Source organism: Harpia harpyja, chromosome 8 (genome assembly GCF_026419915.1).
Source record: "Harpia harpyja isolate bHarHar1 chromosome 8, bHarHar1 primary haplotype, whole genome shotgun sequence".
NCBI lineage: Eukaryota > Metazoa > Chordata > Aves > Accipitriformes > Accipitridae > Harpia > Harpia harpyja.
In genome coordinates this window covers 45,864,648-46,008,826 of record NC_068947.1, presented here as the reverse complement: position 1 = coordinate 46,008,826, position 144,179 = coordinate 45,864,648, and the positions used below count along the sequence as shown (strand labels likewise).

At 41.1% G+C, this 144,179-nt stretch overlaps 4 protein-coding genes across 8 annotated transcripts in view; 3 read left to right on the top strand and 1 right to left on the bottom strand.

The window, feature by feature from the left end:
* The window catches only part of LOC128145021 (cell surface glycoprotein CD200 receptor 1-A-like), a 20,401-nt gene extending 16,108 nt beyond the window's left edge, over positions 1 to 4,293 (top strand). For both annotated transcript variants that reach the window (XM_052794594.1, XM_052794593.1), the window contains 2 exons: positions 802 to 853; positions 1,543 to 4,293. In XM_052794594.1, coding sequence (XP_052650554.1) covers positions 802 to 853; positions 1,543 to 1,597 — 107 coding nt within the window. In that variant the 3' untranslated portion in view covers positions 1,598 to 4,293. The remainder of the gene's footprint in view (positions 1 to 801; positions 854 to 1,542) is intronic.
* Positions 4,294 to 79,859: 75,566 nt separating this feature from the next.
* Positions 79,860 to 105,043, top strand: CCDC80 (coiled-coil domain containing 80). Of its 2 annotated transcripts, none has more exons than XM_052794293.1 (8): positions 79,860 to 80,531; positions 80,891 to 82,800; positions 86,624 to 86,780; positions 91,778 to 91,914; positions 92,552 to 92,700; positions 95,943 to 96,046; positions 97,663 to 97,743; positions 100,492 to 105,043. In XM_052794293.1, exons 2-8 carry the CDS (start codon positions 80,902 to 80,904, stop codon positions 100,836 to 100,838), a joined length of 2,874 nt encoding a protein of 957 aa, XP_052650253.1. In that variant the 5' UTR covers positions 79,860 to 80,531; positions 80,891 to 80,901; the 3' UTR covers positions 100,839 to 105,043. The 2 variants fall into 2 exon arrangements, with proteins under 2 accessions (XP_052650253.1, XP_052650252.1); XM_052794292.1 differs by having other exon boundaries at positions 79,861 to 80,531; positions 80,894 to 82,800.
* Positions 105,044 to 105,135: 92 nt separating this feature from the next.
* Positions 105,136 to 119,177, bottom strand: SLC35A5 (solute carrier family 35 member A5). Of its 2 annotated transcripts, none has more exons than XM_052794295.1 (7): positions 118,704 to 119,177; positions 116,486 to 116,638; positions 115,572 to 115,670; positions 113,755 to 113,888; positions 110,492 to 110,559; positions 108,363 to 109,158; positions 105,136 to 107,183 (listed from the first exon to the last, which is right to left on the bottom strand). In XM_052794295.1, exons 2-7 carry the CDS (start codon positions 116,613 to 116,615, stop codon positions 107,115 to 107,117), a joined length of 1,296 nt encoding a protein of 431 aa, XP_052650255.1. In that variant the 5' UTR covers positions 116,616 to 116,638; positions 118,704 to 119,177; the 3' UTR covers positions 105,136 to 107,114. The 2 variants fall into 2 exon arrangements, with proteins under 2 accessions (XP_052650255.1, XP_052650254.1); XM_052794294.1 differs by lacking the exon at positions 118,704 to 119,177 and adding an exon at positions 117,437 to 117,750.
* On the top strand, positions 118,274 to 142,966 carry ATG3 (autophagy related 3). Of its 2 annotated transcripts, none has more exons than XM_052794296.1 (12): positions 118,274 to 118,448; positions 121,571 to 121,612; positions 124,879 to 124,928; positions 126,194 to 126,264; positions 128,040 to 128,147; positions 130,190 to 130,239; positions 132,227 to 132,308; positions 132,825 to 132,859; positions 133,628 to 133,783; positions 134,456 to 134,583; positions 140,968 to 141,036; positions 142,743 to 142,966. In XM_052794296.1, exons 1-12 carry the CDS (start codon positions 118,377 to 118,379, stop codon positions 142,822 to 142,824), a joined length of 945 nt encoding a protein of 314 aa, XP_052650256.1. In that variant the 5' UTR covers positions 118,274 to 118,376; the 3' UTR covers positions 142,825 to 142,966. The 2 variants fall into 2 exon arrangements, with proteins under 2 accessions (XP_052650256.1, XP_052650257.1); XM_052794297.1 differs by lacking the exon at positions 142,743 to 142,966 and adding an exon at positions 142,702 to 142,718 and having other exon boundaries at positions 140,968 to 141,083.
* Positions 142,967 to 144,179: the final 1,213 nt, after the last annotated feature.

The following is a 144,179-nucleotide window of genomic DNA, read 5'->3' as shown; positions in this document are numbered from 1 at the left end:
AGTCCCCCGAGTGGCGATTCCCCGCCCCCACTTCCCAGTTCCTATACTAGATGGGACGTCACACGGTATGGAATACCCCGTTGGCCACTTTGGGTCAGCTGCCCTGGCTGTGTCCTGTGCCAACTTCTGGTGCCCCTCCAGCTTTTCTCGCTGGCTGGGGATGAGAAGCTGAAAAATCCTTGACATTAGTCTAAACACTACTGAGCAACAACTGAAAACATCAGTGTTATCAACATTCTTCGCATACTGAACTCAAAACATAGCACTGTACCAGCTACTAGGAAGACAGTTAACTCTATCCCAGCTGAAACCAGGACACCCCTTTAGGATTTGCTGTGGAGAAAAAAGCAATTCCAAGGAAAAACTACAGAAAAAATTTGTGCAGAGAAAGGCTGAATTAGCACCTGTACAGAAAATCTCAGCTATGTTCCCTTCTTCCCCTATTCCAAAACTGTTTTTCTCCCACACCTTCTCCCTCAGAGCTGACGAATTAGTTTAATACAATTTCACTAAACGCAAATTGTACATCCTTCCAGAGGACACCGATTTTAATCTTCTGCTTCCACTTTGTGCTTAAGCTCCAACAAACATGAGAAAAGACCTCCAAAGAAACTCAGAGTGCCATAATTTCAGGATCAAAAGTCAAGGAGAGAAAGACATGAGAAGGCTTTTTGGCTTTACTCTTGATGACATGAAAAAGAAATGTTTTATAAGCTTGTGAGCAGAGAAACCAGGCTGTGATCCAGCCAAACTTAGGATTAAGGAAGGAATTTGCTTTAATACTTGCTTTCTTTTTCACAGACTGTGCCTCAATACCAAACCTCCTGAATCTGCTCCTACACATTCCCCACAGGTAAGGAGAATTATGCAAATTAGACCATCACCAAATCAGGGATCGTCTGGTAGCCCTGAAAACAGAGTCAGTAAAGGGAAACCATTAGATTTTTACTCTCTGCTCTCAGCAGGTGCTACAGTGTCGTATATGTTTGCTCTTAGCTGTATCTCAGGACAAAACAAAGCCTATCATCACCATAATTTTGACTTGGAGCAAACATTAAAGGCATGTTCCAACAGCAAAGGCTCAGCAACTGCCATCCTTTATTTTAGCAAGGAGTGAGTCCCACCACATCTCCCTGATGTACGCTGACCACAACTGCTGTACAAACAGTACTCAGGAAGGGAGGCAATATCATCATTTGGGGAATATTGAGAAAGCTATTAGTAAGCAAGCATGTTACTTGCTCTTTCTAGAGAATTGGACCCTAATATGCTTTTTTTCAGGCCAAAATAAGTGGGGTAGAAGGGGAGAAAAAGGAGGCAGGTGAACCAATACCTCACCTTTACCCTCCAAATCTTTGACAGAAAAAGCAATGCATGTTCTTTGGTAGGAAAAGCAATAGAGCGTTTTTTCTTGAGTCCAAGAGGAATAAATATGGGAGCACTATTTCCCAGTTACATTCTTCAGTCCAGACAAAAGACTTGCAGAGTCTTGCCAAACTAAACTACTCCTTGTATTTACAGTTTTTGGTTTTGTTTTGCTAGGATGACACAATGGAAGTGGAACCTTATACTACTTATGTGCAGAAGGAAAACGTAATTTACAACTCAGTGTCTGATCTGACAGTGGGGCAGAATCTTCCACAAGGACTGTCACCAGCAACATGAATGGTTCAACAATACTGGGAAGGGAGAGAGACACTTTATAAAAGACTGGTTATAGAAAGAAACTTCTCAGAGGATTTCTTCAGATTTGGGGGCAACAAAGCTCACTAGGTCTGTTTAAACACCTGTGCTTGCTGATGAGTCTCTACAGTTCTTTTTTTCCCTGTTTTGCCTTCTTCATTGGGAAAGGAAACAGGTTTCCTGTTATTCCTTTGGAAAATGTGACTGATGCCATGCCACAGTTTTTCCTGGAAAAGCTGTTGTGATCAGTCTTCCCTTTGCTGTTCTTGCCTTGGAGATCCTAGTTTTGTCAGTCAATTCTAGGCATTACTTTGATGCACTTGACACTATGTTGCACACATTTGGGAGATGGGAGGAGTGTTATGTCTGAACTAAACGGAACACTCTTCAATGAACAGCCACTTTTTTCTAATTCACAAATTACTAACTTAGTGGCCTGAGTACTGATCATGACAGAATAGCTCAAACAGCGGAAGATATTGGTAGGGAAGACCTTTAATTCCCCAGTTCTGAAAATGGAAATGAGTGATGAATTTAGAAGGCCATCCACTAGGAAAGAGACTTCACTAGCATGATTAGTTTACTTGTTGGGTTCATATTCAGTATTTCCACTAAATGTGTTCATTCTGTATTTCAGATTGTTGTTATGATTACTTTTCCATAAGATTCTCTGAAGATATGATATTCCTCTCTTTCTTAAGAGTATTGGCATTAAGATACTGTAAAAGAATTATGTTACTCAAATCCGGTAAGCTACTTTTAACAGAAACAAACATCAAATATTTCACAAAATGAAACAAGTTCAAATATATCTTTTATAACTGTGCAATAATGTACAAAAAAGATAAAATGCTTGCTAATTCTAGTGATATTTATTTTAACTACCACAAGTGAAAATTTTTTTCATTCATATGTCTACATGTTTTATTGATATACTTTTAAATATACTTGCTAGTTCACTTTTTTGTATGTAAATTAGCTTACATATCTTAATGTGTCTCATGTTGAGGTGACTTCTTCTCACCTTCCCAAAACATCCGTTTCTGTATGTCATTTTAGAATGGAAGGGATCAAAGCTGAATATCAATCAGCTACACACAAGTTTTAAAGGAACCTCAGTTTCCAGTGACTTACCGAGGAAGACAGGCAGTCAACTCAGTCATAATCCTCTGAAATTCCCCACTTCAAATAGGTATAATATTGTCCAATGATCTTTCTTCCCACCCAAAACCAGAGTGCCATCACTTCTTAGACTTTTTTTCTGTGGACTGGAAAGTCATTTATGTTGTTCAGTGTCCATAAAGTGGGGTTCATCCTATAAGACAGCAGCCAGTTTATATGTAATATATTCTATTTACAGAAGTATAATACCTGCTAACCTGCTGTCTAGCTGTAGGGTTTTATGATCCTTTACAGGCCTATTACACTGGACTAAATAATGTATGGGATGTTGCTAAGTTGCTAACTGGTTGATTATTTCCTTCATCCTCTACTTTGTTCCACATTTAGACCTGCTATGGGCAGAAAACAGGATTTTAGTTTGTGACTGTGATAAATAAGATGAGTTAAGAGTCTTATGTGTACACACATATACAAATATGCTCTTCGTCCCTAGCAGCACAGAAGGTCTAAACCAGAAAGTCCCTTCCTGCACTCCTCTTTCTCCATCATGGTACTTGCTACTTCTCTTTGCAATGTGCTGCTATTGCACTGCAGTCATCCTCCGTGCAAAAGTGCTGTGTTGACTGTCTTCTTAGCGGTCAGGCAAGCCTGCCCTCTAAACTCCCCAGCATGTTGCAAAGTCACAGGAAGAAAGTCAGCAGCTTTTTGGCTCCTCCCATAAAGAAAAGTTTGGGCTTTAACCACATTTACCAATGCTATCTCTTGCTGCAACATTTGATTTTGCTAAATTTGTATCTCCCACTTTTACTGCTGTATTTTATCTTCACACACATTCCATTCTCTTGACAGTTTACAACCGCCACTCCTGCTCCAATCAGCTAATAATCATGGTTATCTTATGACTATAGAGAGTCCTGAGCACTGAGCTCACATGCACAGCAAGTCAGCGGATTCCGTGCTGTTGTGCATCTACAGAGCAGCTGCGCACTAAAGTGCTGCAGGCCTCCTTCAGACTAAGGGCCTGTTCTTTAAGATGGCACTGGCAATACTAAAAAATGGGTGCACTACAAATCCTGAGACTGAACATAGCTTCTGTATATACATCAATTCCTGGGCCTCTCTAACCAGAAATTATTTTGTGGGAACAAAGTCAACCCCTTCATCACCCGTTACAGCAACACATAAGATTTCATTAAATTGCAAATTCTAGCAGAAAGGTCATTATATCATCACCTACCTGCTTCAAACAGCTTTCCTAACAACAGAATCCATTAAAAGTGGTGTTACTGCATCCCAACAGGTTTCGGACTTACAACTACATTCTTCTGCCAGTATCACCTGCTTGTATTTGTGGTTTACTCCTTACCGTCTGGTTTGTAATCTTGCTGTCCATCATAGACCTTCTGGTTCAGTGTGTGACTGCTCTGTAGTTCTGCCCGGCTTACTTCCAGTTATGAATTAAAATGACTTCAGTATCTTTTATTTTCATCCTACTGGCAATAGAAATTTAAGTTTTCACATTAGAGCTGGATGATTTTCACATGAGCATCGACATAGCCAACTACTTCTAGACGTAGCAGGGACTTCCTCATACAAATCTAGAGAATGAGTGTATTGGCAAGGTAATGCTAAATAAATGTTTCTCAAAAAACATTTTTTAAAAGAAATAAAGTAAAAAATCTTTATAAGCAGAGTGAAATGATTCATATTTAACTGGTAGGGAAAGAAGTGTGCAACGTATTTAGTCATAACTAGAAAGAAAGCTCAAAAAATACATTTGCACAGAAAGAAGCTACACAGTCAGACCAAAACCTATTCACAGAAAATACTAAGCAAAGAATTTTCACTACTGAATATATTTCACTAGTGAATATGTAAGAAAGGCTTCCATAGCACAACCTGTTCTCCATTGCATTCACTACTGAGATATCATTTCTGACGGACTAAAGATGCCAGCTACCTTTGACCACATGTTAAGTTTAAAAGTAGTTCATCTTGTGCTTTTTGTCATTTACCTCAGATGGGACACTCTTTGGTTAGGAAACTGCATAAACATCCAGAAAGGTACGTCATTATTTTTCTTCAATGTCTTTGCTTAACTTCTGCAATGACACCTCTTCAATAAAAATGACATTTTTTAGGGTGTGGGCATACTGGAATTACTGCTAATTACACAGATCAGATTGTCTCATAATTCCCTTATGATCCCCATCATCTGCCTCTGTCAGCATTGCCCCTCAATATATACTTAAAACTGCAGGCATTACAAGGCAGATGCTATCTTGAGGTTCTGAGTTCGCAAGCACCTTGAAAAAGGGATCCTAATCCAAAACTGGGGCTTCAATGCCTTGTGAAAATACAAATAATACACAGAATGTGCAAACCGAGCTAGCTGGGAAGTTGGTTTGCTAAGTATTATGACTTATATTAGCCAATTTGCTCCAGGAGATATTGCTTGCATAAAAGCTTCCTCACTGATCAGTAGCACATGAATCTTTCCGTACAAAAAAATGAGAATCACACCTGCTTCTGTCCACAGTATCACAGATACTAGATGCAGGCGCTAATGCTATACAGCAATATTCTAGCCTGAGTCATCAAACTCAAAACACTGCACTTTGCCAGTTTTCCTCTTTGCAAGAGCATATTCTTATTACACTGTGTACCAGTCCTGCTGTTTCTCACATGTATTTGCTGAACTCCAGTCATTATTGTCTAGGTGTTAGTATTAGCTTTACCAATCAGTCAGCTGCAAAACACTAATACATTAACAAGCCCACAGTGAGGAGATGCACAGTCAGGTCTCTTCTGACAGTATCAATATACTTGCTGCAGAGTAGCTTTTATATAGAGAGGTCTGTACTGGTGCCTGTTGTTTCTTGATACATCCCTGCAGTTTTACTACAACTTGCTGAAGTCAATGCATAACAGAAGACCTACACCTCTAGGCTAAAGGCTATTATCCCTTACAACCTGTGCTTGTCCAGCTGAAAACTCTGGCATTGCACTGATGCTGTAACAAACCTTTACCTCGGATGAGTTAGGGTGAAGTGTTGCTACTATTTTTAAGGGGAAATTCTAAATTGAGGCTGGCTTGTAAAATGATTGTAGTAGGATACCTAACAAGAGAAGTTCTTTTGATGCCCTATTTTAGCTTCAGTTATCTTGATCTTCAGCCTCCCACAGCTGTTCAGTAAGGCAGAAGGCAATATGTCACTGTGGTAAATTGTGGGAGAGGAAAATGGGAGTTCACAGCCCTGCTGCACAAAGTTATAAATTTGTTTATTCTTTATCAAAAACTCTAGGGTTTTTCCCTTCACCTCAAAGCCTGTCATATATATATATATATATATATATATATATATTTAGCTTAGTATTTTCAGGTGATACATCCTGGGAATAAGAAACATTCCGGCTACATCCAAATGAAAATGGTAATTCAGGAACATCTATCATGACCACTAGATGACAGTTTCACCTCACCCTGTGAAAAACACTGCCATAGGAGAAGCATTAGTTCTCCACATACTCTCTTCTTAGATTTGGGATTCTAGTGACTCATTTTCTTACATGTGGAGCTTCATTTGTGACAGGATGTTCTCACAAAAAAAAGGCATTTTCCTGTGGATGACACCATCAAGCAATAAGGCAATTCTAAGGAAAATCAACAAAAATAACATACTATGCACCAAGAAGCTAATTCGGAAATCATTGGAGATATCTCCATGGTATTTGCAACACTCAGATGTGCAAGGGTAAGTAGGTTCTGAGGGTATGGAGAATAGCATAGGGAAAAGCCAGTGGGATCTCTACGGCTGGGGTAGTAAAAGGCAAACTGGGAAGAAGATGAGGGAGTGATTAATGAGAATTCAAAGGACTGCAGTTAGGGACAGGAGTTCCTGTCAGCACTCCACCTTCTCAGTGGGAAGGTTCATTCTTCTCCTCTTTATTATAGGAATCAAAACCTATGTGCTACCTGGGGTCCACAGAGCAGCTAATTCCCTCCTGCAGCTCCCACTGTTCCCATACCTCCAGGGCTGCTGTTTCAAGACAGGAAGTAGGTGGGTGCGAGGTCCCAGCAGAGAGCCAGCAAAGGACAGGGATGTCTGGGCTAGTTAGTCCTGCTGCTGGTAGGACCAAACCCACAGATTTGCAGTAGAAACCTTAGGAGAGGTCCCATGCCTTCAGTAAAAGCCATCCCCTCACTTCCACAGACCCTCGACTTCAGTACAGATAGCAGCAGAGCAGAATACCATCTGCTCCTGTGGTTGCTCTATTCAGAAAAATTGGTCCTTATATTCTAGACAAAATAAACATCTGAAGTCGGCTTCATCCAAATTTCCTACTCTTCTCCCTTGTACACCACTCACCTGTAACCCAGAAAATTACACAGCTCTTGACAAGGTGGTATCCTTTTATGCGAGTTGATATCAAGCTTAATGCCCATCTTTCAATTTGGGGAGAGGAACAGAAAATGGGTGAGAGATCATTGCATACCAGCCCAGTGGGTAAGAATGATCAAAACCTGATGGAAAACATAATGGAGAAAGCATGCAGCGGCCACACTTTCTGCTTCCATGAAGGACTAAGCTGGGGAGGGGCTTGTAAACTGAGAAGAGTTGATGCTGGCCCTGCCTTTTAAATGTAGGACCTATGTATTACCACTTTGCTATGCAGGGCTTTTTTTCTTGAGAAAACCCTACGAAACATGGCCAAGAATTTCTGATCACAGGGAAACATAGGCATACACACCTGTCAGGAACACTTATTTCACCAACCCTTTGCCCCTTCCCCTGTACCTTTATGGCTCTCTCACAGTGAGAACCAGGGACCAAATACTTCTTAAAAGTTTGCATCCCATCACAGTCACACACCTTAATCCCCTTTACATTTCTGGTGAGTTACCACTTCCCATCCTCAGTTCAACCCACCCACCTCTGCTTTTTTTCTCCCTCTCCACTTCTCTGCAAGCACTCAGACCTCTCAATACTGAAATGCTGATGAAAATGTTGAACACTGCGAAAATAAGGCTCCTGTATCAAGTCACATTACACACGCATTGCAAGGGTCTGAAGATGTGCACACTAGAATGTATGATGTGGAAAGCTGTTTATCCAAACACAAAACAAACAGATGTCTGGGCATGGACTTGTGTAATGTATCTTGCTCCTTGATGTGCTGTTTCAGGAAAGGGAAGTAGGTGGGTGTGAGGTCCCAGCAAAGAACAGTGACACCTGGGCTAGCTAGTCCTGTTGCTGGTAGGACTAGCATAGATCTGCAGTAGGAACCTTAGGAGAGGTTATACGATGGTGGCTTATAGATGAATGACTGTAGGAACATGTTTTTAGGAGTATTTACCACTGGCTGCAGTGTGGTGCAGCTGCCTCTTTCCAGCTCCAGGACCCCCACTGCAGGAAAGCAACTCAGCAGACTACAAATCTGCTATCAAGGTGAATCTCATGCAAGGAATATCCAAACCAAGAGGATGCTGCAAATGTAGGAGCTGCCAGTGCTACAGCAGAGCAGCCTGGGAGGTGATAAAAAAGTGAGATATTTTTAAATAGTTCTCTTTACTTTGTTGATCCAATGAGGTTGATATAAGTAGGCGGTTGTGGCTCTCTGGGCTTAGTATCAGTATTTCAAGAGCAGTCCAGAATACTGTAGCAGAATAATAATATTGCTTTGCCTGTCAGTAAACACTTCTTAGCCAAAGACAGAATCATAGAATCATTTAGGTTGGAAAAGACCTTGAGGATCATCGAGTCCAACCATCATTCATGCCCACTAAACCATGTTATGGAGTGCCTTGTCTACGTGCTTTTTGAATGCCTCCAGGGATGGTGACTCAACCACTTCCCTGGGCAGCCTATTGCAATGTCTGACAACCCTCTCAGTAAAGAAATTTTTCCTAATATCCAACCTAAATCTCCCTTCCCGCAACTTAAGGCCATTTCCTCTCATCCTATCTCCAGCCATCTGACAGAAGAGACCAGGACCCACCTCACTACAACCCCCTTTCAGGTAGTTGTAGAGAGCGATAAGGTCTCCCCTCAGCCTCCTTTTCTCCAGACTAAACAGCCCCAGTTCCCTCAGCCGCTCCTCATAAGACTGAAGATCTTACAGCACTTCACCATTACTTATAAATTTAACCTTATTAATCCCCTCTGAATTATCATCAATATTTTAAAATAAAAATCAAAATATCATCAATATTTTAAATACACAATAATATGAAGGGAAAGAAGGATTCAGTGATTTGCACGCAATCACCAAGAACCACGTTTTGCCTATTCAAAAATCAGGACAGATCAACTGCAAGAGTAAGGAAAAATCATTATAAAAATTAGCACCCTCTAATCCTCCTTAAAAGAAAGCTACTGATAGTTTAATAAGCATAGGCAAATTTCTTCACCTCTAGGAGCTTCACTTTTCCCTTAGGTAAAATAGGGTAATGATACTGACCTACTTTGTGAAGTGCATGGTCTTCTACTTATGATAGGTACTGTGTAAAAACTAAGTATTACTTTTATAATCAAAGTGCTGCCACCTCTGAGCCTGAACACAGAAAGCTGTGAAAACTGCAAATTTATTTAAGAGTTACAGAATAGAAAGTGAAAATTGTAACATCAAACTGAAACTGCCACACTAAGTTCAGATGGACAAGCTGTCCTTCATCCCTCATATTTGCACCATGTCATGGAATTGTGTATAACATCCTTACAGAGAATAATACTGAGTTTTTAAGGGACAAAATTCTAATGTCATTTGATACTAGCAGCAGGTAACGTTATTAGGTAACGCTTTCCACAGGACACTGGTTTTTGTTTGCTTCTTTGTTTTCCCATGGTCTCCTCACTTCACGCTGACCAGTGCCCAGCAGTGGTTTAGCTGTACAAGCTGATGAGCTCATGCCGTGAAGTGAAAAGGTTACACAAGACTCAGCTGCTAACACTCCCAAGGCTGAAAATCTACAAACACTGCCACGTGTATGCGGGGGTGGGAGGGTGGATTTTAAAAAAAATAGGAAAAAACCTGCAAAAACAATGTATAGTATTGAGACTTCGGTTGTCCGTCATCTGCTTTCATTTACTATTCAAGCTCTATTGCACCAGCTGAAAGTAAACTTTTTTTTTTTTTAATAATTTATATCTGTAACCATACAACAGGACACATAAAATCACTCAGATGACCACATGACAGCTCTAAGGAACTAAAATACAGTAGGATAATTCAGAAGAATTCTTAGATATTATTCCAGGTAGATATATGCCCTCTTGCTTTACTCCTACATGTCATCAAAAGAACAAAAAACAATCTAGAAAGGAACAAGTTACTTTTGGGGGGTAAAGAGGAGAGAAAGTTTGTAAAAATTTCCATGGTGACTTTTCAGCTTATAACCAGATTCCATCAACCTTATTCATCCCATAAAGGGGGCAAATCTCAAGTCACATACAGTCCAACATATGATCACTTGATTGCTTTTAATGTAGGAGGATTGTACTTCCCATGCCCTGGCTAAAGATTGGAAGAAAACTATTGGGGCTGGAGGTGGACACCAAAACTTTTTTTGATGCCAACTCTTTTTTTCCCCCTTTTTCAGACCTTCATCCAAAACACGCTTACTTTGGCAGCCTACGCAGAGGGCTGTGAAATCATAAAGAGCCACTGTCAAATTCTTACCTCTGTGGGACAGTAGACCAAATCTAATCCTTGCAAATTGCAGCTGTTTTGATGAAAACTGTTTTGCCAAACTAGAAACTATTTTTTTTTTTCTACTTTTCTGGTTTTGTGTTGTTGTCAGGACCTGAAGGGGCTCAGGAGACAAATTTTTCCCAAGAGCTTTTGAGGTTGTTCTCTCACCTGCTTTTTAACTAGGGAAGAAAGGAAAAGGTGGTGGGGATTGCTGGGAGGGAGGAGGGGGGAAATGATTTGTGCTATTCAAGAACTTGCCTTCAAAAGACTGAATGAATGGCACAAAGGATAATGAGGCCTTGCCTTTATGCTGCTGGCTCAAATCTGAGGTGACTGAAGATTCCTAACTGCTTTGTTATTACCCTTGTTTATTATTGTAATGTCTAGGGAGTAATCAAGATGGACAAAGATTTAGTAATCGCTGTACAAACAGGGAGCTGTAGACAGTCCTTGACCTGAAGAACTTACAATTTAAACAGACACGCCAAACGTGACAGAACAGGATGTTATCAGTGATGTTGGAAAGCACATGCAATTGTGGCAGCATGCTCAATACTTTAATGCGCAGTTACACCTTCCTGGATCAAAGTTAAGATTTTCAAAAAGCGTGTAAGATACATGAATGCATTGAGAAAGCTCACCTTGAATTACTAGCTCTGCGAGCTGATACACTCTTCACTGATGGTTTCCATTTCCGTTGCAACATCCTGTAGAAACAAATGCTAAATCTTATGCCATTGAAGTTAATAGTGCATTTTCCATTTAAAAGCTCAAAGCAAAAATAACAATCTAAGTTGTTATGAGGTCTTTTCTTGGGCAAGCATCAAGGTAGTTAAGTCAAAGGTATATAAGCGTCACTATATTCCTACTGTGGAGTGGGGAAAGGCAGCGATTTAGGATAGGGAAGACTGCACAGAAGTTACTTATGTGAGGATAAGTAGTGGACTTCAGTTCCAGGGAGGTTTATGGCACTTTTTCTGGCATCATATTCAGATTTTAATACTCCGTAAATTCAAATTCTAGTCACTATAGTCTGCTAGGTATTAATAGATGATGCTGTAATCCTTGTACGAATCATATTCCTCCTTGATCTGCAATACAAAAAACCCCATGTCTCAGTAACATGAGAATTTGATCTCACAGGAGAATTGAAAGGCAGATTAGCTAAAACCTAAAACAAGTAAATGATGTTCTTTGGGGAATCATATCTGGCAGTTTACTAAGGAAATTTGAAAGTATAAATATTTACAATAGGAGGTACACAGGTTTCTCATAATATTATAGCTGATTCCAATTTGGAATACATGCTGTTTTGCTTAAGTTTATTCCATTCGCTTTTGAAATCTGACCCATACTCCACATATAAACTTTATTATTTGCTCATCCTTTCTGTCTCTATCCCTGCTCCGTTATTTTTCTGGGGTTTGTCTTTTATCGGAAATTTCATGTGCTTTTAAGTTTTACCAAAGGATTGCCTTGATAAAAAGCTCTGTAAAAAAGCAGAATCCTAAGCTGATATTTACAAAACAGATTGGTGCTATATATATACTGTATGTATATATTATAAATGTATGTATGTAACATTACTGTTATTTAACTGCATTACTGGCAAATTTAGAGATCCTACTGAAAACCAGGGATAAAAGCCTCTTCCTTGTAGAGTTTACAATCTGAATAGTCAAAATAGACACAGTCTGGAAGAAAATAACTTCAGGTCTTCATGACAGATGTATACTTTCAATCCTTTTTACCTCATTCCTTTCGTGCATCTCAAAAGGAACTTGCAAATTAAATAACACAGTGAGTTTTATACCCATCAGTAAAAAAAAAAGCCATCTTGTAATAGGCACGGCCCAAAGAATGAAGCCATTGTCAGCACAGCATGACACATCTGCATTAGAAGCTTGCAATAGCATTAGTGCATCAGGACCCCTGCACCCATGCAAGGAAGACCATAATTAAAACAAACTGTAAGTCTCTAACTAGGGCTGGGCAGACTCAGACTACGCAGGGATTCCCAACAGCTTTTAAGTGTGCAGATGCTGCCTGGGCCTTCTCTGAATAAGCCTCATTCAGAAGCGTCTATTCAGTGTCTTCAGCTCTCATACAGTCAGGCTCCTATCACAGTTTACTGCTTGCCATTTCCAAAGCAGAAGACGACTTAAAATAAATTATTTGAAACACATATCTATCAGCTCAAAGGGAGTTAACCTTAAGTTTGGAGCACAGATATATTAGGATGCAGAAGAAAGTAAGTTCTGATTTCATCCAAGATATATTGCCCCCCCTTTAAAAGGCAGCATTACACGTTACCAGTTCACACACTGAGAACCTGATTCTTTCACTGGAGGACTCTCCTGAATCAAGTGGAGATATTAGTGCCTGGTCATAGGAGAGAAGTGGACTGTCACAGAAGGTAGATGAAAACTCACAAAAATGGGAAGCTTGGGGCATTCTGTAGTCTAATGAGGGACACACCATGACATTCAGCCTTGGTTCACTGGAAGCTGGAAACTGATGGCACAGGATCATGCCCCCAGACTACCATCACTATTGGTAACAACTGGAGTGATAATGTGGTGTATTAATCTTACACTGAAGGCAATAGATTAAACAGATACATGGTAGGCAGTACGCTCACAGTAGAGTGTAGTCACTTCTAGAGCCTGCCCCTCTTCTAAAGACAGCACTGCAGAATGTTTCTTTCCTACTCTCTGCAATAAAATTATGAACCCCAGTGCTACTAAAACTGTTGAAAAAACACTTTTTACCAGCTTCCCAGAGAAATATCCAATGCCAGCCACAGGTGTGAGTACATTCCAGGGTGAAAGTTGTGTCAGCCTTACCCAGTCTAATGTACGTAAGCTTGATACAGCTACCCAAGAGATGTATGGACAACTATGCCTTGAAAGTTCAGCCCTCAGAGATTTGAATCAGGCCTAAATCTGAAGTCCAAACATATCATTAAAGTAGCAACAGTTAAACTAGGCATTAAGAAATCAGAAACGTATCCTTGTCCTGGCCTCATCTTATTTGGAAGTAATGTAACTGTTTTATTGGACAGATCCCTAGATTGCTGCCAAGGGATTTAAATAAGGTCGTTATCCACTGAAGCCTCAGGGATCCAGGAATATAAGCAAAATCTTGTGATTCTCTTTTAGATACGGGGCTACTTTACTTTCAACTATCTATCATCCTTCAGGCCAGGCAGCTTCTGCTCCTCAAGGACTATTTAAAATATGGCTTGCAGAGGAAAGCACAGCCAGGCAACAAAATCCCAAGGATTTACTCTTTTGGGGCTGCATTATGATCAGCAGTCAAGTAGCTCTAAGGTGTGAACTTTAGGTTTAGAGCAAAGATCTGACAGTCCGTCTACAGCTTTGCTGGAATGGGGAATGGTATATATGATACATACCGCTTTGCAGTGCACTTGTATATGAGCAAAGCAGCTCCCACTATAGCAGGTCCTTCATCTGTGACTGCAGCCAGAAGGCACTATGGCAACAGTGATAGCAGCTAGTGCCACAGTCTTACTCAATAAATGACATTCTTAGCCACTGTCTCTAGTGAGCCATATTCAACTGGCTTCATAGCATCTGGTTTGAGAGCATTCACAGGACTTCAGAGTGTGTGTGGGCACAGGACTTAGCACATTGCTCCCACCCTGTTTCCAGCATTTTGCTGTGTTCCTGCAAAAATAATTCACGGGCTGTTTACTCCCTTTCTCACAGCAGCAAGGTTAGCAATGACCTCTCCTGTGGCAAGAGAAAGCTACTGTATAGTCATAACACTGACCTGTAGATTAAAGTCTACAGAAACCTGCATCTGACAGGAAAATGGAAACAAACGGAGGGTCAGGAACATGCAACACATGAACAATGGTTTTGAGAGGAAGAGAGGCATCTCTAGATCTTAGAACTCCCCTTGGGAGCCAAATCGGAACATGGGTCCAAATTTCCTAGCTGGCATGAATCTCTAGGCTGAGCCAAAGCCAATACAGACTTTTGTGTTCTAGGTCACGCCTTTTGGGTATTCGATACACAGAATATAAAAGGGGGAGCAAACTTCTTGTCTCTGTCCACTGGGAATCCCCAGCTATTGGAGATTTTTTCTTTGAACAGTTTTATCCCATGCCAATGGGTGGCCCAAGAATAGAGGAGCCCAAGAACAGGGGAGTTGTATGGGTGGTTTAAAACTAACTATAGCTGTGTGTACAAGACCCCTTTGGACTTCTGCCAGGTACAGCTCAGGCAATCTGGAGGCCATGGGCCAAGCTGTACAATGCAGGCCTGTGGTGGTTTAAGACCTGAGGCATATGAATAGTGTGAAGTTCAAAGGGATGCAGGGAGAAAAAAGCACACAAAGCACAAAGCAGTATCTTTCTGTAGCTGCAAGTTCTAGACCCAAGAGTTACTGCCTTGTCTCAGGGAATAACCTGGAGGCATAATCAGCTCTGATCTGTTTGTTTTCATCTCCTCCTGGGAGCCATTATATGATATTAACAAAATAAATCAATTTTAAATAACTCAGTGTGTAAGCTTACAACAGAGCGGTTGTTTCTGGCATACCTCAGGGACATTGCACAGTCCTCCACCATTATGAATGAATGAATGGGCCTTAGCTGTACTGCAATAGAGTAATTTGTTTTAATAATGTCTGAATATACACTGAGGTAATATTTGTGCAATCCCTAATAGTGTTCCTAGGGCAGAAATTCACATATTAAAGAGAACAGTGTTTATTTACATTTAAAAAGCAGTTATGGACAGAAAAGAGGCTCTAAAAATGACACCAGGAGGATCATATTTACTCTCTCCCTGTGGTTTCAGTTCAGACTTGCCTGGTGCACAAGTCAAAGGTGTTTTCTTTTCAATGACAGTTACAGAAACTTCACATGGGATTTGAAAGACGTCTGCTTTTTATCCCCCTATGTACAGCAGAGAGCCTGCAACTGTATTTAACTGAAGAGCAGGCAGCAAGGAAAGACTCCAGATGCCCAGAATCTTCTCGGCCCTTTACGAGAGTCAGTCCTCCTCTTAGAAAACGAACATTTTGGTCGATGCTAAGTGAAATCCATATACATACTAGAAGCACCACAGAAAAAGCACTGTTTTCAGGGTGGGAGTGGGTTTTTTGGTCTGTTTTCTAATGTTAATTCCTTCTCCCATTAAAAATGGCAGGATGCTTGAGAAGGGAAGATTATACTATGGTCTTCAGGAAAGCCTTCCTGGGGAAGATTGGATAGAGACATATTGATGCCTTTAAGTAAGCTTAAGAACCGAATATTGCATGTCTGTCATTTTTGATTCTCCACAAGTACCCTGGAATCAGTATCTCCTCTCAGTCCAATACTAAACTGTTCTGAAGGCATTCCCTATGCTGACCTGCTTCTGCAGAGATTCTACCTGTTTCTTTTTAATTTATGACAGCTCCTTGGAACGTTTAGTTCTGACTCCAAGAGCAACTGTTTTTAAAAGAACAACTGAGATCTCATTAACAACAAAACACACAAAAATAAATTGCTGTAGGCCAAGATTTGAAGGCCCAAATTCTCTGTTAATAGCCAGCTATTCATAGTCATTTGATAAAGGCTAACCTGTATTTAACTCTGGCAGAACATCTTGTTTGGCCACATGGTGTTTCAAATCAAAAAAAGATTAGTTGCTGAGTTTTATGCAGTATATGCATGTTTTTTGGAAGGAACATTGATGACTGCTTTCTGTTCTCCAGGCTACCTGCTTACTAGACTACATCATTCCTGATGTAGGGATTCAACGCATTTTTTGTTGGGGCAGTTCGTTGCATCATAAAGGTAGGTCTGCTGCTCCTGGATTGCTGCTTCAGCAGTGGTGGAGCTTGTGAGAGCGCTGCAAAAGCATGATGCTGAAGATAAGGTTGAGATGGAATTTCCAGGCTCAGCATTGCAATCAGTTATAGCTGTCTCTCTCTTTCCAAACAACAATATCCCTTCTGGGCAGCAGTTACTGATGTTTGGCTTTGACTCAGAAGCAAAAGTTTGCAAGCTTTGGAAAGTTTGAATGTAATCATTTGGCTGCCTTGCAGTTATCTCAAGTGAACAAAAATGTTTTTCATCTGTTAGGAACTTTGTTCAGCTCAAGGCAGCTGAAACATCATTCCAACACTTCACAAACCTTTATGCTTCTCCCTTTAGCATTTTCTTTGTCAGATTCAGGATGTGGACTCTCTATAGAAACTGCTTAACAAAGTGAATAAAACCCAAATGCCTGATACTGCTGCAGAACTCAATTTCATTGGGGTGACAGCCCCATATTTCATCCATACCTGACATATTCTGTTAAAGCCAGCAACTACCAATAAAAGTTCTTCTTGAGGAAGGAATACAAATAACATGAGTAAAACCCTTTGCTGGGTTTTAGAGGCACTTAGAGGCAGAGGTAAATTGCTCAATTTATACCTGTAACAGAAGCTCTGTGACAATCTACATGACAATCCCCATGATATAGCAGAGTTTCATGAATCCACATTGAGAGGAAGATAAAGATCAAAAGAGTGATTTTAAAAAAAAATATTCACTACATTAAAAATACAGAAGAATATAAACAAAGTTTGCTCCTAACAAAAAGAACTTTGGCAATCATTGCTAAGTTATTATAATACCCTGAATTTACAGTAAACATTCTTTACCTCATAAAAGTAACAAAGTCATAATAGGAAATCTTATCACAAAACTGTGAGCCTGATTTATACAAAGAACCTTATGTTTACATCCTAATTTAGGGTATTTTAATGTGCTTACATTTGATCACAAGCATCAGGCACATTTCTGAATTGGAATTAGGTCTCTCTTAGTAAATATTTCCTCATGTTTTAGAAGAGACCACTGTAGAAGTTACATTATAAAAACGAAAATGAATGGCTTTTGAATATTTTTTCAATTGCTTTTCATTTCCTTACAATTGTGCATGGACAAAACCACAGTATTTTCATTAAGTAGAATAGCATACAAAGTCCTGTTTTTAAGTTAGGATGGAAAAGAGCCGATTCCTACATCACTGCTGAAACCTGTCACTAAATTTGCTCCTGTAGAGGCAGTGAAACAGAATCATTTTCATGAGAGGCAGCATCATCAAAATTCCTAAAGGGAGCTCCTGAAGACAAACACTGACATACCCCAGTTATTTTCTGCCAAAGAGCCAGCTCAATGCCCATGACAGCAATATGCACATTGTCACTCACTCATTATGTCTTAGACTAAATATTCTTTAAAATTACTGTCTGCTCTGAGTTGCCCTCATTAAAGGTCCTCTAAAGAATTGTGGGTGGCTGTATCTTAAGGCGGCTGTCTGGTTATGTGCAGAGGAAGTAGCTGAAAACATATTTAGAAGTACAACTATAGGTCAGGTACATTTCTCCTAATGAAGAAGAGCATGGAAGCAGTGAGCAGTGCCAGCCCAAAGGGTGTAGTGCTAATCGATGAAGCTTTTCAGTATGCTGTAGTCAAAAAGGTAGGTACAAGGTCCTCTTAAAATAGCAGGTCTGAGTTTGAGAACGCTGTGATAGCTAAAATATTTCTCCCTTTAATGCAGCTGCTTTAACACAACATTATTGTTGTCAGGTTTTCTTTGACAGCAGTAAATTCAGGCTAGGCTTGACTTAAGGATGTGTGTATCTTCTTTTAAGAGAAAAGTAAGTTAAGGAGCATAAACATACAGCCTTCAGCTGTTTTTCACAAAACTCAAGTGATGTTTCTTAGTGTGACATTAGTAAATAAACGTTCACAGTCTGAGCCAAAGATCACTAAATTAAATTGGAGCCTTTTTGGCTGACTTCAAGGGGCAAATGAGCTATCATGTATCGAGGATATTTTGTTATTATTACAGGCATAAGATATAAAGAGCTGCCTATGATTTGAGGATGCTTTTCCAGGAAGAACAGTGAATTCTAGAAGAATATGAAGAGCAATTGGAAACCAGCAAAAGAGAAGTTACACCCTTTAGCAGTTTTTATTTTCTGTGTGTGGAAAAAAATGCTGTTTCATCCACTGATAACAGGAAGTATAGCTACATCAGAAATGTCATTTCATCCAATGATGATAGGAAGTATAGCTACATCAGACTGTGCTCTGAACCAAACTGACTTGAGGGACAATCTGCCCATTCCCCCGCTTTTAAAACTACTTATAAATCTATCCTGCTTCACTGGAAGAACAGAGGAGTGATAGAATTCATGGTTCACTGCAACCACTTAGAATATGCCTTTTTTATTTTTTTAAAGTCAATCTAATGTATTTTGCATTTTCTGTGCTAAAGTACAAGCCTCAGAGTGGACCTTTTTTCTTTTTTTCTTTTTTTTTTTGGCTAAAACTGGCTTTGGTGGTTTATTTGTTGTTGGCTTTCACAGTTTGCTCTGGTCTGGAGAGATTCAACATGGAGATTCTCCAGCTTAGTTTTTGCAGACCATGCATTCTTATAAATAATTCCCAGAACAAAAGATTTTAGTCCAATGCCATTTATTAAATAGCAGTGGGCTGACTTTTTCCTATCCTTTTTTCCTCCCTGTTTCCTTATGTTGAAGCACATTTCATTTGGCAGTAAGCAGGAAATGAGTCACTGTCAGCATTTGAACCATCAAGTACTAACCAAGTCCTAGCGATATCCAGTAATTAAAATGCTACAGGTCAGCCTGAGCTATAGAATTTACACCTGGATTCAAAATTTCACCAGTATTTAGGTTCAAAGGAACTAGAGATCTGCTTTAAGCTCAACTTGATTTACACAAGGCAAAACCACGTTGCATTTCATTACACTATTCTTTGTAGCTGGTGCTTGTTTGTGTGTTAGACAATGAAATGTAAGGACTTCATTGGCTGCAAGGACCAGCAGCCGTGTGCACAAAAGCCAGTGCAAAGTCTCAGAGACAGATACTGTGCTTGGTATTATGCAAAGACTACTTTTGTTCCCTCCCACTTGGTCTTCTCCCTAAACAAGTTTAAAGACAATACTGACAAGATGTATCTACAGAAATGCAATGAGACTTAGGCAAATGAGGATGGCATTGTACAAAGACAAAACTCAGTGACAACGAGCCCCTACCAAGCAAATAAATAATGAAAAGTTCTGGATCATAATAAAAAAGAACAAAGTGTCTGCTTAAGGAAATACTGAAGATTTCTAGTTTGCTAGTAAATTAGAAATCTATTGAAACAGTTAGAAAACTAGATGTGTTATAGAAACAGTGCATTTGTGTATAAAACACCTGTTGCTGTAGGGCTCTTATTCTGTCTAGGGGCTCTGTATTTCTGACAGAAATAATAATAGCAATATTAATAATAATAATAGTTCAAAGCACATGCTGTTAGCTAAACTAGAGGCATTCATGTATAATACTACAGTACAGTCAGGAAACTGCAGAACCAAAATATTAATGTTGGAATGCTGGAGATGAAAGGACAAAGAACACAGGATGAGCACAGAGTCTGTGTTAGGAAACACCACTCTGAATATACAAACTTTGGGAGAGGAAATAAAATCTCTCTCAAAACCTGGTTATTTGTAGAAAAGCAACAAAGTAAACTGCCCCTGGGAAGAGTCGGAGGTGTCACATTCAGCTCTCTCCTGCTCTTTTTGCAAGTATGGTTTTCACGCCACGTGTGACTGGATTGTTGACTGCTCTGTTTCCTGGTAAGCAAGTTTACACATCTAGCCACCCTGCCATTATGAGGTGGGGTATAGTCTGCAACAGCCACTGCTAAAATAACTATTGTCTCACTTTCAACAGAGATTTCTTAGTGGTAATGTATGGGAAGGGACAGAAAAAGTTCAGCTGGTTTTCAGAGAGATCAGCATTTGCCTCATTAATTTGTGTATCTGGATTTGGAAAAGAGTGAAATTAACGGAGCTCTTAAAATCTGGCTTAAAGATCAACTGAGTCCTTTGGACAAAGCCACTAAACACAAAGTCATTAAAGAACAAATTATCAAAGTCTGATAACTAAAAATAGCAGCTGATAGTAACCTCAAACCATGGGTACCTTAACTACCCAAAGCATGGGCAAATGAAAAGCAGTTCAGAAACCTCAATCACATCAGCAAAACAACTTCATTAGGTACTCATTTATATCACAAGGGCATGCATGCTTTTATATGGATTAAAGCAGGGGGAAGGAGCTATGCAAGTGACAGCAAAGAAAAAGAAGAAACAAAATTCAACATATCAGTAGATGCCCCGGTAACTCTGAGAAAAAGTCTAGAAAGGCAGCTTTCACCATGCTGTCACTGAAAAGTTAAGAACTGAAAACAAAGAGACAACTTGATTCCTACTGTATTTGGGGCAATATGTCCCTGTATTTGCATACTTTGTAAATACACGGGATGACATCAAAGATATCTAATCCATTTTGTGTCATTAGACAGGATGATGCTCTCTTCAGAGGCAGTGAAGTTTTATGACAGTCAAATCTTAGGCACTTATGCTCCATGCAGAAAGCCAGATGTTGTGATATCCCCCTTGCAGGGTTCCACTGAAGATTTTGCTCTTGCACGTTTCAGAAAACTGGTGCATCAAAGCTCTTAGTCCTTGGTAGATTTTGGGTACTCAATGAGAGCTGTGGCTCTGCACGGCTCCACCCTATGAAACATGGAAATTCTGCAAGATCACAGCTGCAAAGTCAATGGGGTCCTTCAATGACACACTTGAAAAAGCAGGTCCAGCAGGCTCCAAAGTCTGCATTCAAGATTATTCAAAGATTTTGGAATTACTGGGCTTGTATAATATTAACGTAAAGCCATGTCCTCAGCTCTTAGGCAAAACTCATCTCATCATCACCATCTCTTTTCTTCATTTCCATGGAGCTTTGCCAATGCAAACGCAGCTAAAGCTGCGCCCCATGAGACATGGTGTCATGGCTGTTGCTGGGCTGGACCATCCTACTTAAAATTTCTGGGCCACTATCTGACATAGCATACAACCTAACATAGTAAAAATCTTCATTGCTGGACTCTCCGCTTTGAGTGTCAAGTCAGATATTGGAAATGATGGAGCAGTTCCAGGGACACACATCTCTAAATTTGCAGAAAGAGCCTTGATGTCTGCACCTGGATTCTCACAGATTTTGCCAGCCACCTCTGACATACCATCACACTGGCACATCAAAACCTTTAAAGAGGAAAATCATCTTCTTTTTCATATTCACTCTTTGCTCACATTCAATGCAAAGAGTGGATTTTTTATTTTTTATTAACATAGTTACATAAAACAAACTGAAGATGTAAAATCGTGCTCATTTCTCAGATAAACATTTCAGTTTATTTTTCAGATTATTTCACAGCTAACCACTTCTAAAGATGTTAAGATACACACGAACACAAAAGGACTAAGGAAGCTTGCTGGGATTCTAATGCGTGTGTATATAGACATTGCCTTGCAAGGGAAAAATATTCATCATTTTCAGTGGTGTTTTACTGCTGCTACAGTCCTGCTCACATTGCATTACTGAGCAAATTGGCAGCAAAAATGATTCCACCATCTATCCAGCAACAGATTTAAGGAAATTGAGATGTTACACTGAGACATGGTTCTTCCGTCTGTGGCTTAAAAAGGTGGAGGATTTATTCAAGCCCAGGGTAAACAAACATGTCAGGAAGTCAGATGAGAGATCCCAGAATCTTTGCTGGTGAAGAAATAACAAAAATAATCTCCTTGTGCTTAGAAGGGAAACCAGGGGCCCACACTTTACAACCAGCTCACTACAGACTTTTGGAGGGAATGGACTTTCCAGTAAAGGAATGAACCAGTTTCCAGACAAGCTCACCTTCCTCAGTGGCTGGGGATTGACAATACATCTATATTAACAGTGCTAGAAACTGCAAGTGTGATGTGAAATGAAATATTTATGATGTTATTGCAAGCGCTACATACTTATAAACTGCAAATTCCTGTAACCTTCACTGGCAAGCCTGTTCTCCACTCCACACAGTACAGGCTCACAAAATCTACATGCTTCAAGGGCTACAGTTTAAGCTCCAGAAAAGCAGCTTTCTGGCCTGGAGATAGATAAAAGCATTTGTAAGATAATGTCAATATTCTTTTCTTATGAACTTAATGCTTGCTTGAGAGTTCTAAAAATTAAGTTCCTACCAGGAAAAGTATAGTCTTTCTCTCTCATTATGTCCTCTCCATCAGGCCCTGCCTGATGCAGAGAAATTTTAGTAAGGGGATAAGATATTAGAAGACAGCAATTGTCTGAGTCCACAAACGTCTGCTGACAAACAGTGACTGGAGTTTATTGCTGTGGTGATTTCTTCAGTATGACAACAACTGTTCTCTAGGTAGTTCATTGAGATCACAACCTGCCATGAACAGATCCCTGGTAACAATCCATGCACCATATTGCTAAGAATAAACAAAGATGAACAGGGTTTAAGGTCATGTAATAAGACTCCCTCTCCCAGGGATATCAGGAAGTGTAGAACAGAATTTGCTTTAGTAACATGGAAATAAATCACTGAAGAGAATGGTCAAATTCTCTGGTTATAATATCAGTGAAAAAGCAGCACGTCTCAAAAATGATAGGTCAGAGCAAGTGAAATCTTCCTTACTGTGCCACAGGGATCTCCATCTCACTCTGTCAAGCCCCTCTCCTACAGGTTTGATATTCACTTGTATCCACTAAAGCTTTTATTCCTATTACAGTTGGGTCAGAGCCAAACAATTCAGATTACCACTGAATTCCAACCTTTTCCTCTAAACTCTGGGATGTGAAGACATGGGTCACATGTTTCTAATCAGTAAAAATAAAGCCAGACCTTGGGGATCTTCAGTAAAGCACCCAGTATCCTGACAGAGAAGAGATTTCTACAGCGCAGCTACTAAAGGCAGTGAGGCCAGCTGCCCCAGTCTCATTCCCTCAGCCTGAGTGTGTGTGGCCCTAACCCACCGCTGGTTCTTCTAGAGGCGGCACTTGGGTGCTGCGTTTCAATAGAAGTGCCCTATTCACACCTATTAGGCTCAACTGCTTACAGAGAAAGTGCCAGGGGATAAACTTGCAAATTCACTTCCCAGTTCTGTACCTATTTCAGAGCCCTACAAATCTTGGAATTACTAGGTTGGGGAATCATTTGTTTCTCTCTCAGTTCACAGTGCAACAGCCTCTTAAGCCAACCCAGAGACACAGTAAAAGAAAGGGCTGGAGCTATGTAGCAAGAGTTGAAGCCCCAGCAAACCCCTGAATTCAAGGCATGTGGAACGACTGCCTGGTACTTGCAATTCTGAAAGCTGGAATTCAGCATGGGCATTTGGGAGCTGATCGATGAGCTCCTGGGGCAAGAATCTGCCTTATTTTTATTCTGTAAAGTACAGAGCATATTTATACATCTACACACATATTTTACTTACTATGACAATAAACCCTTCAGAATCTGCTATTAAGTACTCTGTAATTTTCACAAAAGATGGATGAATCAAGTTATAGTGTCTGTAGAGCACCTGCACTAAACATCCATGGCAAAATTCATACAAACATTTCACATCCATCGAAGAATATAAACTGAATTTCCTCAGCACCTCCCTTCATCTACCATGTCACAGTGTTCACAACTTCTGCTTATCTAGTAAGATCATTTTGAGTGCCTAAATTTGCATTTCATAGGATCAGCTGTTTTCTTCCACCAGCAGCTAGAAAGGATTTACCTCATTAACAAGGGGCTGTTTGAATGACAGGTTTCTAATAGATTTATTTGACTTCCAGTGAAGCCAGGTTCTGACATGGCCCAAGCTGTAAGCAGAGCAGTGCATATATAGTACAAAAGAGAACAGGTAAGTCTGGTGGGCATGTCAGTTGTGCCGTCGTGACTCACATGCTCACAAATAAACTGACTGGGAGACAGGGGAAAGAATTTTTCTCCCAATCAGGTTTGAATAGGCACTGGAGATGCTCTGTTTTCTTTCCCACAGACTCAGACATGCTTATTTGCCAGAGCTGAATGCATTCACCAGCACCTGTCTGTTGCAAGAGTGTTCAGCAGAGGGATTATTTTAGTCCTCCTATTTACTGACTACAACTAAAGACGGCTGAAATTTCCAAATACACCAATCCTTGCATCATTAGCCTGAATCTGGTTTTATACTGGCAATTCAACACAATGGGCTTCATTGTGACAGATAAAAGATGCATATTTTATGGACTCACCATTGCTGGGTAACAAGCAGCAACTTTGCTACAGAGACTAGCACTGGTCTCTGTAGATGAAAGAGGAAAGGTCACTTGTGCTCAGCCACACTAAGAGGCCTAAAAGGAGAGGAACTACTGAAGAAACCTGAGCATCCACCCAAACGTGCTGACTGTAAGGTCTAAGGCTGTTAAACCATCCTAAAATCTAACCTCTGCCAGTGAGGAAGTTTATTTCCAACTATAACAATGGATTCATTATAGTAATTTGCTTCATCAAATGTCATGCAGCAGGTGGAAATAGGTCAGGGCTCAGAGGAAAAGTTCTCAGTAAATAACCAAAGTATTTTTAAGTGAAAAAGCCCACAGTGAGTTGTTTTTCTCTCTCCTCTCCCCCAATCCTGTTTGTCATGACTTGGGCTCACAGGTCATCTCCCAAAAAAGACTTGAAAAAACCTTTTCACCACAATCTTTTCTCAAATCACAGTGAATTCCCTCAGCATAATGCCTGGTGGGTTTTTTTTCATTTCTTGCTAAATGAAAAAAATTTCAAAACTGGAGGGCAGCTTGCTTTATTTCTACATAACTGAGAATTTGAGATTTATTTGATGTGATTTCCAAGTGAAGTGTAGAGGGAAAACAGGATACTGTATCTGGCAGCAAATATGTGGCAATCACGCAAAGTAAACTCTTGATATGTCTGTAATCTCTTTGTTGGCTTATCCCTTATTCAATTTAAGGCTCTGGAAAAAGCCACCAAACCTCTTCATGTGAAGTGTGAGATGGAACTTATTAGTCATGGCAATTTGCTTCTCATGGGATGCCAGCAGTCAGAGAGCACGGTGTACTGAAAGAAACAAACCTAGAGGTGTAAGTCCTGAGTCCCTTAGTCCTCCTTAGAGTTACCACTGAGAAGAGAGTTCCAGGTAGTTTAACACACAGAAGTTAGGCATATGAAGGAAAACCTGAGGGAAAGTCTGACTCACAAACTTTTGGGTTTTGGCTTTTGACAAACTTTTTGGCTTTTGACAATCTTTTTGTCTTTTGTTTTCTTCAGCCCTTAGTATGCAGTCAAATGCATTTGCCTTAAACCCATTAAATGAGAGGGATGGGAAGGGTGGTTGCAGATTGTTAAGGGGATGTAATTCTAAAAGGGTACATATAGAACACCAGAGTTACTTCCAATCTCTCCTCCAGGCATCATTTTTCTTGCATTTTTTCTTATTCTTTTCTAGTTCTCAGGTGACAACACACTATTCGCTGAGAAAAATGGACTCATCCATGCCTATTTGTATTTTCAAGAATCACGTTGTCCACTCTGTTCCTCCTACCTCAATCTAGACAGGTGAAAAAAACCCATTTATTTCAGGCAGACAGGACATATACATGGGCAACAGGTGCTCCAGATACTTACACATCCCATTAGTCTTTGGTGGAGGTGACACGAGGATAGGATATTTCAGACACCCAAAAACACTACCAAGGCACATGGGGCTTGAAAGAAGCAGCAGAATGAACCAGGACTTCCATCCTCACCCAAATATCCTGAGTCTCACCTAAGTCCCACATGAAGTGCCCATACAGCCTGGCTGCAGGGCAGCTTGGCTGCCATGCATTAGTTTGGACCCGCCATGACTGTATAAGACAGGAAAAGCAAATGGGACCACGGCTGTGTAGCGGCCCTTGCGGCCCACTCTGCTGGTTTGCTTGGGGGCAGAGGAGGGGAGTCAGTAGAGGAATTTGTGAGGAAAAGCAAGGGGGAGTGGTGAGGTGGAGGCAGAGAGGAGGAAGGACCCCGCAGCAGAGAATATTGAAATGAGTGCAAGGGAGCTGCAGGGCAGCAGCTGAAACAAAAGCCCAGAGAGCACAAGCTCTCTCCCACCTTCAGGAGAGCTCGAAGGAGCCATGGCCACCAACTCTTACCTCAGCAGGGGCTGCACGGAGTCCAGTCCCCCTCCCTGCTCCTCAGCAGCAGCCCCCTAAGCCCCCGCCCCTGCCTCCCCTCACCCCGCTGCTCCCCGTGCCCCGCCCAGGGGGCGCCCTCCCCTCCCAGCTGTGGTGCCGGAATGTTCCGTGTCCCACCTCACCGGCCAACCGACAGCAACCGCCAGCCCCTCACCTCCCCGCCGCAGCACCTCTCCACCGCGGCTTTCCCAACCTTCTCCTACTTCTTCCCCGGGGCAGGCCCTGGCCCCGGCAGGGCAAGTGGCAGCCTCCCAGCAGCAAGCTTGCGACGCTCCGGCACCTTCTGCAGCCCTCAGGGGAGGAACCCACACGTCCTGAGCTGAGGGCTGAAACCTCGTGCAGCAGCGTCGTGCCCTGGCGTAGGGCAGAACGGCCTCTTCTGTGGGGCAGGAGGGTCAAGGCAAGGTTTAGTGCAATGTGAAGAGGCGGTTTTGCAACAGAAACTCGAGAGCGCTTGAAAACAACTGTGTTTTCTTCACTGCCCAGCTCAGTGCAGTGCGCTGCCAGCTCCGGTGTCTGGTATGCCGCTAGCAACACCGCCCTAACCAGACTGACAAAAATAACCAAGGACAGGGTCATGTTTTCTTCTTCTTTTAACTGCTTTTTGTCTCAAAATTAGGGTGAAACACCTGGTATTTCAGGGTGTCCTTTGCATGGCAAAGCAAGGTAAAATTGCTAACCATGAGGGTGAGTTATGCTGGCTTAGCAAGAAGCTTGCTCCACACCCACCAGCGGGCCCTTCAACATGAGCCGGTTTCTCAGGGTGAGCTGTGGGGCTGTACTCAGGCTCTTGCTCGGCGCCTCCTCCTCTGGTGCATACAACTTACCGCCTCAGGGGGTATCCATCTTACTGCACATCAACACATTTTAGGATGAAAAAATATAGAGATTTGTTTTTTCATGATTTCAAGTTATTTAGTGAAAAAGCAAAAACTTGCAAGGTTTCGTTTGGGTTTGTTAACCACTTTTTTAGCTTTCTCCCTTTTTCCCTCCTTTTTCCTTTAAAGGACAGGCAAGTATTTTTTAAAACAACAGCTCACTTAGTTGGAAAATAAAGGAAGAGGCAGTGAGAAATTTTGAGTTAAATGGGAAAAATATTTTTGGCAAATTTTAAGGAAAACACTTCCAAATGTTGATCACTCTTTAAAGTGAATGCCTTTAGCTAATTTCCTTAATTCTTTCCCTGAATTATGAGACAAGCTGCAGAAACAGATGGACCAAGGATTATACTTGACTGTATCTAGCATCTGTCTATAAATTCTTAACCCTCTGTTCCTGCTTCTCCTTCCTTTTCCTCAGTTGAAACGCTGCCGAAGGGGATGTCAGGCTAAATTCAGGACTCTGCTGAGAAAGTGACCACAGCCTATGCAGGAACAAGTATCGTGCCTAACCAGCAGCTCTCTTATGCAGTTCTTAGCGTAAGTAAGAGAGGCAGAGCACGACAAAGCCGACTATGGCTAGGAGAGAGATACAGTACAGATGCTAGTCCTCCCAAACTCCAGAATAGTCCATGAACAGATATGTAACCTTGCTACAATCTGGAGCAGCCCCTTGGGTATCCTTATACTGAGGGCCACATAAACTTTGAGGTACTTAAATTGATGATAGAGGAATCATAGTGGCACAAATCCAGTTTTTATTCTCCTCTATCAGGCTGTTCCTTTGCAGTTTTTCTAGGAGGCACAGCAGAGAGCCAGCCCCAGCATCCCTATCTTCCTAAGTGACTGCAGAGATATTCCACTACCTCAGTAAGCTCTATCCTCCTTAGCATCCCAAGAAACAACAAATAAATGCTATGATGGGCTCATGCAGGCTCACTCCAGACATCTTTGTTTAAGAAGGAAATAGGCTGGGTTCTCTTGTATAACTTCCCCTGACCCCCAGTTGTCTTACCACATTTTTGTTCTTCCTGACAGAAGAAAATCACTGACCCGTCTGTCAATGCCATCTCTGCTTCAGTGAGCTGCTTTACGCGTTTGTTCACGGAGGGCTGAATAATGGACCAGTGCCAAAGTCCTAATCAAGAGAAAAGCTACTAGTAGTTACAGCTCCTCAGCATTATACATGTTTCTGAGTGGGACTGATTAAGACTGTTGTTTGGAACAGGGGAACTGTGTCAGAGGTGCCACATCCCATAAATTAGTTTAAGCTGAGGTAATGTATGTGCCAACATACAGCAATATGTCTGCTAGCTCAACAAATCTGGTAAGCAAATGTGTGGGAGAAATAAGACCATCAACATTTTCAGGCATTTAATCCAACTAAGAGTTGCACAATCGAGGGGACCCTTGCAGAAGTCCCAATTATACACAGTTTAGTAAAAGACTAAAAATTTTGCATTTTATTTTTTAAGGGAAAAAAAAAAAAATCTGAGAAAAAAATTTGCTGTCCAGACTCAGTTTAGCTAGACAGGAAGAACGGTCTAGTTCTCAAAGTATGGCATTTGCCACTAGGGACTCTTGAGTTTTAATCCACCCCCTCTGCAACCTCTGTAGCACTCTGTAGAAAAGTCATTTAATTCTAGTCCAGACAGTGAACTTTGTATGCTGCTGAGCAGATTAGTCATACAAGTGTGTTCCTTTCTGTGGGACTACTCATGTGAGCAAGTTATCAGTGCGGGGGGGGGAGTAAATCTGGCCCTTTGTATGGAGTCACACAGAAGGAGAAAAAGCTACCACAAATTTTAATTGGTCTGGCCTCCTTGGAGGAAAAATTATCTACAGTGATGCTAGAAGAAATAGTAAGAAAATTAAGAGACCTTCCTGATGGGAAAATTTGTTAATCGGAACAGTAGTCTCTTAAGTAACAGAAGCTTTATTGGCTGTTTCAAATACAATTAAACTGGACTAAGGAATCGCAAATGCAGGGAATCAAAATAGACCCATATCATCAGGGACACTGAGTAAATGAGTCAGTAAGGCTCTTTTTGTAGCACCCATCACGTCTTACAGCAGGTGACTAAGATATCTGAGAGAAGAGCACACTTGCTGGCAATGCAACCAGAGGAATGAACCCAATCAAAAGCCACTTAGAAATGTCATTTCTCTTTTGAACCAGAACTGGAGTGTTGTTTTGGAGCCTTTTGGAACCTCAACTGGAACGAGACCCTCTCAAAACTTACTTTAGTTAATTAGCAAGGGGAGGTAATATTTTCTGTGCCTGAAGGTCTGTTCCACTGGATCTTTCCCAGCAACTGTTGTGAGTCAGTTCCAAGTTAGCAACGTGGTTAACAAACCATTAGTGGCCTGAACTGAAACTGAGCAGGAACAATTTCAGTTCCAGATAAACCTGAACTGGAACGGAGGTAAAAGAACAACTTGCTTGACCCCCTGATGTGACACATCCTTGCTGATGCTGCGATTACCTAATCACATGGGTTTACCTGAGGGGAAATCTGATGTGAAGCAATCTTTCTTTAGAAAACCATGTTTTATTCACCACAGTACCTTTCTGTTACTGTCAGTAGATTATCTGTGTCTTCACTACTTGCCTTTCTTCCACAGGATTGCAAAATACTAATTAAACTTCCCGAGTCTAGGGAAGAATACTAAGCAGATTAAGAAGACTAAGACTAAGAAGACTAGGATGCCATACAGAGAATCCAAACCAGGGCTGGAAGCAGGATGTGGGAATATCCTGGTGCCTATCCAGTTCCCTGCCTACTCTATCCGTGCAGTTCAGTAAGGCGCTGGTGCTCTAGGTACTTGCAAAAGACCTGCTTTGCTGTATGAAGAGCTCAACAGGCAGGTTCTGAGTAATTCAGCCCTCAAGAGCACCATCTTCAAAAGCACATCTTCCTCAGCCAGGTAACAGCTGTATTTTGTGCCGATGACCATGTCCAAGTAAGGTTCAGTTCGATTCTTTCTTCTCCCCCCCCCCCCCCAAATTAGGACTATTAAGTAGATTTTCTGGATTGTGATTTACAGTAGTCTAGACCTGAGCTGGGCTGCAAAAATGTATTTAGACAGGAAAGTGTATGACTGAAACACTGCATGGTTCAGCATCCCAGTGGGAGTTATAGCTTGCAGGAGACTCTGATATTGTGTGGTATTACTAGGCCTTGATTATGACACTTGGATGACTCATAACCAGAATATTTTCTAAAAAGCTTCTTATCCTCATACAGAGATTGGGGAGAAGAACATGTGAAAGTGAACGCAGTGAAGGAATACATTTCCTTGTGCTGCAGAGAATAAAGATTTTAGCTCGCTTGGAATTTACTAAAGTTATAGTATACTGGAGGACATGTATCATAGTTTATTCATTCTTTCCATACCAGAGAGGCCTCCCTCTGAGTAGAGCTTAGTCCATTTTCCATCTGGATATATTCCCGTTTCAGAAGCCTGTGACCTGGGAGGGTGGTGATTCTCATTTCAGGGGAAAGAAAAGAAAACCTCCATGAATTCCACAGACTTAGTGTCACTGATTGTGTTGTATTGCCTAGAATCAAAGAGCTTAATCACCATTTACACTAAAGCCTTTAGCACTGCTTGGGCAGAAAATTATACAGTCTCCTGCTGTCATAGTCCTGCACTTTTACATTGTCAAGAGCTTGAAAGTGCCTTAGAGTTAATAGAGATGAAGCTTGCAGTTTTTACAAGTGCATGTATGAAGGATGGCAGAGAAGTCCGCAGGCCCTGTTCAGGCCTTGCCTCTAGAGAGTTATGTTTGCACTGTCGAGATACCAAAACTAGTTCAGAAACAGTTTAGCATGGAAATCCCCTTGGGCTAATTGACCTCGCTGGGAAGATGAGACTCCTTCATACACAGGATGGAGGCTACTTACAGCTGGTTCACGTCTCTCTCCAACATACTACCCTTAAGGCATGCTTGTACATTATACGGCAGAAGTTATATTGCATTATCCAGTCCAAACTCAGATGGGACATGAGGGAGCTAATATGCTGTAAATACTAAGTCATAGAAAGTTCACACAGTCATCCAGCACATTCAGATATGAAGCATGTAATTAACAAGTTACAGGAGACTGAGAGCTGTAACTGGAAAGGCAGTTGCTGGACAGCCTGAAGAACAAGTCTGTGCTTAACACTCGGAAGTGTTAGGCCTCCTAGGTATTTGTAGAGGAAAACGAGTTAAAGAAGAGGGAAACAATTGTATGTTTTGTGCAGCACTTGGCTGCACTGCCAGTGAAAGGAAAAACAGACTCAAGTTCATACGCACTTCACTGATCCTTCGCTTTGTTTTCCCTTACCTCACGCTGACGTTTAGTACTTGCAGCAGTTTCAGGGAGAAGCGATAGCCACACAATGGCATCTGCGGCTGATTTACATTTATATATCCAACAGTGTTTTCAAGTCTCTTGCCCAAAATCAAAACAGCCGCCCTCTTAGGGAATGCCATGTCAAAAGAATGCACACATGCCAAGGCTGAAATTTTAATTGCAGAAAGGTCAGGAAGTTCAGACTGAAGGTTCCCAGAGCAGCTCTAACCTCTTTCCCCTGTGTGTATCATGTTGTTACAATAGGGTCTTTCATTACATAATCACGCAGAATGGGCAATTCAGCCTGCTGTTCAACATGTAAAACCATCTCATACGTTGCAAAGGATTTCCACTCCTTCTCTGTGTCCTCAAAAGAACTTCTCTATTACCTCTTTGGATCCTTAGGACTGCTAATCATGTTCTAAAACACCCTACAGAACCAGTTACAAGGGAGCCTGCATGTCTAAGTAAGGACATAAATTCAACAAGGTGCTAAGTACATTCATATCTTGAAGAACACTGCTGGACTCACTGATTAATGCACTCTCTTCAATTAGGTATGTCTTTAAACAGTGCCTAAGTGAGTTACAGTACCCTGAACATAGACGATGAGATTGATTCCAAGTTCTCCTAATTGTTGCTGTGATATACAAAAGTCAATAAAATAGGTTGTAGTGAATCACCTTTTTATGATGACAAAACCCCCTAAACAACTGTTTTAAGATGAATTTGATGAGTTCATGAACAGTGTTAGAAAAACTAGGGGATAACAATGGCAAAAGACTAAATTGAGAGAGTCTGCCAATCTTACCCAGCCCTTTGGTCCTCTTTTCCTCTATGCTAATTTGGTTTACGCATCAGTGACTCAGCTGTGTATCAGCAGTTCAGGTGTTACTGCCATCTCCCAGAAATTCTGGATCAGCTGCCAGAGCTGATGCTCTGTAGGAGTTTTCAAAAGCTCTCAGAAAAGATGTGAATCATTTTATGTGGGCAACCAACCAAAGCAAGCCTCTGCAGACAGCTGCAGTGGGTCTGACTCCTTCACCTGGCATGCATGGAATGCACAGGATGCTTATATGAAGGCCTGCGTGTGAAAAAGATGCTTCCTTTTCCCATATGGTTTATGTGTGGGCTCATTTGAGAAAGAAGAAAATTAGGAGATTGTCCTCTGTATCAGCTTAAAATAGTCCTAATAGGCCAGAACATTAAAACCAAACAAAACGCAACAAAAAAGGATACTCTCCATATCAGTAAGTCTTTTTAGATGGTGATAATGTACAAAAGTAAAGCGTGAAATGTCTTCTTTTCTTATTAGTTATCAGTTATCAGTTATCAGTATCAGAGCCTGCAAGCTGCAACTAAGCTGTCTTACTGTGCTAAATTCTCTACACAGACAAAGAAAGGAGAGTCCTTGTTAGTTGTTCTAACATTACATTGATCAGACAAGTGTTAGAAGTTTTATAGATGGGAAAACAAGGTGTGAGGAGGGTTAAGTAATTTTTTTCAGGTCATACACAAAGCCTATCGCTGAGCTGGAACTGACACACAGGTTTCCCAAGAGTGTGCCTTCACTGCCAAGTAACTTCCTTCCCAGTCAGTCTAGGAATACCTGTCCATTTGTGCTGCATATAGGTCCGATTACCCTTCATGTTCTTTCAGGAGTAAGCCAAATGGGTCTCTGCAAGAGGAAACCCAGGTACTATTAACAGGACAGTTCATTCCATGGTCCACTCCAGACATCTGGTATAGGCATAAACTGTAGGTACAAACCACACCAAACCCGAGTCCACCTGTACAGCACGATCTCAGCATGCTTTGCACTCTCAAGCATTCCAACAAACCCTCATGTTACACGCACTGCGTGTAATTTATACCACTGAATTCATCTGACGAAAACATCATCCCTGTGAGCTGCAATACAGTCCTTGTTGCATTGTTGCAGGCATTTTGAATGGAAAGAAAACATATTTTAAAGTATTGACTATATCTAGGGCTAAATACATAAGGTCTAGGGGAGGTGAAATGGTGTTCAGTGTGCACACTGCCAGCCTTTTCTAGAGCAGGTTAGACTTGAGGAGTATGGCTATAAGCCATGCAACACCACTTGGTCTGGGAAAGGTGCATTTGGCAAAGTAGGTGTTTTGACATGATCAAGTGGAAGAGTGAAAAAGCAGAAGAAAAACAAGTAATTTCACTAAATTGGCTGACTGTTATGTTAAAACTAATTGTGAGCCATTGCAGGGACATGAATTGAGAGATAAGGTACCTCATCCCAACCTGGGTAAACCATCAGCTTTGATAAAAGCAAATCTCCACTGATGTTGAGTGGAACTTACACAGTTTGGATCCAGATTCAGATTTTGAGTCTGCTCTTCTACATACAAATGTAATAGTGCTTTGATCAAGCATGAAGTGTAAATGCAATACAGTAGATGTGAAAGTCAGATAGGATCTAATTACAAACACCCCCACTTCCTCTCTAAGCTGTGGAATATTGAGATACTAGCTTTACCTCCCCTTGTTCCCCATCTCTGAATGTTAGAATGTCTTGTCATCAGAGACATTCCTGCTCAAATAGAAATACGATACGCTGAGTCAGAAGTAGAGTTAGTCTCCTAGGGAATGATGTGCTAATTCTACAATACACCACAGCTCAAGCACTAAAGCAGGATTAATTTATAATATCTGCAGATTAAAAAAGTGAAAAGGACCAGACTTTACATTGCACAAAACAAACGACTGGATACCAGCCAGGTGTTTGAGCAAGTGTCTACCTCTTCCATTAACATAAGCTGCCTCTCTTTAGGAAACCTTCCCTTACAGCACTGCTGCAGCAAAACAAATGCTTCGTTTATTCAGTCTTCCTGACCTAGTTGCTGATACCATGCTCCCAAGAACTATTGGACACGTCCCTTATCTTTAGAATTCCTTGCAAGATTTTCAGCAGCTAAGCACTGCGTTACGAAGAATTTGTAGGCAGATCTCAGGAAGATTCAAGATTTATGGCTTGCATGTAATGATGTGCTTCTGCCCAAAACAGCACGTGCATAATCCTAGCCCAGCAGCTTCGTGAGATCTCATTACTAGAAACCAGTGTTGAGGCAAATTTAGGTTAAACATAATATGCAAAAAATGAATATGAGGGATGTCAACCTTTTGAATAGTGACTGGATGTATAATAGGCTCTCCTTTGCTTGAAGACTTTGAGTCAGGAAGTTTTTCCTGAAGGTAAGTGCTAGCTGAGAGAGTTAAGGATTGGAAGAAATTACTGTGAAATCTTAGGCCACATAGAATGTAAGACAAGTAATGATCATAGCTTTTTCTCTGCATAACATCTATTTACTTGTATAGCAACTCACTGCTTGTGCAGAATCCTAAGAGACTCTGTCCACAAAGGTCTACACAAATCCAGATATTCTCACAAAAATATTATATATAACAGTGAGACAGCTATTCATGGAGCATTTGTGTGGAGGGGATTGGAGTAAAATTTGATCAAACATCATCCTTCTAACTACAGTGCTGTGATTAATTTTTACCTGTTTAATAATATTTTATTCCCTGACTCACTTAGGCCAACAGGCCATTTGGACACTCCAAGAAAGCCATAATATGTGATTAGCACCTGTTATAGTAGAAATCAGTTTTCTTCCCAGGAGAAGGAGAAAAAGAGAAATTCACTGAGCACTGGTAGAACTGCCTCTTGGTTGAATTACTAACATATGATGTAATGCACCTTGGCTCTCCCCTCCAGCTTGAGAGCAGTTCAGACTGCTGTTCCTGCCTGCAAATAGTCAGAGCAGGCACCATACAGACATACATGAGCTCATACCCAGGGAGAGATTGTGGCTGAGGTCAGGGCAATGTTACAGACTCAACTGCAGTGTCTCCTTGTTAATTATGGTAAATCGGTGGTGTTGATCAGAGCTGTGGAACAGCAATCAGGTCCAGATTGTAATTCAGATGAGGTACAACTCCATCTATTTCTTCCTGACTTTTCCCTCCCAAGCAATTTAAAAATATTAGAAAAATACCAAGTCAAAACTTTAGCTGAAAAACCTGTCTAACAGCCACTTTGTAAGGCAGGAGTCCGCATCACCTTGGCCAGGGGCCTTCTGCAACAGATCCCATGTTTATTCACATGAATCTTCCAGGGCTCTGTAGCTAAACCCAGTATCTTCCTAAATCCAGGGAGAGTTTTTCCCATGTTTACATGAGGACAAGAATTCACACCTGAATAACTAAGTGATCAGTAAGTGCATTCCTTTAAAGTTTTGTTTAGCACTAATTTGACAGCTTTCCATATGCTTCTTCCCCATTATGAAAGCTGTACAGGAGCAGTGTAAATCTCTCTCAACACTACTTTTAAAACTAGCTTTAAGGTTCAGTTATCCATAGGTCACACAGTCTGCCTTGCTGCAGAATATGCTGCAGTTGGAGCTGTGTCCTGGTTTCAGCTGGGATAGAGTTAACTGTCTTCCTAGTAGCTGGTACAGTGCTATGTTTTGAGTTCAGTATGTGAAGAATGTTGATAACACTGATGTTTTCAGTTGTTGCTCAGTAGTGTTTAGACTAATGTCAAGGATTTTTCAGCTTCTCATCCCCAGCCAGTGAGAAAAGCTGGAGGGGCACAAGAAGTTGGCACAGGACACAGCCAGGGCAGCTGACCCAAAGTGGCCAACGGGGTATTCCATACCGTGTGACGTCCCATCTCGTATAGGAACTGGGAAGTGGGGGCGGGGAATCACCGCTCGGGGACTGGCTGGGTGTCGGTCGGCGGGTGGTGAGCAATTGCACTGCGCATCATTTGTACATTCCAATCCTTTCATTATTACTGTTGTCATTTTATTAGTGTTATCATTATCATTATTAGTTTCTTCTTTTCTGTTCTATTAAACCGTTCTTATCTCAACCCAGGGGTTTTGCTTCTTTTTCCCAATTTTTTCCCCCATCCCACTGGGTGGGGGGGAGTGAGTGAGCGGCTGCGTGGTGCTTAGAAGCTGGCTGGGGTTAAACCACAACAAGCTGTTAGTGCTTGTTATTATATAACTGCCTGCTAGAACAGGAGGGAGCACAAAACAACCAAAGAAACTAAGAACTGACCAAATTTTGTTTATCACAGATTTGAACTACTGACTTACAGGTGAAAGGCTCCATATGTTAGTACTAATCCCTCTCATCACTCCCCTTTGACAAAATGCTCCAGTAACCTATTTTTTCATGGAGTTTCTGAAATCAGCTGGATGGACCCCATGTGTATCGAATGCAGCATAGTTAAGGGATTTTGCTGCAGAAAACCTTCATCACCTTGGTCTTTGGCAAAGTGAACAGTGCTGAGAAGTCTACTCTGGAGTTAATCTCTTCAGACAATAAAGGTAATATACTGTCAGAAAGTAGAAGCTCTGAATGAAGAAATAAAAGAGAAGCAAGCTGCTGAGGCTGGATAACAGACACACTAAAAGTCCTGATGGGACCAAAGAACAGAATGGATGAACTGCAAATCAAAAAATGGGCTTCTCTTATGCATGACAATTTCTGTGATGTATGACTAGAAGACAGTAAGCGTTGCGTTTTCTGCTCATTTCCTAAGACTTAAAAAAGAGTGCTTATTATATCAGAACGAGAAATAATGCAATGAACATTATAGAAATATTACATGAATCAATGGCACACAGTTGCCTGTAATACTCTATTCACCTCCAAAAGAGCCACAGAGGACATTTCAGCGTTAAGTAACAAATGTGACTGGGGGCATAAAGTTTCTGTACAGAGGGATACTGAGGCTATTGAGGTCAGAATGAAGATGCTTAAGAAAAATCAGGAAATGATCCAAAAACATTGCACCATTACTGAATATTGGATGATCGCCACAGAGGCTGTGTAAATCTGTAGCGTCGGCTTTGCGTACCATGGACCTAATCCCATTGCTGTCACATATATGCAATGATTTTGAGGAATGTTAAAGCGGGAGGATATTTGGCCCAGATTAACATCAAACTGAAAAGGTAAGTAGTATTCTGAAGTGGTAAAGTGCAGTTCACATCTTGGGAGAGAAGAAAAAAAGAACCCACGCAGTCACTGAGGCAGTTACTGAGGCAGTTGCTGAGGCCAGGAATTTGGTGGCATACAGGAAGGAACTGGAAATCTCATAAGGGAAAAAAACCACACAGGGGCAGAGGATGTGATCAAGAGAAAATGCTATGAAGTATATTGTGCTGGGCATAACCAATTTCTCACCAATAGAGGGAAAGGTGGAAGGACATAATTTCAATCAGTAGCCAGTTATTTAGTATTGACTACTGAGACTGTAGCAGCTTTCCTGAAGCAATTAATAGTGGTAATACATGGATACAAAATACCAGAACAGGTTTAACTAATTCCATGTGGCAATTCTCACATTTTTTGAAATATAATATAGCTTACAGAAGACCAAATGAAGTACAATAAGTGATGAGAGAAATGCACTTGTCAAGTGGACTGCCTATGATTTCAGAGGTTATTTCGTGAGAATTAAAATAAGCTAAAATTTAAGACATTATGATAATTGCTGATACCAGATAAGTCAAATTCTGTGATCAGTTATACCAGTTATGATTTTATTGTTCTCTTCTTCTTGCTTTCCCCTGTGGTACAGGTATGACTGAATGGAAAATAAACCCATCCAGCGAAACTTGCATCTTGTCACACTTCTCGGTAAATGTTTTACAAACTTTACCAGCAAAAGGAAAAGGAAGAGTCACTGCAGGATGCATTTTACGAGAGAAAATAAAGTCTCTTTTGGAACAGTTCACTGACAGCAGTGGAACCAATTCAGCTGTAGTTCAAATGGGAATCCTTATTATAAAATAAAACAGTGTTCTACCGCCCAAATGCAGCTGAAAGGAACCATTATATAGTACATTGTGTCATTACCAGACAGCCTGTGTAACCCTATCTATAGCAACAGCCCTGAATATTGTGGTCCAAATTCTCTCATTTGTTACGTGTGTGCAATGATTTTTAGGGCTTTAAGTTGGGGAGATTTGGCCCAAAATAAGATAAAACTGATGACTCGATCATTTTGCCTCCTTCTGCACAAAACAAATTTGCTCACTGCAAAGCAGCTGCCTTTCACATGCCTACACAGCTTAGGAGACCATACAGTAGTCTAATTCCTCAACAGTGAAGTCAGGCTGTAACTGTGGCAGCTGTGAGTGTAAATCTCTGCTGTATGAAAAGGTCTAGGCTGATAAAGCAGATTATTGTACAAGTACATATGTGCCTGTGTATACATAAAGTAAGAAAGTGTACAGCTTAGGGTGGGAGTGAGGGAGAGCAGAATTGCCTACCGAAACCTTTACCAGAGCAACTCAGGGTAAACTGCCAGCTGGATCCCAGCACTGCAGGTGCCCTGAAGGACACTGCTGAGGATAGGCTGGGAGGGTCACAGGACAAGGATGCAGACAGGATGGGAAGGGATTATCCGGTAAAGGAACTTCACCCAGTGCAGGCTGGTTCTGGCATAATACAGTGATGTTGTCCCTCGGGGGAAAACCACTAATTCCAGCCTGACCTCGCTCTAAACATTACATTTGTTGCACAGAGAAGAGTGCAGAAGACAGACAGCTCTTTTGCTCCAGTGACTGGAGCAACTGGGGCCCAGGAGTTGGCAGCACACATATCTATAGAGATGGGGAAAGGGACAGTCTCCCTTTAATCATTCTAAGCCTGGCATTAGGTCAAGCTTTTCTTCATCCTTTTCCAGAGAAACTGGAGCCTTCGTCCCTTCCTTTCATTAAAATAAATGAATGTATGATTGATGATCCTGGAGCTTTATAACTCCCACGTATTCAAAGATTAGCTATAGCAGTGGCTACTGCCAACACAGCACATGCTGATGTGTCACAACCTAATCTCCAGGCTCCTTTTTAAGGGCAAGAAGCCCATTTCCATGGCCTAGTCGGCCACTGGCCTCTTTACTGCTGCAAAGGCACAAGCACAGTGGTGATTTTGTAAAGAGGGGTCTCTACCTACTAGGAATCAAGCTGTGGCCTGCCTGCTTATCCCAGTGAAGCTGCTGAGTGACTAGGGAGCAGCAACACAGTGATTTACACAATGGCAGATGCAACCAAACACAAGCAAAATTGAGGTTAAAATCAACTGATTAATTAAAACCCTTCCTCTCACCTTCCAGGCACATTGGTACACTTTGAGAATGGGCACCTCCAGAGATTAAGTCAATTTTGGAGAGGGTGCTGAACTGAGTCCAAACAGAAAACCATTTTGAGCTGGTATTTTTTCACCTTAGACAACACAGGAATTGTTATTACAATGATTTTGCTGAAGCTGAGCCAGGATGAGCAAACATTGATTTTTCTGGTTCAGAATAAAAGATCAGGATTTGACATTTTCACCACGGACCTTCCTGCATGGGAACAGCTTGTTTCTAGCAGGGTCTGAACCTCACAACTTTAGCCATTCATCAGCTTTCCCATCTGTCCCAGGACATACCACTTCCCCAAATGTGCACTGTGATGCTGCTTTGCTCTGCAGACATTTGCAGCAGGCTGATCACCACACCAACTTTTTCACCTGCCTAAACTGATACTCCTCACCAGAGAAACTTGCCGATTTTTTTTATTCCTCTGTGTGAAATGTCCCTTGAGACTGCTGACACTCCTCTGTGTCTGCTCCTTCCAACCCAAGTAACTGGATACACCCTTGAGTGCAGCTTAGATCCCAGATGCACATGTGTAGGTTCATGCACTGTAACTACCACTGTTGTGCTGCAGCTTCACTCCAATTTTTCTGCTCAACGAGGCAGATTTAGGGAGGTAGAGAGAAACAGCCATACAGTGGTGCCAGAGATGTAAGTAGTACTGCAGCCCTAGCAGAGAAGCAGATCAACAAATTCTTCCCTATCTTGAGGCTCAACATGTAAAGCCATCCTCACTGCAACTGCTCACTGAAAGCTCCTGATAACGTCAGTGCCAGACATCTCTGTGAACATCATACTGTTTTGCCACATACTGCATCATCCCCACCCTGAGGCCCAGAGTTGCCCTAGTGTGGCCATACACCTTCCTGGGCTTGCCTTCGTCCATCCATATAGACTTCTGATGATGAAGAGGACAGTCTGAAAACTAGAGGAGCACAGTAAACCACAGGATGGAATCCATCTAGTTGCCCCAAACCAGAATTATCCTTACATTCCTTATTTGCTCAGGCCTGTGCCTTCTGAATGGCAGGAGATGCTGCAGTGACTAGTGGGCCACCACCATGAGGTCACCAGACACTCTAGAGTTTTACATTGACATGAACAATAGCTTATAGGAGTTGTAAGAGCTGAAAGTTCTGGAAATGAAGCGACATATTAAATCTGAATGGCTTAGTGCCAGACGTATCTCCCAGTTAACTACTTCTGGGATATTTCCTTCCTGTTCCCCTACACACAGAGGTTTTCTTTTAAGAAATCCCCTCTTCTTGGGGTCAACTTTATTTTACAATGAGAATGAAGAATGAAACAGGAGCACAAAGCTGGAGACTGTGTGTAACTGGAAAGATCAAACTATGAGATTTGTTTTAAAAGTTATTTGATATATAATGAATTGCAAATTCAGTAGAGTACCAGCTGGAAACAACTAAGCCCTTTACCAGCAAGAGATGGGAAAGAAGAATGACGAAGTGAGTCAACAATGCAGATCTCCTGGAGAGGAGGCTTCTGGCACAGCAGGGCAATACAAGCAAGCGTGCTATAAATAGAACTGGTCCTTGGGTGAATACACAGATCTTAAAGATGACCCCAAACAGAACCCCAGTTCAGATACACAGAGAAATACATAGGATGGCTGTGTGGTTTTAAGCCTGGGCTGGGAGCCAGAAATTTCCAGTTTTTCTTTTTCCTAGTTCAGTTTGTCGACTTATACCAATGGCCCCCAGCCTTTGTTGACACACAGGCAATGATACTGCAGAAGTGATGACCTGCAAGCAAATCGTGCATGGCTCTTTTTCTCAGCCGGCCGTGCCAGAGGCCCCAGGGATCCTTGTCTCAGACTGCACGCTCTTCACATCAGAGGCTCTGTCTTGCTTTGGGCACATGCCGCCCAATGGAATTGGCCTTCCAAAGCATGCAGCCACTAAACATTACCGCACTCCCCTGTAGTGTGCTCTCCTTCCCATACTAAACATTAATGTACTCCCCAACAAGGATGAGTGTCAGAATTTAAAGCATTAACCTTTTAGACTAAAAAGGAGATGAGGCTTTTTTAATACCTCAGCTATAGGGCTTTAGTTACAGACCTTTTTCTATGTTTATGGCCTAAAATCTCCCCCTACATTCCAACGTACCATTTTGCTGTAAAAATATTAGATGCTTATATCTACATTAGATCATGGAGGATTGAAAGAGGACATGTAGGAGTGATTTATTTATGCAATGGGTGTTCTAACACTGACCCAAAATGTTTGTTTACTTTTTTGGTGGGGAAGGAGGACTGAATTCTGTGTTTTAGAAGCAATGAAGTTGCTAATAGAGAGGGATTTAAAATATGCCCCTTGGCAATATGGTTGTTCCATAGAATAGAAATGCTTTTGGATTCAGTTCTGCACTTCATAAATTTATGATTCATTCTGGACAACAATCCTTAAAAGTTATAATATGGTGACAAACTATTAATATTGGGCCAAATACTTAGTTTCTTAAGCAATTTTTCCCACAGTGTTCCTCTAAGCTTCATCAAGAAAAAGTTAAGATGGCTCTCAGAATCTGTTATTTCTTAATAAACAATACACAGGAGTAGCAGACTTCAAAAAGACAGATTTGCTATTATATAATGTACTTCAGCTTCAGGAATAATTGAATTTGAGAGAAGACATGCTTGCACTGGTTTATATATTTTTGTTCTCTGTATCCTGGATGTCGAATTATTTGCCATGTCTCCTTGAGAGCTGAAAGAAGTTCGGTCCAATTTACACCTTTAAAGATCCCTTCAAATGTTTTTCATCTGATTTATTCCTTGTTCTTTCCATACATCTAGAAAAGAGCTGAGTCTGAACAAAATTTAGTCTGTCAATTCTGAGACAAAAGCATGTAACTCTTGAGACAAGGACTAGGTAAATGCTATATTCTACCTTTTCTTGGAGGCGGAGGAAGGTGTTAGTATTTTTCCAAAATGATTTGATTCACTTTGCCCAAAAATTGTAAGAAAATGATTACTTGGTGTAATGACTTTGTAAGACTCTTTTCCCCTGCTTCCCCCACTTCAGTAAAGCTAATTTCCGCTCTATGAAAGGTCTTCTGTGCACACCCCTGCATAAGAGAGAGCATTGCTGATGAAACAAATAGAGACTGCTTGCTTTCTGTCTCTCCTTCATAAAGGCATCACTTTGGACCTTTTTTCTCTTCTCAGCTGCACAAAACTTGTAGAAAAATAATTATCTTTGAGATTTCTGTTGGGTTCAAAAGTTTACTAGGTGAAACTGAAAAACAGGGTTAGGAAAGATAGCCTACTAACTCAGCTGAAAAAAACCCCAACCAACCTCCTTTTACTTCACATGAAGAAAACATCATACCAGAGAGAATTTGTCTGAGAAAATAAAAGTGAGCAAGGGTAGGTTAGAAGATTAACCACAGCACACAAGTAACTCAGCCATTTTTTAAGCACAGGGAACAAGATGATGAGGGCCTCCAGGTCCATGCTCCCTGCTGTATTTCTATAATTTCTGACATGGACAGATGTACTGCTGATATTAAGCTCAAAATCAGCATTCTCCTTCGCAGACTTTTCTCATTCAGCTAAAGATTTCTTAAAGAGGTTAGCAATTTAGCTCTAAATATTTCACCCAAGGCCAAAATTCACAGTGAAGGTCCCATCCTTGGTGCTGTAATTTCTTCATGATGTCAAAACAAATTTATTTCAATTTATTTCAGTGCAAATAAGGGCAATGAAACCTAAGGATGTGGCGATGTCTTCTTGCATGACTCAAAACTAGCTTCACTTTTTTATTCCAAGTGAAATATTTCAAGCCACTGGAATGTATTGTAGTCTGGTTCTTTTGTGCATTTGGGATTAAAAATAGCCAAGATACTTCATTTTTTAAATAGTCTTCTATATTGTAGAGCTAATTTTTTCCTCATAATAAAAAGTTAATTAAAGTCTGCTGGATACAGTTGGATTTATTTCATAATGCAGAACAGCACGTGAAGCACAGCTCTACCACAAAACCCCTCAGTTCTCTCTGTTCCTTTTTTTTTTCTTTTGGCTTGGTTTGCTTTAGCAAGGGAAATTTCATCATGCAAAATGTGCAACACGATAAATTCTGCACTGAGTCCTCCCCACTCTTCCCCATCCAGCCACATTGATTTCAAAGAAGTGTCCCCATTCCACAAGGATGTTCCTTTCAAGCAAGCCAAACCTTCTGCTTTGGCACAATCACACTAGAAAACTGGGTGATGAAGCCTAGAGCTGCACTCTGATCTCATACAATTTGTTGCTTTGAGATATTCAAGACAGCTGTCCTACGCTCCCAAAAAACTGACTTGGCAGAGACGAAGGAGACATTTCGTACCTCTGCCACCACCCAGGCTGATTCTTTCTCACTGACCTGATTCACAGAAAGACTCCCCATGTAGGGAGGTGCAGCCCAAAGTCCATTCAGCTCATGGCTGCTGTCAAAGGATGTCATGAAATATGCTTGACACCATTTGCAACCTGCATGTTCTACCTAAGGGTAGATAGCAACACAGCAACAATTTTCACTGAGTGCACCAATCAAACTCTCCACTAGCATGTGCAAAAGAGCTTTTTTCAGTGTCAAATTCATCACCTAACAGAGCAAAAATTGAGGGGACCCAGTGTGAAGCACAGAGAAATGTGTATGCAAGAGAAAATGTATGCCTTATTTGATACCTGTCAGCATTAATGTCACAACTGAAGCACCTCCGTAGCCCAAATGACCAGTCTCTTGAGTACTCACAGTGTGAAGTTCATTTTTTCACCTTCAGATCTCAAAGCAACTTACAAAGAGAAGGGAAAGTATTTTTAAGAGATCAAGGTATTTTACAGAAGAGGAAACTGATGCATGCTGAGATAATGCAAACGAGGTGAGCAATTTAGGCAGCAATATAGTGGGACAGTTCTGAGCAGCTGGCGAATCTCTGGAAGAGCATTATTATGTTCTAATCGTTTTGCAACTAGAAGAAGGAAAACAGAAGAAAGTTCCTTTTTTTCTTCCTCAGTAAACCCATCATAGGTCAATCTGTGCTTTCAGTAACAAAAAAAAAAAAAAAGAAAAGAAAAAGATCATCTGGTTCTTCATCAGCTGTGGAGTACATACTCTACCAGTTACTGTCATTTCCTAACTCTTCAAAGGATTTAGTACTCTCTTATTCACCCCATCCAAAACAGAACAATAAGGCCTGTAGAGACCAAAATTATTCAACTACATAGTAGTTTCCTCAATAAAAACCAGCTGGTACTGCACAAAACAACAGCAGAGCCATGGACTAGCATGCTATTTGCAGTCCTGTGCTCTCAGTAGTAAGAACCATATTGCTTTATTTAAGCAGAGTGCAACTCAGCATGAGCCATGAGATGAGAAAAACAGATAATTAAGACACAGCCTCCTGCAACCTTCTAGATCTCTTTTGCTGAGTTTTAATACCAGTGTGAACAGTTGCACAGATTTAATTGGAAAATGACAGAGCATTACTGCTAGAGAGAGGCAGCTGACATAAAGCGTTTCAAGGTGCCTTGGACAAAGTCCAGTCTAAAACTGTCTTGCATAAACGCCATAAATGCAAGTTTCATCATTTTTACAGAGCCAGATTGAGCATTTTATTTAATTAAATCCTGTGATAGAGATACCACTTTGTTTGCCCCAGCCTTAAAAATAAGCTACTAACAAGATCTGATCAGAGCCCATTAATCTTATGAACATCTACTGGCAAGCTGACCAAATATGAACATAAGAGTTGTCCTCTCTCACCACGTTTTTCTAAGAATATCTTGTGACAGTTTCATCTCTGCAAGAACACGTGTGCTTTTAGTCATCTGTTCACATCCTCAAGTATGGTAGATGGATCAGTTGTCTAGGAGACCCTAAACTAAATGACAGCTTGGGTGACCCAACCAACCTATACCTTATATACCTTATTCACAGAGGCATTTTCACATTTCAGCTTTAAAATAACTGTATATTTACTGGGGGGGGGGGGGGGGGGGGAAGAATGTTCCAGGCAGCTGAAGGATTAGCAGAGAGAAAGCTGAAGCATGGTAGGCTAGGAAAGGTTATCTAAACCCTGAAGAGAAACATAATTTTTAATGGAAGATTAATGGAGGCCAAGCAAACTCATCTGGAACATGGAGATGAAAAACACAGGACAACCTGAGTAAATAGTGATGTCATGAAGTGGCTGGGTGAGATGTGCCAAGTGTCATTCTGAGGCCACAGGTGGTCATGAGGTGAATAAATCCAAATGAAACCTGAAGATCACTTATCCTTGTCTCTGCAGCAAGAGAATCATTGCAAGGAGAGAATACTACAAGAGTATTTTGTATGTGTAGCCACTCAGCCACTAATTATGGATGAGGCTATTGCTTCCAAAACCAGCTAGCTACAGTGCCCTGCTGTGACTGGCAAAGGAGAGAGCTTGTTCTGCAGATGTAATGGTTGCAGCTTTGTATCATGATGTCAACACTAAGGTTTCCTCTAAGCAGAAAGCCAGCCTTCTGGTCATGAGAGATACTTCAGTTCTCTTTTCAGAAACTACAAGAAATCACCTCTACTGTTCGGACCAGACTCTGACCTGGGTGGCTGCATTCCACCTTCTGTGGGTAGCCGAGCCTCTGGTCCCTATTCATCCAAACCACCACAGTTTGGGACTCAGATGAAAGGTTTCAGTTTATTCTTCTCTCTGCTATGAGAGGTAAGTTTAGTTTGGTGCCACCTCACCAGTCTTGGTTTTCTTCTGCTAGTTCAGACATGGGATGGCTCATACACTAAACCTCAGTGGTTGGATGAGTAAGATGGTAAAATTCCAATTTTAGATAATTTCTGTTTATAAAACACAGATGAAACTGGCAATGGCCTTTTACCTTAAAGGATGTTAATTTTTGCCACTGAAGTGGTAGAGCTTGTCAGAAAGAGCTTGAGGATCTCATATTTCTGATGTTCTGAAATGGGAGCTATATAGTCTCTGCTTTTTACATTAACCTTACCAGGCTTTTCAAACAGCAGAGAGTATAATGATTGGTTCCTTTTCTTTGCTTGTATGAAAAATACTTTAATGATGTGTTCTTTGCAATTTGCTGCCATGTAGAAAATCCTGTTGCAGTCTTATCTCTGAGTAAGATCACTCAGAAGAAACTCATCAAGATTCAATTATTCACTGAAAAGCAAAAGATTTTATAGTAGCAAAGGCAAGAGGCGAGGGTCAGAATCCTTCCAAGGTAAAAGTTCAGTGTAGTCAGCAGAATTATGCCACAATGCTGTCCCCTCTTTAGAAAAGTCGCTTTATTCAGTAAGATGCTTCCCAGCACATACAGTGGAAAAGTTGTTTTTGATGGCTTTTAACCAGTGGAGAAGTCATCTTTCTTGTGGCAGGCCCTCAGGACTTTGATCAGCCACAGTTTTGCAACCAAAACTATCCTATGTTTAGATGATATAAATACCAAGCTTTAAAAAAAGAAAAGCAGAGACAAGCTCTGGGAGCAGGGCTTGGCTTTTCTATAAATATTCACCTAAGTACAGTGCAGTTATTTCTAATGCACAGAAGACAGATTGCAACAAATATGTCTAGGAACTAGCAAATCATTGGAACATATGTTGTAAAAAATTGTTCCCTGGCAAAATTTTGGGTTTTGTCGTTCCCTCTGGCTATTAAAAAAAATATTTCCAGCTTCTCAGAGATAATTTCTCTACCTCTTGACAGGTTCTTTCACAACACTGTTGACTCAGTGTACCACAGAAATGCCTACAAATACTCAGATGTGTTTAGCATGTATGGACAGGTTTTCATCTGTAGGGCTCAACATGCTCAGCAAAGGAAGGAAGGAACAAATTTTCATCATCCAGATGGGGAAGATTCTTATCACACAAAAGATTTTTATATTGAGACAACAGCTTTTCCTGCAGCTAGCTCATACCTTCTCTGCTGAGCAGTATGCTTATGACAGCAGGCTTGTTTTTGTAGCGAGGCACTGTTTACCACAGGCAAGGGCACTGCAGTTTAGCCAAGTGCAACTTGGCTAAGCTGACACAAGTCTGTGGCAAAGCCAAGTAGATGGATTCTTGAGATTGGCAGCAAAAATGCCCAGAGTCTAAGAAAGATTTTAAAATGAGAATTTGGTGAATATACAATTGGCTCTTGAACTAAGAGAGCAGTGAAATTAAAAGAACAGATTAGACTGTGATGTCCAGGTTGGGGAAATGAGATCTCCCTTTCCCATGGTAACAGAGTAATTGAGTAGACCACAGTGTATATGAAAGGCAACAGCTTAAAAACTACTAAAATCAAATTATTTCCTCACACCTTTACTGCTTTTGTCCCTCTGCAGAGCCAGGTTTGGTGAATCTTTGGACCTAGTTAGATTCCTGTTGAAGGAGTTAAGAACATAAAGGCATTTTTTAGTACAACTTCTTTACTTACAGAGGTCCTGTTTAACTGGGGAGAGGAATAGTGAAAATTACTAGTATGTTTCTTCCAATAGAAATATCTTCTTAATGCCTCACTTATTCACCACAAGTACATAGCTCTCTTTTGCTTTCCATCTTTGTTTAACATATCTGTTCGTTATACCGTTTCCTCAGCTGCAGCAGCACCAGGTTTTTCCCAGCACTGGGAGACTGCATAGGATAAATTCCTTATCTTTAAGTCCACTTTTCTTCAGTGATTGACCTGCCTGAATTACAGCTAAGCTGGTACCAGACAAAACCTTGGGTCGTGATACAGAAGTGTTCAGCTGGCATATTTTGACAAGCAGCATGCAATCTCTATATATTCCATTGGTTCTAGTTCACAACCTTTTTCACTTTCTCTCCCACCAGTGACAGCAAGAATTACCACTTTATCTTCCCAGACTTGATAATCTTATCCACCCTCCTGGAAGACACTGTCATCCAAAGAGTAAAAAGAGAACTGCGAGAAATATTTATTAACTTCTATAGAATTCAAAGCATAAAACTGCCTAACATTGCTTTAGCTCACTGACATTATTTATCACCAACCGGGGCCAACATTTTTTCATGGAGTATTTGGAAAGGAGTTGTCATTTATAAGATTAGTCACTGTAAGCTACAGAGGGACTCTAGACGATAAGCTGTAGTGATGGAATTATACTGGTTTATCCTGTTTTATCCCAACAGGCTGATAAAAGAAAGTTCATCAGATAGTCTAGTTCTCAGTCTCGTGCTTGTTTCCCAGTCAGCAGTCTTCATTTCCAGATTTTCACAAGAGGAACCGTCTTCAGATGAAGTATAATGTCCCCAATGTTTGAGAGCCACTAGCTTGCTATGGTTAGAAGCTAGAACAGAGGGTGACCACACTGTGAACTAATGTGTAAGCTGCACAGGGTACTGCTTTAGCAACACAGAATGGGAGTTAGATCAGCTCAGGCTACAGAGCAGGCATGTGGCAGATGAGCCTGCTAGAATTAAAATATGTCAGTCTACTATACAGACATGGGTAGGACTCAAGGCAGACCAAATTAATGCTGAAGTGAAGGTGCCACACTAGCAATTGCCCCTTTTCTTCATCTGTAAAATGGATAGGACTAACATCAGTACTTTGCAGTGGGGATACCAGAATTAATGCCATAATGTTCATAAGTGCTCAGCTGCTGCAGAGATTATGTCTTTTCTGTAGCTAAATAATAGCACACAGTAAAGTGCCCTGTAGACTGACTAGCTAGCCAGTGCCAGATGCTGGAGGGGACAAGAGATTGGTGCTAGACAAGGACAGGGTTTTTTCTTGCATAGTAATTTCTTTAGATCGATCATTTTCTTAGTCATGTCAGGCAAGTTTAGCCTAGTGATATATTTGGAGTTGAAAGGCTGTGGCTTTTGTCTCCATTGTCTCAGTTTTGGCACACAGGGATAATGAATTTCACTAACCTACAGTACATGTATTCATTGGCATTGTCTGCTGTTGACCATGGGAGTCAACCTGATTTCTTTATGCTCCTTTTTTGGAAACTTTCAAACAGGGAAGAGGAAGGGAAGTTGACTCTCAGTAAACATTTTAAAGATCATTCTCTCCCCTGCCTGCCCCAAATAAACAGCAGAAAAATTATACTTTGCCTAAGTCCTCAAACAGCTTTGATTTTGCTCAGATGTTATAAAGGAACTTCATCATAACAGAAGTAGAATTAGTTTACATTATTTCCTTTTTTCCAAGGCATTGAAAATATTAACACTGGCTCTGCCAGTCATTTGAGCCAAGTGCAATGCTGACTTTAAAAGCAGGCTACAGTCTAAAAGTGGCTTAGTGAAAGTGATATTGTGGTACTTTATGTTCACTCTTGTTTATCCCTCACAGAAAAGGTAAGGATAGAGGCAATTTATTCTTAATTTTTTAGCTGCCAGTGTTCTGGTATTAAAAATACTGGAAATTCTACCAGAAATAAACTAGTAGAGATCAGCTGACAGCCTGACGAAGGCAGCAAACAAGTGATAACTCATCTTCCTGTAGCAGGAGTGTCTGGATGTCACTAAAAAAAGAAAAACTTCTCAGTACCTCAGTTTTCTCTTCATCATATCAAAATCTGCAAACACACAAACCAAAACCTTAAATTCTGTCAGTGCCACCTTCCCCAGTTAACTGATGTTTAAAAGGATACCTTTTAATCAGCTTTAGAATTGCTGCCTTTCACTTTTACTCATCATCTTTTTTTTGACAGAGGAAGTCAGGACAAGCAGCCTTCATTCTGTGTGCTGTTTGTTACTTCACGTAAAGTACCTTCATACCCATGTTAGGGTTTTATTTGACTCCGTAGTTTTATGAAGAAAAAGAGAACATGCGAGGCTCCGGATGAAAGGATTGCACACTCACCACTAAACAAAGAAGGAATGAAAAGATACAAGGCCTTTTTTCTTTTTACCACCACCACACACCCCTCTCCAGCAGAAAGCGCATCAGGCACAAACAGCCTCAGTATAAGAGGGTTCAGGTAGAGGCTTTTATTTCATTAGTTGTGAAGATGAGGACTACTTGCAGGTATTTGAAGATGGGCTGATCACCCTCAAAGATCATGGCCATTGCTTCCTTCTGCTGGGTAAAGTAGCAAAGAAAAAGGAAGTTAATCTGGAATGAAAATATTTGGTGGGGATGCTTCCTGAAATAACTTATTTACCTAAAAGAGCACTGTTAAATATTTTTAAGCTAGCACCAGCTAATTAAACAATTAAAGGTTGCAGAACTTGCCCTGAATATAGGGTCAGGTGTTGAAAGACTCTTTTGTAAATGAGGTAAACTGCTGTGGCTAGACAGAAAGCAAACTACACACATGATCACAAGCCCTCAAAAACCAGTCCCACGTAAAGGACTTTTAGAAAAGCAAAAAAAAAAAAACCCCAAAACAGGGAGCCATTCAGTTTTCAAATCAGCTGGGAACAAATTCTCTTGCTTTTGAACGCTTTTTTTCCTGCCAATAGCAACAAGATGAAAACGAAAGGGCTCTTTAAAACAGTTATTTCAGATTTGCATAGTGCAGACCCACCATCCTAGGTGAGATCAAAAGCATGACTCCACATGATACTTCCTCCTCAAGGTGGCTGGAAAACAGAATGAGAAAACCCAAGACCAGATTACACAACTTGACAAAGACAACGGAGACCTTTTAAAATGATGGTCAGAAACAGCCCATTGTCACTCAGTTTGGGTGCAAGAGAGAAGAGAGAAAGAAGCCAACAACGACCTGAACTCCTAAATGAGCAAGTCCAATTACCCATGCCTTAGCTCTCTGCTTAAACTGAGGGCCTTGTAGGCAGATGACAGGAAATGTTCAACAAATACAAGCATTGGGCTGGGATAACTGGCACTCTGCTGGACAGAATGGAAAAGCAAAACAAAGCAGCTGTATTGAAAGGACTCACCTGTACACACGGGTGACAACTACAGATGCCTTAGCACACCATGGTAGCAGGAATTAAGACTGTATAGGAAGTGATCTTCTTGTCCCATGAACAACTTCAAAGTATTTCCAATCTGAATAAACTGTCAAAGGACCAAACACTACTCATGCACCAGAATTATTATTAAAACATTTTCTATCTGATTCACCAAAACATTTCATTTTGATACCCTTTATGTACTTTAATGAGATGTTGAGAGTGCAGTTTTAAAAAAATGGTATCTTGCTTACCTTTTCAAAGACAAGTCATTTTGCATTTGAAAAATAATATAGTTTTAGCTTTGAAAATTGCACTTTGATGCAATTCTTCCTGTAATGTGAGTCAGGAACACATGAAAGTGACCCTTTCCAAGTTCTTACAAGAACTTAGGGGTTTTCCAGCAAACCAAAACATTTAAACCAGGCCTGCTCTGGAGAGGATGCAGTTCCCTCTCATCACTGTCATCCATACCACGCCTTTTAACAAGACCATCCTCAGAGAAGAGGATATTCTCCTTTCTATTTATGCAAGATTCTGCTGAAATAAAGGGTTCTAGTACCAGCTGTTTCTAAAGCAGTACAGCCCTGCCTACCTCTGATTTGCTTATCTAAGCATGTCCTATGCTTTCTAGGACCATAACTAAGCCCCAGTAGGGTAGGCACAGGCCTTCCTCCTGTGCAGCTCACTGAAGAGAGCTCTTTCTGCAGGACCTTTTGTGCTAGACCTTGAAATCCTGTGCACTCTGCCCAAATACTAATAATCCCATGGTGTTTTCCAGAGTTATTGGGGTTGTCCTTAAACAAAATCTTCATTTTCCCTTTTTAGGCAGAAAGCCCAGAGCTAATTGGATGCATTCTCTCTCTTCTTCAGTGACTAAATGTAATGCTGATGTGTGCATATAATGTGGGAATCACGTTAATCATAGGCACACAGATTTCAAAGCCAAGAGTGCTGGTTGTGATGACCTAGTCTGATCTGCAGTGTAACACCAGGCATAGAATGTCTGCCAGTGATTCCTGCCTCAAGCCCATGATTTTGCACCTCAGTTCCCATCTGTATAAACCGAGTTGCAGCTTCCAGACACAGGGTTTGTTATGCCTCTCTCTGCTGCATAAAAGAGTTCTTTGTTCCCAGAAACCTTCTACCACACTAAAGTCTTGTGGGCTCTGACCAAGCCACCTCTTCACCTTCTCTTTGCTAAAATGAATAGATTAAGCCTCTTATATCTCTACGCCCAAGGTAAGGTTTCCAGGCTTTGAATTATTCTATAAAAAGACCACACAGACCTACGCTTTTGGTATCTCACAAAAATCTTGAAGATATGAGACTCCTGCAGTACGGGCTTTTCAAAGGGAACACAGTTAATCATTCAGAAGTTAGTCATTTCAGCCCTCCAGATGGATCCACAGCCTTTGCTTTGTCTCTGAGCATGTGTTATGTTTTTAGTTCTGTCATCACCTGATATTTCTCAGTGTATCCAATAGAACATCCCTGTGCACAAAGTAAGTTTTAAATGGATCTTAGCAGCTGCACATAAGCAGGGCTGTGACTCCATATTCAGAGAGAGGGCTCAGAAACTTCATACACACTCATAACAAACACAGGGCTTAAACCAAAAGTGGTAATCGGTAAGAAAGATTTAAGCAATTAGGTGGGCTATCACATACAGTCTTGGCTGTTCTGGTTTCGACTTAGACTTTTAGTTTGGTGTGTTATTGCTGACTTGGTCCTTTAAAAAGCAAACTTCGCTGAAAAAGCTGCTCCCAGTACTTCGCGTTACCCTGCTTGACCTGCCATACTTGCATGCACGTCAAATGCCAGCTCACCAAATGTGCTGTTCCTGTAATTACTAGCAAAAACACATGTAATCCATGTCAAACTAGTCCTAATTTTCATGGCAGGATTCCCAGGTTTTGCAGCGATCTGATGTGACAGAGAGATCTCAAATAGTTCACAAATATCAAAAAAGTACTAACGTTGTCAATGGATTCATCAGGAAGTTAATAAATAATGAAGAATCCCCTTTGCTCTAGTATCTTAGTATCTATCTTGGATAGACATATATAGATATATGCACACACAACTCCAGTTTTCAAAATCCTTGCACATAATTGCATTGTAAAAGTCACTGATTTTAAGAGAACAAGTGAGATTTGGAAAGTTTAACAGAGATGCTTAAGTGCCATGCAAGTCCTTTAAGACGTCTAAGATATCAAGCAATCCATAAGAGATGCATGATATCACAGGGAAACCATCATCAAAACTGTTATCTAAATTGCTCTAATCAAGCTAATGTGAACTGAAAGCTCACTTTAGAGAATAAATTTCAAGTGTTTGCTTTTCAATGTTTTTTCAGGTTTTTTTGTTTGCCAATTTCAATCATGGTTTCCAATTTTTTTTAATAAATGAAAAGGTTATTTGTCCCAACCCCTTTTGCAATATGCAGCTGCTTTTACCTGTTTATATTTACCATTTTTGTATTTTTAAAAACTGGGAGCAGGAGGGGGAGGGAAGAACTTAGCCAATAGAGCAAGCAAAACAGTATCAAAATTTTTCACTAAAAACTGTTTTTCAAACCCAACGTGTTCAACAAAATATATTTGTAAAAAATACTGCTCTTTTTTCATTTCATCATTGAAAATCCATCAGGTATAAATACAGCAAGTCATACATTTTTAAGCTGTTAGTTTGGGCTATCTGCAGACTCCAAAAATGTTTTAAGGTTATTTTCACAGACAGTAAGACTAGACATGTTGCTTTTTCTTTTCTATAAATGCTGGGACTCTCAATCCCCATTCAGCAGTAATAGATGGTCTAAATTTTTGACATACATTTGGCACTACTAATATTTACTCTAAGCGTAACAGTACTTTTCTTGCAAAAGTCTGAGACGCAATCTATTGCCTGACTCCATACTGAGTGTGAGGTAATGCCTCTATCCACTGGTCAAGAAGAAACCTAGGAACCAGAGAGCTGCTTTTTCAGCAGAGTTGAGTTGGTGTTTTCATTTTTAACATGCTTTGCACTAAACATCACTAAAGCCCTTTCACTAATTCTGATCTTGTGATTTCTGCCATTGACAAGTAGAAGCAGAACCCAGCAGAGCAAAGTGATGTAGCATTAGGGTATTGTTTCAAAAGCAACATCTAAATGTGACAGCTGCTCCATTGTCTGGCTCTTTAAACCCAGCCTAGGATTTTCCTTATGGGACAGTGCTCCAGCAAAATAAATAAACGGGCTGTAGTCTAAACTCCAAAGCCCTCTATAAGATGTTATTGTGTTCCAGGCTCAGCAATAATAGGAGAGACATCACATTACAGCAGATGTACACTTCTGCACTTTTGGAAAGATCAAAGCTTGCCTTGTCTGCAATAACTTTGGATAGGTGCAAGATGGCTTGAGCCAGCATGGTCTAAAACCCAGAAGGGGAAAAATGTCATCAACATCCTATGGGCTAATTTAAATCCAAATTTCTTTTTATTGCCTCACCAACTGAAAAACGTAAAAACCAGCATAGTTGCATGGCAGCTGATAAGTACCGCAATGGTGGGGCAAACTGCAAGTGGAGGAGGAAGCACCATAGAAGGGCTTATACCTCTAGGGGGACTCTGGAAAACAGAGAGAGCAAAGAGGCCCTACATTCAGGCCAAAATGTTTTAAAAAGGGCTTCATTACCAGAAGGCATGTTCCCCACATTTTCTACACATCAGCCTCAAAACCACACACTCCACCAAATCTTGACCATTGTTCTTACAAAATGGCACAACTCAGGCAGGGGCAGTTCAAGCCAAGTGGAGCAGCCATCACCGAGTGCCAGACACTCCCCCATGGAAATCTGTGTAGGTCACTGGTCCCACCTCTCCATTACCTCCAAACAATGCCTGCATACATTGAGGCAGGGAGCCTGACGTTTCCCTCATCATCTTTGCATCTTCTGCAACTAGCTCTGACAGAAGTTGAGTGAGATGAGGGCTTATGCTAACTTTATCCTATCCTGGGGATGAAGTCCAGATCGTGCCTGGAGATCTTTCCCCCCTGTCCCTTACAGCAGGGAGGGCTGTGTGGCAGCCGACAGTCAGGAGCAGAGCTGAGCTGCTGCGTTTGTCTACAACCTCCCAGGCATGGCACAACATGGTTGTAACAGGCTGGACCCGCCACTGGAGCATGCACTGGCTGAGTCTCAGTGCCCTTTAAAATGTCATAATTCAACCTTCAGAAACAACCCTTCTGAATAGCCTCAGCTTGAGGATATTGGCTATTGGACACGGAGGTGTTTCAAGAGCTCAGCACACACACACCCCCAGCCAGACATCACTCCCCTGAAGGGATAGTCCCAGTGCTCCCACAAGAGCTGCAGCCCCAGGACAGTCAATGCCCAGGACACTGGGAGGGTGACAGACCCAGGCTAAGGAGTGGGGGGCTGCCAGGGGGGCTGTGGGCTGACTGCCTGGCTGCAGGCAGGGAGCAAGGAGGTCCTGGAGGGGGCTCCTGAGGACTGCCAGCTTCCCCACAGGAAATGTTGGCTGCATTTTCTGCTGTGCTGCATAATGATGTGTGGGCTGTGAATCTGGATGTTAATGCAGGAGCAGCATGTGCTCTCATACAGACAGAGGAGGGACTCAGCCTTTTCTTCCTCATTAGGAACAGTAATGCCTCTGGAAAGTCAAGCACAGGATGACTGTGGCTTGCTCAAAGACACCGAGTAGTTAAGCAGGACACATGATATAACCCTCACTTCTGCTCCTTTTGCCTACAATCTGTTTCATTCAGGGTCAGGGGCTGATCTCACACAGTCTTACAGAGTGCTGGTCCTGCCTCATTGGGCAGCTAACGTAGGTTAGCTGACGCATGAGGTCTGGTTGCATCATATGTCTTCAGTCGATTCCTTTCAAAACAGACTTGTTACACTAGTTCAAAGATGCAAAAATTAGTATGCAGCACAGTGTATTCTTCCAAAGTATGAGACCCTACTGCTGACCTGCTGGTCTCTGGTGAATACTTATAAAACACCAAATGTGTTCCTCGTGCAGCATTAATCAGCCATGGCCCCTTCAACTGAAACACACTGTACCTCCCATATTACAGTCATCCTGCCATAGATTAAGGGTAATATTTCATACAGCTCAACACACCAAACATCCCAGTCTTGCTTTAACACTTAAATGCAGCCAAAGACAGAACTGAATTATTTGTGGAAGAGTGAGGGTAACTTCTTATTGTGTGTACTATTTCTCCTGCAGCACCCTTTGGGGTTCCAGTGACAGAAAAAAACCTTGCTACGCTATATACCATACAAAACCAGAGCTAAATGCTGAGCTTTGCTCCTCTACAAAAAAGCATGTTCAAATTTGATGTAGTACAGTTACAGAAACAGGACCATTTGGGTCTACAGCCACCCAGTGTTTTGATCTGGCAATATGAAATGGCTCAAGAGGATGATACAGAAAAACACCTAAATGTGTAGGGGCCTGGTGGGGCTGGAAATGGGAGAAGATGAAAAGACAGCTGATTGCAAGCAGCTGAAACTAGTCAAGACTAAACAGAATTTGTATTGATGGCAATACACAAAAGTGACTGTGGAAATGCAGCAAAATTTTGGGATCCCATTTCTCTGGTTTTCACCTATCCAGCCTTCTCATGAACTTCCTAAGAGCAATAATTCTACAAGTCCCTAGACAGCCATTGCTCAACTATCCTTACAGCTAGAAAGAGTTTTGGGGTTTTTTCTTCCTTTCTTAAAGATCTAACACAAGTCATCTTTGCTGAACTTAGGCCAATTTCTTCTTGCCTTACCCCATCTTGACCTGTAGAATTAATCATTGTCCTATCTGTAACACCCTTAGAAATGTCTGAAGACTATCACATTTCCCACCTCTGCTCCTGCCATGTTCTCTTTTCTAGACTAAACAAAACTGATTCTCTCAGTCTTTACTCACAGTTCATGTTTTCTAAGCCTCTTGTCACTCTTTTTGCTCCAATAGTGACTCTTTCAGGTTCATCAACATCTTACTGACAGTGCAGTACATCCAATAGAGAGGTCTGTTAGGGTGTGGAATAGACTTACAAAGAAGGGAGAGTAATTGTACATGAATAATTAAATATCAGCAGTAGAGTAGCGGGAGTTATTCCATACTGCCAGAGACTGATAAGGTGGGACCAAATATGTTGTTTCTACCTTTGGTTTCTTCTGGAGTGGAAGCAGACAGAAGAGGCTGCAGCACTGACTGTTTCATCAACTCATGCGTTCACAAAGAAGTCATTAATAAGACAGCTCTTCCCCTGTCTCTGGAAAGCAGTCAGTGCCCTATCAGTGGAAAAGCTGAAGGAGCCTGTGGCTTATAAGCTTTAGTGGCACTAAAATGCTTTTGTCTGATGCTGATGAAGAAGCAGCATGATGATATCAGATCACGGGCACACACACCCCATGTGAAGCAAGGGTATAGCAAAAAAGCATGTGCAAAGGAACATGGTGGAGAAGCCCTTCAAGCTGGTGTCTGCTCTGCTGGCTCTGGAACAGGAGGCAGTACTGTTACATTACACAACTTTGTATCAAAACAAACAAACAAACAAACAAAACCCCCCTGTCCTGTGTCATGACATCTTCTAGGTCCACAGAGGATGCTCCTTGAGCAGCTTTTCAGCCTCATCTAGCATAAGCCTGGTTTGGTTTATGTTTATTTGCAGGTGATGGGTTTGGAGAGTAGGGTGAATCAGAAAGGCTTCTTGCAGAATGGAGCCCCTGTGGTGTGTTTATCAGCCAATCCAGAGCCCATCAAAAACCCTTATTGTTTTTCTGGGCTCTGAGTTTTTTGTTTGGCAGTGTCTCACATGGTGGTGGACCCCAGCTGCAGAAGTAACCTACTCCTCTCCCTCATTTTCCCCTTCCAGAAAAATCACAGGAATGCACCCAGCTCTGCCCCATTCTGCTGTGGGAGTTCACTGGGTCCCTTGCTGGGGCCATCTATCAGCATCAGCTTTCAGGAGCAAAGCCTGAGAACCTTTTACAGAACAAGCTGGAGAAGTGTGAGAAATTGGGGAGGGGTGGGACAGGGAAGGAGAGAGTGTTTTTCCTCTAAGTCCTAAAGGGAAGTTTGAGCCCACAGTTTGTTTATCATTTGATTTTATTCAACCTTTACTACAGGAAATAGGGAAGGGGAAAGATAGGATTGTCTGGAATAGGCTCAGATCCAAACTATGCTGCTGAGAAAAGGAAAAATAGCCAGAATAGCCACATGCACAAACAGACAGCTAATTCCACCAATTCTTTACTTGACCACATCACTCCCCACCCTGTACACCTCAATTACTGCCTCATACACTTAAAACTAGGGGTTACGCTGTGCTGCTTCTCCAGTACTCCCATGGGGTCACAGCCTTATTCTCTGCTCCGCTGTTTCTTTAATCATTTGCACCAATGCTAAGAGTGAGTAGAAAATCATCAGGTCAAGAGCCAGAGCTTCAGCTAATGGAAATCAGATAACCACCATCTGTGTTAGCAAGGGGCTCTCCCCTACTGCATACCACTTCATGGGATGATATGCAGGGAAAAGAGCCCAGCAATTCTTCTCTAAACCCATCTCAGTTTGTCTAGACATGTACCAGCACGTCCCTTCACCTTAACTCTCAACACCCTTTTTCTCACTGACTCCTCTCTGCAGCTCCTGCCATCTCCAGCAACATTTGTAAGAGGCCTTCTGCCCCCTCAAATCTTCACCCCACAGAAGAATCCTTCTCAATGTTTTCCCTTCTGTGCATGTGTGGCAGGGAGAAGGAGGGTGTTCTTCAGGTTCTCCTCCTGCTTTGATCTCACTCTGGGAGAATTTCAGACCTATCATTTGCAGGGGGAAAAAGAAATTATCTGTGCAGCAGAAGACTGCATGGTAAGCATCCTGTTGTGGTCCAGCCTCCATTGCTAACCTAGATCCCTTGTAAGAGATCAAAAAAAAAAAAAGTGGGGGCAATTAATTTAAATCAGAACTTAAGTAATAATATCACAAAATAGATATGTCTATTCTTCTGGAATCTTTGGTCTTAAGCATTTACAGATGGAAAACATGGACATCCTTCTGCATATTATTTTTCCCAGTGCATTTTACTTGGCAGCTCAAAAACCTTATAGCAGGAAGATGGCTGTAGAATTTCAGGGATCAGTTCAAAGCCTTGTGCTGTAGCAGATCATCTGGTGTTTGACCTACACACAAACGGAAAGCCTTGGGAAGAACACCACCCCAGGATTTTAAGATCCTTTAAAATCAAGATCTGTGTGAGCACTGTGCACATACACATTACATCTAAAATGCACACAGGAGTCCAGGTCCTAAAAGGAATTGGGACCCCAGTTGATACGATCCACATGCAACAGCAGCGACAAGCTGAAGTTCCTACATGCACCCTGCTCACTGACCAAATGCAAGTCTAAGTTACAGCTTGGGCTAATTACTGCACATATGTCATGCCTTTCACTGAGGTTGGAGCTATAATACAGTAATTAACAGGTTAGGCAGTCTGAAGTATACACAGTTCTGGCAGCTCAGCTGGCCTGAGATGATCAGGTAAATGGTGATAACCTCACCACCTGTCTGAGCCAGAAGGTGCCTCAGTCTCTCTCCATAAGGATGGATTGTAAAATTATGAATTGAATTTGGTCTCCCTATTCCACCTAGTCCCTGTGCTCCTTGCCTAGCTGGCAAACAAGTGTTTCTAAGGGTATTGTTTATGATGGGCACATCGAGAACATCTACACCTGTGTTTGTAACTTCTGAGTTGACTTCAGGCACACACGGCCCATGCACGCGCAGCCCAGTCTGCTCTCCAGGGGCCTGGGATCACACATGCGATTCAGCCAGCCAAAACACATTGTGTTTATCTGCCTACATGAGCCAGTGCTCCGCTCCTGCCAACAGCCATTCTTGTTTATTCTATATCTGTCTGCCTTTCCTGGCACCCTGTGTCATAGCATCTAAGAGCCAGCAAGGCGCAAGCAGTTGGATGGATCAACTCATTTCATTCAGGTGCCCAAATAGCCAGTGGGTGGGTAATGGCTTTTGGTCAAAAGCCATGCTAAGACAGTGTTGAAAAGGAAGGCTTGATGACAAACTACAGAACTTAAAGTGCCCAGTCTCTAATTACGATGATTTTAAACAAACTAAAAATCTTAAAAAGCAAATTCCTTGGGCATCGGAGAAGTTCAGATCACGCTGGGAGTTCAGGATTCACACTGTGACTCATCATAGGTGAAACGCTATGCTTTTATTCACTTACTTTCCTCAGAAACAATCACTTGATGTTTTAGGATAAACATCTGTCAGGAAACAGATCATATCCTATAGGAACAGAAGGAGGAAACTAAGCTTTGTTCATGAAATGCTAAGAATGTATTTTTTAATGACAGAGGCCTGAGGCAGTTTCCCATAATTAGCTTACAGGAGTATGTCAGAAAGGCTCTGGCTGGCTGCAGAGTGCTCATAAATCTGCATGATTGTAAAGTGTTCCAGGGTCCCTTCAAAGGGACTGGACCAGAGGCAAAAATAGCAGGATGCCCTTCATGTGGTAATCCCAGCCTCTGCATACCAGGAGGTATCAGAAATCTTAATGAGGAATCCACTCTCTGGAGACTTTTACCTCTAATCTATACCAAAGAGAAGGGAAGGGAGAATAAATAAATAGAAGTGCTCACATTCTTTGACAGATCCAAAACGGACTTCTGGAGTCTTTAATGTTCCCTCATTGCTCACCAGCCATGACCCTGTAGACAAAAGGAGTTAATATATTCTTCATTAGAAATAAGGCCAAGTTCCCAGGCAAATTTAAATGCATCTCCACTGGTGTCATCTGCACTTTCTCCAAGACAATCCCTCCAGTGCTATATCAGGTAACACAGAAGCCAGGATGTATTTTCTGCCAGGGTGCAGAAGAGAATCAGAGCTGGTATGTTCAAGATGCAAAAAGAAAGACCTGCTTCGGTAAGGTAGAGTCACCCTAGATCAGACTCACAGCACTGGGAAGCTGTTTGTATAGGAGAGAGAGCAGCAGCTGCCTCTATGCCCAGGAGGGCTTCATCTCCTGTGAGGTACCTCCAGGAAATATTGCAGTTGTTCAGTGGTTTTGGTTTGTGGAAATGGTTTCTTCCCGTGAAGATGGAAACACCCACATAGCAAATTTAAAACAACAAGTTTCCATTAATTTCTCTTAATTTTTCTTTCAAACCCTGGAGGTGTTGTACAGAGGCCCTGATGAATATCACTGCTTCACTGGCAGGTACTACAGCAGTAACAGAGAAACCTCTTTTTGTTTGTTTGGGAGGTTTTTGCCCCTAGGGAAGAAAGCAGAGCCAGTCCTTGTCATTGCTGGCCACCCTTACAGCCCCCCAACACACCTCCTTTCCTTGCCTCCCATAAAGCCATGAAAACATTTCCTTATTCTCTGCTTGTGGTTTCCACAGATGGAAGATAAAATCTGAGCAAATCAAGAATGAGGAAACAATAATACTAAGAGAGAAGTACTTATTAGCTCCTTCAAATCTCATATCCAAGCATCTTAAGGCACTTCACACAGCCCTGACGCCCTGGTGTTGTATGGTATTGTGCTATTGCCCTTTTCAAAGCAAGGGCCACTAAGCCAGAAAGTGAAATACAGTCTCCTTGCACCCAAATCTGTGTTTTAAACCAGAAATTGATTATTGTGGGAAAAGTTTCACTATACCCCAGCCTGCATGTTAACACTGAGATAATTAAGTGTTCCACAATAGGGATGCCTCTGTAAGAAATCTCATTTCCAAACTACTTAACAATTATTCTCCTTAAATTAGCTCTCACCTATTTCTTAGTGTTAAAAGCATAGAGTGTTGGGTTTTTTTAACTTCCAGGTAGGGTGATGTACTTTATTCTTAAATATGAGTTAAAACACCTATTCCATTCATCAGTTGTTATCATTCATCCATTTTTGGTCATAAGACCAGATGGGTTTGCTTTCTGGTTCTTTGAGCTAGCAAAGTCATGTGCCTTTTGGGAATATGGTGTGACACAGGGCAATAACAGTAATTTAAATGTATTCAGTGAAATTCAAGAATGAAAAATCCTTAATTCAAACCTTCTCTTGAAATAAACAGAGCAAAGCTTGCCCTTCAGCAAGCCCTTTTAGAACATATAGAAGAACATATGACTGACTCCATTCTGAAGTGTTTATTCAGAAGTAATACAGCCTCAGCATGAGAGGACACTAAGGAGAGTCAAGCCTCCTTTATCTTTTATTCCTACAGACGTTATCATAGTTCTATCAGTGAAAGACCTTGGTACCATCCCATTCATTCAGCAGAGAAGCTTCATGTGAGGAACTACACCAGGTTAGACAATATGATGTCTCTTTCTCCCTCCATTTCTGACTTCCATAAAATGGAAATGCTTCTACTTTGTAAAGAGCTTTGAAAGTTACAGAAGAAAAAAACAGACTGAAATGCAGTGAACCATTATCCAGATCACTTACCAGTATATAGTCTCAAGGATGCCAAGATCCGATGACCAAGGCAATGCCCGCTGAAAGCATTTATCTTTCAAACAGATGATTTATCTTTCAATCTTATTTGAAGAAATTAATTGTCCAATATTTTGCATTCATACCAGCTACAGACAACTAAAACCAACACTGGAACTCAAGCAGCCCCAATGAACCAGTGGCTTTAATTCTCATTATATTCAGAATGGCGGGGCCCAGCTGGGAAAGGCAATCAGCTAACTTCTCACCAGCTGGCAACAATCAAGAACTAAGTGCATGGAGTGAGTGAGTGCTTCACTTCAGACACTTGAATGAAGTAATGTTTTACAGTGCTAATGTAAATACAGTTCAATGGAGACGATGCTGGCAGGAAGCCACAGCAAGGACATAAATTCATGGTGCTGGAAGACCAGCTTGGCTTGGTCTGCTGAAGTAGTTCACAAAGCAATCCAGCATCTCATATAAATAAACTTTTTGCCCAGGTAGTAAACCAAGAGAAAGGCTGGATTTTCTATCAGATGTCATGATTTAACAGATGGTTCCACTTCCTCCACAACTCACCCTTGTCCTGGAAAAGAACAAGTAAAATGAAAGAGGTTCTCAGATATGTCCTGAGTTATTTCAGCTAGCCAGTTCAATTGAACAGTGCACAAAGCAAATGAGCAGCTGCTCTCTTCTTGCTCATTCTCACTTGCATCACTCAAGATGTTAATTGATACTGTCCCAAACTAGGAGATTTGGGCTGTGAATAATGCCTTCAGTGGCTCCTCCAAAGAGGAGAAGCTCTCAAAGTGTTCCTCCAAAGAGAAGGCACAGAATCTTCTTGGATTATTAGTCACTGGCATTCTGTAGCCTTCCCATTTGCCTCTTGCAATCTCTTTATAAACACTAAGTCTTATGAATGCTTGGGAATCCCTTTAGCAGCTGGTTCCACTGACACAGGAAGAGCACTGGAGGTGGATCATGTCTGTAGGCATTTGCTCTCACTGGCATCTGCAAATAGTCTGATGAAGGCAGTCCAAATGCAGTGAAAACACCACAGAGGGGGTTCATTTTTTTGCTCCTGGTAAATCAAGTAGCTGTATCTTCTGTCATCAGTAATGGATTATGCCACAGATTCAGTGTTGACTCAGTGAAGGTCCTCAGTTTACCTCACTGCTTGCAGGCTGCTATTGAACTCTACCAGTTTCAAAAGGTGTAGGGCTATCCCTTGCAGGCTTTCCATTTTCTTCTTCAGTACCTGCTTCCTTCAGCTTGAACATGTGCAGTGGCTGATCACAAGTAGCTACTACATTTTCGCTCCCTCCCCTGAGCAGTTCTGCTCATGTTGATATTTTGGGGCATTTTTTTTTTTATGGTTAGCTTTGTTCTCTCATAGTCTTTCAAATAAGCTGGAATCACATGTTCCTCAAACCACCCTGCCTTTAATTAGAGAATCACTAGGTCTGAAAAGCTATCTGTGGCCACCAAGGCTGCATATGGTAACATAATGTACCTACAAATTCCTTCTTCCTGTTTTTGTTTTGGGGACAAAACAAAATTCTCTCCTCTCAAGTCATCTGAGATCACAGAGCTCCACAGACATTGCCAGCACCCATCCCAGTATCTTACATATATCACAGCATTCCCTGGGGGCAAGTGTTCCCTTGCACAGCTGTCTGCGCAATGTTCAGAAACCAAGGAAAATATAACAAGCTGTTGCTGTACAGAGGACACCAGGAATACAGCATGCTGTGCCTGCTCTGTAGGATGACACCTGGGATGTTTGAGCTCAAGAGGAAGGCTGTGGGCACAGGGTCTCTGCTTACATCTGGAATTCACGTATTGCAGTACACAGTCCTTGTCCTCACCCCTGACTCTAATCCTTCTCTTGACCTATCTAATCTCCATAAGCAACAATGCAGACTCCAAGGTGTGATTCAGTATGGGTGCTTTCACCCCTAATATGATCCTGTGTCCCCAATATGATTTTTGAGAGTCTGCATTTGACTGAAGAAGCAGGACTGAGTTTTACATAAGGAAGAATACCATTAATTACTAGCAACTTTGGAGCCCTGATTAGATATGCCTTCACAAGGGGGCTGGCTTTCCAAAAAGTACTAGATTCTCAGTTTTAACAGTCAAACATCTTTGATAACATGTTTCCTGTACAGTAAATGAATGAGGCAAACATACCCAAGGCATTTCTGCAGTTTGCAGACCCAGTCCAAACAACTCTTTCTGAAGTCAGTTGCTTAGGCCAGCTCTCCAACATGCTCCTTCTCCTCTTCCTCATCAGAACTTCTAATTTGCTAACAGCTGGGACACAAACTCTGGACTTGGAGGGTCAGGCTTCTCACATCTGGGACTGTCATTGCCATCTCAGACACGTCACGCTGACAGTGGGTGCTGCAGGTGGTGATTTAAGATGTGGCCATTTCAGAAGTGGAACTGAAATGGGCAAGAAGCAGCAATGCAGTCATTCATAAGCAAGTTTAAACTCCAATCTCCCAGCCAGGGGAGAGGGAGGGAGAGAGGGAGAAGGGGGTCATATCGCACGGAAGAAAGGGAGAGCTGCCAACACATTCAGAAACAGTCGCATGTGTGGAGAGTTAGAACAGTAGTGCATATAGAGCTACTTCTAAAACCAGAGGAAGAGGAAAACCTTCCCAGCCATGGCCAAGGTAGAAGGGAAGGTGCTGAGAAGGGAAGATTTAGTGGTGAGCTGCAATTTGTATCCTCCATGCTGCCATCAACTGCCAGTCCATCAGCCAGTGTGTTTATGCTGTGGTAGGCAAGGCCATGCTCTCCCAGTCCACTTTGCTTGTGTGAGCCTAGAAGTTGCCGCCTATGCTCTCCCTGCTGTTTTCCTAGTGTGATCTTGGATCTTCATTCTTTTTGGTTTTCCTTTTCTATGCACAGCTGTCTGCCAGGCTTGCTAAACTCTGAAAACCCTCCCTGACATCAGGGCTGCATAGTCATTGCTATCCATGCAACATGCTCAGTAAATGGCAGCAGGACACTTTGGGGTTTTTCAACAGACAAACCCACAGCTAACGCTGTAGCATTCTATGGGGTGGAAAAACTGCATGAATGGGAATCCTATCTTTTGTGGCTAAGGACAGGAAAGGCAGAAATACACAGATAAGGTGGTGAGAGGCCCACTAGTAGCAGCAACAGAAAAAATACACTTTTAAAAATGAATCATACATTCCAGGGTTCAAAATATGCAGTGTCCTAAGACTGGCTGCTTTTAACAGGACATTATGGGCATTTATAGGCCATGCCTTTTAGAATTAAAATGACAGAACTTGTGTCGTATCCTTAGGAAACTTTTCAAGGTAATACACAAGAATGCAGGATCATCCAAATGTTTGTTCATGTACTTTTCCCCCCTTCTGCATAGTCCATTGTTTCATTGACTAGAAGACCTGATGAGAGATAAACTCACTTTCAAGAACAGCAGGTCCATGTCCTGTGCAGACAGAAAGGGAAGGGGAGCTGACATTGTTGAAGTCTATTCCCAATAGACAGAGTGACAGATCAAGCCACCGAAATTTCCTACACCTTTGTTTCCATATTTGCAAACTGTGGCTAACATAAAGGCTGCCATGAGGCATAGGTTGTATGTCAAAAGTGCCTTGCAGAGGCTTGCATATTGCTAAATGTCAGCTTTCAGTCCTAGGATCTCAAATAGGAAATAATAGATATAGACAACATTATCCTCTAAGATAGGCCACAATGTGTGAAACAGGAAAAAAACCAGCATTGCCATAACAGCTCCTTTGTGAATGGCGCGACAGGGACTGAGGCTTGTATTTATACCAGTCTGTACAGATCCACATATAAACACTGGCCTGAGATGGGTCAGTGAATGTACTAAATGAAGGCACCACGGCATTGTTCTGCATTGTCCCACTTGATTCTAATAAAAACACTTAGCAATGCCTAGCCACATGTATTTCTGACTTGCTAGATAGTGTGTTATTACACTTGCTTCCTGGAGTAACAGAAAGGGAACTTACCTTCTGCAGAAACAGATCTGTGGTCAGAGATTTTATGACTAAAACAGGCTTATTGCACAAACAGGGCTTCTAGTTATCACTGCATTGCACCCTCATAGCTTCTGTTCAAACTACAGGCTGCCTTCTAGAGGGCACCCAGTATTTAGCATGGGTGATGAAGAATGTGTTCATTTTTTCCCCACATACACATGGAGTGGAAAGTTTTTAAGTACCATTTTTCCCCCTATGAGTGAGTTTGGCCTGTGCTGGGTGCTGCTGAGAGAAAAGTGTATCCCTTAATCACGCAGTCCTCCGGCTGTAGAGTCAGCTAGAGAGGGGGATGAGGGAAGAGAGGTCTGGTTTGGATTAAGGGATTGTTCCAAAACTTTCTGTTCAATGCAAAAAACATAACACCAAATGTTGGCGCCGTGAAATGGCCAGAACCCTTCAAAAGGGACGGGATGGGAAGAATACAGTAGATGCAAAGTGACTTCTTGTTATGACCTGTCCAAGGATGGCAAATGGAGAACCAGAGTAAGAATGGTCATTAGAAAGGGTGAGAATTAAGGTACAAGCTTGCTGCAGGATAATAAGGGCTTCACCATTCCTCAGAATTATTACATTTTTCAAACATAAGGTTTTCATTAATTTTTTAAGTAGAGAAAAAAGTATCAGTTCCAAAGTAAAAAAATCCAGCAATAATTCAACACTTTCCAGAATACTAAAGTTTGAAAAAGTATGAGGAAAAAATGATTTGTGGCTTTCTAGACAGCTAAAGATTATAGAAGGAGGTTATTGGCTTTTCTGTGACTGTATCACTCTCTTCCCCTCTCACTCCTCACAGATTTATAAATCTTGGAAGCTTGCTATGTAGCAGGCTCATCAAATGGGGAACTCATCAGTAACTTCTCAGCAAGGCTTACATTTTAACAGGCCTCTGATTCAGGGAAGGATATTTTAATTCACTCTAAAAGAAGAGCACCAGTATAATTTACATACTATGTTTATTTGGGGGCTATTTTTCTATTAAACATAAATTGAAGTGGTTTTTCACTGATATTAAAAGCAGAGGGACTTTTGTATATCATGAGGCCTCACACTGAGACCTGAAGCTGGGGTAGGACTGTGAGTGACAACCCAACGTCAATACTGCCTGGGAACAGGTTATTGCTTCAGTGGACGATTTTATTTTTTATTTAGAATAAACTAACAGCTCAGATCCTATGGATCAAATGCTCCTCTCATATCTGTTTGCCTAATTGTCACTGCTGTTAAATGTAAACATTTCTTTTACTTGCAAAACCATTGGCTGTTCAATTCAGTGCAATAAAATCAGACAAAATCGATTTTGAGTGCGTTTGAGGCATCCATATGTGTCACTAGATGGCGTTGCGAAACAGTTATGGTATAGTTAAGTGGCAAATCAACAAGGCTGTGAAGGTTGTGTAATAGGCTGCTGTGTTATCGTGTAACACCCCAGAGAACCTGTTATGTCTACATGGTCACTAAAACGGGAAACAGCTTGGGTACCAAGCCATGTCTTTTAGGCTTGTTTAACTCCCATGTGAATAGACTGAAAGAATCAACACATAGAAATCATCTGTTTTCTTTCTCTATAACAGCCCCTACACGCTGCTCCTGCAAGAGTTGCGACACGCTCATTCATACCAAGCTAATCGAATGAAACCAGGGACGGTGGCAAAGTTAGGGCTGTTTCCATACTGAATATGGCCCTGATTTGGAAAATCTGTCAGGCACACTTCTAACGTCAAGCAGACGACTCGACTCATTCACTGCCTTCTCTTAAAGCCTGCGAGGTAGCCGATTTTCTAAAAATGATAAGGGGACGTGCTATGTCTATTAATATTTAAGATCAGCTCATTGAACCTTACCAGTTTAAAAAATAAAAGCTAGGAGTTAGCTTGCCACACTGCTGGGAGCTCTGGGAATCAAGCCAGTATCCCATCTCCCACTTCACCCAGACCAGGACTGTCAGCTGAGTATTGCTCCAAATTACAACTGCACTGCCACTTGCCTCCCAGGTCTGCCTTCAGTTACGGCTGCATAGCTGTACTGGCGGCATTAGAATTGGCAGATACGAGAGGGGAGAACAATTCAGCTCTGCCTTTACAGTTTAGCTAACGAGTTTGCTGATGATGTGTGAGCCCAGCAGAGCCCAGCTCCCTCACCGAGAGCTGTGCCTGGTCTGCAGGGCCAGCAGGCTCATGTTTACATAGGGTCAAATCACACCTGAAGTTCGGGTGGGCACTTCCTATTTTCCTTCTTTTTTCTGCACAGGGTGCGCGTGTGTATCCAATACTCTCCAGGACTGGAATGCTAGAATGAGATGGAGCAGATGCAAAAGGCCAATACAGTCATCTAGGACTTATTCCCCTGCCAACAAGATATCCTCTAGCACTCTGCCCAGCTCAAAGTGACTCAGGCACCATGAGCTCTTGGCATCTCCCTTGGGAAGTTACTTGCAAAGTTTTAATACACCTCCTCCTTAGCCTCAAAAGCCTCACTCTAGACTTGCCTTTGTCCGCTGATCCCATTGTCCTAGCCTTCCCACTAAAAAATCTCCTGCTCTCTGATTCTTCATATCACAGCCTGGTGGTTTGTCGTTAGCCCAAGCTTACCGTATCTACTTCTTTCACTATCTCCTCATAAGTCAGTCTCTCAGTCTCTCAATCACTTGTGTTGCTCTTCTCAAAGAGAATTAAATCTCTCCCTCTATAAATAGTTCTGGTTGGTGTTCCAGTCTGCTGCTGATCTTTCCATTACCAAAACTTCTTGACATTTTATAGCCCACCGTCTGCTGTGCCTGATGGCATGCAGATGTTAGTCACACAGATGTCAGACATTTTTGGCTACCAGTACAGCAATAAAGAAATATTTCTCTAACACAAAAACTTGAGATCTTGCCTTAAATGAACTAAGTAATGAAAGGTTAGCTCTGTACTGGGTTCCCCTTGCTTCTTGCTGTTGATGAATAAAATCACATTTTGCTACTTACATTTTGGAAAAAAATGCTCATTCGTCTCCTTCATATTGTTCCTTAAAAATCCCTAAAACCTCCTCTTTGCTAAGATGCCCCCCACCACTGCCACTGAGTTAATTGACATAACTTTGGCCACTGGTGGTCTACCACAATGGCCTGGCACTCCTGCTTCCATTCTCTCATTGTCCCTTGAGCTCTTGCATCCATCTATCCACCTACTGTCTTCAACAGAGATTATAATCTCCCTGAAGAAGAGATTTTCTTGATGTCCCAGATTTTTGATTGCAGGTACAATAGCATCCTGGCCACAGCCAGGCTACTAATAGCCACCATGGATTAAATCATAAAACCCTATTCCTTAAATAACTCTTAGCAGTTAACAAGAATAAGGTTTTATCAGATGTAATAGTATATTTCCAAGGGTGAGATTAAGGATAAATAGTCTTGGAGTGTCGGTCACAGTTTTAGCATCAGACAACTATTAGCAATAGATACTTGCAGACAGTTGGGGGGGGCGGGGCAGACATCAGTGGAGGTGTTAAACCAGTACATTTCAGTAGGTAGTTTTTGATAAATTGCGATGCTGTTAGTCCATAATAGGATTGGGTTGCTTTCTCTGTTTTGTTTTGTTTTGTTTTGTTTTGTTTTGTTTTGTTTTGTTTTGTTTTGTTTTGTTTTGTTTTCCTCCAGGAGGGGTAGTAACTATAACACTAGTAACACAAATGAAAATCAGAGAATAGAGTCTGTGGAAAAGGAATGAAATGGACTGGGTATCTGGTCATCTGCTTTGTATCCTGCAGAGATGTGATAGATCCCAAATGGTTTTGGAGAGCGTGGGTATGTGGTGTCATGCTTTTGGAGATTAGAAAATCACTCACTATGGGAGGTGAAGTGAGTTGGCTACTTTATAAGCATCTGCATCAAGTGACCATTTAATATTAGCTTTCCACCTCTGTGGAAAGGACACTGAAGAGAACTAGAGGTCCAAATACAGTGGCATTTCCAACACCAGTAGATGTGTTGTGCCAGATACTTTCACAGCTGAAGGTGGTATCAGTGTAAATTAGACGTCCTTACTCCAATTATGTGACTTTCTAAGATATCTGCAAGAAATAAGATATCTAAATCATGTTTTGTCCGTGCCTACATCACTGTACATTACTCGGTATTTAATACAATCTCTTGGTAGGTAGTGGTTTTCAGTTCCTTGCTCTCCATTTTGAGTGCGTGGACACACATATACACTCACAAAATTTTGTATTTGACTAAACGATGTCTGCTATATCTTGATTCTCCCAGTGCTAACATACGTGAGTAAAACAGCTTTAACAGTTCTGGTCATTTGTGTGTTAAATTTCCATGCTACTGGAAAAATCCCAGGTCACCTCCCCTCAGTGGAAGCAGGAGCTTGCTATAGTAATTATGGAAAAAATAACAACATCCAGACATGAAAACTTGGACCAATTATTTCACCTGGGATCTCTTTCACAACATATTTGCTTTCTCGTTTCTTTCTCTCTCCTCTTTAATTTTTGGAAGGCTGTGATGTCTCTTAAGTTTTCAGCTTAATTGTATCCTATAAATACGAGCAAAATCCAGGAGTCTTCACTGAATACAGGAACTTTGCCATTGATTTCAAGGCAGCCAAGTTCCTATATCAGGAACACATATGGATTTACCTACAAGGCTGCCTTTAACATGAAGATAAGAAAGCAAAACCAGCAATGGAAATATCAGTCCTTACAGTGTATTTCTCTGAAGAAATCTGTTATACAGATTTCCCTCTTTTTTGTTATTTTTGGAGATCATGAAATGTCAGGGAGATTTTGTCATTAATGTAACTCTCTAAGGTGAGGTGACAGGAAAATAAATGCACTTTTGGTCTTCCAGGTCTGCTCAGCACAGGCCTCCTGCCACTGTTTCTCCTGTGACTCAGCCCATTCATTGGACAGAAATGTTGACAACATTGGACTGCTGTATCCCATGTATTTAGTCAGAAGCTGCCTGGACTGGGAAGTCATTCTCTAGTCATACAGTATGTAGAGAGGTACCAAACTCAATGGTAAGAACTTACTGCACTATAGTAATACTAGTGCTTCTAGTACATGGGCACTAAAGTGCTCCATAAACAGCCTGCAGCAATGATCTATTGGAGAAGGGCAGTGACAGTTTGTCTCTGAATGCTTAAAAATAGGAATATACATGGTCTCTGTATATTGTAAGGGAATCACATCCAAAAAATAAACCTTGAAAGGCTATCTAATATATAGCCTATCAGATGTGTAATTTCAGATGTGAGCCTCTACAGGGGTATAATCCAAGAACAGCAGCAATATATTAATAAAACATGCTTCGACCACATTTTTTCTGGCAGATAGTACTTTTGCACTGTAGCCCAAAATATATAATGAAATCCAGATCTCACTAGTTGCTGGAATGTCCTTTGTCAATAACTGTGAAAAATGTCTCTCACCCTGCAGTGCAAAATTGAGCTGTGGAATTTATGTGCATAAGTTCTTCCACCCTTAAAAAGTATTTTTTATCCTGAATGAAAACACTGACACTGATTGTGCATGGCAGAGACCACTCCCTACCTCTGCTGTATATCCTAATCCCTTCTGCACCAATTTTGCTTATGTAAATTTATTGCCTGTGAAGTGGACTACCTCACCAACCTCAAAACCCCAGATTTTCTATTATCGTTTGATTAAAAATTAGCACCAGTATTATTGAACAGGAGAGAGATGCATATGTACACCTCCTTGATGTGAGACACTGTATCAGGGACCAGGATCCTTTTTTACTCTTTGCTTTTTCTGCTAGGGAAACCGTTAGGATTCAACTGCATTGTTAGTTTTTAGCCTGGTGGAAATCTATCCACATGGCACCAGTTTGAGTTTGGTTCTGACCTGAGCTGAGATTGGGTCACAGACCTCAAAAAAAAAAAACCCAAACCAAAACCCCTAGTTCCCAAACCCTTTGGACCAATGTCATGTCTCATGACTTCTCACACCATTTTGCACCCTCTTCGTATGTTTTTAGTTGAAAGCACCAAAGTAGTCAGCATTGTTCTATTGCCAGCTGCTGACCACTCACCATCATCTCATGAATTACCATTTGAGAACTAGCTGCCTACATCATTCTGTGCATACTTCTACTTCCAGAAGTAGCACAGGAAGGTCACTGGATTCATGTCCCTGTAGCCTGGTGGAATGATGAGACTAACCAGATTAGCCGTTCGCCCCCTCTCCCAGGTGAGTAGGTTCTGCCCCTACACAGCCACAGAAGGGAAACAAAATTCTGCAAGGAAACAAGGAAGAACTGTATTTGCCAGCCAAACAGCATATTCAGGAGGCTGGCATGGACCTTCCCGAAGCAAATGAAACCCCTTAAAGGAGGCTGTGGATCTTCCACTCTAAATGATTCCACAGCTATGGACTTGATTTTATAAATACTTGAGTTTAAGCAGATATTTGCCCATTTCTTCTCTATCTCCCAGTGTGCTTCTCCAAAGTTTGGGTAGTAGACACTGGTGCTGAAAACTAGTTCAAGGAAAGAACTTATGAGCCCTGGGTTTCCACCTACTTGTACTCCTTTTCCCCATTTTTATGACCCTACCTAGAGACCCCTGGCCTGTGGAGCACTTGACAGTCAGAGCACCCACTGCAATGGGTGCCCCCCTCCTCTGCCACCCACCCAGGAAAGATTCCAAAAGTGTCTGGCAGAGAAGATCTAGTTCAGCCCAAAGGAGATGAGGGAGAGCCACGGGCTGCCACTGAGTGAGACACAGGAGTGCCTATTTACATGAAGGAAAGAGAAAAGAGTCACTCCACTGAAGATTAAATGCTGTAATGCGCCTGATAGCATATAAATAAAGACAAGGGCCATGAATGCCTGCAAGTGGGCATAAACAGCCTGACAAGAAGAGTGGTACGTTATCTGCTCATGATAATATTTCCAGCTGTCACTTTCAGGCTTGAACTGTCTTCAGTCAGACCTGAAGCAAAGGGACATAAACATTAAAATCTTATTCTACTTCAGTCTTTTGCCTTGCCTTGCCTTGCCTTCCCTCCGAAGAGCCATGTGAGCACCAAAGTGTGGTGAAACTTCAGCATATGCTTAAGTGCTTTTCTGACTTAGAACCATCAGAGGATTTGAATCTTCTCCATTGACTAGTAATGAATGTTAGGACAAGAATGTGTGCAGCCATGTAACTAGTAATTTTTTATATTCATCCCCAAAGCATTCTGACACGTAATCACTGAGAGTAATCACTGAGCACAGCCCTGTTTTGGAAGGTTCTTCTATTGCTGAACTGTAGCACAGTCTGGTTTTTAAACATGATCCTCCTCTACTCCTACCCCTTCAATTTCATAATCAAAACAAGTCTTTAAAAAAAAACCCCAAACAAAAAATGAAACCAAACAATTTTTTTATTTAAATTAGAGGGTACAAGAACAAGATTTGTAAGCCAGAATATTTTAAGACAGATAGCGAGGCCCACAAATATGTAAGGAACAACCTCCTGTGAATCAGTGGGCTCAGTTTTCTGCTGGAATCTCATTGAAGTTCCTCTACCAGTGCAGAGGAGAGCTGGGTCTTCCCTGGTAAGTGAATGAGCTGATTGTACTGCAGGACAATTTCTACTTGATCTTCTTCCAAGTGTGCAAAGCCATAAGTGATTGCATTTGGACAAAACAGTTGTCAAAGAGATCAGACCTGGGAGCTCTGCATTAAGAATCCAAGTCCTAGTATTTGTGCAAATAGAGAAGTTGTATAAGCACCAGCTTCCATCCTGCTTAAATCTGCTTTGTACCACAAAGTGGGGCCGTGAGAGCCAGGAGAGAATCCCCCCTCTGTTCAGAAGGACTCGACATTGGCTGGCAGTCCCCCAGACAAAAGGAGGCAGAAGGACAAAGAAAGCACGCCAGAGAAAGGAGGTGGCGTGGATCAGTGTTCAGACCTATGCTAGCATAAAGCCCTCCGCTGCAGAGGTGCAAAAGTGAGATGAGAATCCAGGCCCTTGCAGCTGGTGAGTTCATTGCCGTGGCCAAATTCATTTAGCGGTGCACGCATGTGATTTGGAAGAGGTAACTAAGGGCACTTCATGGGACAATCTTGGAACAACAGCATCATGAGATGCCAGTAGTACAGCTTACAGGGTTATACTGCTGTAAGAGAGGGGTGTTGGCCCCACTCATTGATGATTGGAGCTAATGAAGTCTCTTTTTCCTAATCATCTCAAGAACTATTTCTGTGACTGACCGTCTGTAACTATGCCACGAGTATTTCTGTGGTTTTCTGAATGCTGCACCTCAGCAGCTGCATCGTCAAGAAACCATTTGCAGTACGCTGCAACGGCTTTATCGCTCCCACCAGCCTGTGAGTAGGTAACACTGTTTGCCAGACCGGCAGATGGCAATCTTTGTATTCACTTGCTCTCATGTATAACACTTTCATCTTAGTGTACATAACACCAGTTGCATCAGTCAGTTTCGGGCAGAACTTGGGTCAGTCCTGGCCAGAAGATGTTTTGTTCTCCCTGGCTGACGTTTCTTTCCCAGCTGTCAACCAGATGTAGAACAAGAAATGAGTCTATGTGAAAGCCTTCCTCTCACCAGGAAGCTCTGTAAACCAGACAAGGAGAGGTGCTAAACTCAAGGTCAGCTCGAGCATAGGCCAGTAATAACACCCAGACATCAGAATTTCACTGCGTCTCAAATATAGCCTGAACCTTTGGGGCTGCAACCCTGTCAGTACCTAGGAGGCTTAGCCTCAGTTTAAAGCGTTTAATTTTAAAGTTTGTAATATTTATTTTTAAAGCTTGAAGTGTCACATTGCATCACCAGTTTCTAAGCAACATTCCTGGGGACTCCACAGAAAAATGTATATTTAAAAAGTGAAGACTCAGATGAGGCCAACCTATTTATCAAAAGTGTCTTTCTATTTTAGGAGCTTGATCTGACTAACCAGGCACTGCTCTTTTTATTATGGGTCACTGCTTTTGCAAGCCTCCCTGTACTGACTCCTTTTCCTGCTTACATACAGGGGGCTGCAGTGCAGTTCCCCTGTTTACACTATTAGTTGTTATTTCCCCAGCTGCTGGCTGGGTTATGACCCCAGTCAGATCACTAATAATAGCCTCCTCCCCTCTCAGGAAAGCGAGGAGCCAGCGGGGTTCAAGAAACCTGTCCCTTCTTAGAGCATCAACAATGTCTGGCTTCATAGGATTCAGGCTCTGGTGCTCTCTATTCTAATAACCCCCCACTGGCATCAGCAGGGGAACGTACACCTGCTTATCTGGCTCCCAGCTCCCCAGCACTGTGCAAAGCAGCTGATGCCAGTTTTCCCAAGCCCCTTGCCTCCTTTCACCTTCCTTGTAAGCAGTTTCTCCCACACTCTCTGGAGGATTGCCTGGAAGTCTATTGAAAAAGAAAGCTTTCCCCACTCGCTCCTCTGTCTCCTTGCTGCTACCTTCTCTTTCCAGGTTTTGTAGGACTGAGAAAAAATGCTAGTTCAGGAGGTAGTTGACTTTCCCGTTAATTCTTTAGCAGCTGAAATAATAGTGTAGTTACGTGCACATCCCTTGACACACTTGATATATACATTTTTAAGTCTGATACCTAAAGCAGAATATAGAAAGACTCACAGTGCTGTCATCCTTAAACAGATATATACTTTTCCTTTGTGAACATAGCATTAACTTTCAGTTCCTTAATAAAACCACTCTGAGGGCTACAGGGTTTGTACATTGCATTCCACCTTTCTCAAATTGCTCATGTCAGTTCAGTGGGCTAAAGAATTAATTTCCCTAAGCCTCCAGAGAGCTGCACTCTACAGGGGTGGGTGCCATTTTGATCTCAAATTTCCCATATAGATGTCTCCATAGGGATCTCATTCCATCCTTTTGCCATGACTTCCAGTCCAGCCAAGAAGGTCTCTTAGAGCCTTGATATGAAAACTAAGCAGCAGAAAGCCACCACATTCTTGAGGAAATTATCCCAGGGGTTAACTGAGATCATTATTTAAAATGGCAAGTAATTGCAATTACTTCAAGTCTGCATTTGTCAAGATTTAATTCCTAATCATTAGTTATCCTTCTGCCTTCCTCTGCTGGATTAAAAAGCAATTTATTTTCAGAAGTCTCCTTCCTGTGTATGCATGAGATTATGACCAAAATGTGGCTGTGCCTTCCACATAGTTATTTCCCCACCTCCATTACAATAGGATCATATCCAGGCATCAGGTCACTTTTTGAACCCTTTGCAATCCTTTTGAAAAGCCTGATGTGCATGGCAGTAACCACCTTATTGACACTACATAGGACTTCCCAACTTCTCATTGGCATGCTGGCAGACTTTCTCCTTGCTGCAGTATTTACACCACAAGCTTATTTCCAGTGGCTTATATACTGTGACCTTTAAGTACCTTACAGAATAGCTGCCTTCTAGGATATTGTTCTTTATCTTATGCATGTTTCATGCATTTTTTTTTGCTTCTTGCTGTATGACCTTGCACTGGGCCTTTAAAATATGTGTTCACTTTACCAGGAGTCCCATGTTGGTCTGTATAAATTATTTACTTTCTAAGAAATTCTGATGCCAAATATTTCCAGCAGTCATTTCAAGTTGATTCCTCACCTCAGATAAAGATACTAACAAACATCAGCCTTGAGAATAATCCCCGTGGCTCCATTCCTTCTTGCGTGCTAGCCCCTCCCTACAGCTGCCTTACAATCTATCATCTTCACTGATCTGCCACCCTTTGATACATTTAAGACAGGTTCTGTAGCATGCTACTTTTTCAATCAGGTTGGGAGAGCAAAGCAAAGTCCTCACAGAAATTCTTTAGCATATCTGTAATTGGATAGGATGGACAGCAGAGCTAATACGGAAGTCTGCTACTTTCCTTTCTTGTCATGTACTGAGTGTGTTTTTCTTGGCTTCATCAGACCTATGCAGGTAAGTGATGGTTTGCTTCTGTGTGGTTTCAAATTATCACCAAAACCAAGACAATTGAGGTCACTTAGGTTTGGTGTTTTTAAATTAATTTACCCCAAATTAAATACTGGGCTTCAGCTTTGTAGGGTCACTTCTTTTTTAAATCTTTGTAATAAAGCTGGGGGAAACATTGAAATGAAAACCTCATTTTGAATTATAGTTTCTTTAAAATGTTACAAGTGCAATGTTTAGAGACATTTTTTTCTTGTCAAGATCAATAAACCAGCAGACATGCCACTAATTTAAGCGGAAAATGTTACCCACCCTTGCTCCTCCACAGAACTCCAGTTTTGTGATTCTTGTGAGAGACACAATCCTCCTACCTCCCAGCAGATGTAGGATATGATATTCTGGGAGAGGCTGAGCATTTCTGCACTCATGTTAATGTGAGCACAAGCATTCAGCATCCTCCCCTACCTCCAGGGCAAACCACTGGCCACAGAATGCAAACTGTGGACACGTATTAGCAAAACCACTACTGTTTATCAGTGCATTGGACAACTTAAAGTAAAAATGAAGCAAATAAGGAAAGAGAGAAAGAAAAGAAAGTTTTTTATCCTTGAAACATTAATTTCAAGGGAAGTAGAAGGTACGCCTTCCCCCTGCCCCCAAGATAACCGAGGTCAAATCCAGTATGTTATCACAGAAATGCAACAGCATCTCTGTAAATAAGTGAAATCTTGGGAAACAGTAAAAGTAGTATTAAGGTTTTGGATGTTTTTAGGTGTTATCCATCGACTACAATTAAGTGGTCTTTTACACTGAAGGTGCACGACACACCGAAGCCAGTGTGAATCAGCTAAAGACCAGGTGCTGGCAGCGTAGCTGTGCCAGTTTACGTCAGCTCAATAGAATGGTGTCATTTACACCATGAAGAGAGAGCAAAGGACGTGACCCTGTCTTTACCCATGTCTCTGTAGGTATTTTTGCACCTTTTGGCTTTTTGCACTGCTAGTGCACATTCATGGGAAATACGTACAACTCTGATTTTAGTACAATAATAAAGTAAACATTCTGATCTCTTTAAAAACTACAAATTAACAAACAGCCATGCCCATATGATGTTTGCAGAAAAGACTATACCGACATACATGAGGACCTGAAAGAGAAATCAGTTGGAAAGTGAAGGGAAATTGGATTTCACTGGAGAACTCCCAGAAAGCAAACAAGGAAGAGGGGAACAGGAGGCAGAAATAATGGGGTTAAAAACCAGTAACTCTTAAACACGAGAGCTGTTATTGACACCGATGGGGAAACGCACTTCTCACAGGACTATTTTCTATCCAGACGGTGTCCGTTCAATGGGAGGAAAGAGAAAGCCGAGGTTGGGGAGCGCCAGGGAGCTGGGACGCGTGAAGGAAAGAGTTAAGGCTGGAGTCACCCTGTCTGAAATGCTCTGTGATGCTGTGCAGTATTTCAGCCCCCAGAGCCTTCCTCCTCCTCCTCCCTCCCTGTGTCGGAGTGGGGAGGAGGCGGGTTCTGCTGAGCTGTTAAATCCTGAGTGAAGTTTCCCCCATTTCCAGTGGCCACCGTTGTCTGAGGCTGGTTCGGAGCGGGGCTGGGGTTACCCTGACATTTCTGGGAGCGTGGCCAGCCAAGAAGGGAAAGAGAAGAAAAGACGAGTCTTTTACAATTTGCTTTTGTCAAAGTGTAGAGAAAGGGGAAAGGGAAGTGTCTTTTTTTTCAGCATCACATTCCTGTGTTTTTCTTCAGCCTGGAAAATATATTAATGCTGGTGCTTTCCTCTCTGGAAACAAAGGAACTAAACGGGACTGAGGAAGCAAGGAGTGGGAAGGAGGCTTGGGAAGTTTAAAAGAGAGAGACTCGGAGCAGCCTGGAGTTCCCTTTTCTTAAATGAAATCCCTGCCTGTGTGGGTAACCGGTACAGCAAAAAGCCAGACCTGCAGGTAAATGGAGAAGCAGAGATCCCAAAGGAAATTTCCACTAACCTCATCCCACTTGTCAAGAAGGTGAAGAAGAAAGAAAGTTAAAAGACACACAGGGAGACGGACAGACTCTGGGACCTACTGGGCTGCGTAAAGATAAATCACTGGGCAGCAGCAAAGCTGTATGGCATTGGTCTCCTTTTAAAGGAAAAAGACGTGAAACCTTGTCTCTGGAAGGGGAACTTCCCTGAGAGTGTAAGTCTCAAGTCAAATTCTTGCCTTTCTGCTCTACATACCAGACCATTTCTCTGTGCATGTTTGCATGTGTGTATGTGAGCGTGAGAGACAGAGAAGGATGCAGATCACAGTGTCCTTTTGGATAGAGAGAGTCATGTTACAAACGGATGATCTCATTTTTGCATAAAATGATTCATTTGTGCTTTTCAAAAAATAACTGTAAACTGTACAAAGCCACCAGGGCAGGACTGAGGTGTATCAACACTTTCAAATTACAAAAACTAGCCAGCCTGTGCTTTGATTTTTTTTATCACTTGCGCAAGATACCATCATACTGTTAACAGCTAACTTTTTCTTTTTCTCCTCCTCCCCTCAAGCAGATTGCACAATGAACTGGAGGCCAGCTCTCAGCTTAGCCCTGCTGTGGGCAGCATGGCTAGTGTGTGGCTCTGAGAAGACAGGGAGGCTAGCGGAAAGAGGGAGCCATGGAGTTAGGAAAGTGCCCCTGGCTTACAGGGCTCCAAGCAGCCTCCTGAGAAGGTCTGGAGCATCCCTGAGGAATTCGAGCCCAAATCCCCAACACCCCGGCACCAGGAGGCATTCTTCAGCACCTCCAAAGGCACCTGCCAACCTCCTGCAAGGGGAAGCACGTTCCCAGGCCAGGGGCATGGGGACCAGAACGAGACGGGTACAGAGACTCACAGCTGCAGCCAAATACTCCAAGTCCGAGATGATTAAGGACGAAGGGATATCCTCTGCCTCACAGTCACGAGTGGTACGTTTCCCTTCAGGGTCAAGTTCCCCCAATGTCCTGGCCAGCTTTGCTGGGAAAAATCGGGTGTGGGTCATTTCTGCCCCCCATGCCTCTGAGGGCTACTACCGGCTCATGATGAGCCTGCTGAAAAACGATGTTTACTGTGAACTGGCTGAGAGGCACATCCAGCAGATTGTGTTGTTCCATGAAGAAGGGGAAGAAGGGGGAAAAGTCAGAAGGATAACCAATGAAGGAAAAATCCTGGAGCAGCCACTAGATCCTGCCCTCATCCCTAAGCTCATGAGCTTTCTGAAACTGGAGAAGGGGAAATTTGGCATGGTGCTGTTGAAGAAAACTCTGCAGGTGGAGGAAAGGTACCCTTATCCAGTCAGGCTAGAGGCCATGTACGAAGTCATTGATCAGAGCCCCATCAGAAAAATTGAGAAGATGAGGCAGAAGGGCTTCATCCAGACTTGCAAAGCAGCTGGGGTGGAGGGACAAGTGGTTGAGGAAGGCAACAATGGGGGCAGCACCCAGCCTACCCCCGGCGGTGGACATGTCCAGGTGTCAGCAAGGAAAGAGGAGCCAAGGAAGAGCAATAATCAGCCACCAAGGACCAAAACAGTGAGGAAACCGATGACAACCACAGTGGCTACTCCTCTGCCTACAGTAAGGACCACTACCCTCCCTCCCACCACCACCACAACTACCCGCGCCACCACCCATGCAGTGACAACAGCAAGCCGGTCTACGACAACAACTACACCCCTCCCCACCACGCAGAGGACCTGGACCACAAAGTCACATTCCATCACAGAGTACCACAGGCTGCCAGTAGCCCCTGATGCCACCACGCCACGAGTCACAGTCTCTGAGGATTTCTACTCTCCTGTGTGGAAGGCAAACCGCAGGGACCGGCAGCGCGGCCACCCAGAGAAACACTCGGCAGCCACACGGAAACCAAGCAAAGCTGCCCGCTATGACAGTTTCACAGAAGTCCCAACAGCTCCCTCAGTGCACTATACAAAGGCAAATGTGGGTAGATTTAAAGATAACCGAACAGACAGAAAGGACTATAACCACAGGGACCTGAATGTCACACCAGGGCAACACAAACCAACTAAGACTAAACCACCGAAAAAGAAGGCCCAAGAAAAGATACTGAGCAATGAATATGAAGATAAATATGACCCGAGCAAGCCTGCTAGTTCCCATTTAGAGGAGGAGTTTGCAGCAGGAAATATTCCCCCAAAGAAAGGAAAAGAATCAAAGAAGCATGAGCGAATGGATAAACCTGAGAAGAAGAAGAAGAAGGACAGACCTGACAAGCTACAGAAGAGTGAGAAGCAGTCCAAGAAGGACAAAGCTGAGAAAAAGAACAAGCAGGACAAAGACCGTAGCAAGAAGAACAAGAAGGGGAGCAGGACTGAGAATGAGGATTTCCCCAAGTCCAACAAGAAGCCTTTCCTACAGCCTCCCAGGAAATCAGTGACTGACCTCCTGGAATATTTTGAAGGCAAAAGGCGGCTCATTGTAAGTAACTCGTTCATTTGAATCTTATTACCTAAATGAAGTCATATCTCCCTCTTAGTGGGAATATGCGCAACAGGAAGTTTATGGTGGTTTTGCATTGTTCTTTTTTGGTGCTTTCGCTTAAGAGGTAAAATTTCTAGACCCAAACGATCATCAGATTATTTTGTTTCCAGTGGATATGTAGGTGTCAGGATCTGTATAGATATATTGATAAAATGATGTCCCAGTGTGGATTACATCCATTCATCGCTTTGGGGTACTTGCCAATGTTACCACATTTCGATGCTCACCATGTCCTGCCAGCTGGCACACCTGTTTTATATTGGTGCTGGTGTCCTAAAACTGGAAGCAAGCCAGGTGGCTTGGCAGTACTAGTGCATGTCTGACTGAGGATATGCACAAAGGCGTATGATCAGATGCCCTAAAGTAGGATTGTTACATTTGCTATTCTTTCTGGCATTCAGATCTCCTAGACATCTTCAGAGATCCCGTGTAAACTTTATTTTGTTTTGTTTTTTTCTCCTGCTGTTTCTATTAAACTGTAACACTATGTTAAGTTTTCAAGTCTGAGAAACTCAGCACGGTCTGGAGTTAACTTGTCCCAAGGTTTAATAGTGTTGTATGTTTTTCCAACTACTTATCTAAAAAAACACTTCACCTGGGACAGGAAACAGTTTTAGCTGTAGTACAAATGTTTTTTCTGGCAGATGGCACATACCCTGAAAGGTACACTTGGAAAAACAGTTCTTTAAAAATATTATTGTGGGAGCTGGTTTCTTGCAATTATTCCACTGCAAGCTGGCCTGTTTCACAGTTATTGTCCAATAGTCAGCATCACAAACATAGCTTTGACATTCATGCCCCATATTCCAATACAAATAGCTAAGATGCCAAGCTAAAATTTCAACCATTGGAATTTAATTAATCATTCTGCTGATGATTCACAGACCTGAGCAGAAGGCAGCTTTCTTCTCCCCCTCCCCATTCTTCCAGCTGTAGGGGCTGTGCAGAGGTAGTAGACTTGCATTCTCCAACATGTTGGAAATGGAGAAAAGCCATATATTTGAAAAATTTGAACTTGACTGAATTTTGCAAATAATGCCTATTAGTTACTTGTTAACTAATACTTAGCCAACTCAAAAGCTTAGAGAGAGAAACTGCACACAAGTTTGGAATCTCTGAAATTTGGTCATATATCTCAACACTGTGGCTTCCAAGAATATGTGTAGCATCAGGACAAATAAAAACAAATTTGAAAAAAGAGCCAAAAGCAGAGCTTACAAATGTCAGGCTGCTAATTCATTATACCAACACAGTCCTGGCAACTTAAAGGACAGTCTGAAATTTGAACCTTCTGATACTAGGCCACATCTCAGCTGGCTCTCCAAGAAAAGAGTTGCACAATCTCAGGCTGTCAGGCCAAAACTCACTGAAGACAAATGATTATGCCACGCTGCACTTCACTTTTCCAGTATCTAATACCATCCTCAGCCTGCTTGCTCTGAAGTTTCTTGGAGAATAGGTTTGATTTGGTCATCAGCAAAAGCAGTGACTGAACTCTACTATCTCTTCGCCACGCGTGGCACATGTGGAAAAGAACTTCTCAAGCTTCTTTGAATCCATGCATGTGCCTGTTTGCATCCCTTCCTATCAAACTGTTCAGTTCCCTTAGGATCAGTCCTTCCAGCTAGATGAACTCTGTCATTCATGAGTCTTCAAACTCCCTCTCTAAAGAATTACCCCACACTGCTGCAGAAGTGGCTCTACCTCAGTTATTCTCCATTGCTTTGCTATACTTTTACCTTTCAGCCGCTTCAACAGACTGGCTCCCAAGGACACTGTTTCAGTCCTCTCCCAAAAGTTTTTTGAGAGGGACATGAGTTTTTAAGTCCTACACCTCACTAAGGATTTCAGATTGCAGATTGCAGTGTGAATTTCAAACATCCAGAATTTTGAAGGCTATTCTGGGTTAAGTTCAATTACTGACAAATATAGGACCCAGCTGCAGAAACTGAAAAAATGTATGGGTTTTGAGTCCGGCAGCCCCACCACTCTATAGTGGGGCTTTTACTGCAGCCTTACTAGCGTTGAGAAATCTTGGCTTTGTGACTTTGGGTTTTTTGTTTATTTCTCTGTGGTGATGAAATGCTGACTGACAGTTTCTCTTATAACACTCCATTTACACCCACATGCACATATATAGACATGCACATGCACACACGTGCATGCGAATACAGATAGATACAGTGTATATACTACCTGAGTTAAGACAGTCCTGGCACAAAGCTTTGGTACAAAGTTTGTTTTGCCTCTTAAATGTTCCCTGCTTTGTTCTACAAGGTTTGATAAAGTAGATCAAATTCAGACTTGACCGTGCATTCCTGCTTACGGCCTCCAAAACTAGGAGGACAACACAAACCAATGGTCTGGTTTTGATCTTGGTCCTCAAATCCTTTTCATGATCCTTTTTTCATTTGAAGCATTTCTATGCCATTTAAAAGCAACGTATTACATGTCATGGCCCAGAAATCAAATGCTCTTTGTGTCGGACTCTCATTCACCTTCATGTCCCAATGCTGTAGTCATGCCGGGGGGCCTTTGCATAAATGAGAGTCAGATCTTATAAGCCCAGAAATGCCTCTTACATTTCAGTACATTGATGAACTGGATTTATAAGGAGTAAATCATAAAAATTAGCCTCCAGGCCCTACAAACTTAAGAAGACAGCTAGAAGATGATTGCACCTGTTACAGACTAAAGCATAAGTTTGCTATTGAAGGATTCTGGTGATTATTTATGACCTTAAACCATAAAATTTGGATCCTGATTCTAACTCCCTTTGTGTTTGGGGGATCGATGGCAGGTGCTTGACTGCAGTTCACTGCTACCAGTTAGAATGATTACATTGCTAGAGCTGCAGCATTCCTCTCCACCTTCTGCTGGAAACTGCTGCATAGGACCACTGCATGCTGTTACACACACACCTTCCCTGGAATATTTGCATCTCAGTCACTGACAAAGGATCTAAATTGTGTGCTGTAAACTTTTAAAAGTTAAAACTTTGCAATTGTTAGGAGGCTTTGAAATAAATACTATTAACTGTAGAGATTTTTACACTTTTGTTGTTGCAATTATTCCTCCTCCTGCTCTTCCCCCATAGCCGTGCCTTCTCAGCAAATGTAAGTCCTGTAAGACATCAAAGTGGCTTAGAACAAACAAAAGCTAAATCAGCAATTTTCAGATGAGGTCACAATGGCCTTAGCAAGTCTTCAAGGTCTTCTTATATGGCCATCAGTTACGTAAGTATTCATATAGCCCTAGTTGTCACCCCTTGACAGTTAGAACAGCCACTGGGAGCCCTGCCTGGACCATGAGATGAGGCCAGAGCAGCTACTCTGCCATGTTCCCAGTGCTCCCACTGTTAGTGAGTAGAAGGAATCCTAGATTCATGGCACCACTGAAGGCCGTGAGGGAGACCTGGTGGGACTGGCAGGGCAAGGGATAATAGGAGAGTACATGGTTTTCTTTAAAATCCAGTGCTATTTCTTCTACCAGCACTGTGGAGAGGCAGCGGAAGAGCTGCTGCCACCAGCTGGCCGTGCTTCCTAAGGTTTTCCTGTGGCTGGCTGAACACCTTTGGGTCAGGCCTGGGCCTAAAGCTACACTCCAAACACAAATAAATAAAAAAAGGCTACAGAGCTGTCAGTAGCTCTATGGAAAAGGAAGCCCAGTTTGCACACAGTGACTAGTTCTCCTTCAGTAAAATACTCGTCTGCTTCATTCCTTATACTAAACAAGCTCTTTTGTCTCTGCCACCAACCAGCTGATCACAACCCCCAAGGCGGACAACACCATGTATGTACAGCAGCGAGATGAATATCTGGAGAGCTTCTGCAAGATGGCAACGAGGAAGATCTCAGTCATTACAATTTTTGGCACCATGAACAACAGCAGCATGAAAATTGACCACTTCCAGCTAGGTTCTTTTTTTTTAATAATTTCTTTCCATCTCGTGGTCACAATACAGACAGCAAAGGGAGAAATCTCCCCAGCTTGGGTCAAGATCTAAGCAAGATCATTTGTTGTGGTCCACTTGCACTTTCAAACCCATTCCTCCTCCTTCCATGCTAACTACCCCTCTTGTGTATTTACATAAGTGTCTCTGGTATTTTCCATGTTTAGGCTTCCAGTGCTGTAACTTGAGCACCTTCAGCTTTCTTTGTAGGAATTCTTAAAGCCAGTAAAACAGTGAAACAGTGAAAAGGCAGAAAAATGTGATGAGGGCACGGGACAGAAAGAGGAAATTAGTCTCAGCTCTACCAATATCTTGAATAGCAACCTCACTGTCTAACTGAACAGCTGCCCTAATACAATGCCCCCCTGCCCGCCCCACCTTGGTTTTTGCAAGACATCAGCCATGGGTGGCTAGATACTGGCTAGCATGATTTAAACACTGCTTAAAGAAGCTGGCTGTTGTCATGAAGAAGAGAAGATTGGGGGTGGGAAATGCTGAAGGGAACTGTTTTAGATTATATTCAAAACTTGGCCCAAGTTAATCCTGTTTTGAAGTTCAGCATCATTATCTCCCCACTCTGCCATGTAACATTTTCTCACACCTTTGCACTCCTCACAAGGGCATGGAAAAAGCTTCATTTTTCAGAGGCATGCACTGGCTAAACCCAGAACAGAGAGAAGCGTGCTAGTAAGACTCCTTGCTGCAAGTTCCTTTCCTTCCCAGGATCAGCTTTCCTGGTCTTAAGAGCTGATTTTGATATGTTCACAAAGTGAGTATTCTCCTCCACAGGAAGAGGAGGAGAGGGAAGTGGGAGGTCCAGGCACATTTTCCCGTCTGTACTGGTAAACAGATATTAATTTAGAAGATTTCAACCATAGCCTCTAGGTATGGACAACCTTACAAATTTGTACCAGCATACCTGATATTAAAAGGTTTACCATTTGACATCCTATCGCCTCTCTTTACCCATAAAGCAAGATACCCACCAGTGTGACTGCTTATTGCTGGCTATTGTAAAGAGGTTCATCTCATTGAAGCCAGAGGTTTTGGAGGCACTATAAATCAGACTATGTAGGACTTGCAAAGTAGCTCATTCAGCCATATTTAGTACCACCTTCTTTACATACAGAGTTCCCATATAGACGGGTGACACTGGTCATCCATCCCTCTCAGGCAGCTTTGAAACAACTGGTGTCAGTGTTCAGGTCCTGGGGAAGCACCCACCAAAGCCAGTGAGAACCTTTCCTTTCATAACAGTAGGGTTTGGACAAAGACTTCACGTCGCAGTCCAGCAAAGCACTTAAGCTTAGGTGTCTCTTGAATCATGTAAACAATCTCATTGCTGTTTGCGTCTAAAGGTTAACACCACCGTGAATGCTTCGCTGGACGAAGGCAAAGAAATAGTACAAAAGCTGCTAGTTTTGCTTATAAGTCCACCACATCTTTCCTCTGGAAGTTCATCTGGTTTTACCAGACCTTGGAAAGAGATGTGTGATGGAACAGAAAGCTCAGGACCACACCAGCTCCAGGATATTTCAGGTCTGGCATACAACAGGCCACAAGATCACAGATTTATGTCTGGTTTCCAGCCATGCCTTTACTGCTCTCAGAGAGAGAGCACCTAGCGGGGGACCAGGTGCCTTGTGCCCCTGAATGACTGTAAGTCACAAATCCTGCCAGACTGTCCATTTGTGCACCTCTGTAACAAATCTGGAGCAGTGCAGAATTTTCCATATCAAGCCAAGGTTAGTCAAGGTCACTTTTTGTGTACCTAGACCCATCTGCTTGTCAGTGGACTGTTTAGGATTATATTTAGCTCCAGTCTGGCTAATAAACAGACATTTACTCTGACATAGACCATACTCTTTCAGCCTGTTCCAAACTTAATCTACACTCAAACTTTCCCCAAACCGCACAAGTGTATATAACAGCTGAATTCTCACAGGAGGAATTAAGTTGTTGAAGAAAAGCCATAGTCTTAGAAGGGTGTAAGTTAAACCTTACATGAAGTTCACCATACATTTTTTCCCAAAACACCAAATCCTGAGCCTTTTAAAAAGTTTAAATAATACAAACATCTTTCTATTCTACTCCCCTTCTCCTCTACCCTCCTTGCTTGCATGGCCTCTTCATGGTTCACTCTCTGTGAGCACCAGAGGCAGCAAAAGCTCCTAAGAAACATTTTGTTCACGGTGTTTATGCTGTAGTGAGAAGCCTTAGCACCCAGCATGATGGGGTCTACTGGTAGTGCTGCATCTCAGGACTGAAATACAAATGACAAAAACAGAAAAGTCCACAGAAAAGACTTTTCACTTGAAATTTCAAACACATTTAGAAGTAGTGAATGAAAAAGAGCTCATTAACACTGTTTGGCCAAGATCAGCTCATACTGAAACCAAAGAGCATTTCCCAGTTTCCCACTGGAATGACACAAAAGCTGAGTGTCACTGCAGAGGTCTTCTCATCACCCTGAGTTTGCCATGTGGTCTCTTTTCCCCAACTCATGGGAACAGGGCTTTAGTCAACTAAACACCAGTCCCAGGCTACCTACTTTACAATCAAAGCCAATACCTAATCTATTAGGCCACTGTACTGCTACAACAAACTGCTGAACTTCTTTGCAACTTCATTTGAGTTATTTCTAAAGAGTAACTCATCTCCCCAAGCTGTCTAGCTGCTAAAGATGTATGGATAAAAGTTTCCATACTCTTTCAGTGACCTTTCTAGAAAGACCAAAGAGAACGAGGACTTTGCAGGTAGCAGCAGACAGTCTCAACTCCCATTGTTGTTCATGCTGATCCCAGATGTACTTTAGGAGGTGGAGGTCAGGGACAAGTAGTGAATTGGAAAGAGGCAACTAGATTAACTTCTTTTTTTTCTCCCTAGAAATCACTTCCAAGTTTGAAAGGCAGGCCAGCCTTTGTGGTATTATTTTTTTTTCCCCCTGAAACATTTTTCTGTATCACTCTTGTAATTTAATTTTCTTCTTTACATTGTAAGTTTTGAAAGAAAATCTCCTAACAATGAAACTCTAAAGCGCTATCTTCATGTTGATATCTAGAGCCTTTAAAGCAGAAGAGTGCTATGGGTCAGCTGGTCTAAGGTACTGCACCATATAGCTGTTTTCCATCACATTTCACACTAACATCTTTTGCATTACTCTAGCTCTATATAGCCCTATGAGATAGTCTTTGCTTTTGTAGGGAACTGTTTGCAGGCAGAAGTATGAATTTTTGGTCTATGTTTTAATGGTCATGCTTGCCATTAGTAACATGTAAATCTCACTTATGAAGCATTGGTGCATGATTTACATATGTTTTACGAAGTGAATAACCAATTAGCACATCCAGCAACCCATCCAATGGGGAATTTATAACATTGCCTACAATTCCTTACAAAACTTTCAACTGAGGTACATGTAACCATGTAAAACCATAAATTATATCTATAGCTTGATTAGTATAACCATATTTTAACATTTGCTGGTTTGTTGGGGTTTTTATTCTGTAAGAAGCAGGTCCAAGGTGTGAAACCTAAAGGTCAAGTTCTGATTCAGACATTTTCCCAAGGTTTTAATTCAGAAGTTTCGTTCAGTCTATTACACAGATTGGACCTACTGCAAAATTTGATCAGTATGCTCCTTAAAGGCTACGGATGTTTAGAAAATTATTTAAAATGCCCTCTTGTATAATGAATGAAATCTTTTCTGTTGCTGTGCGCTCAACCCAGATCAATTCATCTCATCTGTATTTGCTGGTGAATAATGGTGGAGCAGGGGACTGGAAAGTTGTACCTCTGGATTCTAGCTCTTGATCGGCTGTCGTGTCTCTGTTTGACTTCAGGCAGGTCACTTAAGCCATGGCTGGGATTTCTACGAGAGGATATGAATATTTATATTCATAGTGGTGTCACAGGGCATAAGCAAGTAACGTTTGCAGAGAGGTCTTTGCTGCTCAGGTGACATTTCACTTTGTGTGTGATTTAGCCTGTCTTTAGCTTTCCAGGCCCACAGTTGCAGACGGAGGACAGTGTTCCAGCACTGTCGCAGTTGTATAGCACTGTGCTGGATGCTACAGCTGAGGCTGAGCTGATGACATGGAGGACTTGGCCCTTATACACCCTGGTTCCAGGGGAAGTAAGAAACCTCAGCATCTCCACAGGCTTGTCTTGTACATGCTTCAACTATCTGTCTTCAGAGTTCTTTTTCTCCTCAAGTGTTTCTGAATGCTTTCTTAGGGTAGAGCAGTGAGTAGGTACAAATCATTCTCAAAATTAAGTTTTTTCCTATCAGGGTGCTAGAATGGCAAATGAACATCAGCAAGCAGATGGAGGCGTGCCACAGCAGGGTATATAGAGTGAGCTGAAGAGCTAGGCCTGCAGTATTCAAGACACATTAAACAGTTTCTGGTTTCTTGTTGTCACTAAACCTCCCATGTAATTTTTTAAGACTGGCAAGGTTAACTCCAGTGTCCTGGCCAACCTCAAGCTGTTCTAGCTATATTTTACTGATCCAAATTCTCTATGCTGTTTCATTTGGATATGGTGCTTTCCAGCTCCTGTCCTAAATTGTTGAACAGTTTCTATTTTCTATTCCAGAAGTAGCTGCATTTCAGGAGCTAGTGAAATGATTAGTACATGCATATACATGTATAAGCATATTGAAAAAATCTGAAAGATCTTTCCAGGAAAGTGCAGCCAACCAAGATTTTTCAAAAGTAGAAATGTTGAATACTGAAGTGCATGTGCCCTAGGATAGACTGATTTTCAAAAAATATGGGGATTGAAAACTTGACAGTTAAAAGCCATAGTGCCATACTGATATTTTTTAATAACTTGCCTATGCAGCAGGAAGAGGGATTCTGGGAAATTAATTTCCCCCTTTCTTTCAAGGTGAAATTAAAGGCAGTGTGCAGTGTGATTCCATCCATGACTATTTTTATTTCTCCTTTGTCTCACATTAAGATAATGAAAAGCCCATGAAAGTGATAGAGGATGAAGATCTTGTGGACCAGCAGCTCATCAGTGAGTTGAGGAAAGAGTATGGGATGACCTACAATGACTTCTTCATGGTGCTGACGGACACTGACATGAAGGTCAAGGTGAGGGTTTCGACTCCTTGAAAGAAAAGGCATTGAAAAAATATGAAAAAATTGAAAAATTTTAGGAAATTACACTACAGGCTTGCATGTGAGGCACATAAGAGACTGATGTAGGACTTGGTCATTGCTGGAGGACAAGAAAAAGGACAGTAAGAGAAATTTTCAGGAATTAGGTAGTTATCTTCATTTTCTGTAGTTAGGGGATTTCAGGAATTGTGGGTTTCTGCTGGGATGGTGAGCTGACACCATAGGAACAGGACCCCACACTGGCAGGGGTTTTAATGTAGTAGCTGGCATTATAAAACACATAGTTTGGCTGCTCAATGGGACGACAGCACATTGCACATGGACAATGCTCTAACTGAATGGCCTTACAAAAGAATATAATGACAATTTGTTGCCTGCAATGGCCTGGCCTTATCACATTGGTTAAATACTGAAAATATACCACTTCCAAAGAGCAGTCTGACTGCAAAAACAGTAATATTTTCCATGGTTTCTAATCTGTTTCAGGCCTTGTTACCTGTGTGTAAATAGGAATACTTGAATCTCTATATATCCTACAGTGCTGTGATACATGCAGAAAGACTGCTAATATGTGCATCCTTTTACCCATCTGTTCTTTTTTTCTTATCAGCAATACTATGAAGTACCCATAGCAATGAAGTCTGTGTTTGATTTGATCGACACCTTCCAGTCACGAATTAAAGACATGGAAAGACAGAAAAAAGAGGGCATTGTCTGCAAAGAAGATAAGAAGCAATCCCTTGAGAGTTTCCTATCCAGGTATTACCTTCTGTTCTTATCTGCTGCTAGTTCTAATAATTATTGTCTTATTGGAAAAATACCCATCCAACTATTTCTGTGATTTTTTAGTATAGACTTCTCAGTATATACAGTGTTAAGCAAATACAGAGAAGTAGCCATAGCTGAATGCAGTCTTCTACAGAGCACTGGAAGTCAGGATGCATGTTGTGTTTCCAGACTCACTGCACATTCTTTGGACACTAACTTTCTGTACCTCAGTTCCCCCATCATGACACGGAGATAATAACGCTAATTTGCATTAGAAGAGCAAATAAGGACTAATTCACAGATTAGTGAACACAGCTCAGTGTTTTGAATGTATGAAGCATAGCATTTATGTGCTTCAATCATCAACCATCACAATCTCATCAATCTCATTTTAATCCCTTCCATGTAGCTTGAATCAGTAATTAATTCTCTGTAACTTCCTTCTTATTCTGCTTGAGATAACAGTTGGTCTTTGCCAGTATTAGTCATGCATATTACTAAAGGTCTTGCAGGTGTCTCTTGCAAAATGTTTGAGAGACCTTCTGCAGAAAGACAGTTTTGTTCATGCAATCTTTATATGCCGTGTTACCGCTCTACCTGCAAGACCTGAATTCCAGGCAATAAACATGTTTGGACTGTGGGAATTCAGATCCACAGGAGAGCTCTGCGGCTATAGCCCTCTCTGTTACAGGATAATTTACATTAAATTAGGGTACCCCATCACTCTAGGCTTTACCTGTTACTACTGCATCCTCCTCACCTACTATCAGAATCCATGGGAAGACACCGTTAATGCCAGATGGCTATAAAAATAAATGAGGCGGCATGATGGATTATGACTTGAGGAGGTAAGGAGCAACAGGTAAATTATTAGGTTGTTGGTTCATAAACATTTTAAAATTCGACGGCCCCTTCAACAGAAAGAGAACCTTTAATAAGATCCACCCCACCCACCTCACCACCTCCTGTTTAGGTCTTAGTGATTCATCCTCAAGACCACCAAGAGAACCACAGTTTGTAAACAGCTGGCCAACACAAGAAAGAGCTTGTATGCTGGAAAGTGACAGACCCCAAACCTTCTTTGCTTGGAAACAGCCCTAGTAAGAAACACACATTAGAAAAAGAAGCAGGAGAAATGCACAAAATTGCATCTATAAACAGAACTGCCACTGCACAGAACCCATTTGTTGTCTGTGAAACACGCATTGGGCTTTAAATATTGGGTGGATTTCACTAGCCATGTTAACCGGTCAGACTCCCAGCAAGATTAATTCCAGCTTTGTCCAAGATTATCTTCCCAGCTGAACAAGAGTCCTGGCATCATCTCCCCGGTGTTGCTCATTGGGGAGGTCAGTTATAATAATGCAAATACTGTTCTTAAGAAGCCTGGCTGGCATGAGACCATGAGAGCCAGAGCTGGCTTGAGTAATGTTTAAAAGCCACATTTATCAGGAGGAGATCCTTGAGTTTGGGGAGGGGGGGGTGGGGGAGACACCAAGACACTTAGCTGTGCTGCTCTCTGGCCTCACAAACAAGAATGGGATGCAAAATATGTAGAAGAGGAAGAAAGGATGCACCCAGAGAAGGATCTGGCAGATTTGTCAGTACAGGAGTATTGGCCTGTGGCTTCTGATGTCAGAAATAAGTATTGGTGAACTAAATGTGAAGGACCAACTGAATTAATTTCTCAGTAAGATGTAGCCCCAGACAAACACACCAAGTATAGGGATTGCCTGGGGCAGAAGGATAAACAGCTTGAGTGGCTGTCAATCCTTTTCAACTCTGTGCATCTCCAATGGAGATACTCAAAAAACCAGAAAGGAATTAAGAGTATCTTAAAGCAGCTCACAGATAAAATTCCATCCTGATTTGTGCCCTAGACAAAATATGATCCAATATTTACATTCTCGGTCACAGTTTATAGGTAGCCAGGTGCCTTTGCTATATAAAATATCACACAGATTATTTTTTCCCCATTTTCAGAATAACAACACAAAACTTTCCCCCTTTCCTTAATGTCACATGTGATTCTTAATGCTTCTCATTACTATTGACATAACTGTATACATACGCCCATGTCTCTTTGCTGTTCCTCCTGGGCAAGATTAAAATTGGGGAGCTTTGCTTTTCAAGGATTTACTTTTTTAATTATAAAAATACACACAGTATCAGCCAGTCAACAAGACAAAGACACCAGCATCCCCTGCTCTTTCAGCAACTTCTTCTGTGACTTTGAGCAAGTCCCACCATATTTTTCTGCTTCTCTCACATGGAACAGAATTGACACATTGCATTAGCCTTTATTTTGAGATCTTCACATGGTGCTGCAGAAAGGCAGGCTATTATTATAACAGAGTAACATCTGCATCCATTTAAAAGATCATTTCCTGCTATAAAAATACCCCTGCAGCTTTGCAAATTCCTATAAATCTGATTTATTTAGATTTAGTGGAAAAGTACCTTTATTCAAAAAAGGGGTTGTTCTGAGAGTATTAAACCCCCATATAGTTAGAATTTTTAAAGGTTTCAAGTGTCCTTATGGCATTGCCTTTGCTTGAGAGGACAACAGAAGGTGATCCTGGTGCAAAAGTTTGGTTAGATGGGGCATCCCATATTAAAGAAATACCCAAGATTTATTTTATTACCCCATGCATGCCTTATATAGCCACAGGCTCACACAACTACATACTTACAAACAAGCTCAGATTTAAAGCCATGTTAAAGGTATTTTGAGTGAGTGTGGTATAGAAGAAAAAGAGGTCAGTGAATATTTACACAAAAGTATGAGTTATGTCTGAAATGAAGATACACCCTAATTCTCAGACAGCCCTTGGACTGCAAAATAACTGTGCAGTTCCAGCAGTGGTGAATGACGTAAAAGCTAAATGTCTAGTGAGAAATTCTACAGGAATCTTTCTTTCTCTTGAATATACACGTCTCAGCATTGTTGTAACTACTGAAGGGGGCTTTGAGCAAAGACCATAAGCTTCGCAGTGTTTGTTTGGCAAAGCAGCGAAACTACAGATGTTTCTTTGAGAGTTTTGGAGTTGCAAAATTCCAAACAGGCTTTATCCTCTCCCAGTGATGGATAGAACTGGGAAGATCTCCCATCCAGCTGTTACTTAGAAGTTGTGAGAGGTATGACATATCTCAGCCTACAGAGAACAAAAATGCTGAGAGGACTCGAGTCACGTGTCATGACCGTGCCCTGTCGCACTCTCTTCCCTTTCCAGGTTCCGATGGAGAAGGCGGCTGGTGGTGATCTCTGCTCCCAGTGATGAGGACTGGGCTTATTCCCAGCAGCTTGCTGCTCTCAGTGGACAAGCCTGCAATTTTGGTGAGTCAAAAGAAATTATACTCTTGCTCCCCAAACCCACATCCTTCCTGGTGATGTGATGGATTCCTTTGCTCAAGTCTGAAGCTAGACAGTCTGAGGAGTCTGACAACCGAAAAGTTTGCCATAGCTACTCCAAATCCAAATAGAAAAGATTGTGCTAAGCAGGTAGTATGGCATACACTGACAGCTAAGACAGCTAAACAAAATGTTCCCTGGAATCATTTGTGTGAGGCAGAAAAGGTTAGCACTCCAAAGCTTCTCTTCGGGATTGTACTTCAGGAGATCAATAGTATTTTCTTTTTCTCCCTGCACAAATTAACGACATAAGTACAATGCTTTGGGAAGGGCAGATCCTCTAATACCCAGCTCAAACTGGGCCAGGTATCAGGGAGATGCATGGAAATCAGGCTTTTTCTTTTCCTTCCTGCTTCATTGCCAAAACCTGTAAAAATATTAATGGAAGCCACTTTAATCCAATAAGGACCCTCCCAGCCCCCTAACTAGGTACTTAAAATCCAACTACATAGACAGTGGAGAGAGATGGGCTCCTCCAGGAGGCAATTAAGAGCAAGACCCAGAAACACTCTTCTGCCTTTCCATTATTAAGCGCAGAGAGACTCATTCCTTAACTTAGGTTCCTAGCAATGCAAATACCATACAGGGCCTAGACTTGACTCCTACAACAGAATGAAACAGGTCCCATTCAAAAGCTGCTATTTCAATACACTTCAATTATGCCTGAAGAGAGATCTGCACAGTATCACTGTTTATTCATAATCACCTGGCTTTCATTCAGAGCATCAGCAGCATCTCATTTGGTAACTACCGAAGTAAACTGTGACATGGACCATTATAAAATGCTTTCTGAAGAACAGAATGGAACCAAACCAGCTAATTCTCCCCACCCCTTGCTAGGGACAGCTTGAAGGAGATCCAGTGAGTTTCTAAAGCATTTGTCCTCAATGGGTGTTGTAATTAAGTGATAGGTTTTCCAAGCATCTTACCTCCAAGTTGTAAACACAGTTGCACCAAATATTTTGTAGATTGTACAGACTCATGTTACATGAACAGTTTCTACAGCCTCCAAGGTCTTTCTTCAAAGCAGAGGCAACAGTCCAAGCCTCTGCCCAGAACAAATGAAAGAAGCGTATACCTGTCATAAGCCATTCCCTGCAGTCATTTGGAGTTTAACTGTGATAGGTTATATTGCCTCTAAATACTTTGTTGCTGTATGACAAGTAAGAGCTTTACTAGTGAACAGAACAATGCAGAAACATTCTGAATTTGGGGAATGGCCTCTGCAACTTACTGGCATGTCTGATGCTTGTATCCCTATGCTACAGAACCACACCAAATGCTGTTGTCCTTGTGACACTAGCAACAGCTTTTATGCAACTGATACCACGTTTACTCGACACACTAGCTTATCACGACGTTTGGGACGGTGGTGTGACTGGCAGAGACTCCATAGAAATCAGTAACTCTTCCTCCTAGAGGGCTGGCTGAGACTGGCCCCTAATTTAGCACGCACAGACCTGGCTGATGAAACTGAAATCTGCCCAAAAATGAGCAGAAAGATCTGGTCTGACCCAAAACCTCCTTCATTTCCTCCACAGGTCTGCGCCATATAACTATCCTCAAATTGCTAGGACTTGGAGAAGATATTGGAGGTGTCTTAGAGTTGTATCCCATTAATGGTAAGTGACTGTTTCCAGTTTCTTCAGTACTACCCATGAAGGGCATTACATAATGCTGAGTGTTTCTTTGCTGTAATTTCTTTAGAGGGATGGGTATGACTGTTTTTCTCTTTTGTTTTGTTTCTTTTAAGAAAAAAGATGACACAAAAGCAAACAAAAAGCTTTCTTGGTATTCCTATGCGAAACATTATATAGCTTCTTCAGGACAGAAAAGCCCAAATATCATCTGGAAGTCATCTCGCATCTTCATCTCCCACCTAAACATACAGTCCCAAGTATACTCCTCTGCCTGCCTTGCTGTCAAAGACATAGGGATGTCTGTGCCTTTTACATGCTCAAGAGTAATAGACAGACTCAGCAGATTCTCTTATATGGCTACCTCATTCATCTTCATAGAATGGTTTGGGCTGGAAAGGACCTTTTAAAGATCATCTAGTCCAATCCCCCTGCCATGGGCAGGGACATCTTTCACTTGATCAGGTTGCTCAAAGCCCTGTCCTATCTCACCTCAAACACTTCCAGTGATGGGGCATCCAAAACTTCTCTGTGCAACGTGTTCCTGTGTTGCACAACCCTCATCCTAAAAAACCCTCTTCCTTATATCTAATCTAAATCTACCCTCTTCCAGTTTAAAACCATTACCTCTTGTCCTGTCTCTGCGGGCCGTGGTAAAGTCTTCCTCCATCTTTTTTACAAGCCCCCTTTAAGTATTCCACTTGCATCCCAGCAGGCTACTTCCAGTAGCTATTCTTAGGAGATCTCACTGGCAGGATACATTTCAAATCCTACAGGTTCCTCTACCACCTAATCCCAACAACTGCCTCCATCAGTGGAGGAACAAAGACAGGAAGGAGCTTATTTATCCCATTGCTGTTCCTACTGCTCTGTACCTGAAAGCATCCTAGTCCTTCTACCGCATATAACCACTAAGTCCATGCCTAAGAAAGAATAAGAACAGAGGAAGCAGATGTCATACTTCTTCCATGAACACTCTTGCAGCCTCTGCTTACTTTTCACCTAAGGACTTCATGACCTTGGTTATAGTTCCTATTTGTTAAGATCAACAGATCTCTTTCCAATTTACTTGTCTAATCTCCCTTTCAATTCATATTAACTTCTAGCATGTGTCCTCCTGTGAGAACCTCTACAGATCTGCAAGGTACCTTTTATTTGTCCTGAACATGGCCCCTATGGCTTTGTTTGATAGCCCTTATCACTTTTGTGGGGAAAAAGGTAAACATTTAATCCTTATCCATTGCTGCAGTGACATTCAGAGTCCTGTAGACCTCCCCCCAACCCATTTATTTTACAGACTGCAGTCTCTACTTACTTGGTCATTTCTCATAGAGTTTATCCCAAACCTACGATCAACCTTGCTGCTCTTCCGAATTTTTTCCCCAGTTCTACCATATTCTTTTGAGGTGAGAGAACTAGAATTTCATGCAGTGTTCAAGATGCACACAAACAATAGGTTTCCACAATGGCATAATAATACTCTGTTTTGGTTTTTATTGTTTTCCTCATGTTTTACAACATCTGTTTTGGCCTTTGACCATTAGTGAGCACTGAACTAGCCTTTCATGAAACTCTCTTTCATAGCCCTAAGATCTCACTGCCAAGTGGTAATGGTCAGACTTCACCATTTCTTATGTGGAATTAGCAAAATTTTCAACATGTCCATTATTTTACTTCAATCTGAACAGAATTTCTTCCATCATTTTATTAACCAGTCACACAGTTTTACAAGGGTCTTCTGCAATGCTTCACAGTCATCCCCTGCCCTTACTACTCTGAGTATCTCCACACCCTGAGTACACTTCCTCACACCTTATGTGTGTCTTTCACAAATACATTGAACAGCACCAGTCCCAGCACAACCAACTGCGGAACTTCACTGGTGACCTCCCTCTACTCTAGGAACCGATCATTCATTCCCACCTTGTTTCTGCCTTTCAACCAAGCTATCAAAAGCTCCTTTTGAAGCCTTCTGGAAATCCACATAGCCTGTATCAGCCAGACCACCCTTAGCCACCTGCCTGCTGACCTCCTTCAGAGAAACTCAACAAGTTTGTAAGGCAGGATGCCACTTTGTAAGAGTCCCGTTGCCAAGCCATGTATATATGTATATACATATATATAGGTGTCCACTGATCCTAGCTGTCTTATATTTTCTACTCATTTACCCAGCACAGACTTCATGCTTACAAGCCTGGAGTTCATCAGATTTGCTCTAGAACATGTATTTTAAAGTGGACATGACATCTACCACATCGCATATCTCACGTATCATGACAGTTCAAGAGTGAGACTCTATACTGCCATTAATGACCCAGCAAATTCATCCTGCAATTCTTCACACTATCACACTTCAGTCCTTGTGATTTCTTTCACTGTGACTATTTTTCACATACACCTTCTGCATTATGTGAACCAGTGACCCAAACTGCATAGAAGCCAGAGAATTGCATGTGTGTTGCGTGACAAAAAGGTGTGCCACACTAGCAGCTTCATTCTAGAGAGTAAAGACAAATTTACTAAACCTAACAAAACTGTTAAAAATACATCTTTAGTTCACAGTGGAGCAGTTTCATTTTGGAACCAGGAAAACCTGAACTTGTAAATTACAAGAATCTTACATTGCCAACTCTTGGGCTGTATCCTATCTCAAGTTGCTAACTCACTTACCTACAAACCGTCATCATTGAGTAAACAAAATATCAATGCTGTTTTTATGTCATCACTTTCTAGGAAGCTCTGCTGTAGACCGAGAAGATATCCCAGCTAATTTGGTGAAAGACATTCGAAATTATTTCCAAATTAGCCCAGAATATTTCTCAATGCTTCTAGTTGGGAAAGATGGAAACGTCAAATCCTGGTATCCTTCTCCAATGTGGTCTATGGCAATTGTGTATGATCTGATTGATTCCATGCAGCTTCGGCGACAGGAAATGACAATTCAGCAATCGCTTGGCATGCAGTGCCCAGATGATGAGTATGGTGGGTATGGTTACCATAGCTATCACCAAGGATACCAGGAAGGTTACCAAGATGACTACCGTCACCACGGAAGTTACCACCATGGATATCCATACTGAAAAGAGCAACTTAGCCTCCAACTGCCCCATGTCTGTCTTCTAATAGCTATCCAAGCAATAGGTGGCCGGTTGCAGAAAGTCTTCCCAGGCCACCCAGATATCCATGCCTCGTTCTTCCACTGTTCAATTAAAGGACTTTGGTCATTTGCCTTCTCAAAAATGCAGAAGCCTTCACAGTGAAGCAGTTCAAACCAGTAGTATTGAAGCTTTAAACAATAAAGACTCCTTTATATTTTTAAGCCTTTATAAACAAAGGGGATCAGCAGGTGCTGTTTGTATTAAAACCAAACAAACCCCCCGCCACAGCCCCAGTCCATGGACACTACTGTAGGGCAGGACTCAAACTGTCCAACAAATATTGCAATGCTCTTTTTAGTATTTTTTTCTAAGGAGAAAAAAATTAAGTATATTTATTGGAAAGTGAGATTGCATTGTGCTCATGAAGAGAAGCAAAGAATCACACTTCAGGACTTTCCCAGAAAAGGAAAATTTATGAAAGAAGCATGGGGCAGGCTCTTTAATAATAACAATAATAACAATAAAACCCTTTTGAAGTACCTTGTCTAAAAAACCAGCATCCCTTTTACAGTGCATTAACATTGTAATTAGCTGACTTTATCAATGAAAATAAGAATTTATGGCTATGGCAAGATTTGTTCCAGTACAATACAATGTAAAGTTCTTAACTACAAAGCTTGCTGCATGGCCATTTATTCTTTTAATTGGGGTCCCTGTTCTCTTAGGTCCTGCCCACCTGACAGTTAAATCCAAGTTAATGAGAGCTAAGTGGAAACACCAACCATAGTTAGCATTGTCTGAAATACAGAAAACTGAAAAGCATTATTTTCATCAGAAAAAAAGGAAAAAAATTCTCATTCATATATATTTTAAATGAGTTGTAACTAGCTCTCTATAACAATGTTTTTAATTAAACTATTGCTCTAAATTTCAAATTTCCTTCTACCTCTTCTTCACATACCCTCCCCTATGAAAAAAAAAAAAAAGACTAAATGTTTATAAAACTACTTGGAAATAATTTGGTCTGCTACTAAACCAGCTCTCTCTCTCCTACACTTTCCAAAATGGTTTTCTTCTCTCTTTTCATTGGTGTCTTTGGGCATTGGATCTGTTGCACCACCCTACTCCTACTGAAATCAGTGGCAGGAACTGCATGCATAGCCACACTTTCAACACCATTTGGATTAGATTTCTAAACATTAAAGAGCCAGCAGAAAGATTCAGGAACATCCTGAAGTGAAGGTATCATGCAAGCCTTCATAGTGGCACAGTGGTCACTTCTGATGTCCAAGGCATGCCTGACCAGTCACATTTCTTTTTATAATCCATGACATAGGTGCACGTCATGTATAGATACATGCAAGAGGGCACTCTTACTAGGTTTTGCGATCACAGCAACAGCACAGGAATAGGGAGAAACTACAGCTATGTGCCAGAGCATGCCGCACAGTTTGAGTTTTAGCATTTTCCTGATTCTTTTTTTTTTTTTGGCCCAGACAAAAACAGAACTGGGTAAAGCAACAAGTTCACTCAAAGCCAGATGCTTTCTTTAGAAACTTGGTCACAAAAGGTCAGACCTTGCTTGCCCTTCTGAATGTCAGAAAGGCAGACAGATGTGGAGGTCACAGGGCCTGGCCAGTTTTTCCTTAGCTTTACAAACCTGGTCACCCTCTGGGGCAGGCTACCCTCCGTATCACAAGGTCTAGTCAGCACAGGGTACAGCTCCCAGCTTACCTCTCTCAGGTGACTGGAGCTAAGTGAGGGGTGGTAGGCATTTGACAGAACCATTTTGAGAGGACTCCTACCTGCAGAGAGCTTCCAGGTTATTAACTACAATACTTCCACAGCTGAAAGCAGTGGACACAGAAATTCAAAAAACCAAAGAGGAGCTATGAAAAAGAATCACAGAACTGGTTTCTAGAAGAAAATGGGAGGTCCCATATCTCAGTTTTAGAAAACAAGTGCTTATTGCATCAGTGTATGAAGGTCAGCTGCCTAACTTTCTTAGCCTAAAGCAAAAGCTGAGGAAAGCATACCAGATGTCTAACAGCCACCTCCTGTAGACAAAAAGAGAAACACCTTTAGGGTGTTTTCTTTCAGGTGTTCATTTCAACTTTTCTGTAGTCTTGTATTTTCGTGTAAAGTCTTTAAATTAAGCCCTTTTAACTCACATTACAAATCATGGAAACTAAATGTCCTGTGCTGAGCAGGAGGAGACAGTTAACTTACAAAAAAGAGTGCAACACCTGATCCAAATTGCTTTTTTTTTTTGCTTTTTTTTTTCCCCTCTCCAGAATTCAAAGTTAAGTTGTGCAAGTACCAAACCCAGCATAGGCATTCAGTGGGAGCTGCATTAAAAAGACAACTCCAAACAAGTTGTCCACTTATAAGAGAGGTTGGGATGGGCTCTTAACCAAAACTACACATTCAAATATTCACAGAATTTGAGGAAGACTCATTATTATTCTACATTCTGGTGCTGATTCCTGCCTTCATTACAAACTGGCTCAAAATTACCAGAAACTTTTAGCAACGAATTAAAATCCTGATTTTGCAACCTACCTCTCCCTATGGAAAACTAAAAGCAAAGCCTGAAGGAACACCAAGCCAAAAAATCCTTTCAACAACAACATACAGTTATCTTAAAGACTGTAAGCATTCAGGAGCTACTATACTCCAAATTAAGACTTCATTTTTCAAAACACAAATCAAATCCAAAGCACTGGATCCGTCCCTGCAGCATCACTCTGAGGACAGACTTACTGAAATTAAGGTCCTATTTCTACAGCTCTTAGTGGGAAGATTCCACATGATAAAGAAAAACTTTTTTCTTATACATGGGATTTGATTCAGCTCCAAGATGGCTGTTTTCATCCACAGGCTGTCTTTCGAGCACCATGGCTCTGTTGCTATATTCACAAAGTAGCTGAAATTAACCAAAATAAATATTGCTTTAATTGGCTTGTTATAAACAAGAGAAACATGAACACACTTCTCTTCCTGGGAGGTTTTGTGAACTATTTCCTCAAACCTGGAAGGAGGAACATAACATCCTCAGCAGCAATTAAGTTCAAATGTTTGTGAATTTGGGTTCTAAATCACAGCTTAGAAAAAGCTCTCTGCCCGATGTATTTATTAAAGACTGTGTGCCAAACTAATGTTGCTCTCCAAAAATCTCCTCATAAATTTCCCTATTGTCATTTGAGGAGAAAATTAGTAAGCTTTCCAACATGGAGTAGGTCAGCAACCATACCGGGGAAACACTTAATCAAGTGGGATTCACATAATCTATTTGAAACATGTAACTCCATAGAATAGCTTCCCCTTGCTAACCAGGGCTGCTCTCCAGCTGACAAACGTTTACAGTCACTTCCTCTAACAAATCCCATGTACACACTAAATTTGACTATTGCCATGGAAGGTACAGCTGCACAGAATTGCATGGTTATACTTTCAGGTTACTTTACACACTTTTTTATTGCTAAGTTGATGCAAATCCTTACCGATTTTTAGACAGCAGTTAACATTCCTGTTGCTGCAAAGGGGATATACAGTTCTCCTCCATTATGAAAAGAAACCTGCCTGGCCAATCCAACAGAATCTCTCTGAGACCTCTACCCTGAAGGCAACAGAAAGATTTCTACATGTTAGACAGGACCAACTCTACAGCACAAGTAAACGCTTGGATCAACAGTTATATACCTGGTATCTTTGTGCAATCTAAGACTTTGGCAAATAAGCCAAGCATGATAGCATTGGTGAAATTTATAGAGGGAAAAATCGTTAAGCAGGACAAGAGTTGAAAGCAAGAACTAAGTGCACTTTATAAAATCTGCAGATCAGTCATTTCCATATCTCATTTCTCTTAATGCAGATACTTCAGGCAGGAAGGTCAAACATATGGTTTTTAAGACATTCATCTTTGGTTTGATGCCCTGTCATTAGAGGTATGAGGCTGATTTCTATGTTCTGACTTAATGCAAGGCAAAGCTCTCTGGAAAAGTTAATGTAAAAAGCTACTGCTCATGTAAATGCAAAGCAATCTAAAGCTAACAGTACTTTCACTCTTCTTGGAAATACCTGCTAAAGTTCGTAGCTATGATTGAAAAAGACAATGAACTCAGGCAGGTATACATTGCAAAGCTGTATGTAATGGAAAAAAAATGAAACTGTCTTATTGCAACTAAGTCTTTAACAGTTTGAGCTTTTTTTCTTTTGCGTTTAAGTTTCATTTCCCAAAATAGGACATCATAAACCAATGAAGACCACGTTTCTGGAATTTACATTGAAACATGCTTTCTTATTCATTCTGTACAGGTGCAAACAACTAGGATTCCTTTTGTTGAAATGGCCTACTATACAAGCACAATGATATTAGCTGTAAAAAAATCTTTCATTGACAACAGTAATTTCACTCTGTACAGTTATTCTTAATATATGCTAGAAAAAGTTAATACTCCCAGAAAAAAAGAAATGAGAATAATAATTTTAGATTCATAGTTTATAACTTGACAGTCATTGGCCACATATGGAAACAGGCTGCCCCTCTTGATGTATCAATGACAGGAGGTATGTTAATTAATGTAGCAATGAGCCATCAATACAGGATGCATAAGTAAGCTGTTATACACAGAGCCTGGAAACAGGATGGCAGAGGGGAACAAAGGCAGGACTGTCTTCAGTCCACAGAGAAATGCATCACTAACTGATTACTATACACTGTGGTATGAGGCTTTGACACTGAACTCATTGCTTATTTTGTTAAGAATTCTTTTGACAGTATCTTTCAAACTATGAAAGATGCATTTTTGAAGGGACGAAATTATAAACCAACAGCTTTTCCACTGTTCTGAGAGAAGAGGCTTTAAGAACATACCAAGAATCTCTTATCTGCATCTCTGTTCCCCTCCCTCTTTTCAAATTCTCCGAATTATTTGGAACCTATTTTTCATCTCGCTCAAAACACAGTCCAGCAGATGCCTCAACAATGACTCTGAGATCACTATGCCTGGCACTCTGCAGAATGATTTCTCTCTCTCCAAAATGAATGCAAGACCTTATCAGTCTGACAGGGTGGAGCAACACCAAATGATACTACCACCTGTATCCTCCTGCTCAGTGCTCCAGATGTTGAAGGGCATCACTGTAGCTGCATAATATTTGTTTTCAGACAGTAGCCTCAGTGCAAACTAAGCCTCTACACATAGCCTTTCTAAACACAAAAAAGACCCTATGATGCATTCATAACATGTAATTCATAAAGTGTATAACACACTTTTGTTTTATTCAAGCTCTTTCAAAGTTAGGCCACATAAGTTGCGTGTAAAATTCACTATCTGCTACAAAGGCATTCCAGATTTCCATCTCCCCAGACACTGGGAGACAGGCACACAACAGTCTCACACTGAAAATGTGAGAACTAGTGGCTGAAGTGAAATCTATTCTGCTCTCAGTCACATCAGAGAAAATCAGAAAGGACAGACTCCACAGGAGTCAGTAGAGTTACACTCTGTAAAAACAGAAATGAAGACAGAATTAAGACCATTCAAACTCAAATCACACTCTAGAGGTCTGCCTGTTTGACGGATCAACATACCTCAACCCAAATTACTTGATTTATTATACATTCTCAAGTGAAAGTTTGATGAGGTTGGTTCAGAGGGACTCTTACTCAGCTAGGGATATGTCAGTCTGAATTGCCAAAATATAGTAAAACACTCAATATGCCTTGTTATTTATGAGGTTATTAGTAACATCTTAAGTCCGAAAAAGAAACCTTACTGGAGCATTTGTACATTGGAAGATACAGCAAAAACATTAATCAACGCTCATATCACTTCTGCAAGGTGGAGAACAGTTAGCTTTGCTAACCAAGGAATTCATACAGGAAGTTGCAGTGACTCAGGACAGTCAACGAAAGCGGTGAAAGACATATGGTTAGAGTCCAGGACTGCCTTCCACAATGCAGCACACGTCACCCAGACCACTGAGTCCAGGGTCCAAGCCTCTTCTTGTTTGCATCAGTTACAAATTTTGTTTCTTTCAGCAGATTTTGAACTCCTGATTTACATGGATAGGAAGAGGGAATACAACTCTCCATATATATGGCTTGAATGTTTTCCTCATCCATCTCTGACATCCAGCCCCCAAATAGTCTCATTTGCTCTGCAAGTGGGGAAAAATGACCCTTCTCTATGTTAAAAAAACATTAACATTCTCTCACTATGAGTAACAGCACTCCTCTGAGCCAGCCTCGTGCTAGAGGGAATCTTCATCTGTATCGATGTCACTGCTTGGTTTGTTCAATCTCTCAAATTCTTCTCCATCCTACAGGAATCAGAAGGAAGAGAACAATGTGAGCAAAAGTTATCTTGTTATTAATAAAAAAATTAAAAAAAAAAAGAAAAAAGAGAAGAGAAGAATGAAGTTTATTTTGAAGGCATCAGTTACATAATATCAAGACCCTGTAATTTAAATCTCTTACCAGTGTGTTATAATCTTGCTCTAGGATATACATGCTCATAAGAAAACATGCCCTGTATCTTTAACACTTTTTAGTGAGTCGCTCCCTAAACCAGCTTGTAGCCTATTCCTTCATCAGGAAGCCTGCTTACATAGTGCTATTTGTTTTTACCACAGCTGCTCAACTGTAAGTGCTACCATAGATAATGCCCGGTATACCAAAACCATATGACTTTGTGTTATTTACTGCTTGTTAAACAACAGCTGAAAAAGGCACCATGTGGAATTTCTGGAAAACGGATCTTCCAAGTTTAATGTTTCTTAAACAGAGACAGCACTCTGCTGGTTGCAACATGTATTACAGAACACATCTGTACAGGCAGACTAAAAGTACACAAACATTAACCCTTCCCCATTAGACTGACTGCTCTGCTCAATTGAATGACATATCTAGGAGCAAGCCCGCCCTGCCATGTTCTAGTTAACTAGATTACTATTCTAATTAAGACAAAACCCACTAATGGGCCTGGAGGAAATGTTCTGTAAGAAAAAAAACATGTTAAAACTCTGTATTTAAACATTTCCTTTTTGTCTTCAGGTATCATTGACTGTTAAAGTAGAAAGAATCTTAACATCAAATATATCAACTTCTTCATGATATGGTCTCAGCTACACAGATTTATCAGTTCTACTTATGTACAATTATTTCCCAGGCATCAATTCCAATTTCTGGATGCCCAGGACCAGTAAAATATTTTGGTTATAAAGGTTTCAAGAAAGGATTTGTACAAAGCTGAAGTTGCTCACAGGACTGTCTATAGTCACAGCAGGAAAGCAATGCTTACGCAGGCTTCATGAATTGAAAAAGTGGTATACGCAAGGCAATACCCAATCAATTTAAAAGATTTTAAGAAATACTAAGGAGTTTTGGTGATTGAGGGATGAGTCCGGTCACATACAAAATCAATCTTCCAAACATTCCATAGCATAAATGGAGGCGAAGCAAAAAAGAAACCAGAAAAGACAAGTACTGAAAAGCCTTACCCCACTTGACCTCTCCCATGCATCTCCTTTGACAAGTTTGCTCCTTTCCCGCAGAGTAGCATATTCCAGGCCTCTTGGTTTACTGGCATTATAGATGAATATGGAGAGAAGCACTACAGGAGCTTCCAAAAAGAACTCTAGAGAAGGCCTGAAGTCAAAGATGACGAAAGAGACGGCCGTGATGATGACAGTGGTGATCTGAGCAGTCATAACATGGAACATATTGTCTCGGAACTTCAAGATGAAGGCTACAGACAGCCCCAGGAAAGCTGTGACAAATATGAGGGCCACCGAGAAGATGTTGTGCCCATAAAAGAAGCCACAATTCCCTATCTGCCTCCGGTCCTTAGCCTGCAGCCCCAGCATAAGCCCATTGAACAGCACCCCAAAGGCATAGAGTTTGCTGTTCTGCATGAAGATGCTTTCAGCAAACTGATCCCCATCTTTCAAGATCTTTTCATTGTAGATGTTAGCCAGGGCAGAAATGAAACACTGTACTAGAATAAGCAGATGGCCCAGGCTGAGGCGGAGAGGTTTCAATGCTCCTGCCATGGTACTGGTGACATTCCACTGGAAGCTGGGAAGGAAACTTGGTGCTACGCAATTGCCCTTTTCCAGGCATGCTTCCTCAGGTCCGGCATAGAGAAGGCAGTGGTTAGATGGACTAAAAAACATATTGTGATGGAATCCGTGTGCAGCCAAGCTTTGCTGATGGCCTCCAGTTCCTAGAGTCAGGGCAACGATGGACAGGAATAAAATCACCAGAGATGCCCACTGTACCCAAGAGAGTTTTCGCCTAGGAGTAGACAAAAAAAGCCACCAACTTTAGAAACACAGTGGCACAAATTAAATGACAGGAGAACAAGCTCTATAAAACACCTAAAGACATAATGCCACAGATAAGGAGACAGAGACAGGTGCAAAGAAAAATCTTGGCTTTTCCGAATTGACAGTAAAATGCCAAAACGCAGCATGCTTTTCTATGGCAAGGGGGGCCCAGCCTGGCAATCACAGAAATACAAAATAGAGTATTCTGTAGAGATAATTTAAGGAAAGTCTTTCAAGATCATGTTAGTTTTAGATACTGACTGCCTGACAACTTAAAAGCAACTGTTGTCTCCATGGGAACACAGATCTGATGGATAAAAAGAAATCACAGACAAAAAAATCACCCTCTTTCTCTGGCAAACTTTTCCTATGCTTCACTTTTCCCCCATGATTTTGTGCCCTTTTCTAGTATTTTATGATGGTAAATCACATAAATCTATGAACGTAATTTGTAAGACTGTTAGAACTATTTATACTTTTTTCACTCAAGCAAAGCCTGTTTATCTTGGGGAAAATCAGAAATTTGGAACATTAAGTAAACGGTGACATCACAAAAGACATAAAACTAAACAACTGAGAAAAAGCATTTCAAGTCAGACTATCAGACACTGTTTTGGTATATTAACACCTGTAGAAAAGGCATCTTTGCTCCACGATCAACACAAGTGACTTTTTGAGTAGAGTGTGAAGTTAATATCCATCTCCCTGTCAGTCTTTTCTGAATCTAAATCACACCATAAAGAGCACAAATCAGGCGAAGTGGAACACATAGGAGTGAGAGTCTGGCTTTTGTCACATGAATAATGAAGAAAGGACATATAATTACTTTTTAAAACATACTATGCAGTTGACCAGAAACACATCAGGGCTGGCACAATATTACCGAAGACACCTCTATCTTTCACTCTTACATATCTCGTCTCCTCTTGTTAGATTACATTTATATTCAATTAAGAATTACAACAGACTGGAAAGAAGTACTGTTAATCATGAAATTTGAGATTTACTGTACACATGAAAGTACCCAAACCTTAATTCTGACCATCCAACAACTAGAAAACAACTGAAATCATGATTATATATTACAGTTGACCAAACGTGTAGAGATATGTAGGGACTCCTAATAAGCTACTATTTCCTACATCTTCAGACATAGAAACAAAGCCATCTCTCTGACTTGGTATAGCCACAAAAAAAGAGAATTACTGTTCCCATCAGACAAAGAGAAAGAATGTAGCTTAACTTCTTCATCAAGGCTAGGAAGATATAAACTTTAATTTACTTTAGTAAATACTACTTACTTTAGCACTATCCTGAAGAGAAGAGCTGTTGTTATAATGACAAAATTTGAGAAGAGTACAGCCATTGCCTAGAAAGAGAAGAAGGGGAACAAAGTTATATTCCAGACATAGTGTGGACATCAAAAGCCCACCAACTTCAAGTGTTCACCTTTGGGCAAAGTGTCAGAGTGAAAAGCATCATCCTGCTACTGAACTTTCCTTCTTACCCAAGTAGTAGAATAATATGCCCCTAAAATGACATTCAAGTCTTATTTCAAATTCTCAAGCAAACCACAAAGCCTAAGTTCCACTGTAGTGGGGAAAGCTGTATCGAAACAAAGATGTGAGGAAACCAATCCAGTGGAAACCTTACTTATCAAAAAAGAAAATGGTTTAGTTTTCTGTCAGATCAGTTCCCCAGCCAGGCTGACCGGTTAGCTGCAAAACCAGCTGTGTCAGCATAAAGGAGGAAGTTGCTCCAAAATGAAAATAAGCAAAGAATAGAGGAAAGCGAGGCTGCTTCTGGCTGCAGTGCCAGCTTGCAGCATTCATGAAATCCCAGACTTGGACAAGGCACTTGCAGAAAATAAACTTCTTGTATGTCAAGTGCATTTGCTGTATCATTTATCAAAGGTAAGGAGGTGCTCGGCTTGAATTTTCAAGACTGCAACTGTACTAAAAAATTCATCTATTTCAAAGTACAACTGAAGACAACTCTAAAGCTCCTGCCTAATTTGGGAATAGCTGTATAATAATGACTATGCCCTAATCCATGGCCATGATGCCAAGCTGCAAGCTCCTTGTAGCAAGGACTGTCTATTTGGTCTCTGTATTAGACACTCTACACAGGGACACTGGACCAAGATGAGGCTCTTTTAGGCACTGCAGTTACCATTAAAGATCAGAACCTACCAGCACCAGTGAGGGAAAAAGGTTCTTTTTGGGGGGTGGGGGTGTTTCGCAAATTGTGTGTTATTCAGGACTGCCCTGTGCAGTCACTACACGTACAAAAATCTAGGCATCTGAACTCTTTTCTCCAACTCAGCCTCAGAGTGAGATCGCTTTTTTAGACAAGTTTACACAAAAACATATATGTATTCAGAAATGCAAAACACAGAATTTATCTTGAACTTTCACATATGCATTTCCACATTCCAAATTCTGCAATAGCGGAGCCTTTTTCATTTGCCAGCAGAAAAGCACAGGCCCTTTTCCCATTACCTTAGTTCCACTCTATTCCAACATACTATCTGCTGAATAATAAATCTCATGAAACAGCACGACACAGGGTCTCAAGTAAGCTGAAGACTGACAAGAGACACCTGCCTAAGAAACCAGTGCTTAATTTTCCGCTTTGCAAGATTACAACTCAATAAATATTCATGTTAGATGAACACTGTGGAAGGAGAAAAATATTGAATAAACAAGTGAATCTGGCAGAAACCACTCTGGAAAAAAAAGGCTTGATGCAAAATGTACAAGTGTTCCACGTATACCCTGGTTTTGCTTTACAGTCAAAGCCCCGCATCCAACATGTCTGGTAACATAATATGATCAAAATCTATAGCAGGATAGTTACAAGGAATTAATTTTTAGTTGTTTTGTTCTCTGAGGCCTCAGGGGACCTCTGTCCTAGATGAGGAGTAAGGAAAAAATTTACCAAAGATCGCCATGCCGCTAACTTACATGTCACAGACAAAATCTCTAAAAAATAAGTTCTATCACTAGGAAATGTTAGCCACTAAAGAGTATCCATAGTTACAGCTGAAGCTGCAAGCAAAAATCTCACCAAAGCAACTTTACACTTCAGGCATCTACTCAGCCAGGTACTACTTAGTCCCAAACCTACTTAGTTTTTAAAGTCACATGAAACCAAGTTCAGTCAGGTATAGCCACCTTCTTTCAAGCATCCCGCCTCCACCTTTTCACCTTCATGATCTTGTACACTGTCAAAGTATTCTATCTTACAGGTATTTAGTTATCTCTTTTAATACTTGTTTACCATGACAATGTCACAATTTCAGCTAACCCTCATAAAATATATCCAGTTAAAAGGTATAAGACACTACGAATTCTGAAAAAGAGGAATCTCAGAGCACGTGTTCTGAGGGGAGAGAGACAAGGTATGTGGGGAGGTATGTGTGTAAAATATAAAAGCTGTGCATGTTACAAAAGATGACCTTAATTGAGCCAAATCAAATTCCTTAAGAAAGCAATAGTGTTTATGTAACTTTCTAAACATCAGGCTTTGCTATTACAAACATTATAGCTGAATTTCCTTCCTAAAGTAAAAAAAACCCACCCAACAACAAAAAACAAGCCTCAAAAACACCACCACAAAACGACCCCACCACCACCAAAAAAACACAGAACCAAGCACCCACGCATGCTATTTTAAGATATCCGACTCTTGATTTTAATTAGATTTTTCCAACTAGGTCCTATTCTGGACTCTGGTCGGTCCCTTACAGAAATGTAGACCTAAAAGGGCAGTATTTTAAAGAAAAATTCTGAAAGAGAAGGAACAGAAACATTTATACTTATTTTTAATGTCAAACAGGGGCAGCCACAGTATTTTATAGCAAGCACTAACCATCTGTTTCCATCTAACTTCAAACATAGATTCTGAACCAAAAAGTATCCTAGCATGAAAATAAAAGAAAGCACAAAAACTGTGCTATTTCCTGAGCATATGTAGATTCATCCAAAAGGATGAACGTAGCTAGAAGAAAGTACCAATTAAATTTTGTGCTTAAACATAACTAATAAACAAATGCAAGAATTAAGAGTCAAGCAGTTTTCTTCCTCCCCTCCTCAGTTTCAGTTACACTTACTCCCTTTGTGGGATTACATTTATTCACTTTTCTTTGGAGTCAGTGAGGAAAGAAAACATGTCATCATATCAAGTCACACACATAAAGTGGTAGGAGCCACACAGAAAAGTGTGGCTCAAAAACTAGCAAGATTAACAAATGCATTGAAAGAGAAATACGGAGTTGAAGAAATCAAAGAAGGGAAACCACCAAAAACCTGCCTCGTACTTAAGCAATTCAGCCTACTTCTAAATCACTTTGGATGGAGAAAATACACACTATCCTCTACTGAGAGCTGTACAACACTGACCAGTGGGCAAGAGAATGGGAAGGTCTGGCTGGTCAGGTAACAGATCATTCTTTTACCTGCAAATTTTGCCTTGCTAGTGTTACAACTGTAGATAGTCTAAGGGCAATTTTACCTACCACTAAGACATTGGAAGATACTTTATTCAGTATATGTATACTTACTGGCTGGAGGTAGGACAGCACGTAGAAGACAATCAAGTTATCCAAAAAGTAAAGAAAGGCAGGAATTGACCATTTCATGGAATTACAAAAATTCTTCCAGGAAAGACATTCAAAGGGATGATCCAAACAACCCTCTGAAAGGAAAAGAAATCAGTAAGAAAGACATCTTTCTTATTATCGAAAGCCCATTCCCTTGTAACAGAATAGGTACTATTCTGTTTTTAGGAACACCGTTGGACTGAAAAAACTAAGCTACCACAGCCCTCCGGCAACATAGAGGAGAGATCCACGGCACAACACACAGCTAGAGCACCAATCCTGTGTCTACAGGCATTCACCTCCTTGCTTCAGCAGAGAAAACATCAGGGAACCTGTTACCCCCATCAGAGTATTTGTCCACTGGGAGCAAAAATTCAATTATCAACCATTCTTTGAGGGCCAAAAAGCACCCCAAAGTCCCTACACAATAGTGACATCATTACTGGGTATCATTTTCTGATGATCTAATTTAGAACTGAAACAATGACACAGACAGTGGATCTGTTCATGAGCACCTGAAGGGCAGCCAGTAATGTCAGAAGTACAAAATAAACCAGAACTCAGTACCTGTAGCACACAGCACACGACCTGTGTAAAAAGAGAACATATAGGAAGAAGGAAGAAAGAAAGGACAAGGCACAAAGAATGACATTTACTTAGGTAATCAGGGGACACACACTCTAGGAAGAAGACTATCTGTGATAGACTACTCTAGAGTTGGTGACAGAAGTACTTTGTTAGCACAGATTTAAGACTACACAATGTTATCTAATCCTCTTCTGAACCACCAACACATTGAATTCAGCAAAACTCAGACATCTGGAAGAAAAAGGAAAAAAAAAATAAAGAAAACCAGAAAACATATAATCAGCAATAGCCAATGATGGCAAACACTGACTGAATACATTTACTGTCTTAGGTATGTTTGTATTAAATGGTGGAGGTAAAAATTTCATCAGCTTTCCAGAGCCAAGACTGTTACATGGAGAAGTGGACAAAACCAGCAGTTCAATTTAACATGAGTCTCCAGTGCCTGACTCCCTATTCCAACTTAAACGTCTGTTCTCTGCCATTTTGAAATGCTATGAAGTTAACCTCTCATCCTTTTTACATCAGGACAGAAAAGCCAAGAAAGAAAAAAGAAAAATAGCCTGCAATGCAAAATCAGTAGCTAGTGAAGCCTGACACCACTTTTTCTGAACAGCAGCCCCAAGATCTGTCTTCACAACAAAGCTACCTTGAATTATAACATTGGTATGTTGCTTCTGACTCAAATACCACTACACACATACAAAGCCTCTTCAGTGGAAGGTCGTGGTGCTTTTAAGTAAGAGCGGTCAGAACAACAGAACATAAAGGCCAGTCCTTGAGTTAATGCAATTTATAAGCATCTGTTCAGTTGTGACTTCACAGTGAGGTGAGTCCTATCATCCTAGTATGGTACTGTGTTAAAATTCTGAAAATGTTAGACTGTGTCTTCATTACACTTTCTAATTCAACTTACCTGTCCCCATTTCAGCTACCATACACAAAACTCAAGAACACCTGAATTTACAGCACAAAGTAGAGTTATAAAAATGAAGTTTAGTTTTAACTCTGCATGGAAGACACAATTCCACTGAACCTTACCGAAGGACCTACTCCATACTACTACATGTGAATCTATAATTTAAAAAAAAAAACACCCAAAAACCCCACAATTAAAAAATAAGAGATTTTAAATACAACAAATCTTAGAAAGTCAACACATTTTAGTTATTTTAAACATAGGTACTTACCTTTTTTCTTAACCCATAGTGCCAATACCATGCACAGGACCAGTTTTACTACTTCAGAACATATGTTCACTGTTGTAGGAAGGTAATCATATTTGTTATCTGTAGGATTCAGCAAATCAGAGAGAGTACACAATCAGATTCTGTTTCCTGAGTTCATAATTAGAGCAAGAAACTATTTTAACCCCTCCAGTCAGAATTTTAGCCACTTTCCGTAAGTACAAAAGGCTATGTCAGCATTTTCATTATAAATATTCCAATTTTTATGATAGACAACTTCCTGAATGGTCTCCTTTCTAGGCTGAAATCTTTACTCATTTGGTCCCAGTTTACAGCAGAACTTTTTGGAAGAACTCAAGAACATCGCTGTTCTAAAAAAAATTAAAAATAGGAATGTTTTCCCCAAACAGCAGTATGCTATTTTTTCCCCTCACAAAAAACGGCTTCCAGGATGACACAACCTTCTTCTAGGACTATCTCTTTTCTTTGTTAGCATATCTTGCTAATACTTGGCAAAAGGAGAAGCAGTCATACTAGCCAGTTATAGTACACCCACTATGATACCACTTTTCTCCTAAGACTGTTGCAAGACAAATATTTCAGTCAAGACATGTACCATCAATAGTGCTTACACAACAATTCAGTCTTTGAAAATCAGCTATAAAATAATCCACTGCCTCATCTTTTAAGGGTGAGTCTCCACGTGGATCACACTTTGCAACCCAACTTATCACTCCATGTTAGACCTGTGACTATACAGAGATTTTCCAGTACAGAAATACATGTCGCTATTTATATAATTGAATGTTTATGCCAAGAACTCTGGAGGCAGAGAACTAGGCTTTTGGGTGTCTGTTTTACCCCAAATATCAACTCTTTCTTATTTGAGGTACATTATATTTATTGCCCAACAGCACCTTCATTGGCAGAATACTTCATCAAAAGGATTCGACTTGAGCCCAACGCAATAAACACTCCTCCAAGCAGAAAGGTATAGACGGTTGTCTTGGAGCAAAACACAAATCTATTACAGCACTTGGTCTTCATTCTGCTGTCTCGCTGTCAATGCCCTTTGGATGACAAAACGAAAATACGCTATAAATAGTACTTCCAGAACCTGGTTAAACAAGGCGAAATGTGTGTATTTTACTGCTTTATGTTATTTTATACAAAGATGCTTACATCACAAGCCATGATCTCATTCTACAGTTATCTTTTTTCTTTTTTATAAAAAAAAAAAAAAAATTAAGAGAGCAAAAGGATATGCCATGAGGACCAGCGAAGGGGGATAAACAATGTATATATACATAGGGACTCAGAAAGTGGCAAAAACGGGCCAGTTTGGCTGAAGAGTGCACCTATGGAATACTGATCAGCTAAAAGGATTACATGAATTACATGCTTATTTTTCTTTAATATTTTTGAAAGCATTCTTGTTCCTGATTCCAAGAAGGAAAAGTTTTACAGCTGTGGAGCAAGAGCAACACCTCAGGGATGACCTGGCGCTTACTCGGCACCGGCTTGTGCCCAGAAGGCAGGGGAGGACTGCGGACCGCAGGAGGCAGAGCCCGAGCGGTACCCGCGTTCTCCGTCTCCAGCGCTGCCGTTACTCGGCCGACCGTTAACGGGCCCACAGGTGTGAAAAACCGGCTAGCAGACGGCCAACACCGGCCCCTGTGCCCCTTCGGGCCGGTTGCGGCGGGCGGGACGTCCGTTAACGGCCGGGACTTCCGTTAACGGCCGCCGCGGCTCACGCCATTCCACCCCAGCGGGGCCGGCCGGAGCGCGCGTTGGCACCCCCAATGGCCCCGGGGCGGCAGGGAGCGCCGGCTCCGCGGGCCTCGGGGAGACACGGGGCGAACACCCACCTCGCAGCGGTGCCGAGAGCGCGGCCGGTAAGCGCCGCCGAGCGCTCCCCGGCGCCGAAGGAACGCTCGCTCGCCCGGCTTCGCTGACCGCCGTCTGCCACGTCGTTACCTCAGGTCGACGCGCGGCTGCAGCCACGAGCGGGGCCGCTGCCGCGCCGGGGTGAGGCGGGCCCCGGGGCGGCAAGCGGCCAGTGCTCAGAGGCCGCGACCAAGCGCACCAGGCGCACGGGCTCCCAGGAGACCGCGATACCGCGCTCCCCCTCACCCCCGCTGCACGCCCCCAGCGCCCATCACCCAACCAAGCCCGCGGGAGCACGGCCAGCCCCTCAACGTCCCACCACAGAGCTCCCTGCCACGCCGCAACCGTAGGGCGCTGCCCGGCTCCCACCTCACCTCACCCGCACCGGCCTCACCTGGCGGGGCGGGGGGGCGGGGGGGCGGAGCCCTCCCGCCCGGCAGCGCGCGCCCCCTGGCCGCCCCCCCCCGCGTCGCCGCCCTGCGCGGGCGCGCACGCCCGCATACTCTTTGACAACCGGCCCCGCCCCTCCCGGCGGCTCCGGCCACGTGACCGCGGGCAACCGGGCTCCACCCCGGCTCTCTCTCGCCCGCCCTCGCCCCCTCAGCCACGTGATCCGCCCCCCCGCCCCTTCCCGTGGACGGCGGGGCGCGCGTGCGCGCGAGGCGTCGGCAGCTTCCCGCCCCGCCCCTCCCTCCGCACCTTCCCGCCTTGCGCGCGCACACGCACACGGGCGGGCGCGACGCGGCGTTGAGTGCCGGTCTGTCGTCACGCGTGTGCGACATGGAGTGGGCGGGAAGGGCGGGGGGGTATGTGTCACGTGACCGGCGGGGAGGCGGTGCTGCCGGGGCGGCCGCCGCCGCGGAGATCGTTGGCCGAGGGGCGGGGGAGGCGGTTGTCCTCCTCGTGGGGCCCGCCGGCAGCATGCAGAACGTCATCAACACGGTGAAGGGGAAGGCCCTGGAGGTAGCCGAGTACCTCACCCCCGTGCTCAAGGTGCCGGCCCGCGCGGGAGCCTGGCGGCGGGGGCGGGGTGAAGTGACGGGAGGCGCGCGCTGCCTGAGGCGTTGGAGCCGTTACCGGTCGGGGGACGCGCCCGCCCTTTTGCGGCGGGGCGGCCGCGGAGCCCTCAGCCGCCGCCGGGGTCGCGGGTGCCGACGGAGCGGCCCTGGCCCCTTCCCCCCCCCCCCCCGCCCCATCCGGGTTGTCGCCCGCAGTGCGGCCGCTGCCCGCCCGCTGGCGGCTCCTTACCGCCGCTCCCGCCTGCGCGGGCATTTTTCCCTGCCGCCCCGGTGGGGCGTGAGGGGCGGCCGGGAGTCGCTCCGCCTTCCCGGAAGCCGACCGGTGGCCGCGGCTTCGTTTGTCGTCCGTGTCCGAGGAAGTCTGTCGTTGCGGTGGCTTTACGCAACCGGCGGAGGGTCTCCGAGGGCGCGGTGTTCCCTCACGCCTCAGGGGGAGGCTGCGCTGGGGCAGCCTTGCGGCGGCAAAGCCACCGGCCCTCGTCCCGCACCGGGGTGTGCGGGATGGAGGGAAGCTGAGTTGGAGCTCCTGTGCTGTTAGGGGTGGGAGCGTTCACCTCGGAGGTGCGGGCCTTCGAAGCCCAGGTGTTGCTGGTCCTACTGCTGGAGGAGTAACTTATTTGTTGCTGTTTTCTATTAAAGTGGCTAAACTTTAACTGATTGTGTGACCAGGAATGGAAATCCAAAGGTGCTCGTGTACTGGTAGTCTTAAGCCTGGTTTCAGGAATGTGTTGCAATGGTTATTTTGGGTAAGAGTGCAGCTTCCCTCAGCTGACAGAAAAAACACCTAGTCACATCTTCATTATGTGAGCAGGTGTAAAGTTATGTAGCATGGCTTATTTCTGTATCAGCATTACTATATTAATAGAAGCCTGTATGCGCTAAAGTAACTGCGAATAGTAGAAATGGGCTGTTTGGTTCTTGAGAGCAAATTGTAACAGTCTGCTTGTAAAGGTGGGCAGTACATCTGTTACGATTCCTGTTACTGCTTATTCAGGTAAAACCAAATTTTAAGTGTTCTTCTGCAGTTTTTAGACTACACCCCATTTTCTGCCTCCTATTTACGAATACTTTTTTATGTAAAACCCAACTTGGTGTGTGAATGCTTAACTTGTCAGCCATTCTTTCACATTTTTCCACGTTTTTGAAAAATACTTCTACTGTAATTGTTTATGACAGCAACCTCTCTGCTTGTGGTTTTATGGTGTGACCTTCTGTATACCTTGTACTCTGTGGCTTAGATCTTCAGGCAGAAGACAGCGATACTCAATTGTTAATTGAACCTGTCCCTCTGTGGTATGTAGTATGCTCTTGCCTGGATAGTAGACCTTTCTATAGTTGCCCACCAATGTGACATCTATGGGCTGCACTGAAGTTGTGGCGTGGAAAGCTGAAGTGACTTGTTTACCATAGTACAGTTGCTGTTGCACAGCTGGTGCAATAGCAGAGGAATTCTTGTGCCCAGATGTACTATTGAGAGGAGGCAGGAGTAGACCCTCCCACAAATGGGAGGTGATAATATTATGTGTATATGTTCCCTTTGCAAGGGGTTGAAATAAATACTCCAACTTGGTAACTTCGGAAAGAAACTAGACCTGTGTCTCTCACTAGCTTACATACCACAGAATGTACAGAGGTGAAAAAGTGAACTATTTACCTTCAGGGAACAGAGGATGGATATTTTACATGTTTTCCTTATGTAATCCAGAAACGCAAGTTTGTGCATGTTGCCTACTACTTATAGTTCATTTCGAGGTTAAATAGTAAGTTGCCTCCACTGTGGTGTTGCATAATGTGTTATTGAGAATTCCTAGCTTTACAACAATCCAAATTGCTAAATTGGCGTTGTTTGAGTCTCTTTGATTTCTGTTAACTAGCATATATAGCGATGCTATGGTGTTTGTACAGCTGCTGTTTTGCTTATCTTAATCTTGTTCTTAAATGTCTCTTCTTTAGAAGTGAGGGAGAAAGGAAGTAGTCAGTACTGTATGAAACAGGTGTGCTCATTTCCTTTTACACAGCACAGGTGATAGCATGCACCAGGGTGAAGCATCAAGAATAACAAATTTAAGTGGTGGCTGGTTTTCTTTAATGATTTAATAAGGTGAAGTTGTAGCCAAAAGTGAGGTATTTTTCAGTTGCTGCTTTTAGTCTTGATAGAAAAAAATCATGAGTTCCTCAGGGCAAGAAGTTATGCAGTAATTGATGATGCAAAAACTTGAAAAGTGAGCTATGCCATGGTTGAAATTGTATTCTTTTTCAAAAGCCATTCTTAGATAGCTCTATTGCTGGGGAACACTAGGTTTCCTTGGTGCTTGAGGCTTTTCTGAAGAAAAAAACAGAACAGAAACAAAAGTCTGAAACAAAATACACTTACGCTAGATTTGAATACGCTAAAAAATGTTGTATCCTTAAGCTTCATAAATGTCATCCTTAATGCAAGAGTACTTCATTTCTCCATGCAGAACTAAATCATGTTGCTGCTTGCCATCTATTCTTTCATCCATAAAGAAACATGACAATATGAGAAAATCAAAACTGTTTCCATGGGTTGCATAATGAAGGCACAGAAATGGGTATAAAAAAAAGTTAATAACTAAGTCTTTCTACATAACTTTTCCTACCACAGAGAAAAGTCAGTCTGGTCATTCATTTCATGACCTTTCTTAACTGCAAAGCCTCATATTGATGCATTGCAGTGCTGGTCAGTGCCTAGAACAGTCCCAAAGTCCTGACTGAGAATCACTGATTCCAACTGGTTTTCTGTCTCTTACTGGCAAATGTACTACTGAGTGCCGGGGATCTTTTCTTCGTTGTTGATATAATTGGCTGTAGCAAAAAAAATTATTTCAAATATGTGATCTTTTTTCATAATACCCCACATTCTGCAACAAGTAATTTTGTTGAGCCTTACATCGTAGGATATGGAAGTAAGCTGCCTATCAGCTCTGGCAGAGGTTGCCTCCAAGCTGATTCACAGATCTCTGTGGACAGAGCTAGTTCCAGGACAAATGTAGAGCAGATGATTTTCTTACCAGTAAGGTGGGGTACTTTGGTTTGTCACAAGTTCTCAAAATTTCTAAACTTTCTTTATTGCAGGAGTCCAAGTTTAAAGAAACAGGAGTAATTACACCTGAAGAAGTAAGTATTTAGAAACTTTGAAATACATTTTGAAAGTAATGATAAATTTTACTCAAAAATGACCATGTTTGTCTTGAACGGTTCATGTCTTTGCCAACTAATTATTACTTCTTGAAACAATTTCCACGAAGTGGAAGTTCTCAGTAGCCTTTTTACTCTACAGATGCAGTAGATCAACAGAATTCCTCTTGAGATGGCACTTGACATCTGAATGTGGGATGCTTTTTTCCTGTATTATGCCATGAAAAGCTCGTAAGGAAGCTCATGCTGGGCCAACAGCTCCGTTTGTCATGGGAGTTCAAGACAAAAACAGGAATATATTGATTTCAGAAGTCTTTCCCATAAGCAAGTCAAAAGGGAACTTGTATCTTGGGAACAGTCTTTGCTTACCTCAGTTTTGATTTCTTCCAAGGCTCTGGCTAAACCATTACATGTGTTTGTCCACACCAAGTATCTAATGATTATTATTTTTTCCTCCTCCTTCTCTATAGACCACTTCAGGCTGGTTGTATTTTGGAATGCCGCCAAGCAGTTGTAGTTTTTTAAGGAGTCTGCTGTGAAGAGAAACAAACAGGATTTTTTCTAGAATAGTAAAAACACTGATTGTGCAGTGCTATTTTGACTTCCCCATTCTGCTTTTTCTCATATTAAAGTGCTACTGTTCTGAAAATACATTGTCTTTACAGAGGTATGAGAAAACAATGTTAAGACTGTTAGGTAGAATGAAAGAAAAATGAGACAGAATGCACAAATGTGAAGATGGGGTGGAAAAAGGTGGAACAAATGATGACTGACGCAGGTAGATAATGTGGACGGAAGTATTTTTCCTAGCGTTGGTACCTGGCATTTTTCTGCTACGTTGCCTGGCAAGAAAGCACTTGTGCTTTCTATGATCCAGAGGAGTACCAGTCAGAAAAACAGGCTTAGCAACATGATGTTCTGCTGTTCTGATAACCATGCATACATGTGTGTGTATATAAATGTTTATATATTACATAGTGATATATTTATATTATATGTAAAACAAATAGAGAAAGTCTAGACATGTTCTACTAATGCTTAATCCCTTCTTGATCTATGGGAGAAAACTTTGCAGTAGTACTGAAAGAAAAGGTACCATCTATAGAATGTAGCAAGAGCCACACTATGTTGCATTAAACAGTTTGCAGCATTTAAACACCAGTAAGAATGTGAATAGTATGTATTGTCTGTTTAAAGTTAGATGCTGACAGGATGAATAAATTGGATCCTTCAAAGCACTAGTCAAGGGAAACAATTATACAGCAAGATTAATGTTTTGTTAAATTTAGATGAGACTGGAGCATGGATCTGCTGATTGTCCCTTTGACAGTCTTTCCTCTTCCCTGATGATTTTGGTCTTTATATAGTAATGATTACTCAAGAAGAATTGACACTCATGGATAATGATGCTAGCATGTTATCTTCGAATGAGTTTGGATTTCTTGGGTAATGAATCTCAATTCAACTGTGTTTTAGTCTGAGATGCTGACTGTTTTCTAGACTTTCTGGGGTTCCTGTGGCTTGCTTCTGAAGATGAATCAATTAGTGATAAGGCTAAAGATGACTTATTAATCAAACTCAACACCTACTCCCTCTTTTCATATATCTGTGTACTTGATTTAATTGCAACAAATTCTTGCCTGTTATGAGTTGTTACTAGTTAATACCTCAGAACGATAACACCTGTTTTCATTTGATATGTAAGTACAGGAAAATCTTAAAAATCATTCCTTCCAGGAGTAGAAATAAGATGTCCTAAAATTGATCTCTTGTCACTTTTGCAATATTGATTCAGGTCTGAGATAGCATTAGCGCTTCAGAAATAGAAAGTGAAAGCAGCTAGATAATTTTGCTGCCTAAGCTGAAGAGAATGCAAATGGAATTTCAAGTATTGTTTTAGTTTTTTGCATCTGCTAGACCCATAAAGAACACTTTAAATTTTTTTCATCTTTAATAATGTATTTTAACATTGGTGCCACAAACAGTGTTCCAGTTCCTTCAACAGAGAATTTTAAATAATTCTGGAGTTTCATGTGTTACTTATTATTATGTAAAGGGTAATGAGTTTTAAAATTTCCGTGTGTATTGGGAGGGATTGCTGTTTTCTTTAAAGTGAAGATTTCACTTTTGCTAGAGACTTTTGTTGAAAAATGGGTGAAAGAAAGCAGGTTTGCAGAGATTAAATCTGTTAATCCATATGCAGCACGTGTTGTGGTGTTTTCCACTACGCTGATATGCCTCGCTTTGGAGGACATGGTGAGAAAATGGCTGACACACTGCAAGCCTGTTGTGTCATTCTACTATAGCTTCTGTTCAAGTAGGAAGTACCTTTTTATAAACTGGCATTTTAAGGCAAGAAAACAGCTGTAGCAATAGGTGTGTACCTCATTTTCAAAAGTCACTGGTGCAAAGACCACACAAATCACTCTTCTAACGTGCAGTCTTGCCTTAATTTATGTGTACAAAAAATAAGTCCAGTGGGTTAGACTTTGCTGGGTGAATTTTGAGTTTGTACACAAGTCTAGCATGAGTTTTCCAATATTGCTTTGCAATAATGATGTAATTTTTTAAAATCCTTTATCTCTGATACTAAGAACAAGTAGAGTGAAGATTTTAAAAAGCTGTTTCTTCAGAAAAAAACTTTATTTATAAGTTTTTCAGTGTACTGATTGGTTATCCATATTTAGTTAACTTCAGTGGTAAACCATTATAGTGATGGTCATTACTTAAAATGCATACTGTTTATTCATTCCTCTGTTGCAGTTCTCTCACTGATTCAATGAATTTATGTCAGTCTCACTTTTCTTCTTGCTGCAAAATTGTTTTGAACACTGAAAGAGAATTAAGGTTTTTTTACATTAAGCTCTTCATTGTCTTTGTAAAACTTTGAAGAGTGGCAAATAAAAAGTTTCTTCATTACAGAGTAAACAATGTTACTGGATCTAGAAACTGTTTTGCTTGTTACAGGACTGGTAGGTAATATCACAGTTTTTTAAACTTTATCTGAATTTGCTGTTGTGCTTAGCATGCATTTCCTCCAGGTGAAGTCAATTTAGTCTTTGTGTTTTCATGGTTAGCTGAGATATGGAGTTAAAATAAAGCATCAAACTGATATAAACAGTTACTAGTTACATAGTTAATCTATCAAAGGAATGTGCAAATGAAATACTAATATTGAGAAAAATTGGAAATTGTTTCCTTATGCCATATTTAACAGTACTTTAATTTTTTTCCTGCCTTAACAGTTTGTTGCAGCTGGAGATCACTTAGTTCACCACTGTCCTACTTGGCAATGGTAAGTAAAATCAAAAGAATTATAGAAAACTAGCATCCCTACCCATGCTTTGATGTGTTTCCATTGGATGCAACTATATAGTTGTCTCATTTCACAACAGCAACTATACAGTTGTCTCATTTCAGAACAGTACATGGACTCTTCCAGTAGAACTTCTGCTGGTTTTGTGATGGTTTTATGATCTTTAAGTCAGGCAGGACTTATTGCTCTGTGTAGCAGTAGTTGAGATGAGGATTTGTTTGGGGATTTGTTTGTTTGTTTTCCTAAGGTTTTAGAGGAAATAAGCTAAGTACATAATGTGAATGCTTTCAGTGCTTAGCTGCAGTAGCAGCATGTCTCCCTGAGCTTGTCTTGGTGATTGGTGATTGAAAATGCAAAAGCCATGTGCAGCTGGAATTGCTAGGAAGTAGTTGTAATTGGTATATTTTAGACAAGCATTTGTTCATTAAATATGTTCAAGTTAGCCAACATCAGATCACTTTGTGCAGTGCTTGCCCTTGGAAATCCATTATCTTTCGTGTACAATAAGGGTGCAAATAGGGTGCTTCCTCATGTTTTACTGGTATCTTGCATTATAAAACTAATCAGTGCCTAGATGGGCATTGTCTGTGCAGTTGGTATCATCAAGGTTCTTGGCTCTATACTGGGCTGTGAATTACTGAAGGAGGAATTATTGTGCTTGAATCGTTGTTTCTTGCCCTTTTACTGTCTCCTTCAGAGAAAACATAATGTTGAGTCTGGCCTATGTGCCAGCAGTTTGGAACAGGCTATTTAGAATGTTACTCTTATTTCAAACCAAAAAGCACTGAAGGTGAAAGCAAATGCTTGAGTAATGTGAACTTGGCAAAGATTACTTGAGCTGTAGTGACTATGGGCAGGTTTTATATTTATAGAGGTCTATTTCTTGCTTTTTCTGAGGTTGCTTTCTTCAGACATTTGGGACTATGTTGTTGCTGATCCTAGAAAATTTCATATAGACTAGATTGTCCCGTCAACCTGTCTTTGGCCATCTCAAAGTGAAAGTAGTTTTTGAAGCAGAAAATAGTTTTGATCCAAACTCCATAGTTTAGGGGTGGCCAACCTTTTTGACCCCATACCTATATCAAAGTCTTTGTATAGGGAAGAGTAAAGGCATAGCAAACAGATTCTGAGAATAGGTCAAGAGAGGTATATAAAATGTTCCTGATAAACACTGAAAATAGAAGGGTTCTTTTGTTTGCAGATCATCAAATTCTCAACCTTTTATGGTGCACTTCATTTTACAGGGCTTCAGGAGAAGAACTAAAAGTCAAGGCTTATCTGCCAACAGACAAACAGTTTTTGGTAACTAAAAATGGTAAGGCTGAAGTTTAAATATAAGTATTCTTAGGATTGATAGCTTGGTTGACTGTGCTATCAACTCTACTGATTGTCTGTATTGACAGGGGAAGCAAATATCTTGCACTTTGGATGCTTTGGCTTTGCAATATTAAAAAAGTTTTTCCTGCACATCTAAAATCTTTTCCTTAGACCAGTTGTTAGCAGGGCTTTATACTAGTAATACAGCTTGCCTTGGTGAAGTAGAAATGAAGTTTAAACATTATAAACCTCCTTGTATGTCTTTCCTTTCTCCTGTCCTTCAACTCATATTCAGTGTCTAAAAGGAAAATGTTTATTTTCCTCTTTCTTTTGGAAAACTCAGGCTATTGAAGTGTTCACAAAATGTCTTTCACAATGACACTGATACTTCTACTTCAGATAGTAATTAATGTCACTATCCCTGTCAATAACAATAATATAAAATACAATTCTAAATAAAATTTTGATCAGCTTCATGGTTGTGTATATATAATACTTGCAGTGACTAGCTTTTTAATGGATAAGAAAGCTAATGTCTTGGCACAACCACGGGGAAATCATTTTCTCAGAAGATATTGTATGAAAATGTGTCAAAGATAATGCCATTAGATGAACCTTTAGTACTAAGAACAGCCTGAGCAGATTTTTACCTGCAATGGGTTGTATTTTATACTTGGATTTCGCTTGTTGGCTTTTGGAGTCTTGCAGTGCGCTATCATGTGAAAATGCTTACAGTAGTGTTGGATGGACTTTCCTAAGATGGTCCTGATGGCTGGATGGCCAGGTCATCTACTTTGTTTCTCTCCCCCCGCCCCCACTTCCAGGGTCCCTCATTGCTCTGATCCTTCTAGATCACATTTCAAAATAATGTGTTTCCTGCTGATGGTGACACATTGGCCTACCACCTGAGTAAAAGTTGTGGGCTATGGGTGGAGGCCAGGAGCCGTCTTACAGACCTCATTTTGGAAGTCTTTGGAGAACTTCTCTTCACTGTGACTTTCACACCCCTCTCCTCCCTTTCTGAAAGGTCTAAGGGCAATTTACAAATTCTGCATTTCATGCAGCAGGGTGGTTTTTTTCTCCATATTAGTAGAAAAGGAGCGTTTTTAACATAGTCCTTGTTTGTTATGTTGGATAATGCCTGTTTTGCCTTAATCAGATCTGCATTCTTTCTTTGACTATTTTCTGAACACTTTGTATGAATCTGTACTTGAATGGCTCTGTAACGCATATGACTGTAGTTACTGTAAATAACACATTAATACTAATCTCTTCCAAACTTCTAGATGTTAATTTATAATTAAGCATACCTAATATATCACATAAATAGCTAATGCAAACTTTTAGCAGAATTCTGAAGACAAATCAGTTCAGTAAATTGATGCTAATCCAGGCAAAGTTGTACTTAAACTAAAAGTTGTTTAGCAATGTGAAGAAAACAAATAGGTTGTCTCCAGTTGTTAGCAAATGAGAAGTTAATTCTTTTCTAATCCTTAAGAGTGTGGATGAAAGTGCTCTAATGGGTAACAGAAGAATGAACTTTTAAGGCCACTGCAAGAGTTGTACTGTACATGAAATAAAACATCTGGTACAGCACGTAAACATTTTTTTTTAAGTTCATGCTTTTGCAATTGAAATATACCTTTAGGATTCCTTAAATAAGGATGTATGAGAGACTACCACATTTCAGAAGGCGTTGTAGGATAATTTCTTGCTCCAGTCTGGTTTTGTATAGGAGTGACTGCATTCATTTTGTTCTGCGATTTTTTGCAGTGCCATGCTACAAAAGGTGTAAGCAGATGGAGTACTCGGATGAGCAGGAAGCGATTATAGAAGAAGATGATGGTGATGGGGGATGGGTAGACACTTTTCACAATGCAGGTATTCAAAGTCTTTTTTCAGACTTTGTGTTGGTAATCTGAAAGATTTTCAGTTTGCAGTCTTAGAAGGTAAAATCTTTCTTATATATAGATGACTGTGTACTAGTATCTAATCTGGAAGAAATAAGTTGCGTTGCCAGCTACCCACTTGATTGGTACAGGACTGCTCAGGTGTTTAACTGTATGGCTGTATGTGCCAGAAACAGGCTACTTTTCAGAGGTGTTGACAATAAATTATTTCAGTATTCTTTTATTAAAGTTCTAGGAAGTTATTTTAAAAAATGAGCTGTGTAGTGGCTCATTCCTTAGTAAGGCGATCCTATGAAGAGAATGCTGGTTTAAATTAGTTGTCTGAAGAATATGCAAATTTCTCTTTTTTCGTAAGATTGCATGTGAAGCACATTGAGATCTTTATCTTAAAGATGACCTCAACTGACTTAATTATTTCAGTGTTTCCCATTCTGTTGAACTGTTGAATTGAGCTAAAAGGGAGAATCATTAGAAAATGAATATTATTTTAGTATCTGAGGTCACTGGGTGAAGGAGGGCAGGGGGGGTGGTGGCACTAAAAAGAAAGCAAATACTGTTAAATACAGAGATGAGCGTGGGAGATGTTCCTTTTTTACACTAAGTCCTTAGATGAGCTTGTGTTTATAAAGAAGCCTAAAAATTACTGCTTACATGAATCTATCTTGTTAGCCTTTCTAGCACAGCCTCTTACAAATGCTTTTGTTCTTTTCTAAGAATTGGCAATTTTATTAGTTTTAGTCTGTTTCTAGATGTTCTATCGCGAGTTAATAAAATCTTTCAAAGATGGTTTCTCCACCATTTCCAAACCTAGAAGGTACTCCACTCAGTTTTTACTTTTTGGTGTAAATTTTTTGCTATAATGTGGAAGAAGTTCTCTGAACAGTTCAGCCAGGCTGGGGAGAAAAAGGGTGAGAGAAGATGCCTTTTATTTCTGTAGATGTACATTTTTCGTCACTGGTGATTCTTTAAATCTATCACAGTTCATAATTGAACACCCCACACCAAAGAAATCATTTGGCATAGCTTTGTCATATCCTTGAATTAAGGATGCATTCTCCATCCCTGCTGTGGATAGGCCCCTCTGCCAAGTTTTTCTTTTTAGGGTTGACTGGTTTGGGCACCATGCTGTGGTAGTACAACTGTAACACTGTGACTAGACCTGGCCAGGTCTCCAAACACTGTCAAAGGAGATAAAAAAATCTGTTTCCACCCATCTGTATAGATGTCCTTTATAACTCCACTTTTTCTGGTAGGAAAAAACATATGTAAATGACCACACAGCCACTAGAATTGCATTGTTTCCAAGCAGCATTCAACTGGCATTCCTTTTCTTTAAACAGTTATTTCTGATGAACAGTTACTTGATACCAGGTTCATTCCCCATAATGATGTAACTTATTTTCAGCTGAAGAGTTAATTAGATAAACGTACTGTGTCAAAGCAGAATCTTGTCATGTGTCCCAAAGAGTATGGAGTGAGAGCTGCAGTAAAACTAGAAAGCTAATGGGGAGGAACTCAAGAGCTGATACTACTGTGATTTGGCATGTTTTTTACTCTGACTTCCTCTCGGCTAAAAGCATTGAGTGTTCTGCTACATTATGCTTTGTCATGAACACCTTGCTTTCAAGATGCTTAGAAATATTCATAAATGCATGCCTTGCTCATGAAGTTGAGTTCCATTATTGTGACATGAATGCCTATCCTGACTCATGTTTATGCAAAAATTCCTTAAAATAAAAATCCAAATTACTTTGCAGTGTTCAATCAACAAAATTTGTATGATGTGCAAGAGCTGTGCTGTTGTGCTCCATGTTACTGGTATGGTTTGTTTATGGATGTCCAGCACCAAGCATGCTACCAGTACCAAATAAACAGCCCTTCAAATATCAAAATTGTTGTGAGATTTAGCTTTGAAAGGTCGTACGTTGCTTTCTGAAATCTTTTCAACCTCTTTCTATACTATTTAACAAAGAAACAAGCTTTTTTAATGCAAAATTCTTGTTCAATTAACAGGTATAGTGGGTGCAACAGAAGCAGTTAAGGAGATCACACTAGACAGTAAGGTACTTATTTCTAAATTTTCCTCTTGCTTTATTACAGGACCTAAAGGTAATAGAAGTCTTACCTGCAGCAATCTAGTACAGCCTGTGAAAGATTAAAATATACTTTGTCACTAGGTGTGTTGCAGATACACATTGAGCTTCAGAGAGCCCATGATATTATTCTAAGTATGTGCACCTCCTTATTACTATGTGTTTACTGAGGCAGTGTTCTTTTTTGGAATGTCTTGTGCCAGGCTTCTACAAACTGAAAATGAAATTCTGTTTACAGTAATAGTGCACCGTTGTGTCTCAAGAAATGTTTGGAGATCCAGCATAAAGAAATTTTTATATGGAAAAATTATGTAGGGATGTAAAGTATTTCTTTGTAATCTTTAATACTGCAAGCAGAGTTTTAATGCATTTGATCCTGTTCGACAGGCTTGTGCCCTCAAGTTTAGAAGTACTAAAACTGCTTAAAGATATATGTCTTACAAAGTCATCAGTTTCTGCACATGTTTCCAAAAAGTCACTCTGCAGCAGTAGCCAAATCTGAAACTTGAGTCCTCATGAAACTGAGAACAGGTGGAAGTACTTGAAATGGAAATGAGTTAGCTAACATGTTTAAGAAATGTGGAGAAAGTCACAGAGACACAAAATGCTTTTAAAGATGAGTTGGTTGTTAAAGTGGAGTTGTGTCTGTGTGCTATGAGAGTTTGTTAAACCATCCAAGCACAAAACTTTGGATTCTAAAAATTAGGAGGAAGGAGAACGGGCTGCCACATGCTACCGCACAACTGTAAACAGCTCAGAATGCTATTGATATGACAAACTGTAAAGTACATGTATTTCAAGTGAGACTGTGCTGAACATAGTAAAAATACTGCTTTTTCACAAGTCAGTAACATAAGGGTGGAAGCAGTGCTCTAAGGAATACCTAAAGGTGGTCACTATTTCTGTGAAACACAATACTTGCAGAATGTTATTGTGATTCGTAACTGCTGTTGCGTGTTATGAATTGGATTTCACTTATAATATATTATATGTAGAAAAACTTGCTTGTTGTACAGTACTTAATTTCGTGGACCACAGGTCCAATCCAGAAGGACAACTCTCTTTCTGCTAATGTTCTGTTTGCCAAAGCACTTCACAACTTAGTTTCTTACTGGTTTGGGGTTTTTTTCAATGAGGAAACCAGCCACCTGATGCTTACAATTAGAGCAGCCTCTAATTGTAATCATTATTTGGAGTACTCTCCTAAAGTCTTCATGAAACCTGTGTAAATCGAGACCTCCCATTTCTGAATTTCACTGGGGTTATCCTCTTGGGTTCAAATGCTATGTGTAGGCCCACAATGCCCAAAAGAAAAAGTTGGCTGAGGGCTTGTGCCGTATTCATTTCTGTTGGACTGTGCTTCCTCAGGCAATGATATCAAAATGTGATATCTTTTGGGACTCCTGTGTTTTAAAAAGTTATGGAACTGGATGACGGTCTTCGTCATATGATTTAATTTTAGGTAGTCCTGTGAGCAGCAGGGATTAGGACTCGATCATCGTTATGGGTCCCTTCCAAGTTGAGATATTCTGTGATTCTATGATAACTGCTGCGCAGTTGGCTGTGGGTTAGGACACACAAAATCTTAACCTGCACGTACTAAACATAGCTGTTTAGTCATTGCCTGTCATTTGAGATAGGTGGGTTTTTTGAAAAGAAATTATGGGCTGTTTAACACCATGTTTATTCTTCTTTGTTTAGGACTTAAATCATTCCAGATTACAAAGTTAAAGGAGAACTTTTTAAGCGGATTTTTAACATCATACTACGACTTTGAAATTAAGATTGGTTAATATGCAAATATTTGAGTTTAGTATAGTCTTCCTTAACATTGCAGAAATTATGTTTCTGGTTCACTGTATGTATTGACTGGACTTATACCTTGAATTTGCTGGGGCTGTTAGGCTGTGTAGATGCAGCAGTCTTTAAAGCAGTGTTTTCAATTTAACTTCTAAAGGATAATATAAAAATACCAGAACATTCAGCATCTTGTGAGGATGATGAGGAGGAAGATGAAGGAGAAGCTGCAGACATGGAAGGTATTTCCTTAAATTGGGTGGGACATGCTTTATTTCAGGCCTTTAACTAAAGCAGTACACTCTAAGAGAACACTACTCTTCATGGAATGCATGCTGAAAAATTCAGCAGGCATATGCTGTTTATCATCTTTTGTATGGTCTTATTGATGCACGTTTACTCTAACTTGTGTGCTGAAACCTGTGTGAATGTTAGTGACTGGGAGATTAATTTGAATAGCAGAACAGATCCAAGCAAGTATAAATTAGGGATTTAGCACAGCTTCCTTCCTGCTTCAAACCTACACTTAAACTCAATCTGCCTACTTAAAACCACTTAAGGGTTGCTCATCATGTACTTACTGTAGGCTTGGTCAAATTTGTATTAAAAAAGGTATAGTCTGGTTTGGGGATTGGGTAGTCCACCTGAATAAAACATCTTTAGATACAAGTAGATTGTTTTAAAGGAGTTGTTTATGAATGAGAAATATGATGACTAGCTACAAGCTGAACACAGAATTTTATGGGTCTTCTTTTCAGAGTATGAAGAAAGTGGGCTATTGGAGACAGATGATGTGAGTGAACAGTTCTCTATCTTGTCTGTTACAATGCTTATCACCAATATGAGCACAAGCAAAGTAAAAATAGTGATAACAAATGGATGACATAACAAGCTTGTTATGAGCAGTGGGATTAGTGAGCCTGGTTTCCTATGGATTTGTCTCCTGCCAACCTACTGCAGTAACCTTAACTCTTAGGTCCTCAAAGATTTTGATCACAGGAATTTTGCTTTTTTTTTGCTTATCCTTTTCGGTCTGCTTACACACAGTGCTGTATTCACAAGAGATAAAAAATGCAGTGGTTGTTCTTGAGGCTTATATGTGGAGGATGCGTGGCTTATAGGTTCAAAAGATTACATTGATGCACCAGACTGTCATGAGAGAAAACAGAGGGCATCGTTATTTGTGGTACTCTGCTAAGGTCTTAATGAACCTGCATAAACTGAGACCTCTGCCTTCTGAATTTCATTTGAATTGTCTGTTGGGTTCAAAAATTATTGGTGAAAGAAGGGAGGGGGATGTGACAATGTAGTTGCATGGTTCTTTAAGAAATCGGACCTTTTTAAAAAATAAAAAACCCCACCAAAAATAAAAAAACATTTGGTGGGAGAGAAGCCGATACTCCTAATTTAAAGGTAAAAACAAAACCCAAAAGCCTATGTTTTTTAATGCTCACTTAAGAACATCAATTTCAGTTTTACAGCTTTACATAACTACTTAGGATGGGAAAGGAGGGAACTGGAACAAGACCATACTAATGTTGTCATTTTTACCTTGAACCAGGCAACGCTTGACACAAGACAGATTGTAGAAGCTAACAAAGCTAAAGTTGATGTTGGAGGGGAAGATGCTATTCTACAGACTAGAACTTATGACCTCTACATCACTTACGACAAATATTACCAAACTCCAAGGCTCTGGTTATTTGGATATGATGAGGTATAGATATGTTAGGTTTTTTCCCACTTCTGTGAAATTAGATTCACTGTGTCAAATAGCAAGGCTATTTTGTTGCTTATTCATAGTTGAAATTTAAAGGGAAAAATGGTGAGAAAACCATTATACAGTCAGGGCTGCAGACAGTATTTATGGTACTTTCAGGAACTAGGAACAATTTCACTGAAAATTGTACTGTGTAACCGAACACATTTAGAAGGAAGGAAATCATGCTCTGTCATTTGAGTTTCTGTTAGCTCTGTAGACCTAGTAATAACCCCAGTGAATTTATTCAAGTAAATAGGCATGTGTTTTCATGATCTTCAAAGGGAGAGGATTAGATAAATCACTCTTCCCTTTAATGACTAAGTTTATTGAGTTAAAGTTGGCTAGGGCTTACAGCTGAAATACCTAGATGGGAACCTAGATAGTTTTCAAATATATTGACTTTACAATTCACCTGGTATAGTAAAAACAAAAAATTGTGCAGTACTGTTTTTATACCATATGGATTTAAACACACTCAGTTCTTTCAGTGTACCTTCAGAACTGTTGTATATTAGATAATTATAATTTATGGTGCTTCATCTGTTAATGATGTTGGAATCTTTTGCTCCTTCTCAGCAATTCTTTGTTAGTAATGCTTTTGTTCTCGTGCTCCTTTTTCCCATATAGCAACGGCAGCCTTTAACAGTAGAGCATATGTATGAAGATATCAGTCAAGATCATGTCAAGAAAACAGTGACCATTGAAAACCATCCTCATCTTCCTCCACCTCCCATGTGCTCGGTTCATCCATGCAGGTAAGATTTTCTTTCTGGTCTGATTCAGCATGCAGACACAAGGCACTTCACTGGTCTTGTTAAGGATTTGGTTCAGGTTTTCTGGATGCATTTACACAGTTGGCTGCCATAGTGGTCTGTTAGCTTCTGAGGGAGTATGAAAGGAAGATAGCGGCGATTCTCTGAAGTCATTCCCGTGCTCACTGCTGCAAGTGTATTCTGCAGTTAGAGCTGTCTTCTCTGCTCAACTTACTTTTCCTCCACTTCCCTACAGACTCCAGAAGATGGCAGACTACTAGAACTCTATAAAAGAAAGTTCTCCTATACTTTAATTTGCTGCTTTTTTGGGAGGGTAAAAGTATAATGTATATTTTGGGAGTTGAAAAAGCTATTTGAACATGAAATAACTCTTTCTTATTTTGTAATAACTACCTTCTGCTCCCCCAGAAGTCCTTGAAATTTTACGCTGATAAATAGAGGTCTTCTAATTGCCACACTGAAATATTTGTTGAACACAACTGCAGAACACACTTGTGTTTTCAGGGTCTTTTCTGTTGCATTTTCCACATTTCTCACCCAAGACATAGGGAGTCTGTAGTTTGACTAGCTGCACAGATATTTTTTTCTAGGTCTTTGAAAGGTGTCTTTCATCTTAGACGTAGACCCTAACATCCTTTTAGGTATCTTAGTGATACAGAGTCAGTATCTTAAACAGTGTAACTCCTCAGCTTCTTGACAGTATGAAGTTCTTAGAGATAGGAGTTTGGGGTTTTATCTCATTTTAAAAAAAAAGAGACACCCTTTGTAGTCTTGCATATGTTTAAAAAAAAAAAAAAAAAGTCCAGGTTGCCCCTTTAAGTCTTGTAATTTCTTTTGACTTAAGGAAGCACTTCATGTCACTAGCTGAGGTGTCAGATAATCAGCTTGTTGACAAGCTTGTAGTAGTTTTTGCACACTCAAAACATTCTAGTTTCTAGTTTAGGAATTATTTGATCATAAGATTAGTCTTGGGAAGGGTATACTATTCTTTAGAGAGAGAGCAAGGGAGCTTTGCACCAAATAGTTTACAGCTGCTTTTGGTCTTATTATGAGGATGTATATGGGCTTTGTAAATCTGTATCTCGTGTTTCTTCCAGTTCATAGTTCTTTAACTACTGCTTTACAACAGTCTTTGCTTTCACCAAGCAGTCAGGCTTTTCTCTGGACAGTGTTGAGCAGAGAAGCCATTGTACAACTGGAAAGTAGCTTTTTTCCCCAGTTTAGCTGTCTTGTAGAAAATTTTGAAGTGGTAAAGTTTATTGTAGGTCTTTAAATTCTAAGGTTTAAGTCTACACTAACACAATAGGCCTGTGAAAATGTCAGTCTCAGTGCTCAAGAGTACTATAGGAAGCAGAACTTGGAAGACTCTTAGGAAAAGAATAAAGAATAGAACAGAAAACAGCATAAGACCTCTCTTAATCTGTGGCACCACCCACATGTTGCATACTGCAGTACAGCTCTGGTCATCTGTTCTCTAGTCTGTGAGATGAAGGAAGATAAACTGGAAAAGATACAGAGGGGTTGTCCAGGATAACCGAGGTTATGAAGCTCTTTCCCATAAGAAATGACTGAATAACCTGGGACCCTTCAGCTTTGGAAGAGGCAGCTGAGAAGGGAGTTCAGTGACCTTCATCGTGAATGGTACAGAAGGTGAAATAATAGGTGTTCAGGTTTTTTCTAATAGTAAAACTGGTGGCTTTTGAATGCTACTTACTGCTGGTGTGTTCAAAGCCAGAAAAAGGATTAAACTCTGCACACAGTGCCTAATTAAACTAAATATTTATTTAAGCAGTATGATGCTAATGAAAGAAAAATTTGTCAAGAGTTGTTAAAAGTGAAGTTATCAGAATGCTCCAGAATTAGAAAGTCCCTGGGTTGCATACTGCTGGAAACTAGTAGTACTTTGGGGGAAGCATTACTAGGTGCTTGCTCTGGCCTCTTTCTTGAGCATGTACTGTAAGATAACAAACAGGATGCAGTAGACCTTTGGTTTGATCCAATAAGGTATTCTTGTACCTTATATGAACATACCAGTCTTAATATGTCAACCTGTTAGCGACTTTGTCTCGCTGTTTGATGTCTGCAGGGTTTTGGACAAAAAAATGGACGCAGCTTTTTGTGCAACTAGTGTTTTTGAAGGAGTGTCAGGTGGGATGAATGTGGGAAGGCTTAACAGGCCTGACTAGGAAGATGATTAATAGGAGAAAAGGAGGAAAAAAAGCCTGAAGCCAAGGCTTAATTTAGGGATTGCTGGAAGCCCTGCTAATAAATTGGTTGGGAAGAAGCTCCTGTTGATGGTTGCAGGCTGGGAGGGCACTCTCAGAAGAAACAAAGACGACCCAATATTTGGGCATGACCGCCCTCACTGAATAGGTAGACCTGTGGGTTTTATACTGGGCTGTGGCTGCAATGCAATCCGCTTAATTTTACGAACACCTTTGCAGAGTAAGAACCAATTTAATGCTGGTCTGTGAATTTGGATTGAGAGTCTTCGTGGATGAGAGCTCTGTGTGCATGTTTTCCCTTCTTCCTCTGAAGCCAGTGAAGTGCCAGTGCCTTTGTTATGTAATCCACATCTACACTTGAAGAAATGGCTTGCATCATGGCACTTGTTCCAATTAGTCTTTTAAGCATGAAAGAGATGATTGATATCACAACGAAACAGATTTGTTGGTGGCCTTAATTGTGGAGGAAACTGTCTAGTCCTTCTCAGAAAGCAATCTAATTGACCAGCAACTGCTTAACATTGGAAATGTTTGAAAAGGTCATCTTGAGACTGAAGAAAGAGGCTAACAGTGCATCTAAGATGGAGATTTTAAGTTATGTTCTCTTACTCTCTGAGGTGAGCTATTCTATTTTCTTAAATTGGTATGGCTAACAGCTAATAAGGTCTGGGCTTCTGAGGTGAAAAATAATAGCTGAAAATGTTGTTTTGTTCTTAATTTAGCTAGGAAGTACCAGTGTTTAGCTAACTCTGCTACTGTTGCTTCCGTGCACGTTACAAGAATTGTGTAATGGAGGGTATTTGGATGGTCCTAAACTTATTTGACTATTTCTTGTGACGTGTCTATCTGTCATGCGTCAGAGAAAGGAAAGAAACAGCAGTCTGGTGCCGCTGTCAGCTGCTTGAGATTGCTTCTATTTTGAGCAGTTAGTTGAAACTGTTCATCTTGCAGCTCTGCTCTAAGTTATATTTCTTGTCAGCATTTTTATGGTACTAGGAGGAACATAGTCAACTTCCTCATTAATTGCTGTAAACTGGTTTAATCACAATCCTCAACTTTATGTGGGTGTCATGAAGGGACTATCAAACTAGTTAACTACTAAACACATTTACAATTATATCTGAATTACTTGCACTAATTCCAAGGGCTTATTTTTCTCTGTTTTAGAATAAATGGTGATAGGCTTCTGAACTCTTTTTCCTTCTTATGTACTCTATGAATATCTGCAGGGAAGTGACTAGAGGCAACTGCAAGGATCAGTGAATTGTGTATTTTAAGGTTAACTGACTATTGCAGATTCTGAATATTTCTCCTAATGATGACATTTGTGGTTTTTTTTCCACACCTGTCTCATTGTGTGTGAGCGGTTACAGACACCAAATCAAATTCATAGGTAATTTTTTTTCTTGAAAGTACACTGTCCTAAAAAGTCTTGCATTTTACGCTTTGTTATGGAATCTTATGGTTGTTACCCACTACACTGAAAGCCCTGTGGAAGGCCTTTTATCTCTAGGAACTGTGAGGGAGAGGGAATGAATAATTTCTGTAGGGCTTTTTTCCCCATATGTCAGGAAGGCTTTTATTTTTTACTTTTACATTCTGATGGTACATATTTCCCTTTCAGCGGATACTCAGATAATGTCAGTATGTCAGCTGTGCTGAATTCCAGTGTGAAGTTGATAAATATTTTGACTGACAGCTTTGGTCAATTGCAAAACAGGAGAGGCATTCTTCAGCTGGAAAGCAAACATTCCTGATGAGAGCGTAATGGGTCATCTAATCAATCTAAGAAATAAGCTTCTTTCAACTTATTTTTAACCCTTTAATGTATAGTCTTAACTCTGTATATCTTAATTTGTTTTCAGTAGGAACAGCAGTATTTCTGACTTGGAATATGAATAGTAACTCATTTATATTACTTGAACCACCTCAAGATTTGGCTGACATACCTGAAAGTAAATTAGGTGATTTTTAGTAGATGTTTTAAATGTCTGATCTATTTGATAGCTCAAGTGATCTACAAACAAGTCCTGGAACAAGCACTGGGGAGCATGTAGTGTATTTAGTCATCTTAAGAGTTACTTCTGGGGGACTTTTTATTCAGAAGTAAAAAAAAAAAATAAAATTGAGATTTCTAGATAGCAGGATATTTTAGATGACATTTCTCCCAAAGTTATCTTATTTCTTTCCATTGGGGGGTATACATACTTCATATTAATTCCTCAAAATTTTCTTATAGAAGGAAACTGAAAACAGGAAACAAACTTTTCAAAGTTTATAAAGCACCTGGAAAGCTTTTCAGAGTAACTGTATGACAGTAAGAATGACCATTACTGTGGCTATTATGGAATTGCAGATATGTAACTAGTCCTTAGAAAACAGAAAAGAACAAATGTCATTAAGATGCATGAAGTTGAGCCCGTATCCTGTTAAAGGCTTCTAATAGCTGTAGGGAGACCTGTATTCTGTGCCAGTACAAAAAATAGTCCACCGTTACGGACGAGGTCAAAGCTTAAGTTTTGAAGGTGGCCAGATTCCTATAGGGAAGCAACTGGCCTTGGCATCTGATAGGGCATGTGTTCTTCAGGGGCATCATGAGGATCCAGAATTGGAATCAACTGTGAGGGTTAGCTGATCTGCAAAGACCAACAGCACAGTGAATGACAAATGCTGACCTTTAGTATCTCCCCAGACTTGCATGTTCCTGTTTACAATGTGTCTTGGTAACTTTGCAACAGCTTCCTTCCTTGTATTTGCAGTCGCTGGCAGCATGATTAACTTTGGAGGTAACTACTAAATGCCAGTTACTGATCAGCTATTTAGATTTGCATGGTCAGAAAGTTACGCAAACTCTGCTTACCACTATTCCTTGTTCTCAGTAGGCACATAGGTTGTTTCAGGATGGGTATTTTAAACTACTACTGATAACTAGCTTGCAGTGTTGTGTAGGTGGATGTCTATAGCCCTGTGTGACCTCACAGATAAAGGTTGCCTACAGAATCATGAATTTAAAACAGAGTTGAAGTACAGATAAAAGTAAGATGAGTTATACAACCTGGGAGTTTGTGTTAAAAAATATATAAATAAAACATCAACTAACTATCTGATAGTTCTCCCCTCTGATTTTGTATGTTCTTCATCCCCTGGTTTATGGGGTATAAGAACTATCCTGAACACAAGACCATTACTTCTGAACTGTAACTGATTGTGAAAAGATTTGAAATCTTCATCATTGGAGATATTCAAAACCAGACCAGACAAGGTCCTGAGCAATCTGTTCTGGCTTACTGCTCATTGAGCAAGGTGGTTTGGACTAGATGATGACCAGTCTCTTCCAATCATAGCTATTCTGTGATTCCATGTTATATTCCCAGGATCAGCTTTGTACACAAATGTTTGTGTGGTTCATAGTGGTCTGGTATGTCACTGATGACTTAATGTCAAAACACAGTGACCTGAGGAGATGTTTGTCCTCCCCTGAAGTGCTTTTACAATAACAGTCACGTGAGAGAAGCAGCTAGCTTAGAAACACAGAACCCAAGTTACTGCTGTAGCCAGAGAAAGTTTCCGTACCCTGTCAGTCTGAGAGCAACAGTTCTGAATTTCTGCAGGGTTGGTTTAGCCTGCCTTTCTTAGGAAACTATGAATTTATAAGTGTTTGATACCTTGTAAGCTCTACAAATATAAGAGTGCAGCAGAGGCAGCTAAAAAAACTTGCAACAATTTCTAGGCATCTTTTTCAGGGGTCATCTGGGAACTTCTGGTGGCTTGCTGCTGGTGAGAATTACCTTCTGGGGACTTACCTGGTGGCTTCTGTGGCATTTAGCAATTAAAAGTTACACTAGTGACAAGCAATATGTATTGATTCATTATAGCACTCAGTCTACGCTGTAGCATAGAACATCTTTCTCTTTCCTTGTGAATGTAAGGAGTTGGCAAATAATGTTACATTCATCATTTAATATTAACTTCCTGTTATTGTTGAGATTTTTTTTCCTTAGTAAACTGAAAGCTTCCTCTTGCTGCTTCTGAAGCTAACAGTCCAAAACTATTTAATTTGCCCAAAACCTAATGTTATTGAGATGAAGAGGGAGCTACATTTTCCTTAAAGTATTTTCACTGTTTCTGATCTGTTTCTCAGGCATGCAGAAGTGATGAAGAAGATCATCGAGACTGTTGCAGAAGGTGGGGGAGAACTTGGAGTTCACATGTATCCTTTTTTGTTACTACACAGTATTCTTGGAGATTTCTTGCAGTGTAAGGAGCTGTTACCTCAAGGTTCCTAAGCTGGAATGCAATTGTGTGCGAAAGCAGTAAACAGCTGTTTGTGGTAGCGCTTACTAGAGTTCTGGGATGAGCTCCTTTGTGCAAACAAACTCTGTTAATCAGTTGTTGGGGGGGAGGAGGAGGGTGGCAGGAGCAATGGGGAAAGTAGGTAGGAGTGAAGGGACAGGATTGAGCCCTTATTTGTAGGGGTGTGAGGGAGGTAGCTATCAGTATGAAACGGATCCCAGTGTAGGAGGATGAGGCTGGAGGTTCATAGGCTCTGGCTAGAGTGTAATCACTCTTCTTGGTACAGCAGCTTCTGTATTAGATTTGAATCTGAGATTCATTTCTGAAAGGTGTAGAGGTCCCATTATTCTCTACTCTGCATGTGAGCAATATCTTGGTAAAACATTCAGCTGACAAAAAAGCAATGAAAATTACTGAAACAGTTCTGAACATCAGTATCAAATGCCTCACAATTAGAATTTTCCTAGTGAGGTGACTGTTCTTAGTTATGCTTTGTAGTAATTCAAACTGCTTTCTGACTGAAGTAAACTCTGTGTTAGAAGCAAGTGTGTCCTTTCAAAATAGTGTTCTAACTGCTTTTGCTGCTATAAGGCAAGCAAAGGGGGATTACTGAGCAGCTATAGGCCCTGAATCAGTAAACTTCTCGTTCACTGTACAAGTTGAGACTTGCTCAATTTGTGCAAGCAAGCAACTGAAACTGAACTGCAGAATAACTTTTTCTGGCAAGGTAGTTCAAGGCTTTTACTCCTCAATAGTTAGAAATAGCTTGTTTTCAAGATTTTAATTACTTTTTTTTGCTATTGCTAAACAAATTGAGGGGGTTTTAACAGGCAATTTCTTCCCGCGTTATTATATAGTTTGTCCTTGCCAAGAAATGGTCCATGAGGCTGACATGCCAAAACAGTAGGTTTTACTTATATCCAGTACCAATGTAACTTAATTATCAGTTGAAAGTAGTGATTTGTTTTAATTTTTTTGTTCGCTGTCTGCCTCAGTCCCAGGTGGACAGACACTTCAGTTTTATAGTTATCCAATATACTCCAGACTGCAGATTCAGGACCAACATGCATTTGGAGGTGATATACACAAGGGAGATGAGGAGGGTCTCCTCTGCAAAGGCAGACTTCTCAGCTTAGCAAAGCTAATCTCTCTACTTTCCCTCATCAAAAGGAAGGAGCTCTTTTAAAGGATAGTTCAGAACAGGAACCTATTTCTTTTTCTGAGTGACTGAAACACTGAAGGAGGAGCCTGCTTTCCCTGCAACTACAGGCAGGTAGCTAGGGATTAGCCTTGCTAGGTGCAATTCACTTTGTCATTTGTTAATAACAAATATTAAGTATGTAAATGGGATCGTAAATGTTTGCGTGGTGTTTGTAAGATTTATTGCAAATAACTCCTGGTTCCCTGCTTTAACTTAAAACAGGAAGGTCTGTATGTTTGGGCAAGCATCAGATGTCATTACTAGAGTTCTGCTGTATTAATTTCCCAGTTTCTAACTGTATAATTGCTAGGTGTTATTTTCCTATTAGCAAGAAATACTGTTGAGCAGACCACTGAATGTGACTTCTGCTTTGTCTTACAGGATTTCTAGCTATTGCAGATTTTCCTTAACAAGAAACTCAGGTACCTTCTTATTTTCTTGAAATTTGTACAGGCAGTCATTCCAACGATAGAATATGACTACACGAGGCACTTTACGATGTAACTAAAATAAGACATGTCCTCCTCTAATTATCAAATCTTTTTTTAAATAATCCATCCATGTGACTTATACAACATTATACATAATTTCTGTAACTAACCTTTTATCAAGTTGATGCATTAAAATAAAATGTTCCATTACCAGCCTTTTTAATAAAAATCTTTGTGTGTAATATAAATAAATCACTTTCATTCCTATACAGCCACTGCACTAAGAGGTGGGATTTTTTTTTTTCTCTGCAGTTCCTTCAATTTCCTTTCAACAGAAGACTACTTTTGTCTATATTGGAAGCTAAAATCTACTTTCCTAGTAGAAGACTAATGCTTTTGGCTTCATTGCCAATTCCTGAAAATGTGAATTTATTTTTTTTTTCCTCCCGTTTAAATTCACTTGAGATCTGTGTGGTTTTTTCATAGTTATGAATGGTTACGTTTCCTCTAGCTGGAGGAGGATTTTGAAAGCTGAAAGAAAATAAGTGATCATCTTGTTAGGGAAGTTTGACTACATATTAAACTAAAATAGCTGTAACTAACCAGTCTTTGAAAGGTGATTTAGATTTACACTTGAGCAAGACTAGTGTTTTGAAATGGAATTTTTTTGGAGACAAAGGAGGAATATTAGTATGTAGTCTGTTCGTCTTGTAATAAAGACAAGAACAGTCTTATTGACAAAATTACAGCTTGGAGGTAAAGAGAGAAGATCACTATGGTAGAGGAAGGCTCAATCTTGATTACTTGTCTGCCTCAACTACACTAACTGGTAGTCTAGGAGCATGGTTTCCTTTTTGGGGTGAATATGCATGGGGTTGTTTATGAATTCAAATATTGCAGATGTATCCAGGCTTTAGCAGCCACTTTCTGCCCTGTAAAATTTAAGTTTTTCATTAATGAAAATGGGACGAAAGCACCATTTTTTTTAATATATATATATATATACACACACACACACATATATATATATATATAAAAGAGGTTCACTTAAACTCTGTTTAGCTTTCAGGACAGCATCTTTGTCTCCCAAACATCCAACCTGCATTGTGCAAGGTCATCTGCAGCTGGGTGTCTGCAACCGACTGAATTTACTGTTGGGTAGGAGGGCTGTTCCTTGTCTTGGCACAACTGGTCCCCGTCTTGGCTGTCCTCTGTACCATGCTGTTACTTACATGAGATCCTGTAATCACGTTCTGTGTACTGTGCTTAAATTGGTTTTCCTCTTTTGATAATCTATCTTCACTTCCTCTTTCTTGGACAACATCTTAAGCAATGTCTGCATAAGTGAAGAGTAATGCTAGCTGAAACCTGTTAAAACTTAACCACACCCACTGAGTCATGCCATAGGATTTTCCCTATCAACCTAAT

Coding starts and splice junctions, on each gene's coding strand:
- CCDC80 (XM_052794293.1), top strand. CDS start 80,902: ATGAACTGGAGGCCAGCTCTCAGCTTAGCCCTGCTGTGGGCAGCATGG. Junction 91,915..92,551: donor ACACTGACATGAAGGTCAAG/GTGAGGGTTTCG, acceptor TTTTCTTATCAG/CAATACTATGAAGTACCCAT. Junction 92,701..95,942: donor CTTGAGAGTTTCCTATCCAG/GTATTACCTTCT, acceptor TTCCCTTTCCAG/GTTCCGATGGAGAAGGCGGC.
- SLC35A5 (XM_052794295.1), bottom strand. CDS start 116,615: ATGAAGACCAAGTGCTGTAATAGATTTGTGTTTTGCTCCAAGACAACC. Junction 109,159..110,491: donor CTCTTCAGGATAGTGCTAAA/GTAAGTAGTATT, acceptor GTCTACTCCTAG/GCGAAAACTCTCTTGGGTAC. Junction 107,184..108,362: donor CATGGGAGAGGTCAAGTGGG/GTAAGGCTTTTC, acceptor TGATTCCTGTAG/GATGGAGAAGAATTTGAGAG.
- ATG3 (XM_052794296.1), top strand. CDS start 118,377: ATGCAGAACGTCATCAACACGGTGAAGGGGAAGGCCCTGGAGGTAGCC. Junction 118,449..121,570: donor ACCTCACCCCCGTGCTCAAG/GTGCCGGCCCGC, acceptor TCTTTATTGCAG/GAGTCCAAGTTTAAAGAAAC. Junction 121,613..124,878: donor GAGTAATTACACCTGAAGAA/GTAAGTATTTAG, acceptor CTGCCTTAACAG/TTTGTTGCAGCTGGAGATCA.